General features: G+C 46.2%; 2 protein-coding genes and 2 pseudogenes across 2 annotated transcripts; 1 reads left to right on the forward strand and 3 right to left on the reverse strand.

The window, feature by feature from the left end:
- Positions 1-4,099: 4,099 nt before the first annotated feature.
- Eif2ak4 (eukaryotic translation initiation factor 2 alpha kinase 4) lies at positions 4,100-101,418 on the forward strand. Its single transcript, XM_051144371.1, has 39 exons — positions 4,100-4,336; positions 18,488-18,600; positions 21,942-22,044; positions 25,590-25,742; positions 27,599-27,679; positions 29,800-29,948; positions 35,735-35,847; positions 39,369-39,526; positions 41,589-42,124; positions 49,184-49,290; positions 50,112-50,269; positions 53,701-54,131; positions 55,187-55,256; positions 58,482-58,565; positions 60,298-60,420; positions 62,766-62,870; positions 65,449-65,506; positions 66,451-66,530; positions 67,563-67,664; positions 69,437-69,490; positions 71,997-72,233; positions 73,581-73,656; positions 74,558-74,679; positions 77,144-77,193; positions 78,082-78,250; positions 79,356-79,472; positions 80,062-80,127; positions 83,786-83,956; positions 84,296-84,430; positions 86,237-86,344; positions 87,575-87,703; positions 89,634-89,720; positions 92,986-93,098; positions 95,454-95,512; positions 96,051-96,148; positions 97,202-97,270; positions 97,896-97,940; positions 99,657-99,775; positions 101,188-101,418. The coding sequence occupies exons 1-39, from the start codon at positions 4,193-4,195 to the stop codon at positions 101,243-101,245; spliced, it is 4,950 nt and encodes a 1,649-aa protein (XP_051000328.1). The 5' UTR covers positions 4,100-4,192; the 3' UTR covers positions 101,246-101,418.
- LOC127188315 (ATP synthase subunit g, mitochondrial-like) lies at positions 98,014-98,630 on the reverse strand (annotated as a pseudogene).
- A 979-nt stretch (positions 101,419-102,397) lies between the features above and the next one.
- Positions 102,398-106,122, reverse strand: Srp14 (signal recognition particle 14). The gene is made up of 5 exons (XM_051144372.1): positions 106,000-106,122; positions 105,787-105,859; positions 105,233-105,345; positions 103,104-103,136; positions 102,398-102,589 (listed from the first exon to the last, which is right to left on the reverse strand). Exons 1-5 carry the CDS (start codon positions 106,021-106,023, stop codon positions 102,500-102,502), a joined length of 333 nt encoding a protein of 110 aa, XP_051000329.1. The 5' UTR covers positions 106,024-106,122; the 3' UTR covers positions 102,398-102,499.
- A 1,813-nt stretch (positions 106,123-107,935) lies between these two features.
- On the reverse strand, positions 107,936-111,069 carry LOC127188438 (aldo-keto reductase family 1 member B1-like; annotated as a pseudogene).
- Positions 111,070-142,885: the final 31,816 nt, after the last annotated feature.

Here is a 142,885-nt window from a genome sequence, read left to right on the forward strand (position 1 = left end):
CTATTCATGAGATCATTAGTTTCTGGACTTGTAGCATTCGAACTTCACATCACTGTAGTTTCAATCAACCAATCTGCAGATACGGCTGCTTTCCTGGAATTCTGTTCACAATAACAACACCAGTCCGCTGGAGGAGCGAGGGCGTATGGAACCTTCTGAACTACTTGCCTAGATGTCTGTAAACTTTTAAACGTCTCATTTTAAAAAGGGAGGGGGTGCTATTTCTAGCCGATAAAAGGAGAAGCTGCTACACATCTGTTACGATGTTTAAAATGTAAAGACTAACAGTGCAAGTCCCTGTCAAGCGGGAGCTTGGGAATTAATGGTGATACAAAATTTCCACTTTGGAGCAGGGTTTGGCAATTTCTAGTTTCCTATTTTGAAATTGTGATATTAAACTAATTTCAACCTTACATGAAGGTTGCAAGAGTGAGTCAGGAAACTCACACAATTATTCACTTAAATTTCCCCACCTTCAGCATTGCATATAATACTTACCACTTTCTTCTAATCACTTGGGAGCAAATTGCTGGCTTAACGGTCTATTATCCATTAGTGCTACAGTGAAATTTTATTTTTCTTTCTTTCTTCTTTTTTTTTTTTTCCCCAAGACAGGGTTGCTCTGTGTAGCTTGACTGTCCTGGACTCACTTTGTAGACCAGGTTGGCCTCAAACTCACAGCGATCTGCCTGCCTCTGCCTCCTAAGTGCTGGGATTAAAGGCGTGCACCACACCACCCGGCTCTTTTTTCTTTTCTTTCTTTTCTTTTTTTTTTTTTTTTTTTTTTTGAGACAGGGTTTCTTTGTGTAGCCTTGGAAGTCCTGGACTTGCTTTGTAGTCCAGGCTAGCCTCGAACTCACAAAGATCCACCTGCCTCTGCCTCCCAAATCCTGGGATTAAATGCATGTGCTGCCACACCTGGCCCAGTGTCTACATGATACCTTGTTCTATGAGTCCCCTCTAAATTGAAACATCACCTCCAAGAGGGAGGCAGACATTCACAAGCCCCAGGAAATGAATAAGAGGTCACTGATTACCACTCCCCTCCCCAGTAGTAGAAAATAAAAGGAAACAGCTTCTGGGGAGGAGACTCTGACCTGTGAAGTTCACAGAGATGAGATTCTAGGGCAGTGGAGTGTGGGCTGCCTGCAAGCTGTGTCAAGCAGCTTGGGCTACTAGCTTCCAGGAGTCTTCCCTGTTGCTGGGATGGGCTTTTGGATGATGCAGCTAGTTTTGAGACATCTCTGTTTCTTGCAAGTAACACCTCACCCACACTCCTATTAATAGCACCAATTTTAAAAAACCCTATGCTTCACTAAGTTAGACACTGTTTCACCCATTACTTAGGAGTGAATTAGGGGTGTGTGTGTGTGTGTGTGTGTGTGTGTGTGTGTGTGTGTGTGTGTGTGACCCCCAGGAAAAGACTGTTACCCCACACCAAAATACAACTAGTAAAGCTAGGAAATTAAGCCTGATAAAATACTTCCATCTCATCCACACCTTTACAATTTTTGTTGTTTTGATTATGTCCTTAATAGGTCTGGCATTTAGTACAGATTCTAATTTTAAACAAATGGCAAGTTTTGAACTTAGATTGGAGATTAAATATTTGGGGGAAAAAAAGTTATAAGGGCATGGAGAGATGGCTCAGTGGTTCTAAGAACTTGCTGCTCTTTCAGAAGACCCAGGTTCAGTTTCCAGCACCTACATAGCAGCTCCCTCTGTAACTCCAGTTCCTTCTGACCCCTGACCCCTAAGAGGACTAGGCATTCACAAATCAAAACTTTAAAAATATTAAATCTTTTAAAAATATATTATATCATTCTAAGCCCGTTGCTCGGTGGTAGACAATATGCTTTGCGTCCTTGAGGTCCTGGGTTCAGGTTCAAGTCCTAGCAACTTCCCTCACCATAAAAGACATTATTACATTTTTAAAATTCAATTTTTAAAAAGTTAAAGTTACATGTGTTTGTTTGATTCTTGGGAGGCTGGCACATGTGTAAGTCTTTGGGATTCAATTCTCTCCTTCCATCACCTGGGTCCTGGGGCTGCAACCAGCTCCTCGGGCTTGGCAGCAAGTACCTTTTTACCTTTTAAGCCATCTTGCCAACTAGAAAGTGTTACATTTTTAAAAAAATATATTTATTTATTTATTATTACATATACAGTGCTCTGCCTGCATGTACAACTCCAGTCCAGAAGGGGGCACAGATCACATTATAGATGGTTGTGAGCCACCATGTGGTTGCTGGGAATTGAACTCATGGACCTCTGGAAGAGCAGACAGTGCTCTTAACCGCTGAGCCATCTCTCCAGCCCGAAAGTGTTACACTTTAAGGTGTAAAGATGACCTTATACTGGCCTCAAAGGTTCTTTTGTGTTACAGATACATGTGTATTTATAGACAAACCCCACGGTATTTGATATTTAAAGCATTCCTAGGGGAGGTACAAATGGCGCAGTAGCTGTAAAGTTGCTGGACTTGGGTGACAAATACATGGGATTATTGTAATATTTCCTGGGCTTTTGTGTTGGAAAAAATTCCATAATGAGTTTTTCTTTTTTAATGGAAAATGAAGCCTGGCTGTAATCCCAACACTCAGGGAAGCAGAGACAGGTGTATGGCTGTGAGTTCGAGGCCAGCCTGGTCTACTAAGTGAGTCCAGGACAGCCAAGGCTACACAGAGAAACCCTGTCTCAGAAACAAAACAAATTGAAGGGAAGGAAGGAAGGAAGAAAAAAATGGCTAGCTGGAAAATGGAAGAATTTTGGAGATTGGTATGTTACGACCATATTTGTGATCTAGGAACTTTACTTTGGCTGCAGTTGTAGAGAAATTTTAATTCATAACATGGCTGCTCTGGCAAGAGATCGTCTCTAAAGACCTTTTTAGGTCTATGTGATCTGGCTGGAATACAGATAGGCCTTTAATCCTAGGAGACAGAGGCAGGCAGGTCCCTGAGTTCAAGGACAGTCTAGTATAGAGCAAGTTTCAGGCAAAGAAAAGTTTAGGTCCACGTGTGGTTGTACATGCCTTTGATCCCAGGACTCAGGAGACAGAGGCAGATGTCTGAGTTCTGTTTAGTCGATAAGTTGAGAGGCAGTGCATCGGAGTTGAGTTCATGGCAGTTCAGTTCGTGGACTTCAGAAGCAGTTTTTACCAGAACAGTTTTACAGAGACAGGAGAGGGAGAGAGGGAGAGAGGGAGAGAGAGAGAGAGAGAGAGAGAGAGAGAGAGAGAGAGAGAGAGAGAGAGAGGAGAACAAGCTAGACACAGGTGAAGACATGACAAGCCAGAGACTAAGAAGAAGCCAGAAGATTAGAGCAAATTGCCAAAGTTAGTATGAGGCCAAACAGGGCAATTCACTCAGAAGTCGAGAGAAACCAGTTTGAATCAGTCAGCTTGGAGAGGAGTTTGAACCAGAACCCCTGAGTTGAACGAGCCAGCCAGAGTACAGAAAGAACTAGAAAGGGTGAGCTTATTCAGCAGTAAGTCTCAGAGGCTGAAAGCATTCTAGGCCTAGATTAGATTGTATGGAGGCTAGAAGCTTCCAGGAGTAGGCCTAGGCTAGCAGATAAGCCAGGGTCTCATTCTGGGAAGGTCAGGTAAGATATGTGACTTAACTCACCGGAGTGCCCTTTAAAAACTTCCTCTTACTGTCCAGGAAGGGTGGAGGAGTTCCAGGGCCTACTTCTGCTACTGATTTGTCACTCCAGCCTGAGAGACACGCTCTCCAACGTGTGCCTGCAATTCCTGATGCAATTCCATCCCTCAGGATGAATTTGTACTACTGGAAGCCTGGCCTTAGGAAGTTGGTGCGAAACCCCGCCCACTTGCCGCCTCCGGAGTGGGCCGAACGGGTCAGCCGGGGAGAACCCCGCCCCCAGGCCCGCCTTCCGCCCTAGACTCCACCCTAACCCCGGCTCACCGACTCAGAGCCACGCCCCTAGGCCGGCCTTCGGCTCGAGGCCCCGCCCCCAAGTCAGTCTCCCGCAGGAGATCCTGCCTTTAAAGCGCCACTCCGGCGCAGAGCCACACCCCCAGGCCCGACCCCCGTTCTAGACTCCGCCCCCAGTTCCTTCTCCGGCTCGAGGCTCCGCCCCCAGCTCGGTCACAGCGCCGACTGAGCGCCACAGCCCTCCAGAGCACCTCTGCTACCTCGCTTAGGCCGCTCGGTTTACCCCGGCCGCCATGGCTGGGGGCCGCGGGGCCTCTGGACGCAGCCGGGCCGAGCAGCAGGAGAGCTATTCGCAGCGACAGGACCACGAGCTGCAGGCCCTGGAGGCCATTTACGGCTCCGACTTCCAGGATCTGCGGCCGGATGCGCGTGGACGGGTAGGAACGTGGCTGGTCTGGCCCTGTGTTCTCCAGTTTAGGGACCCAGCCAGACGCCTCCAGATTGGGGCGACCACTTAGATCCTGCAGGCTTTTCATCTCTCCAGTTCCCTCACCCTCGCTTTCTCAATGAGAGGCAGTACCTGGGCTGTGAATTCTCTTTTCCCCAGATCGGCTCCTCTCTGTGCTGTGCTTCTTCTTCCCGCTGATATTCCTTAACAGTCCTGCGTCCTTCCTATCCTTCTTTTCGCCCCTGCCCCCAGCCCCGCCTCGCCCCGGACCGTGGAGGTGGGTTACGGCGGCACATTCCTAGTCACTCATTGCTATTTTGTGCTGGGGATGCTTAGGGGGCGTGGATCCAGGCCTTGTGCTCGCAGCAAACACACTCCCAGGTCACACTGTGTAAATCCTGTTCCGGTGTGGAAGAACTTTCTGTACCTTCCTTGGAGGCATTTGAGGAAGATTAGACGTAGAACGCGTTTAATGTTGCCGTAACGTTTGACTTGTCCGTTTTATTTAAAACCCTACTTTCCTTTTTGTGTGGAAGTTAAGCTGGGGTCAGTGACAGTTTCTTTCTATCCTTAAATGGCTTATCTGCCGAACTAAAATGTTTCTGAATATTGCCATTTTGGAAGTACAGCTTTCCAGCATCAGCCTTAATTCTGTAACCCACAGTATCTGCCTTATATATCATTTCTTTACAAAATAGGCTTTCCTGAAGCCATCAGGGCTAAGATTCTCCCAGTATGCTTTTTAGTTAAATAGCTAACAATTTAGATGCTGGGAACACAGCCACAAACGAAATAGGCACAAAACTCCTGTTGCCCTCGGGGAGCTTACTTTTCTAGGCCTTACTTTTAAGAGTTATTTGTATCTTTACGTACAGTTTATACGTACTGCTGGTGAACAGTAAGATAACCTATGGGTCATCTGACAACGTCTCTGTTTCCAGAAAACCGGGAAGTAGGACCTAAGCAGCCAGAATAGTGTTACAGAACCTGCAGGGTGACAGGTAGAGCCAGCTGATTTTACTTTAGTTTTCTGCTCCCAGGATGCAGGAAAATGGAAGGGAAACCAGCAGCCACTTTTAGGTAAAGGTACTGACAATCCTGAGAATTGACAGCAGCCTTTAAAACCAAGAAGACTCCACACATAGGCTGTAAAAGGCAGGTAGAGTTATTCAGTAGCTCTCTCTGGCCCTGGATCACAAGGAATACAGCCAACACTTTCTTTCATAGGCCTCTCGGGCAAATAACTGATGCTCAGTTTTATGAGTCAGAGGTGATGCCTTGAACAAGCCCTCATTAGCAGCTGCTCCTTGCCTTTCTTCAGAAGGTTATTGGGGTCCACTATCCTGAGTCCAGAACCCTTGAGGCCAGGTGGTTTTCAGAATTCAGAAGTGCTCTTAGTCACAATCCTGGGTGCATGTTCCGCCTCCCTCCGTGCCTCGGGGTGTGTCCAAAATGCAAACACGATGAAAAAAAATGTATTAGTGTACAAATTTCAACCCAACAGAATAAAGACAACTACCTCTGCTCATTTCAGGCCAAATTTACTGCCAATAAATTCAGATAATTTTCTTCTAACTCTTGGGGGCTAAGGCACGAATTCGATTTCAGTTTCGGAGCATATCATCCATGGACAGCCAAACATGTTAGAGTGCCTATCAAAAGTCAATTTACATATTAAAAAGTTTGGGTACCAGCCATTTAAGATAGATTTTACGATTCAAAGACACTTAAAAAAAAAAAAAAAAGATACCACTCCAGAACCGGAGGGCTGGCTCAGCAGTTAAGAGCACTGGCTATTGTTCCAGAGGACCTGAGTTCAATTCCCAGCCCCATATGGCAGTTCACAGATGATCTAGCACCTTCTCACAAACACACATGCAGCCAAAACATCCATTCACATTAAAAAAAAAAAAATTGCCACTTACTTACCTTGTCTAGCTTTCTGTGTCAGCGGAGGGTCTGCTCACTCACTCAGTAAGATATCGCAAAGCCTCTTGGGCCCATGGGCTGTGTGTGGGTGTGTTTGTCTCTTCAGCCTTCACCAGCTTTGAATGTGTCCTATTTTTCAGTTTGTCAATAGATGAATGAAACCTGTCCCATTCTAACTTTCAGTTCTCTGATTAGAAACCATATCAACAATCTTTATTTGCAAATCACTACTTACTGATATAGTTTCTACTCTAACGTCTGTTTTCTTACTCAGTGGTGAAAAGGTAGATATATTTTGGGGGAAATTAATGGTTGTGGTAACATGCTACAAATACTTCTTCCTAATTAAGCGTAGAGGTAATTTGTACAGTTAAAAGTTTAACAGAATCAAAATAAACTATTTATTTTATGAGCCACGAGGATATTTTATCTCCCCCACCCACCCAGAAAGTACTTCCCAGTTGGAGGTAGAGTGCTTGCCTATGGTGCCATGGGCTTGATTCCTCAGCACCAGGGAACAAAAAGGGAATAAAGAAGGGAAAATGCCCTGCTCCAGTGTTACCATTAAAAAAGAAAGAGAGCTGGGTGCAGTGGCGCACGCCTTTAATCCCAGCACTTGGGAGGCAGAGGCAGGCGGATCTCTGTGAGTTCAAGGCCAGCCTGGTCTACAGAGCGAGTTCCAGGATAGCCAGAGCTGTTACACAGAGAAACCCAGGATAGCCAAGGCTACACAGAGAAACCCTGTCTTGAAAACCCAAAAAAAAAAGAAAAAAGAAAAAGAAAGAAAAGGGATGAATCATTAGATGTTTTTGTTTAATTATTTTTCCTTCATTTTTTTTAAGCTTTGGGAGATAAATATAGAAATAGCTTTGTAGACCAGGCTGGCCTCAAGCTCACAGAAATCCACCTGCCTCTGCCTCCAAGTGCTGAGATTATGCCACCACCACCCGGCCTCCCTCTTCCTGTGGGTCTTGATCATGTACTCCGTGTGCTGTCTATCCATTCTCACAGTCTGAGAAATGGTTGAAGTTTCCAGCTCTTTTCTGCTGCCAGTTTGAAGTGCTGCCTTTCCATCCTGAGACCGCTAGTTTCACATGACGGGCCCAGCTCACAGGCTGCTAACCCTTTCATTCCAGTGCTTGATATGAAGCCTTCCAGAGTTGCAGTTCCCAAATGTATTTGCATCTTTTCCTCACTACTGTCTCCTTAATTTTCTTCAACACTGTTATAACATCGCTTTGACTTATTGTATATTTATAACAAGCCTCGGTGTTTGAGGTAGTTGCCGTTCACTGCACAGACTTTTCCTGACTAGTTTTTCAATAGTTCCAATGGCCTTGCCCATTCGCTCACTTTCTGCTGCTATAACTACTACTGCCGATTGGAAACTTTATCCAACAAACAACAACAACAGAAAAAAACCAACCACAGTTTATTTCTTACAGTCCTGGAGCTTGGGTCATCTAAAAATCAAGGGGCCATACATTGTAAGGGCCTTGTTGTATCATAAATGACAGAAGGTAGCACGGCAAGGGAGGGCAAATGTGTGTGCTCCTGTCTCTCTTTGTCATCTTATAAAGCCTCCCTGATCCCATCACTGGACCCACTTCTAAATATCATCAGAATATATTAAAATAGATTACTTTTCAAATACATGACTTTTGAGGGACACATTGAAACGTTGGTCTAGTCCTGTTCGAATATCTATTGGAACAGTATGTATATTCAGAGAGAACTCAAATTCTCAATGGTTGTAACATTTCTTAAAAATGGAGCTGAAGGTCATATTAAATTTTAAAGAATCTAATGTGTGTGTGTGTTTGTAATTTTTAAAATATATTTTTACTTAACTTTAATTTATGTGCATTGGTGTGAGGGTGTCAGATCTTGGAGCTACAGACAGTTGTGAGCTGCCGTGTGGGTGCTGGGAATTGAACCCGGGACCTTTGGAAGAGCAGACAGTGCGCTTAACCACTGAGCCAACTCTCCAGTCCCATGTACTTGTAATTTTTACAATCTTGACAACAGGGAAATATTTGAGGGGGAAAGAACTTGGTGACTATACAGAAAGTGTTCCTTTTTAGAGATGGAGGAATGAGGAAAATAAGTATTTTAGGCATTTGAGGAATGTTATCTAATTCCATTTTCTGAGTATCTTTAGTATCTTTTAGTATCTTTTAGTATCTATTAGTATCTTTCTGGCTGTTCTGTCTTCATTTTTTTTTTTTTTTCTGATGTGATGTGTGAGTGAATGTGTGTGTGTGCGTGCGTGTGTGTGTGTGTGTGTGTGTGTGTGTGTGTGTGTGCATGCACATGTGTTTGTGAGTACTTGTACTGTACCCCAAATGTGTCTAGTCCAGAGATAGACATCAAATGTCTTTCTCTATTGCTGTCCTCTTGTTTACTTGTTTGTTTTAGTTGAGACAGTATCATACCTTAAGCTCACCATTTTGGCTAAGATCCACTTACTTCTGCCCCCTAATGCAGGGTTATAGCCACACAGAGATATGTGGGTATGTGTGGGTTTGATGTGGATCCTGGGAATTCACTCAGGTCCTCCTGCTAATATGGCAAGTGTTTTTACCCACTGAGTCATCCTCTCAGTCCACTGTCTCCATTTTTCACTCTGCACAGACTTACAAACAGGATGCCCAGATTATCTCCCTTCCTCCATGGCTTCATTCTGTTTTCACATAGACTACTTTTATCCGAGTCTTATAAATCAGGAAGAGAAAAGCAAGAAGCTATAGCAAGCAGAGTCGCCATCGAATACAAGGAGGAGATATAGCGTGAACACAGGTAACAGTTCTAGACCAGATACCTCAAGCTGCTTAGAGTGACGCCTTTTTCTTTAACAGTTATGAGAGACACATATCATACACAGTTACTATGGACTTGTAAGTGTACTTAGCAATTATTCACTCTGTGTTTGATGGACATTTGTACAACAAATTAATTTCCCAAACTTTATCCTCATTTTGGTGCCTGTAGTGAAAGTTTCGGTATCTTTAAAAACTTAGTTATGTTATATAAATATGTTTTTGTTTTAATCCCAAGTGTGGGATATGGGACTGCCTTAGTTTATCCGTAGATGCCAGCAGCCTCATGTGCAGTGTGGTCTATGCCAGTTGGAGTTAGTGAAACTCTGAGGAATCTGGAAGATTATAAATATGAGAGCGGGGTGGGGGGGGGGGGCAAGGGGGCGCAGCAGGAGGGAAGGGAGAGGGAGAAGCCTCCAAGAGTTTCAAGGAGATGAATGGAGGAGAAAGAAGGCTGCTGGTTCTTCTTCTGTGTTTGCCATATGTTGTTGCTGGACTGCTAGATGTCCTGACAACCAAGAATGGTATTTTCTCAAAGAACCTGACGACCCTAACCAACAGAGAAAAGGTTAATCTTGAGCAAACTGAACTGCCACAGGAGCAGTCTGGGATTACAAGATTATACCATTAGCTTCCCCAGTAGCCACCAAAAGCCTTAGCTATAAATGCTCAGTGCTTCAATGGCAATAAATTCGGTCATCTGAAAAGAAGTTGTGACTAAGCTGCTAAAAGTCTCAAAGCTCAAAATGTGTGTTAACTCTGAGAAATACGGTACTTTCCACCAGAGACGTGAAGGAGCCATTTCTGGCAGCACTGGGTTCTCAGCAAGAATCCCTAAGCCTCTGGGGGTGGGGGGGCAGTTTGTGGGCACCATGGTAAAAGAGATCACTTGACTAGTGAACGCACTGTGACCCTACAGCTCCCATGACAAGATGCTTTCTAGGCTTTGTTTTGTTTTTTATTTTCTTTGGGGGGTAGGTTGCAAGGGCAGAGGGCAAATACAAAGGGACTGGGAATTGATAAGGATTGGGGTGCGTGATGTGAAACTGACAAAGAACCAAAACAGGGGGCTTTTTGTTTTTGTTTTTAAATGGGACTGGCACCCTCATACATTAGCCGTTGAGTCTTGGAACCTGAAGATTTTCAGCTTCGTGGAGTTTTAAGGGTCTTCACCTTCTTTTTAGTACTCGGAACCAGCACCCTTCATTTCACTGGGTCTGAGTGTTTAGGAGGTAGAGGTGCCTGAGCGAAGCCCTATAAGCAGCTTTCTGTTACTATCACAAAATACCTCAGTCAGTCAACTTAGAAAGAAGAAAGATTTATCTTGGCACAGCTGTAAACGTTTCATAGTCAACTTTTGCTCTGGAGCCTGTGTTATTAGTCAGGGCTTTCTTTTTTTATTTGTTTGTTTTTTGTTGTTCTTGTTGTTTTTGTGTTTTGTTTTGTTTTGTTGTTTTTTCGAGACACGGTTTCTCTTTGTAGCCTTGACTGTCCTGGACTCGCTTTGTAGCCCAGGCTGGCCTCAACCTCACAGAGATCCACCTGCCTCTGCTTTCCAAGTGCTGGGGTTAAAGCCGTGCACCACCATGCCTGGCTAGTTAGGGTTTTCTAGAGTAATAAAACTTACAGAACAAATCTCTCTATATCCATATGTCTCTTTATCTATATAGATAGATAGATTGTGTGTGTGTGTGTGTGTGTGTGTGTGTGTGTGTGTATACAATATATCTGCAGAAAGCGGGGGATTTATTAGAATGACTTACAGACTGTAGGTAACAATGGTTACCTACGAACAGAAGGTCCAGGAATCCAGAAGTTGTTCAGTCCACAAGCCTGGATATCTCAGCTGGTCTTCAGTATATGCTGGAATCCCAAAGAAGTAAGCTCTAATACCAGTGAAGGAATGCACTTGCTAGCAAAGCAAGAAGAAGCAGGCAGAGAAAAGGAGCAAGCTTCCTTCTATATCCTATAGGCAGCCAGCCGAAGACGTGGTACAGTTAGAGATGGATCCTCTCACCTCAAAGATCTGGATTAGAAGTGGGACTTCCTGTGTCTAATGATTTAATTAAGAGAAAAAAAAAAAAAACAAACCCTCACAGGTGTGCCCAATCACTTGGGCGTTAGTTAATCCAGACGCAGTTAAGTTGACAATCAAGAGCAGCCATCACACTGCCTTTGTCAAGGCAGGGCACCATTGTGTGAACAGAGAGCAGAGGGTAGCACTTCATGGTCACGCAGAGGAAGAGAAGGGCTAATGCCTTCAGGGCACATCCCCCAAAACCTGAGACTTCCCACTAGGCCCTCCCTCTCTCCATGATGGTCATTCTGTGTGGTACCAAGCTGGGATGAAGATGGACTTGTGTGCCCTAAGGGACATTGAGGATGCAGACTGTGAACAAACAGTAGGGGTTTCTAAGGAGCTAGGAGGTGTGTGTGTGTGTGTGTGTGTGTGTGTGTAGTTTTGTTGTTGTTGTCTGTTGTTTTATTATTTGCTTTTTTTTCCCTGTAAGTTCTACATAAGCATGGCCTGGCCTCTCCCAAAAAAGGACTGAATTTTTGTCTCTTGCTTGAGTCTGTTGAGATATTTTGCTAACAGAAAAGTCTCCAATTTCATGTTCAAGTTAAGAAACATGTTTAGTTCATATTAGATACATGGCCTCTCTCAACAACTTTCTCTTTGGTTTTTTATTTTATTTTATTTATTGTATATGAGTGCTTTATCTGCAGAAGAGTGTATCGCATCACATTATAGATGGTTCTGAACCACCATGTGGTTGCTGGGAATTGAACTCAGGACCTTTGGAAGAGCAGGCGGCACTCTTAACCACTGAGCCATCTCTCCAGCCCTCTCTTTGGTTTTATAGACCAGGCTTGTCTTGAACTTGTGTTGCTCCTTCAGCTGTTGCCTCCTGAGTGTGGGGACTACAGGTGTACACCGACACATCTGACCTCCTGAGTGTGGGGACTGCAGGTGTACGCCGGCACATCTGACCTCCTGAGTGTGGGGACTGCAGGTGTACGCCGGCACATCTGACCTCCTGAGTGTGGGGACTGCAGGTGTACGCCAACACATCTGACCTCCTGAGTGTGGGGACTGCAGGTGTGCACCGGCACATCTGACCTCCTGAGTGTGGGGACTGCAGGTGTACACCGGCACATCTGACCTCCTGAGTGTGGGGACTGCAGGTGTGCACCGGCACATCTGACCTCCTGAGTGTGGGGACTGCAGGTGTGCACCGGCACATCTGACCTCCTGAGTGTGGGGACTGCAGGTGTACGCCGGCACATCTGACCTCCTGAGTGTGGGGACTGCAGGTGTGCGCCGGCACATCTGACCTCCTGAGTGTGGGGACTGCAGGTGTACGCCGGCACATCTGACCTCCTGAGTGTGGGGACTGCAGGTGTACGCCGGCACATCTGACCTCCTGAGTGTGGGGACTGCAGGTGTACGCCGGCACATCTGACCTCCTGAGTGTGGGGACTGCAGGTGTACGCCGGCACATCTGACCTCCTGAGTGTGGGGACTGCAGGTGTACGCCGGCACATCTGACCTCCTGAGTGTGGGGACTGCAGGTGTGCGCCGGCACATCTGACCTCCTGAGTGTGGGGACTGCAGGTGTGCGCCGGCACATCTGACCTCCTGAGTGTGGGGACTGCAGGTGTGCGCCGGCACATCTGACCTCCTGAGTGTGGGGACTGCAGGTGTGCGCCGGCACATCTGACCTCCTGAGTGTGGGGACTGCAGGTGTGCGCCGGCACATCTGACCTCCTGAGTGTGGGGACTGCAGGTGTGCACCGGCACATCTGACCTCCTGAGTGTGGGGACTGCAGGTGTGCACCGACACATCTGACCTCCTGAGTGTGGGGACTGCAGGTGTGCACCGGCACATCTGACCTCCTGAGTGTGGGGACTGCAGGTGTACACCGACACATCTGACCTCCTGAGTGTGGGGACTGCAGGTGTACACCGGCACATCTGACCTCCTGAGTGTGGGGACTGCAGGTGTACACCGGCACATCTGACCTCCTGAGTGTGGGGACTGCAGGTGTACACCGGCACATCTGACCTGAGTGTGGGGACTGCAGGTGTACACCGGCACATCTGACCTGAGTGTGGGGACTGCAGGTGTACACCGGCACATCTGACCTCCTGAGTGTGGGGACTGCAGGTGTACACCGGCACATCTGACCTCCTGAGTGTGGGGACTGCAGGTGTACACCGGCACATCTGACCTTGGGGCTTCTCATTGTACCACTTTCATATCACTAGCAGTTTTTTCAGTCTTCAAAATATTTTTCTCACATAGACCTTTGTGGGTCTTTTACATTTTTCATTTTACTTACTTTATCATTTTATGTGCATGAATATTTTCCATGCATGTATGTCTTTGTGCTGCTGCCTGGCACCCAAGGAGGTCAGAAGGGAGTGTCAGATCCCATGGGACTGGAGTTACAGACTATTGTTAGTGCCCTGTGGGTTCTGGGAATCTAACTCAGGTCTTCTGCAAAGCCATCTCTCAGCCCCAAGCTTTATGTTCTTTGCAAATGATAAACCGTGCATAATTTTCTTCTTCTTCGGTAGTCATTACCATAAATGCAGTCTTCTTTTGTTCCGGTTAAATCAAAGTGTTTATAAGCATTGGTTTTGTTGTTGTTGTTGTTTTTTAAGACAGGGTTTCTCTGTATAGCCTTGGCTGTCCTGGACTCACTCTGTAGACCAGGCTGGCTTTGAACTCACAGAGATCTGCCTGCCTCTGCTTCCTTGAGTGCTAGGATTACAGGCATGCACCACAGCGCCCAGTTTAAACATTGCTTTCTTATGGCTATTTGTCCTCTGTAGTGATGGAGGGTCTACCCCCAGTGTACTCCCAGTGCATGTTGTTGTTAAATAGTTTTTAACCAAATCCTGCCCAGCCCAGGAGTCCTTGAATGCCTCAGTATGAGCTGGTTTGCTGTGTTCTGAGCACGCCTTGCAAAAGGGGCCGTTTTACCATCTGCTTGAGTAAAACCTAACAAATATTCTGGTCTTATCTCTGAAGAACTCTTCCTTGAGTAGATTTTTGCTTTTGATCTTTCCTCCCACTCAGCATATAGCAATTGGTATTAAGAGGATGTCTTACCTTAATGTGCCCTTGTGCTCTTACACTGTCATCTAAACTCCAGCCTTCATGGCTTTATTCTAACCTGTTTGAAGAAGAAGTGGCTGAAGAAACTGCGTATTGAAGTAACCCTGGTAGTCCAAACCTGTAATCCCAACCCTCAGAAGGCTGAGACAGAGGCTTGTGAGTTCAGGGCCAGCCTGGGCTGTATAGTAAAACCCCAAATCAGAAGAAGCTGTGGTATCCTTTTCTTTAAGATCATTTTCTCTAAATTCCCTCCTCCCCCACCCTTGTGGTTTGGGGACTGAAGCCAGGCCCTCAGGAGTGCTAGACAGGTGCCACACAACAGCTCCAACCCCCACCCAGCCCTGCACAGGGCAGATCTTAATTCCCTTCATTTTCCAGAAATTATTCATTGGCTAAATCTAGCTGCAAAGTAGCCTGGGAGTTCTGGTCAGCTCAACTGTCAGGGGTTCTATTGCTACAAAGTAAAGGGGATGGGGTGCTGCGGATAACTAGTAGTCTTTTCTGAGAAATACCCCAAAGTTTGTAATCTGTGGGAGAAATACTACAGTGGCCATTAAACTCTGTCGGCCAAAATAAGGGCCTCAAATGTAGCCAATCAGCCCGATGCCTCCCTGGCCTGTTCTTGGCTCTTTGGGTCACCCTCACTTGGAACTCACACCTTGACAAGTTGGCAGGCTTCGTCTCATCCTGTGTCATTCCTAAGTGGCTGTGGTTTGTCCTTACGTCTGAGCCACCATCACTGGGCTCCTGGGCTCTTGAAATGCAAACCTTCATACCTTCGGTGTCTCCTCACTAGCATGTTCTAACCTCATTTCTAAACATTGTTTTTGGTGTTAGCTGGGCTGGCCATTTCATCCCTAGTGGCTCTGTGGTGTGGCTGTACTGTGGAAGTCACTAGACTGTGAAACCTGCTTGGGGATCTGTGGCTGCTGCAATCAAGGAGTATTTATTGGATATGTTTTATTCAGCCCAGGGTTCTGCATACCATTGTCCTTCCCTGGTTCCCAGCACTCCCAGGAGCTGGCTGGCAGAGGCCTCTCTTCCTGGTCCGCAGTGCTCCCAGGAGCTGGCTGGCAGAGGCCTCTCTTCACGGTCCCCAGTGCTCCCAGGAGCTGGCTGTCAGAGGCCTCTCTTCATGGTCCCCAGTGCTCCCAGGAGCTGGCTGGCAGAGGCCTCTCTTCATAGTCCCCAGTGCTCTCAGGAGCTGGCTGGCAGAGGCCTCTCTTCCTGGTCCTCAATGGTCCCAGGAGCTGGCTGGCAGAAGCCTCTCTTCCTGGTCCCTAGTGCTCCCAGGAGCTGGCTGTCAGAGGCCTCTCTTCATGGTCCCCAGTGCTCCCAGGAGCTGGCTGGCAGAGGCCTCTCTTCCTGGTTTGCGGTGCTCCCAGAGCTGGCTGGCATAGGCCTCTCTTCCTGGTTCACAGTGCTCCCAGGAGCTGGCTGTCAGAGGCCTCTCTTCATGGTCCCCAGTGCTCCCAGGAGCTGGCTGGCAGAGGCCTCTCTTCCTGGTCCCCAGTGCTCCCAGGAGCTGGCTGGCAGAGGCCTCTCTTCATGGTCCCCAGTGCTCCCAGGAGCTGGCTGGCAGAGGCCTCTCTTCCTAGTGCACAGTGCTCCCAGGAGCTGGCTGACAGAGGCCTCTCTTCCTGGTTCGTAGTGCTCCCAGGAACTGGCTGGCAGAGGCCTCTCTTCCTGGTTTGCAGTGCTCTCAGAAGCTGGCTGGCAGAGACCTCTCTTCATGGTCCCCAGTGCTCCCAGGAACTGGCTGGCAGAGGCCTCTCTTCCTGATTTGCAGTGCTCCCATGAGCTGGCTGGCAGAGGCCTCTCTTCCTGGTTCGTAGTGCTCCCAGGAGCTGGCTGGCAGAGGCCTCTCTTCATGGTCCCCAGTGTTCCTAGGAACTGGCTGGCAGAGGCCTCTCTTCCTGGTGCACAGTGCTCCTAGGAGCTGGCTGGCAGAGGCCTCTCTTCCTGTAGTTTGCTAGCAGTCCTCACACAGGTTCATTTACACTTCATTAAGTGTTCCCCAGAGAGAAGACTGTCTCTGTGTGTGATTCTCCAGGGAACTGCTGTCTCCTGAAGCTTGCTTCTGTGTCAGTGACTCAGCATTTAGCCACGCCTCCCTAGACCCTTTCCCAAGGAGGTCAGTTACGTCCACATAGACTCGTTTTCTATGTTACAGAGAGAGAGAGCTGGGCAGCTAGAGCCAGGCTCCATCCTGGACCGTGTGGTGCTCATCTACATCTCAGTGGTCTCTGTCGGCTTTGCCTTCACCATTGGCCTGGTACCAGAGCAGTTAATTCTGAGGAATCGAGAAAGGACCTAGTTCAGTATGACTTCTCACAAAGCAGGTGAGACAAGTCAATCTTGGCTTGTCCTTCATAAACAAGAGTACCCGGGCTGGGGTGCTGGCCTGTGCAGGCACGTGCTTGTGAGGGAGGACGGGTGAAGCACCTACAGCGCAGCCCAGTCCAAAACCACTAGACAGATTCAAGTGAAAACTCTTTAAAGGAAAAAAAAATAAAAAAATAAAAAATAAATAAATAAATAAAATTTAAAAAACTCTTTGAAGGTGCTGTTAGAATTGGAAAGTTCATTTTCCAAGGTGCAGAAAAATGTGCCCTTAGAAACATCATAGTGTTAAATCTACTGTGTCAACTGTAGACGAATCTTCATGAATAATCCAGTACATGGATGCCAAAAACTTCTCTTTCCTAGTCAGTAAGATGACCCCGGGACCACAGGAATGCTGTCTGCATCGGGTAATAAATACCCATCACCGCCTAGGGAGAAAACTAACAACTTATCTCCTGTGCAGTCTTCCTACCTCAGCATCCTAGAAGCTGGGACTACAGCATGAGGCACGGTTCTTCTTTTGATATGAACAGACTATATTCTGGCCTGGAAAGATAGCTCAGTGGATAAGCACTGAGGACCAAACCTTGGATTCCACAGGCATGGTGGTTGCCTGTGACCCCGATATTTGAGAGACAGAGACAGGATCCTGGGGCAAGCTAGCTAGCTAGTCTAGAGAGAACTGGCAAGCTTTTGGGTTCAAGAGCCCTGCCTCAGTGAATAAAGTGAGGGTGATCAAGGAAGACACCCTGACATCCACTACAGGTCTCTATATGCAAATGCACACAATGCATGTGCACCTACACATGCACTTGCACCTACACACACCAAACAATGTTTGCTTTCTGGAGTGTTCTATTTTATTTGTTTATTTATTTAGGTTTTTCGAGACAAGGTTTCTCTGTGATAGCTTTGACTGTCCTAGACTCACTTTGTAGACCAGGCTGGCCTAGAAATCACAGTGATCCACCTGCCTCTGCCTCCCAAGTGCTGGAGTGTTCTAAAGCAATATATATTTGGAAAATAATTTCTTAATAGAATGTTAATTGGTGATTGTAATGTCTTTTCAAAATGTATGTCCAGTGAAACAAAGGTGTGGCTTGATTTAGAGATCATAGGTAATGTTTTGACTAGCTTTTTATCGGTATGTGTATCTCTTAAATGGAGCCAAATAACCTTTTAACTTTGCCAGACTATTGTCAGAAAATAAGTAACATTAACATAGGTAAAGACCAGTTGAGAGGACTTAGAACACGTTAGGCAGATTGGCTATAAATTGTTAATTGTGAAACTATATGATGGGTATAAGGTTCTATTAAATCATTATCTCTACTTTCATTTGAAACTTTCCCTAATTAAAAGCTTTTTTAAAATGAGGCTCTTTTGGGTTCAACAGTTAAGAGTGCTTCCTGTTCTTCCAGAGGACCTGAGTTGACTGCCTGCAACTCCAGCTCCAAGGAGACCCAGCACCCTCCTTTGCTGTTTTGGCCACCTGCCCGCTGGTGGCATATATTCACATACACACAAGCGTAACACAAACTAATTTTTTAAATAATAGTTATAACTCTTTGAAATGGGGCTGTGAGTTTGAGGCCAGCCTGGCCTACAAAGCGAGTTCAAGACAGCCAAGGCTACACAGAGAAACCCTGTCTCAAGAAACCCAAAAAAAAAAAAAAAAAAAAAAAAAAAAAAAAAGAGTACCATCTGCTCCTCCAGTGGTCCTGAGCTTGATTTACAGCTCATCTGTCTTTAACTCCAGTTCCAAGGGATCTGATGTCCTCTTCTGACCTCCATAGGTGCCACACACACACATGATACACCGATTTATATGCAGTCAAAACACCCAGACACATAAAATAATAATTGGCTCTCCAGGAAAAAAACACACACACTGAGAGATGTGTTCTTTTTCTCTTTTAGGTGAAAGAGCCTCCTGAAATCAATTTAGTTCTGTACCCTCAGGGCCTGGCTGGTGAAGAAGTGTACGTGAAGGTGGACTTGAGGGTTAAGTGCCCGCCAACATACCCAGATGTGTGAGTACCTGTTTTGACAACATAGAAACATTACAGTGAGGAGCATCTTCCCTTCCCTTCCTCTGCCTTCCATGTAAAATGTTATCTCCAGTCTCCTGAAGCTCAGTAGCAGGACATCAGCCCTAGACATTTTGACAAAAGCTGTCTCTAAGTCTGCTAATAGTTGTAGAATACTCGTTACAGATACTAGTATTTACTCATTGACTACCATTTTGCTTTTGCTACTTTAATGCACCTAGATCTTCCTTCCCTTTAAATTATGAAGAATTAAATAAGCATTAAAGCACCCCTTAGATTTGATAATTTGCTAGAATGACTCGCAGAACTCAGGAAAATTAACTTGTCAGTTTTTTTGTAAAAGATTTGATTTAAAACAGCCAAGGCTGCATAGGACAGAGCAAGGGGTGGGCCATGGGTCTGCATGTCCTCTCCAGGCTACCATCCTCAGCACCTCCACATCTTCCAGCTCACAGTCCCCCTTGAACTCTGCTATTCAGGGGTTAGGGGAGGTTTTGCTCTATAGGCTTGGCTGAGCAATAATTAAGTCATTACCGTTGGTGATGGAGCTCCATCTCCGGCACCACCTTCCTCCTCAGAGGTAATGTCTCATCCCGTAGTGAAGGCTTGAGCTGTCCATGATCACCTCCATCCTGGCACTGTGCAGGTGCCCTGCAAGAGTTAACCTTTCCTCATAAATTCTAGTCTGGTTGAAAAGGGTTCATGACATCCTAAGATGCTCCCTTGAGCTCTGTCACTCAGAAAATTCCAAGGGTAATGGGGCCTCTGAGCCAGACAGTGCAGCCAAAGATCACAGGTAACAGTCTTTACTGTCCCATAGACTCAAGCACTTGAAAAGTCAACATGAGAAGCCCAGATACTTGATTATTAAAGTATTAATTATTGCATAATTTCTGAAAGTAAATAGACTAGCGCCAAGCAGCAGCAGGCTTACACCTATGATCCCAGAACTTGAAAGGCTGAGTGAGGAAGCTTATGAGTCCCAGGCCACAGAAGGGGAAGCTTGGAGCACAATGCTTGTCATGAGCCCTAATCCTCTGCCTGACATGACAGTCTTTAGTAGTGAGCTGTCTGTCGTGTGCATGATGGGAGTTGAGTCACAACCCTGACTTGTCTGTGGAAGAACTCATCCCTGGGCTGTGGTCACCCCAAAGCCTCCAGATACTGATAAATGTTTCCTGGGAAAATAAAGCTGCCCTGGTTGAAAAGCTGCCAGTTTCCAAGAACTAAAAACACGGCATGACTTTTAAAACAACACAGAATTGCCTAGAACTTAGAATGTTTAAAAGTAATCTTATCAACCCCATAAAATTATCAGTAACATATCAAGGACATAAAACATGAAAGTTTGATTAGTATGATACATGAATCTTTTGTTCTGTTAATATCGCTATGTGGGTTTTTTTTGTTTGTTTGTTTGTTTTGGGTTTTTTTGGTTTGGTTTTTGAGATAGGGTCTCATTGTGTTGCTCTGGCTGGCCTAGAATACAATATGCTGACCATACCCTGGCCTCAAATTCACATCAGTCCACCCACCTCTGCCTTTCAAGTGCTGGAACAACAGGTGTGCACCACCACACCAAGCTAAAAAATCATGTAGCTCAGGAGAGGCTGGAGACATGGCTCCATAGTTAAGCACACTGGCTGCTCTTCCAGAGGACCCAGGTTCAAGTCCCAGCACCCACCTGATGGCTCACAACTGTATGTAATTCTAGTTCTAAGGGATCTGACATAGCATAAAAATAGATAAATCAGCTGTGGGGGGTGGGGGGTGGCCCATGCCTTTAATTCCAGCACTCTGGAGGCAGAGGAAGGCAGATGTCTATGAGTTCAAGGCCAGCCTGGTCTAAGAGTGAGTTCCAGGACAGCCAGGGCCACACAGAGAAACCCTGTCTGGGGAAGGTGGGGGAAGGGAGATGACTCATTTCTTCTTAGTTATGTAAGTGCCAGGGAGATAAATCAGTAAGGTGCTTGTGTGTTCTCACAAGAACTTGAGTTTGGTCCAGCGCGTATGTAAACAACTGAGCATGGTGGTGTGCTGGTGTCCCTGGGCCTCACTGGCCAGCTAGACTAGCCTAATGAGTGAGTCCCAGGTCCCAGTGGTAGAGACTCTCTCCAGAAAACAAGGTGGACATCTTCTAGGGAGCAATACCTGATGGATGCAGAGGCACGCATGTGCACTTTTACCTGCACAAAGACACACAGGGAAACAGTCATATAAACCTTGGTTCTGGAGACTGTGTGGTCAGTTTTAAATGACGGGACATGGGACATTTGTTTATGCACAGTGGCCCCTGATGCCTCTGTGAGAGAGAATCCTGAGTGTGGTAGGCTGTCTGTGGACTCAAGACAGTTTGGCCTTACTAAGCTTTTTTAAAAATGCGAACAAGATCACGCAGATTTCATGTGTCCAGGCAGATAATGATTATAGCATCCTGTCCTTGAGAGAATGCACAGGTAGGTGAGTGTCTGGAAGGCTTCTCCAAAGCAGGGACCACTTAGAAATGCTTAGCAGGAAAACCGCATCAATTCTACTTAGTCCCAGAGAGCTATTAATGGATGTTTGTTGGTTAGGAAAAAAAGGAAACCCTAAGGCTGATGGTGTAATTTCCTTGAGTTTAAACTGTTTGCTTTGATGAGCTCTGAGGGATGAAGCAGCATGCACACCGGACATCCGTGCAACAGGCCGGGTTTATATGATGCACTTGACTAGTGTTCAAGACACACACACACATACACACATGCGCATGTGCGCGCAGCAGCAGCAGCAGCAGCAGCAGCAGCAACATGCCCTCCTTCTTTAGGAGCAGAGTGAGGGACAGGTACAGGTACAGCCCATTGTGAGAATCCCACTTGGCATTCTTGTGCTTCCTGCTGGAGCCCAAGGACATGCATAGAATTACCATCTAAGGAGCACAGGCAGTATTCCGCATGCAGAAGTCACCAGCCAGACAAGGAGCAGAAGGAGCAGGAAGGGTTTCTCTGGAGAGCATCAGGGGCATCAGGGCCAGTGATTGGCATTGGGATGTTATAACCAGATTGTTAAACTGAGCAAAGGAGTCAGAAGTCAAGCCTAGTGGGGGGCAGGGCTTTGTCTGACTAGGCCTGCCCGCTTCTCCATGCTGAGCACTGTGTCAGCTGGAGTTGTTGGGGTGTAGTTGAAGGGAGGCGTGGCTGGTCACAGGGACAGAGAGGTTCAGCCAAGAGGTCTGTAACATGGAATGTTCAGGCTTCCTGGGAGCCTAGCAGACCTTCATGCAAGCCGACTCTTTCTTTTCACGTAATTTCTTTCTGTGTGTGTTTGCTTTTTTTTTTTTTTTTCAGAGTTCCTGAAATAGAGTTAAAGAATGCTAAAGGCCTGTCCAATGAAAGTGTTAATTTGTTAAAGTCACACCTGGAAGAACTGGCCAAAAAGCAATGTGGAGAGGTAAGGCCTGCTAAGCTGGAGCTACAGAAATAATATAGAAAGCTTGCTTTCGCCTTTACCCAGTCTGCCCACTAATAACATTTACAGCACTGAGTACAGGTTTATAGCACCATTCCAACAGTAGTGCCGTCAAGAAACAGGCTAATTCTGTCCCCACAAAGATCCCATACGATACTCTTCTTGGCCTCTTCTCTGTTTCCCTACCTTCTCTCTCCTTCATACCCAGAAACCACTAATCCAGTCTCCATTTCTTTTTTTTTTTTTTTTTAAGATTTATTTATTTATTATGTATATAGTATTCTGACTGCTTATATGTCTGCAGGCCAGAAGAGGGCACCAGATCTCATTATTGTGACAAAGCTTATAGATGGTTGTGAGCGACCATGTTGTTGCTGGGAATTGAACTCAGGACCTCTGGAAGAGCAGTCAGTGCTCTTAACCTCTGAGCCATCTCTCCAGCTCCCATTCTCCATTTCTATAATCTCACCTTGAAGATGTTTCACACGATATGCAACCTTTTGAGATTGGCAATTTTTTCAGGCAGCACAGTTTTCTGAAGAGTTTTCCAAGTGGTTAGATGTAACAATGATTGTTATATTTTATGCTGAGCAGTATTCTACCCAGATATTCCTTTAGCCATTTACAAGATGAAATACATTTGAGTTTTCCAGTTTCTAGCTACTATAAATAAAGTTGCTATAAATACTCTTAACATCTACAGTTCAAGCCACAATGGTAAACCATCGTTAAGTGAAAGATATGTTTACTGTACTTACCTACTGGGTGTCGTGGCTCAGTAACACAGTCTACTCAAGTATCGGTTGTTTTCCTTTGTGACTACACACCCAGGGAGCTCCAGCCACCTGCTCCACCCAGCATCACAGCTGTCATGCATAGGTCAAAGTGCAATGCAGCCTTAAGTAGAAAGGAAATTCTGGCATTTGCCACAACATGGTGCAACCTTAAGGAAATTGTAATAAGTGAAATAAGCTAGCTGTAGTAACAGTTATTATATAATATTCCAGATACTCTGAAGTCAGTTCATGGGGCAGAAGATAGAATGGTGGTTGCCAGGAGAGCAGGGACTGGCAAGTCTGGGGGAGCAGTTTCAGATTAGAAAGCCCTAGAAATGGACATTGGAAGATGAAGGTCATGGTTGCACAGCAGTATTACTATGCTATAGGAATCTTCCCCACAAATTAGAAAAAGAAAAAGAAAAAAAAATAGCCTTTCCCGAGATATCCTTATGGGGTGAGATTTAAGAAAGTTACAGTGTGGGGCTATGCCGTGCAGATTCATCTTGTTTGTGGAATGTTTGTTTCCATAAGTTTGAAGTCCTGGAGTTGAAAATACAATTCTGGAGAATTTGGGTTTGTTTTCAAGTAAAACGGGGTATAGTTGTTAGCACAACCTTAGGGACTTGCTGTGGTAGGGCATCCCTGATAACCACCCATTAAAGTAGTGGACTTCATTCTTCACAAGGAGGCAGCACCAAAAACAATGCTAGGAACAGTCCATTTGCCTTGGAGTGATGTTGGGGACTTGGGGCGGGGGGTGCAGGGGGATTTTATGACATGGTACACACGACAGGGTCTCACTATATATGCCTGAATCAGTGGTGTGCTCCAACACACTCCTCTAAGTGATTTTTAATCTGCGTTAGCATATCTTGGTTGGTTGTTTTGTTTTTAGGCAGAGTCTCACTATGTAGCCCTGGCTGTCCCAGAACTTAGACTAGTCCTGCCTCAAACTCACAGAGATCCACTTCCCTCTGCCTCCTGAGTGCTGGGATTAATGAAGGTGTGTGCTATCATACCTGCCTAGGTATTAATAGACCTTTATCAGTCCTGGAAAGCAATCCAAAATCTACCAGAGATTCTTTTTTTTTTTTTAATTAGTAAAATCAAATTCATGGGTTCCTCCCTAGATCAGTCAGCCAGTATTTACTGCCTGAACATCTCGTGCTGGGGAAACTACCGTGAGCAAATCATTTGGCCTCACGGCGCAGCAAAGCACAGTCTAAGGGCCATGGTGGGCCTGAGCTGCTAAGGCTCTGGAGAATTCTGGTGAGGGCAGGGTCCCCTGAGCAGAGTCTGAGGCAAGTCCTGAGCCGTGCAGCGTGGGCAAGAGAGATGGATGAGGAAGAATATGGTTGGAGTATGCTTGCATTTATCTAGTCCTACAAATGATATCAAATCTCACTCACTCAGAAAATGCTAGTAAGCTAAATCCATGAAAGCAAACCTTTTTTGTTTGGTTTTTTTGTTTGTTTGTTTTTTGGTTTTTTGTTTTTTGTTTTGTTTGTTTTGTTTTGTTTTGTTTTTTGAGACAGGGTTTCTCTGTGTAGTCTTGACTATCCTGGACTCACTTTGTAGACCAGGCTGGCCTTTAACTCACAGCGATCTGCCCGCCTCTGTCTCCCAAGTGCTGGGATTAAAGATGTGCACCACCACTGCCCGGCTGAAAGCAAACCTTTGACAGTGGTGGTCCTGTCCCTGCCTAGTTTAGAAATGGTCTCTCAAAGTGGTAAAAATTGCCTGCTTTTCCAAGCTCTCCTTGGTCTTTTTGGTCTTGGTCTTGCCTCTTAGACTCTAAGCAGGCATTTCTCAACTCTAGATCAGGATATATTCTGTAAACACCACCACAGTTTCCGGCCTAACAAAAGTCTATCAGCCCCACCCTGGAAGACGGAATGCCAAGTGAATGGACTGACAGCCTTCTTGAGGGGCTGTGTCATCCACACTCAGGCCCCTCTGGAGCAGCATGAAGAGATTTTAAATGCTCTCTGATAACCTCAAGGAATCCATATTCCTCATTGACAGGAGCAGCCTGGCCGCTGTACCCTGAGCTAGGTGCCAGTCAGTGTGGTCTCAGGGCCCCTTGTACTATTCTTTCCCACATCAGGCATGGCTTTTGGCTTAGCCTAGAGGCCAGAAGAGCAGCTTTCTCTGTTCTCCTAATGGATGTTTCCTGCCTGGCTGGGTCTGGCTGGTTCCTTAGGTGTTGACCAGCCTCATGCTGGTTCATTGCCAGGAGGGAGGGAACGAGGGCTTTACAGACTTGCTTTTGGGCCTCTGGCCACTGTGCTGTATGAACAAGTGACAGCACTGACACTCGTGGGAGCTGGGAGCCTTCTGCCGGGCTGCCATGTCAGCAGGCTTTCTACGTGGGAAGAGAGCCATTCCCTTCTTGCAGTCTTAGATATTTTTCAGCTTTATTTATGCAGATGTTTAGATGTTAGGAAAATGACAGTAAATTTGAGTAGGTCTTCCCCCCGCCCACCTCCTGCCTCGTCCTCCAACAAGAAGCAAAGCTTTTTATTTATCTCAGTAGCAGTTCATCTTGATCACAAACTCAGAAAGGCCTTTAAAAGCTTTTCCTGCCGTGACTGTCTCGTATACCTAATTTCAAACATGTCAGAGCAAAGTGAAAAAATGCTGGTATGACAGGTGTTGAGTCTGATTGCCTGCTCATCGCGTTGCGGGGTGGCCCTGGCCCTGGCCCTCATCTGATCATTTGAGCTTGTTTTTTCTGTACACGTATAGGTGATGATATTTGAACTGGCATACCATGTGCAGTCATTTCTCAGCGAGCATAATAAGCCCCCTGCAAAGTCTTTCCACGAAGAAATGCTGGAGAGGCAGGCTCAGGAGAGGCAGCAGAGGCTGCTGGAAGCCAGGCAGAAGGAAGAACAGGAGGTGAGAACCGCCCGGGGGCTGGCCCCAGCCGGGAGGCCTGCCGGCATTCGTGTGTCCACTCCGTCCCTGGCTATGAGTGTGCCCATGGGTTTCGCTTAGCATTTGACCCAGGAAATGTACATTCATGTGATAGAAATCACTACGAAGTCACTGAGAAACACTGCCCAGGTCCCCCATTCTGCCATCACTACTGCCTTTAGAGCCATTCTCCGGGTCTTTCAAGAAGACAAGGACAGAGGGCAAGTGGGTCATAGGACTGGGCTTCTTGTGTCCCTAAGCCTGCCAACCTGTGCGGGAGTTCACTGAGTCGGGAAGCTGTTTTCCTGTTGAGTGACAGATGTGCCTAGTGCCTAGTGAGTAGAAGAGCCAGGAGCTGACTGATGTTCACATTCACTAAACATCTCTATTCCTCCTTTAACTTATCCTGAGCAGAAACTGCTTCCCACCTCTAAAAATCCTCTAAGATGGTTTGTGCCCTGGGTTTCCTTCTCGGTTTTACTTTAAATTGCTTTCTATTCAGCCCCCTGGTTAACTTAGTAAGAGCTTATGCAGGTACAGCTTATCTCTAAAAAGGCACTTGCTTTACACAATCAACAGCCCTTCCACACCAGTGATCTGTAGGGTCGCTTTCAAGCAGTGGTTCTCAACCTTCCTAATGCTGCAGCCCTGTACTTACAGTTCCATGTGTCATGCTGACCCCCAGGCATAAGATTATTTTGCTGTACCTCATAACTAATTTTACTACTGTTCTGAATCATAATATAGATATGTGATATGCAGGGTATCCAATATGCAACACCCAAAGGAGTCACAACCCACAGGTTGGAACTGCTGCTTTGAAGGGTGCTTCAATTGCTGACCTCAGCTAGAGTCTATTGGCAAATTATTACGTTCATTTGGTGTTTTTTTTTCCCTTGAGTATTCATTCACGTACTCTGAATTTTTTTAATCCTTGATGCTGTTAATAGTTCACAGGCCAACCACCCTTCTCCACCCCTCATCTTCCGTTTTTCTGTCAGCCATTCTCTTGCCTCTCGCTCTAAGCTTCCTCTCCCTCTCTTACCTCTTTTCTTCCTTTTTCCCGAGGCAGGAGCTCACTGAGCTGTTCTAACACTGTCTATGTGTTGCTTCTGCAGAGTGGTCTAATGTTTGACAGGGCAGACATTCTCTGCCCCTCACATGCGTTGAGATGGACCTCACCCATTATTGCTTAGCTCTCCTTAAACTATGTCTAGTCACCATTTAGAGTGCATAGCCCCTCCTTATTAGAAGTTAGTGGGCGTTTAGCTAACAGTCTTTTTTGGTGTATTGCTGTAGCTACCTGTAAGTGTAGGTTATGTTTTCACTTTTTATATTATTGCTATTAATATTTCTGATGACTTACTTAACAGTTTCCATATAACTTAGAGTTGTAGGGAACTAAGAACAATTAATGAAGATCAAAATATTAGTTTTAATAGTTAAACGGATGGTGGAGAAGGCATTTTAACGTCGTGGTGTGTTAACATGGGCCTTCCCCATCCCAGGCCCAGACTCTGAGGACACCTAATTTTCATCACACCTGTCCGGGCCATTGGCAGAGCAGCCCCTGTGCCCACTCCCTGCACATGGTCACATGGCAAAGCTAGAGGAATGAAAAAGCAGACAGACTTACAACCTCCACAGGGAGGCCGGCCTCTCAGGACCACTGGCATCACAGTGGAATGTGCTTCCTCCACGCTTTGCTCATGCAGATCTCAGGAAACAAAGGCTTGGGGGTGCCAGGGGTGAACCGAAGTTCAAAAGTTTTGAGTCCAAAATGTACCTGCGGGGTCCATTGCAGAGAGTGGTGTCTGACCTGGTCTGACTTGTTTCAGCAACGTGAAATCCTCCATGAGATTCAGAGAAGAAAAGAAGAGATCAAGGAAGAGAAGAAAAGGAAGGAAATGGCTAAGCAGGTACCCAGGGCTCCACACATCCTTGTGTAAAATATCTGTATTTCCATTGGAGACACTTCCTCTCGTGCGCTAAAGCTGAAAGCATCAAACTTTTATTTATTGCCTTTGGGGGGGTTGTTGTTTTGTTTTCTAATTTGTGGCAGAAGGGGCTTGAGGCAGTGTCTTAGTATTGGGTAGGCTAGCCTTCTGTTCATGGCAATTTTTCTGTCTCAGCCTCCCGAGCTCTGACAGTGTGTACATCAGCGCCACGATCTGCCTGTGTAATTTTAGATTTCCCAAATAGGTGGCAAAGTTCAGTGTTTTGTATCATCTGTAAACAACTTCAGTCTACATAATTACTGTAATTTATCACATGGGTCCGAAAGCAGATTGAAATGTTGCTAATTAGCCTGAAACAGGATTTTTGTTAAATAAACAAAACATTGTTCTTACCAAAGAGTGAATGGAAACCTTCACACCTGCCTGAAACTTAACAAAGAATGACTCACCAGCAAATTAAAAAAAAGAAGAAACAGCTGGGTGAGATGGGGCATTCCTCACTGTCTTTCCGACATTTGCAAGAAACGGCACCCACTTAAAGCTTTCCTTTTTTTTTTTTTTTTTTGAGACAGGATTTCTCTGTGTAGCGTTGGCTGTCCTGGACTCCCTTTGTAGACCAGGCTGGCCTCGAACTTACAGAGATGCGCCTGCCTCTGCCTCCTGAATACTGGGATTAAAGACATGCACCACCACCTCCCACCCAGCTAAAGCTTTCCTTTTTTAGCTGTCCTGCTGCGGCTCTCCCTCCTCATCCTACAGACAGAAGAACTGTAGTGCAGTCAGCCCTGGGTAAAGCCACATCCAATCCTGATTTCCGGTTGCCTTCAGCCCTCCCATCCTCCCTCTGGGCTGCCTCCCTTCAGCTACCCCTGTCTTTTTGAACCACCCCATCTCTGGTCCTCGTCTCTAGCTCTGCCTCGCTAACTTTCCGTGCAGGTTCAAAGTTCTTTCACATGTAAAGATCTCATGCTCTTAAAGCTAGGACCTGGACTTCACGTCTTGACCCAGAATTGGCTTCGGGTGATGCACATGTGTACCTGTGGAGGCTATGCTGGGGTCAACTGTTTGAATAGACAACCTACACTCAACCCCCCCCCCCATTTTCTATGTGTAATATGTTTTATATGCATGCATGTTCATGTGCCACAAGTGCGCAGTTGCCTGAGGAGTCCTGAAGAGGGTGTCAGATCCTCTGGGATTAAGAGTTGCAGACAGTTGTGATCTGCCCTGTGAGTGCTTGGAATCTAACCCAGGTCCTCGGAAAGAGTAACCAGTGAGCTCTGAGCGATCTCTCTGGCTCTCTCTACCTTACTTTTTGAGGTATGGTCTCTTCCTGAACTTAGCTCACTGACTGGCTAGACTGTCTGGCCAGTGAGCCCCCAGGATCATCCTGTTTTTTCCTCCTTGGTGGCACATACTACCACATCCAGTTTTTATTTGTTGTTTTTTTTTTGTTTGTTTGTTTTTGTTTTTTTGGTGGGGGGAGCGTTGTTTGGTGTGTGTGTGTGTGTGTGTGTGTGTGTGTGTGTAGGGAACCAAAGTTCAGTTCCTTACGCCAGCACATGTGGCCATCCCCTGGTGCACATTACATTTTGAGTCTAGCTGGTATGCTCTAAGCTGTGATAATTAACTGTAATTGTCAGCTTGACACAACCTGGCATCCCTGGGAAGAGAGTCTTAGGAGAGATTGTTTGCATTAGGCTGGCCTGTGGTATGTCTGTGGGGCTTGTCCTGACTGCCAGCTGATTCGGGAAGGCCCAGCCCACTGTGAGTGGCAGCATTCCCTGGTTTGGAGCCCTGAACTACACAAGACTAGCTAAGTATGAGGCATGCTTGCATCATTTTCTCTCTGCTCCTGAGTGTAGATGCGTGGCCTCCTCCCAGTGACTTCCCCACAGTGGTGGACGGTAGCCTGCAACTGTGAGCTGAAAAGAAACTTCTCTCATAAGTTTCTTGATGGAGTATTTCATCACTGCAACAGAAATGGAACTAAAACATGTGTGCTGAGTGGCCAATTCCACACTGTGCTTCTCATCCTCCTGTGTGGCCTGCTAACGTGGGTCTTACTCTCTATTTTCTAGGAACGTTTGGAAATTACTAGTTTGCCAAACCTGGATCATGGCTCTAAGAGAGACCCAGCAGGACACCGGGCAGCTGCCGTTCTCCACGGAGGCTCTCCTGACTTTGTAGGGAATGGTAAAGCCCGGGCAAACTCCTCGGGAAGGTCCAGGTAAGTCCCTCAGACTTCTCATGTGAGGGAGTGAGAGATGTGGAGGGGTAAGAACGGCCCACAGTGCATGTGGCGAGAATGTTCAGATAGAGACCAGAACGAATATCTAGCGCTTGTATCTCGGTCTGCTAGCTAGATGAAACTAGCTTCCCATGTGCTTTGTGGTACTGGTGTTTGAACCCGGGGCCTCACGCATGCAGGCTAGGTTCTACCACAGAGTTCCAGCTCCAGCTCTTTTTCATTTTATTTTGAGGCAAAATCTAACATAAAGCCCAGACTGACCTCAAACTTGGGATCCTCCTGCCTCAGCGTCCTGCCTAGCGGCATTACTGGCAAGCATCATCATCGTGGCTTCAAGGACCTAATGAAGCCGGTTGCATAACTCTTTAGAACAGCCTGTGTCCCGTCACAATCTCACCTTCAGTACAGTTCGTTTTGACTTTTAATGATTTTAAATTTTTATCCGTTTGAATCATCACCATCGACTCAAATTTCATATTTCATACTGTTGTGTCTCAGCCTGTAACTTTTTGTGGTGGTGAGTGGGGGTTTCCTATAACCCAGGCTGACCTCAGACTTGCTCTGTAGCCAGGGATGACCTTGAACTTCCAATGTTCCTGTCTCCTGCCTTCTAAGTGCTGGGTATACACCAGGCCTGGTTTATTGGGTCCTGGGGGTTGAATCCAGGGCCTTGTGTATGCTGGGCAAGTATTCCAGCACATGAGCTACGTGGCCTGCTGTAGGTGGATACGAACACAGATGTGTGCGATTTCACAAAGTGGGCACAGTGTAGAATACCCATTCCAAAAGGAGGGAGCCCTACCCTCTGAGGTGGGCTCTTGGGTTCTCTGTCACTAGAGGTCACAAGAAGAACACTGCTCTGTCTATGTCTTTTCCTACTTAGAGATCTTCTCTGCCCATGTGCTGTGGCCTTCTGCAAACCAGAAAGGAATTTGAATGCAGAAATCATAAACAGAGAGGTTATTAAATATTATAGGTTCTTCAGCTCATTTCTAATTAAAGTTTTATTATTGTAAATGTGTATAGGGGTGTGTGTTTGTATGTGTGTATATGTGTTCATGTTTGTTTGTGTGTTCCTGTAAGTGTGGTATGTGTGTACATGTGAGCTATGGGGCACATATGGAACTCAGAAGAACACTTTTCAGGTGTCAGGTCTGTCCTACCAGTCCCACGGCCTAAACCAGTCCCACAGCCCTGTTTCATTTAGACCTCTGGTGAGTCAACACATCACAGTGGGGAGTGTGCGACACAGAAAACCTTTTCACCTCATAATGAAGCCACAGAAAAAAAAAAGAGCTGAGGTCCCACTAGGCCCTGCCTTAGAGACTACCAATTCCTAGTATCGTGGAATGGAGAAGCCTTTGGCACATGAGCCTTCTGGTGCATTGCAATTCCAAACTGCAGCCGCCACACTCGTGGCCTTGTTGGTGGCAGGTCTTAGACAGCCGTGCAGAGCTGACACATTGCAACTTATTTTCTTGCCATTTGACCCCTATTTACATTTTTTCATTTTTCACTTTAAAGGTGTATATTAGTTTCTTTATTCTGTGTGAGTGCCACAGCACACATGTGGAGGCCAGAGTGCTTTGTGGAATGGAGTCTTCGTCCATCTTTCTGTGGGTTCTGGAGACTGAACTTGGGTCATCAAGCTTGTAAAGCTCAGCCTTTGCATGCTGAGCCATCTGGCCCTTACTTTTATTTGTTTGTGTGTTTGTGTGCATGTACATGTATGTGTGTGCGACGTAGAGTTAAGAGAACAACCTGTGGGAGTCAGTTCTCTCCTCCCACCATGTAGATACACAGTCACACTCATCAGGCATGGTGCAAACATCTTCACCCACCAAGCCATCTCACTGGACCTCATTACTGTTTTTTCTCTTCAGTTATTAAGAACTTATATTCCTGATTTAGTGTCTAAAATCACACTCTATCAAGCTGTCTGTCTTTTGTGAGAACTTGTTGTTAGTATTGGCTCTCTTGTTTGAAACCACCTTCATCTTATTAGGCTCAGTACCTGTCTCAGCTACCAGCAAAACTGCTAGTGTAAGTGATGCTTCCCCAAACTCAGGAGACGTCCATAACCAGGGCAGGCCCTAGACTGACGTCACTCTCTGTAGGCAGGCAGTGTCTGTGAGAGCTCAGAAGCAGCTGCTCTTGACCTGAAAGGTTCTTCGGCCCAGTTCTTGATGCATCCCAAGTAAGCACAGGCACTGCTGACTGGCTGTTGCCTCTCTATTCCATATTTTAAAATCTGTTCATTTGTGATGTACTTTTTAGCTTCCATAATTGATCTCAATGCCATCCTTTCCTGAATGATGGCTGGCATGTGCCACACTTGCCGTTTCACTTTCAAAACCATTTCCACTTTTCCTTAGTCCTAATTACCCTTTTCTTACAATACTTTTTTTTTATTGCATATATTTATGTGTATGTTTTTTGTTTAGTTATTTGTTGCAGGGCTGTGTGACTCTCAAGGCCTTGTGCATACGAGGCAAATGCTCTACAATTAAGCTTCGTCCTGAGCCCTAACACTATTAGCAATTGTAATGAGGTGGTCTTTTTTTTTTTTTTTTTTTCTTTAAGAATTTCATACAGTGTGTCTTACTGGCCCCCATCCCTCTTAAATTCACCCCCCACTTCCTCCCCACCCAACTTTGTGTCTTTTTTTTTTTTTTTTACTCCATCAAATCCAGTTTGGGCTGCTCATACATTCTTAGATGTGTGGCATTGCACCGGAGCTTGGCCTACTTACCTGGGCTTAAACTCTCAAAGAAAACTGGCCTCCCTCCCCCAGCAGCCTCTGTTGCCAGTAGCTTCCCAGTAGGTGTGGAACTTCATGCCCCCTCCCCTCTCCGTGCTAGGATTTAGTCTGGCTTGCATTTGCATGGGGTTTGTGCACGCAGTCACAATCACTGTGAGTTCCTTTGTGCGGCTGCCCTTTGTGTGTGGAGAATACTGTTTCCTTGCATGCATTCGCCACCTCTGATTCTTTTTTTTTTTTTAACACATTTTTATTGAAAGATAAAATAATTCATATTACATCTCATTTTCTATCCCATTCCATACATCCTCCCATTCCCCCCTCCCTCCCAGTTTCACCCCAATCCCCCTTCCCTATGACTGTGACCAAGGGGACCTCCTCCCCCTGAATATGGTGCTAGGGTATCAACTGGACACTAGCCCAAGGGGCAGGTCCCATCAAAATCTGCACCTACCAGGAAAGTGGGATAGAGGTGAGAACATCCTATTGAGACTCTATGTGAGAAAAATATAGGGGATAGGGAAGTAGGTAGATCCAGAGGGTCCTAGAAACCTACAAGAGGAACATTATGATGGGTGGATCTGAGCCCAGGGGTTCTGCTTGATCAAAGGCACCAACCAAGGACAAAACATGCAACCATCATCAAACCCCCACCTCTGATTCTTAGTCTTTCCACTGAGAGGAGAGTTCTACAAGGATCGCTGCGCCTTGGGAAGAGGAGAATGTGAGGTAGACGTCCATTCAGGGCTGAGTGTTCCACAGTCTCTCATACTCTGCACTTTGATCACTTGTGGGGCTCCATGTTAATCACTATTACTGCAAAAAGCAGCTTCTCTGATGAGGGTTGAGGTGCGCTAATCTGGGTAGAGCAATGTCAATAAGAATTGCTTTACTACAAAGTCCATTTAGCTAAATCAGGGTCGTAGGTTTTCTTCTACAGCCTGTGACCTGTCTAACCACAGGTTCTAGGCCCAACACTGGTGCCAGGTATGGATGTCATCTTCTGAAGTGAAACTTAAGTATAGTCAAAGTGGTTGCTTACCCCATGATGTTCATGCCACTGTTACACCAATAGGCATATCTTGCCAGGGCTGACTTGATTGTAGCTTGCAGGGCTCGTAGTTGGGCAAGATCAATGATTACCTTACCCCCCTTGTAGCATGAATAGCTTCTTCTAGCACTCTGAAAGCTGGTCAGTAGGGATGAAGCTTACAGGTCAGTGTCAACTTAATATCTCTGTGATCTGTGGCGCGAGTGCGTGGTGATGAATACCCCAAAACACCTTCAAACTGGTCAGTGAAGGGCACTGGGATGGCTTGGATGAAAGGCCCGTGTAGCACCCTCTGCTGGCTAGGGCAGAGCTCCTATGGGGGATGCTGATTCTTCATGTGAACCTAACTATGGTTTTGAGCCTTTGCTGTGTTTTCTCTACAAATCTCATCTCCTGTTTTTCAAGAAGCTTAAGCAGAACTACAGTATATCAGCTATGCTCCAGAATTTAGAATATGTGGGACATGTTTGGTATAAGAGAACCAGTACGGGAAGAGGTTGGGGAAGGCCGGGGTGCAGGATTGGAAGCAAAGACACAGGGTTATGACTGAGCAGTGCTTGTATTTGGCAGAAAGTTGGAGATGTCCAAACAGGAGCTAGTGAGGGTGTAGGACTAGTGAAACGCAGTAGGTGACCATGCCACAAACCAAAGTCAAAGGACCACAGGATAACAAAACTGAATTTGACAATGGAGGGAGACGGTGTTGGCTTAGTTTGGCTGCAGTGGTATGAGGAGGGGATGGCTTGGAGCTGGCCTGAAGACACAAGGCAGTAGTGTGAATATGAAGAGCCAGGGCAAGTGTGTAGAGAGTGCAGCCTGCAAGGGCAGTGCAGGGATAAAGGGAACAGATAGGATAGAAGGACTGGATGATGGACCAGGATCTCAGACAGGACTGTAGGCAATGGAGCCGGGGCGGTGTCTGCCGTCTGTCCTCAGTGTTGGCTTGAAAGGCCACTGCCAGATTCCTTCATGGGTGGGACCACACTGATAGTGAACTTTCTTCTGTGCTTCTTGTGTTCAACAAAAAAAAGGTCACAAGTTGTTCTTAGCCTAAGAAATCTCTTTAGATCTGCTGTGGAGTTCCTCAGAGCATCGCAGAGTGTTCAAGCACTAGTGAGCTCTCTCCTTCACTGTAACCCTGTCCCCAATTTGTCAATTAGTTTTGCATCCTAGTTTCCCAGCTTGTGCCCTCCATCCATGGTAAAGAGGGGGTGTGGAGAACAGGAAAAAAAAACAAAAAATAGAGAGGTTAGTATTGGGGGGGGGGGATGACAAAGAGTATCAAAGTCAGTAAGAAAATGAACGAGCCAGCAGTCCATGGTTGAGCCGCAGACTGGAACTGTGAGTCCTCTGAATCCCTGCTTCTGAGAGTTCTCCAGATGCTTCTGCGTCTGGGAATGAAAAGATGTGCACGATCTGTGAGGGATGAATGTAAGCTGCCCTCACCAGTTGAGCTCCCTACAGTGATGGACAGCTAGGTGAACTCCTATAACGATGAAATGCTGTGTGTCTCTATGTCAATACAGTAGCCACCAGTCCCGGTGGCGATGAAGGACATAAGAACTTATTTTTTGTATGTGTGTGATATGTGCTGTGTGGTAGTCAGCCTTGTAGAGTCTGTTTTCTCCTTCCGTATTCCAGGGATCAAACTGAGGTCACCAGGCTTTTGAGACAACCATCTTTACCACCTTGCGGGGTCAAGATCAGAATTCTGATTTCAGTATAAACAGCCAGGAGTGGCTGGTGAATCCCACCCTGAATGGCGTCTATGGCGATTCAAGTGTAGTGGGCAATAGTTTTCCCCATGTGTTGTGGAGTACCTCAGTTTCATCTTCAGTAGACACGGAGATTGGACTGAACGGGCCGATAGTTGAGGAGGGATGGAGAGGCAAGAATGTCCTGAGTTGAATTGTAAGTTAAAGGAAAAACACATTGTCCACTCTTATTTTTAAGGCGAGAACGTCAGTATTCTGTCTGTAGTGGTGAAACCTCTCCTGGCTGTGAAATCCTGTATTTCTGTGTGGGTAGCCCTGATCAGCTCATGGTGCACAAAGGGAAATGTGTTGGTGAGTAAATTAGCCAAGTCCATTAAGTTTGTTTAGTGACTAAAATTAATCCTGATGTAACAAAGCCAACTAGAGACCAGCACATAAACTAGCATGGTCCAAGGAAGACCCTCCCCAGCAAGAAGCTGGAATTCTGCCCCGTTACTCATGCCTGGGACGAGAAGCTGCTCAGGTCCTCTGATGTAACACGGAGATAAAACCATGCTCTTGGGAATACACTAGTGGACAGATAGTTCTAAAGGTTGCATCATGTGCATCTGGTACTGATACAATGGGCCTAAGCAAAATGAGCCCCATACTGGAGATCGTTAATAACTGAGGCACTGTTTTATCCTTCATAGTCTGGAGATTGAACCAAGTTCCTTGTGCCTGCCGAGCATGTACTGGTTTATGGAGTCACATCCTCAGCTCACAAATCTCTTAAGTTACTTTCCATCCACCTGGCATTTTCCTACACGATACAGTGTGCCTGGCCGCAAAAACCAGCGTATTTTTCTCTACATCTTACTTAGCAGTTGTCTCTGGTGGCTGCTTGGAATGAAGTTTTCTCTGCAGGTCAGGGTTTTGATGACTTATTTAAAATCCACTTTCTATATTGGCTTTCTCAGCCACAGAGATAAGCTGCTAGGGCTCGATTTCATGGAGTGATTTTAACAACTTTTATTTTCAGTCCTGTAAATATTCTTACCAGTGTTAATGAAAAGTATATCAATCAAGCTTGCTTGCTCTCCACATCTTTTCTCTTCATTTTAAGGTGGTCTGAGTAAGCCAGAGAATGGCTGGCTAACGAGTGGGCAGCAGGTGAAGGGGGGAAGAAAGCAAACATCTGAGCAGTCTGTGATCCGGACACTCAGCCTGCCTACTGCAATAGCAGCTAGACAGCCTAGGATTCTGCAGACACAGGCCTAACATGCCCCAGACAGCCACCAGGCAGGGTCAAGAGCACCGTGGAGGTGGTTGGCCTTGGACTTGAGACTGCCCTTGACTCAGACATTCACATCAGGAGCTGGTTCCTGCTTCAATAACCTGGGAACTCAGGAAGGCCAAGTACCTCAGGCTCTTAGTCTCGCTGGTGCTAGTACATAGTTAACCTACTAGTTAGATTTACCTTTTTAACTACTAAGAGTAAATTATTTATTTTCTCACAATGGGTCTGGCATTGTAAATAGACCCTAATTTTCTATGAAATGTGGTTTTTTTTTTTCCTTAACCATCAACTGATTTGTTTAATGTTCAATAAAACAGTTTCATTTTGAAAATCCACAAAATTAATGTTCATTTCTCAGTTTTAATGTTGTTGGAGCTAGAGAGAATAGAGACTGGTTTATGGCTGTGGCTGAGACACTGACAGCTAGCTGTCCAGATAAGTGATTGTTGCTGGTGTGTGACAGCTTCCATCAGTGTCTGCAAACACTCTCGTTTAGCCTCAAACACATGTTCCTTGGGTCACCTCCATCAAGAAAAAGGTGATATGAGGGTAGCAAAGTGAAATTATAATGTAAAAGCCCCAGCCATTGTGAAATGTCTAGCTTTTCCCATACAGTTCCAGTACAGTAGCTTAGTGGATGGGGCGCTGACCTAGGTGTGATACCCAAAAACCACATGGCAGAGGAATGGATTGACTCCCAAAAGTTGTCTTGTGACTCCCACACACATACTGTGCATGCATGTGTGTGAGCACATGCACAATAAATAAATGTTTATTTATGTCATATAGATAGATATATATAGATATATAGATATAGATAGATATAGGTATGACAGCGCACATAGAAGTAGTATACTAAGTCTTCATGTGAGCCGTGTCATCCTCCATCCCATAAACTTCTAGAGTCACTGTCTCCAACAGCTGCTCAATACACATTTCTAAAGTTGCTTCCTTTAGCAGGCGAGTTTTCAAACATCAAGGCTTTTCCCTGTTAGGCTAAGACCTTTAGGAGTCATTATGACTAGCAAATAATTAGATTATTTTAATTAAAATCTCTAAATTGCCAGCATTTCCCTGACGTAAAAACTGCCTGTTAAATGCAAAGTTGAAGTGAGCAAATTCATCCATAATTCTCCAAAGTACTTTTCCTTTTACGTGCAGGGTTTTGTTGCTTCTGATTTTTCCAATGGAAAACACAGTTGTCAATGCATCTTAACCTTTTCTTCATTAGGAAGTGAAGTACTATCAGGAAAAACTAGCTTTTTGTACCAAAAGGAACGGGTTAGGCTGGGGAGTCAGCTTAGGCAGTAAAGTGCTTGCAAAAAGACCTGACTTCAACTCCCCGGAACCCACATTTAAAATGACAAAAAAAAAAAAAGCTAAACACCATGTCACCATGGCGTGCACTTGTAATGCGAGTACCAAGGGGGTGGACAGAGTCTTGGGGCTCACTGGCCAGCCCCCCACTGGGTTAGTTCCAGGCCAGTGAGAGACTCTGCCACAAAAACAAGATGAACAGCACCTGAAGACCAGCACCCAAGCATATCCATATACGCACACGCACACACATTCACACACACACACACACACACACACACACACACACACACACACACCTGCATGCAAGGGTAGATTACTATATTTTTAGTGGTTCCAACCTGGAAATGAGTTAGCCGCCTGAGTCATTTGGTGATTCTGAAGACTACTTGTTTTCTGTGCTGGGGATTGAACCCAACACCTAGTACATGCCTAGCAAGTAGTCTACCACTGAGTTACCCCAGTGTACAGTCATGTTTGGTGGTTGAGGCTGTGATGGGGGTGCTACTGGTATCTAACTTGTTGGCAGCCAGACACAAAGTATCCCCTACAATCAAGGACTGTGTGGCCTGGGTGCCACACGTGCTATGAGATGGTAAAAGAAGTATCAAAAGGAAAATAAAAGTAAAATGAAAATTGAATTTTTTTTTCTAGTATAATCTTTAATGGCAATGGAGATTTTTGTACCACTGTGTTTGATGTTACAGCAATTCTGGTCCCCAAGGGGGAAAAAAGACTATGTGCCTGTTAGCTGACTGATCGCACTGCTGTCGCCTTAGCCTTCATTTCTGGCACTTTCCCTCCAAACCATCAGGCAGATTGGCTCTGCTGGGCATAGTCAGAGCTTGTGCCTCTGCTGTGGCCACTTTCCAAATTAGACTAAAAGCTGTTCGCACTGTGCACATTCATCTGTATTAATGTGATGACCCTGAGGAGGTTCCCTTCTCCAGCGCTGTGTAAAGGACAGAGCAGGCATGGTCAGCAACGGTGAGCTGCTAAGAAATCAGCAGTGTAGGTCCACCAAGACGCTGTCCTCTATCTCACCTGATGCTAAAATCTCATCACTGATTCTGAGCTTTCTACGATTAGTATTTGAAGGTTCGAGTTGTATTGGTTATTATTAAACATTGGTTACAAATGGGCATGTATTGCAGTAAATGATACTTTTTAAAGTTAGCATGTGGTACCCACTGTTGGAGTTAAAGTGCCCACACATTCGTGTGTGCACACACACAGTTTGCAGGATGCAGTGACCTTTCTCTCTCTCTCTCTGCAGGCAGCGATGAGCAGCTGGGGAAGGTGGTGTACAATGGCCTGGAAACCGCCACGGGCAGCTTTGTTGTGCTGTATGAGTGGGTCCTTCAGTGGCAGAAAAAGACGGGCCCGTTCCTTACCAGTCAGGAGCAAGAAAAGCTCAATAAGTGCAGAAAGCAGGTAGGTAAACCGGCTGTGATGGCGCACGCTGTCAGTGCCAGGACCCGGGACCTAGAGGTGGGAAGACCAGATCAAAGTCATCCTAAGCTACATAGCAAGTTTGAGGCCAGCCTGTGTGGTTCTCCTCTTCCCCTGGGCGGCTGCTGGCCACCAGCCCACTGAGGCAGGAGGAGCAGCAGACAAGATGGCAGGGCCTGGCAGGCCATAAGCACAACAGAGATCGAACACTCCAGGAACACTTCAGGAGCTAGTTCAACTCTACTCAGGGAGGGCAAAGGCTCTATCCACTTTGGAGAGTGGGTGGGGCCTTCCAGGATAGGCGTTCATAATTGGTTGTAACCAGGCACTTTAAAGATGCTCGGTTCACATTTGGCAGCATGCTCTTATCATGATTGGAAATACAGTACCTAATTATCCTGTAAGCGCAGGGAGCTAGCAGGGAGCTGTGTCAAGGGCCATATATCAAATGTAGTTAAGGGCATCTGTGTCTAAAGATGCTCTCCAGATGGAGTCAGGTAGAGAGCTGGACGCCCTGCTGGGGAGAGGAAGTCCTGCATCTAACACCGAGCTCAGAATGGCTATCCAGACTGGGAGGACTGCAACCTCAAACAGCAGGGCATTCCAGCAAGCCTGGGCTCCATATGCCCTTGTCTCAAATTCAAAAAAAGGTCAGTGGGTGTTTGCTGTGCCTGACCAAAGACCTAATCTCAAGCTGTAGTTGGTGAAACAAAAGCTTGCATCTCATTGGCTCCCACAGATGGTCCACAGAGTGTGAGGGCCCTGGAGGAGCCACACCTTCACCAGGCCTCCGCCCACTTCTGTAACCTCCCCAGCCCCACACCTCCTGTCTCAGGACCCTGGGACTTCCGCCTTACTGGGATTAGTTACCGCTTCATAGCCATGCTGTTTGTACTTATTTATATTTTCTCTACTCTTTTAAAATCTTGCTTTAAAACTGAATTTTGAGGGCTTTTCTTTTCCTTTGTCTTTGTCCAGTGCTAGAAACGAGAAAAAGAATTTTACATGAATTTATAATGCTGAACTCAGGGGAAGACTTAATATAGCATGTAGACTTTACTTAATGAAGAGGTTAAAAAACAACCGAAGCAAGAGAACTTTGTTTTTTGTTTTTTTGGGTTTTTGTTTTGTTTTGTTTTGTTTTGGTTTTGGTTTTTTGAGACAAGGTTTCTCTGTGTAGCTTTGGCTGTCCTAGACTCACTTTGTAGACCAGGCTGACCTCAAACTCACAGCGATCCACCTGCCTCTGCCTCCCAAGTTCTGGGATTAAAGGGGTGCACCACCACGCCCAGCTAGCAAGAGAACTTTGAAGCACGCCAAAGTCAATAGTTATTTTTTGATGATGATCATATGAATAAGTTTGAGAAGTTTTTCCCCTCAAATATAATATATGTATAATAAATATATTTAAATTTTCTTTTTGTAGTGCTGGGAATTAAATCTAAGGTCTCTTGCCTGCTGGACAGATGCTCGACAATTGAGTTACACCTCCACCCCCCAGATTTTAATTTTTTTACAATAACTCTTAATATAATCAGAAAATACTATTTTTTTTAAAAATTTATTTATTTATTAAGTGTATAGCGTTTTGCTTGCATCTAAGACTGAATGTCAGAAGAGGGCACTAGATCTCACAAATGGTTGTGAGGCACTATGTGGTTGCTGAGAATTGAACTCAGGATCTCTGGAAGAACAGACAGTGCTCCTAACCTCTTAGCCATCTCTCCGGCCACACAGAAAATGGTATTTTTAAATATGATAGTTCTTTTTTTTTTTTCTACTAGCTATATCACATACACCCAAAAAATTAAATAAAATTGATTTTAAAATCCACTCAGCAATTTTTTGGTATTTGGCCACTCCACTTTGACACTGAAGTTGATTATGAGCTGTAATTTCTTGCATTGTATGCACTGTCACCAGCTTAGGGGGAGATTCAGGTCATGCATTTTATTTTTCCATCTTTAAAAGTATATTTTCTATCTCACAGTTGCTTTTGAAATGAAACACCACTTAAATGTCATTTGCCTAATACTCTTCTCAGATTCAAGGAGCAGAAACAGAATTCAGTTCACTGGTGAAGCTGAGCCATCCAAATGTCCTACGCTACTTCGCAATGAACTCCAGAGAGCAGGAGGACTCCATCGTGGTAGACATCTTGGCAGAGCATGTCAGCGGGGTCTCGCTAGCTGCCCACCGGAGCCACTCAGGCCCCATCCCAGTCCACCAGCTGCGCAAGTACGCAGCACAGCTCCTGGCAGGCCTAGATTACCTGCATAGCAACTCCGTGGTGCACAAGGTTCTGAGCGCATCCAATGTCTTGGTAGATACCGAGGGCACTGTAAAGATAACGGACTACAGCATCTCTAAGCGTCTGGCAGACATTTGCAAGGAGGACGTCTTTGAGCAAACTCGAGTTCGTTTTAGTGACAATGCCCTGCCGTATAAAACGGGAAAGAAAGGGGACGTGTGGCGTCTCGGCCTTCTGTTGCTGTCTCTGAGCCAAGGACAGGAGTGTGAGGAGTACCCTGTGACCATCCCCAGTGACTTGCCAGCTGACTTCCAAGATTTCCTGAAAAAGTGAGTGTCGCTGATTTTTTTTAGTTGCACTTTCCTCCTGTGTGGCTAAGGAATGGGGAAACGGAGACCTAGGGTGAATTCCTTTTCCAGGCTCATGTGTCCTGTTTCCTCATTACAGTCTCCCACATTCTTCTAAACCTACTTGAGTTAAATTACTGAATCTCCAACTACTTTTGGGAGAGTGCCTGGAATACTGTAGAGTTTTTTTCCTACTTCCTATCTACCCCAAAAGAGTTGGCAGTGGTGAGAAGTGCCCTGGGTGTTCCATATGGCAGGCTGAGTCGAAGAGACCAAAGAGGGCGCCTCAGGAAACCAGCTGAGAAGGATGGTTCTGCCCTTTTATGTTTTATTTATTTATTTTTGCTGTTGTTATTTAACTTCATAATAGTCTTAAAATCTGAAGATTATAGAATAGTATTATAAACACCTAAGGACCATCCAACTGGACATAGCATCTTCATACAAACAATTTGCAAGAAGATCAAGTTTATGGAAGAATCTAGCTGTATCAGCAGTGACATGGGTGAAGTAATCTTTTAATCATTTGCACTGTTGTCTAAAGCACATTTGGTATTCTAAAGAGAAAATACATATTCTTATCCAGGTGAACATTTTGTTGACATTTAGAACAAATACCGAATATATGTATAGCTCAGTCTCACAGCTCATGTGCATTAGATCACTATATACAGTGATAACATGCAGCTCCATTTTCCTTTGAAAGCTCTCATTCATAAAGATAAAGCCTCTGAGCTGGAGAGATGGCTCAGAGGTTAAGAGCACTGGCTGCTCCTCCCGAGGTCCTGAGTTCAATTCCCAGCAACCACATGATGGCTCACAACCATCTATCATGAGATCTGGGTGCCCTCTTCTGGCATGCAGGTGTACATGTGAACACAATATTGTATACATAATAAATAGATAAATCTTTAAAAAGAAAATAAAGCCTCAATGTCAGAATCGGAATCGATGTATCTTTCAAAATGTAGAATTGATGGCTCAGAACTAAGAAAATGAATTAGAAATATTGCATAGGATAAAGAGCTTCCTTATGTGGGAGCCAGTCAATGGAGAATTTATCACCTGACTAATAAACTGAAAGGTACTGGTGATAACAAAATGATGTACATACCTTTTATGGGATAAGCATCTGTGTACAGTTTCTTTTTTTTTTTTTTTTTTTTTTAAGATTTGTCTATTTACTATGTATATACTATTCTGCCTGTGTGTATGCCTGCAAGCCAGAAGAGGGCACCAAATCTCATTCTAGAAGGTTGTGAGCCACCATGTGGTTGCTGGGAATTGAACTCAGGACCTCAGGAGGAGCAGCCAGTGCTCTTAACCTCTGAGCCATCTCTCCAGCCCCTATATATAGTTCTTTATTACCTCTGTTCTGTCCTCTTTCTTCCTGACTACTCACAGTGGTTCTCTCACTCAGTCATGTCAGAGGCTCAAATGACTGCCGTTTCTAGCCCCAGGATTTCCCATATTTGTCAGTCGCAAGTATGTAATCATTACAAAGCCAGCTTTTTAAAAAGTATATTTGTGTGTGTGTGTGTGTGTGTGTGTGTGTGTGTGTGTGTGTGTCTGTATATCTGTGTCTTGAAGTGCAAGAACCCCACTGTCATGACATTTGTGGAGGTCAGGATGCAGCTCTCTGGAGTCTCTTCTCCTTCCAGGTGGCTCTGGGGTCAAACTCGGGTTGTCAGGTCATCGGATTGCGGGGCAGGCTCTTTCTCCCACTGCCATCTCACTGGCTCAAAGCTGGATGGAGTCCTCAGTACAGAGGCTTTCCTTGGGCCTGAAGTATTTGGCCAGGTCATTCCCCTCACTGTTTTCTACCTTGACCCTGAGTGTTCTCAATCTAAGCCAGCACTGCCTGCTCAATCTCTAATAAGAGCAGATATATAACAATTGCGGTGCTCCCCTGGTCCAGCGCCCTGCAGAAGCTGCCCTGGACTGCTTCTCCCTTCCTCGCACTCTATCTTTTGTTTTTCACCTTTGTTTTCCTAATTATTCACTTTTATTCATGTTGTCTCTCTGCATTCTTTTCTCTTGCCTTCACATTTCTCTTCCTTAGTCTCCAGTTGACTGACCCCCAGCGGTGAGCTCTTGTCACCCACTCATCCCCTGGTCACTCATGTGGAAATCCCTAAATGTGAGCAATCCTGTGCCACACATCAGTTTCCTCAGTGATGGGTTGTGCAGGTGGTGGCAGCCACATAAGGCTGGCTGTGACATTGGAGCTGTGTTAATTTATGGAGCACTCTGTAATGATGTCATATTCTCAGGCTATGTCCCTGTCATTAAGCAACACATAGCATTTAACCAAGGTTCTTGGTGTGTCATAATAAAAAATAGCCATGATGAGAGAGAGAGAAAGAGAGAGAGAGAGAGAAGAGAAGAGAAGAGAAGAGAAGAGAAGAGAAGAAAGCCGGGCTTGGTGGCACACTCCTTTAATCCCAGCACTTGGGAGTCAGAGGCAGGCAGATCTCTGTGACTTTGAGGCCAGCCTGGTCTACAGAGTGAGTTCCAGAACAATCAAGACTACACAGAGAAATCTGTTTTGAAAAACAAACAAACAAAAGTAGCCATGAAAATTATTCATTTAAGGAAAGGGGCCAACTTTGATTCTATCTGCAATCTTCTCTCCTTAAAGTATATAAACTTTTAAGATTTTTAGGGGTTGATACTTGACCACGTCCCCTGGATGGGGAGACCTGGTGGCACTCAGAGGAAGGATAGCAGGCTACCAAGAAGAGACTTGATACCCTATGAGTATATACAGGGGGAGGAGGTCCCCCTGAGTCACAGTCATAGGGGAGGGGAGTAAGGGGAAAATGGGAGGGAGGGAGGAATGGAAGGATACAAGGGATGGGATAACCATTGAGATGTAATATGAATAAATTAATTTTTAAAAATTAAAAAAAAAAAGATTTTTAGGGGTTGAAGAGATGGCTCAGAGGTTAAGAGCACTGTGTGTTCTTCCAAAGGTCCTAAGTTCAAATCCCAGCAACCACATGGTGGCTCACAACAACCTATAATGAGATTTGGTATCCTCTTCTGGCCTGCAGCATATGTGTGGACAGAATACTGTATAAATAATAAGTAAATCTTTTTTTAAAAAAAGATTTTTAAAAAGAAATTTTTTTACATTTCTTTTAAATGAAATAGAACTTTAAAAATATTTATTTAAATGCACCCTACAATGAAGGTGGCTGAAGTGACAGAAGGGATAATGAATTACTAGTGAAATATCTTCCCTCCATCTTTCCCGTGTCACCTTGAACTCTGCCCTGCTGGTCAGGCGTGTTTTCTGCAGTAGCAGTAGGGTAGTGGGCCGAAGGATGGAACTTTGCAGGTTCTCCCCTCTGCCACTTCTGAGGTGACAGCTGAGGTTTTTCTGGCTCTATTAAAGTAGCTGTCGCCTGGAGGGTGTGCTCCTCTCCAGGGAGGGCTCTGATGGACTGCTTGGTTGGGGGTCGGAACCATGAGATGTTGGCTTGTTAACCTTGCTGTCCACTGCAGTGAGCAAGGGAAGCCAATAATGCACACAGCAGAGTGGACCCCACCTGGGGTCCCCGCCATACCTAGTCACACCCTGGGGAAGTCAGCTGCGAGGTGCATAAGAGCTCAGGGGTTGGAGCCAGATGGCAGATCAGAGCCACCAACGAGGTCCTGGCAGCTGGACATGCAAGCCGTTCTCAGTAGGCCTTAACTCTCTGGTCCACACCTGTTGTCACATCAGCCACATTAATGCCACAGTTGAGCAAGAGTTGATAGTGCTTTTCAGAATCTAACACTGTGTGTGTGTGTGTGTGTGTGAGAGAGAGAGAGAGAGAGAGAGAGAGAGAGAGAGAGAGAGAGAGAGAGAGAGAGAGAGAGAGAGAGTAACTAGGAACAGTCCCAACTAGTAGGAGAATGTGTAGTGAATTCTGGTGATTCCTTGCCTCTTCCAGGCTTAAGTGAGTCAGGCGCTGCCACTGGCCCCTGCTGTAGCTCTCATCACCCTTAGCAGTGTGAACTGTGGAAGGTTCCAGGCCTGCTGTCCCTTCTGGTCTCAAAGCTGGAGCTATATTATCCCTGCTGCTGGTAGCCACTGTACAGCCAAACTGATTGATTCTGAAAATGTAGTCTTTTCAAACAAGAGCTCCTGAAAATTGCAGTCACTCTCTGCCAACTTTAAACCTTTCTTGATCCAGATTTATCATGGCAGTCATGTTGTGGAAGACTTAGAGTTCATAATGCACTTTAGAACTTAATACAGTGTGTATAAGGATGGTCAGTACAGTGAGTGTGTAAACTGGAAATAACAGAACTAGGAGGCTATATAAGTAAATTCTACTAGGTCCAAGCTAATGTAGGAGTTTAGATGGATCTTAACTGGCATAGTTTTATTTTAAGAGCAGACTCTGTGCTCGGGTCTGTCTGTCTGTCTGTCTGTCTGTCTGTCTTTCTTCCTTTCTTTCTTTCTTTTTTAAATTTATTTAATGCCTGCAGGTCAGAAGAGGGCACCAAATCTCATTATAGAGGGTTGTGAGCCATCACGTGGTTGCTGGGAATTGAACTCAGGACCTTTAGAAGAGCAGCCAGTGCTCTTAACCTCTGAGCTGTCTCTCCAGCCCTGGCATAATATTTTTTTAAGTGACATAAATTTTTTAAGACATGCAAAAGGCAAGTTAAAAGCGAGTATGTACAAACTAATGTTGTCTAAAAACTCAGTATCCTCAATAACAATATGGTTGGGTTGGTATGCATTTATATATGGAAGTAGATAGGAAAATGTGTGTGTGTGTGTGTGTGTGTGTGTGTGTGTGGTAGTGGTGGTGCACACCTTTAATCCCAGCACTTGGGGAGGCAGAGGCAGATCTCTCTAAATTCAAGGCCACTTTGTCTAAAAAGTTCAGGGTAGCCAGGTCTACACAGAGATATCCTGTCTTAGAAACCCAGAGAGAAAGAGGGGAAGAAATCAGAGGCAAGATGTTGCAGGATATTTGACCTCAGTGTAATCCATAAGACTGTGAACTGTAAAAGTCTGTCAACTATAAAAGCCTGTCATTGGTCTCATGTGATCCCTGAGGTTGAACCGTAAATTCCTATTTCTTGTGGTCGAGCTCTAACACACCTTTAATCCAAGAACTTTCTGCTTATTGTAAACAGGTGATTAAGGCGTGCCTTACACACACCTTTAACCCAAAAGCTATCTGTACACAGGATTTAATAAAATTGGCCCTAGGTCAAGAGGCAGAGCAAGAAACCAGCTGACAGGGATTATAGAGTAGGAGGGACTTTGAGTTGAGGAGTATTTAAGACAGCGTGTAAAAGGAGGAGGGGTCTTTGGTGGCTTTAGCTCTTGGGTCTTGAGTCTTGGGATTTTAGCTGGCGCTCTTTAGCTTTTAGCTCTTTGGCTCAGCTCTCTAGCTCTTGAGCTCCTCAGCTCCTTGGCCTTTCGCTTTTTGGGCCTTGGGCTAGCAAGCCTTTGCCCTTGGGTGTTTTGGCTTTTTCTTCCCGGACTGTCAGCTGAGCTAGTGAACCTTTTGGGCCTTTTCCATTGGGATGTGAGCTGAGTAGGAAGGTCAGCTGGGTGCTTCTCTGCCTCTCTGAGCTAGCAGGTTTGTTTGTTTGTTTGTTTGTTTTTTAACACGGCATCTAGCTCCTTAGTCTTTATTGGTAAAAGAACAATTTTTCGATTTTCGATTAAAACAACAGCAAGAACTTTATTTATTTTTGAGGAAGGGCCTCATTTTGCAATTCTAGCTGGTCTGTAACTTACTATGTAGACCAGGCTGGCCTTGAACTCACAGACATTCTCCTGCTTCTGTCTCCCAAGTGCTAGGATCAGAGGTGTTTACCACCATGACCTATAAGACTAGCCTTTGGGGGGGGGGGGACAGGTGTGGGTGGCACATGTCTATAATCTCACTTGGGAGAATTAGGAAAGAGGATTGCAAGTTCAAGGCCAATCAGAAATATATAGTAAAACCCTGTCTCAGAAATGTAGTAAGGATGCTGGAAAGAAGGCTCAGCAGTGAAGAGCACTTGTTGCTCTACAGAGGACTTGGGTTTGATTCCTAGGGAATTTGGCACCTTCTAACCTCCTCACATGGTGCACATACTCACATGTAAGAAAAAAATCATTATACAGAAAATAAAAATAAATCAGAAAATAAATTAAGGACAGGTATGGTGGTGCACACCTTTGATCCCAGCAGATCTTTGGGTTTCAGGCGAGTCAGAATTACATACACTGAGACCCTGTCTCAAAATATTGTATAATTTTGAGTAATATTTGAATACTTGCAGGAATTTTGTTTTACTGGTATAACTGAAATTTACTTTAAATTGAACAGAAAATATAACATGTTATACAAACAATGTTATTTGCCCCTTCAAGTATAAATTAAGATTTTACCTCTTCATGCTGTGACATAAAACGTTAAGTCATCCTTTATGGTAGTTGCTGTTGTTGCTTCGTGTATGTAGGTTCGAAAGTCTGGACCTCACAATGACACTTGATTCTTTTAACTTTGTTACTTAAATGTCAAATGTGGGTCAGGTACTCCCATTTGAGAATTCCCGGTTTGGCTTGTTTTGATAAATCTCAAGCAAAACAAAGCGACTTGTTAGAACATCAAATGCTGAGTTACTGGGCTCAAGGACTGAGGGTTGAAGGTGTGTGGTGAAATGTGGAACTTGTCAGCAGCGTTGCCCGGTGTCTGCTCTTGTAGCTCAGGTTCGTCAGCATCTGGTGCTGTCTTTGGAAAGCTTCATTTATGCCTGGTCCCCAGCAGGCTTGCTTAGTTCAAGGCAGGTTACTAAGCAAAAATTCAGAGCTGATTTATATGGCTTGTGAGCATTTCAAGTCATTCTATGCCTCTGTAACAAAATGAAGGTAGTTACCCTTTTTTTTTAATTCGTTTTAAGTACATGTTGCTCCATAAGTAACATGAATTTGCTAATGTGTATTTAAAAAGAAAAGCAGACTCAGTGTTGAAGAGGGTAGATTAACTAGAAAGGCATTTACATTGTCCACTCTGAGATTCTCCCTCCCCCACTGAGGTGTGTTTGCCTGGACGACAAGGAAAGATGGAGCCCCCAGCAGCTGCTGAAACACAGCTTTATAAACCCGCAACCAAAAGTGCCGTTAGTGGAGCAGAGTCCTGAAGGTGAGTTACTGCCTGCTGCCTACATTGCTTTCTCCCCACGTTCTTTGGATAGGATCCCACTATGTAGCCCAGGCTAGACCTCTTGGTCTTCCTGTCTGAGTGTTAAGATTACAGGCATGTCCTATTACACTTGACTACCTTTTTTTTTTTTTAATTGTGAAAACACAATTTAAAAAAAAAAATGTCTGAACTTATGCCGAGCTACACTTAATCCATATATGTGCAGGCCTGGCTTGTAGGGGACTGCTTTGCGACCCTAGTTTTTCCAGCCTCTGTTGATGGAGTGGACATCCTCTTCTTGTGTGTCCCCCATATGGCCGTGTTACCTTAGTAGAGCTTGGGATAGACCAGGAAATCTGAGTTTGGGTTGTAGCTATCTTGCTCAGTCACTTTCTCTCCATTCTTGATACCCTCACCTGTAAAATGGGCTAACTGTATCTTCCTGCCTATTTTAAAGATGACAAGGTGAGAAAAAAATGTCAAAGGGTAAGAAGTGTTTTTTCAGACTGTTATTTGGGGCCCCTTTTCATGCTTATGTTGTTGGCTTCTATGAGTGGCCTGCTCTTTTTTATTATTATTATTAACTATATATATATATATATGGGGTGGGGTGTGTGCACATGTGGATACTATGCCCAGAGAGTCCAGAAGAGGGCTTCAGGTTCCCTGGAGGTGGAGTTGCTAGCAGTTGTGAACTGCCCAATGTGGATGCTGGGAACCAAACTTGAGTCCTCTGCAAAGGCAGTATGAGCCTTCAGCAGCCACTGATCCGTCTCTCTGGCCCAGCCTTCCTGTTTCCTAATGCCTTTGTTTCCTCCTAGATTCTGGGGGACCAGATTACATTGAGACGGTCATTCCCAGCAACCAGCTGCCCAGCGCCTCGTTCTTCAGTGAGACACAGAGACAGTTTTCCCGATACTTCATTGAGTTTGAAGAACTTCAGCTTCTAGGGAAAGGAGCTTTTGGAGCTGTCATCAAGGTGTGACAGGGTTGTCCCCAATCCCTTTTAAAGCTCCTTCTTTTTGTTTCCATGACCTCACAGGCTTGGTTTCCATTTTGAGAGTGGAAGGGAGGTGAATTAGACTCTTTGAAGCTGTGAGCATCTTCACCTCCTGGAGTTAAAGGCTTTCTTATGTGCTACCCTGGACACATCCGTGCACTGTCCCTGTGTCCTTGGTTGGCTCAGAACAATGACATGAAACAAACCATGGTTATCAGCACCCTGAGTGGTCGAAATCTCTGCGTGGAGAACATTTTCGTGTGTTTTGGTTCAAGAAGGGAGTTGTCCTTCCTGCCTTTCTGCCAATTTTGTTGGAGTTGCCATAGCGAAAAGGGTTCCAAACTTAGAACAGAGGTAGCATTCACACCAGGAGGCGGTGTTGATGACGCTCGCTTTCTAGCTTAGGAAGATGGAAAGCTAATGGCATGTTTTAAGGTGTGCTGCTGTTACTCTGCTCATTTGGTCTGGGGCAGATTTTATTATGTGAATGTAGGAAGAGGCTTCAGCTGTTTTTACATAATTTAAGTATTTTGTAAACCGTAGGAGATACGGCTACGCATGCAGAACAGCCGAGGTACATACCATCCTCTATGACCTCTACCGGTGGCAGCCATACGCGTTTGGGATTCTGAGGATATGAAGAGGGAGACGTTCCTTGATTTTGTGTGGTTTTGTGGGGTATTGTTCTGTTGTGTTTTGGGGAGTTTTTGTTTGTTTGCTTGCTTGTTTTGAGACAAGGTTTCATGGAGCCTAGGCTGGCCTCAAACTCACAATTTACCAGAAGATGACCTTGAACCTCTCATCTTCCTACTTATACCTTCTGAGTGCTGGGGTGTCAGACCATTGCTTCCATGCCTGTTCATACCGTGCTGGGGATCAAACCCAGAGTTGTGCACGGTTGGCAAGCACTCTACTAAATGAGCTAGTGTATCCCTGGCATGTTTTTTATTGTTGTTGGTTTTTGGTTTTTTTTGGGGGGGGGGGTTATTTGTTTGATTGTTTGTTTGTTTTGTTTTTTCGAGACAGGGTTTCTCCATGTAGCCTTGGCTGTCCTGGACTCGCTTTGTAGACCAGGCTGGCCTCAAACTCACAGTGATCCACCTGCCTCTGCCTCCCGAGTGTTGGGATTAAAGGCGTGCACCACCACCACCTGGCATCCTGGCAGGTTTTCCAGAATTATATAGCCTAGGCTGCCTTCAAACTCTGTGTGGCCAAGAATGACCTTGAGCTCCGGCTCCTTTTGCCTTCACCTTCCAGGGTTGGGAGTACAGGACCATACAGGCACACGGAGCAGTGCTCTTGCTGTAGAAGGCGTCTCAACCAAAACAACAGTTTCCCCACAATAGCAGAGGGCAGGCTTCAGCAAGGCGGGTGCCCTGCAGGAACACTCATGGTTCCTTCTAGAAGGAGTTTCACTCACAGTGTTGTTGTTATTAATTCCATGTCTTTTCTTTAGATTCTTGAATTTAAAACAATAAAACTTTTCTTTCTTTTCTTTCTTTCTTTCTTTCTTTCTTTCTTTTTTTTTTTTTTTTTTTTCTTTCTTTCTTTTTTTTTTTTTTTTTTTTTTTTTTTTTCCTTGTCTTTTTTGGACAGGGTCCCTTGTAGCCTTTTTTACTTATATGTTCTTAAAGATGGCTAGTGAGTTGCTACAACGAGGATGTCTTCATCTCTGAGGCACTCATTTCTCCTCTTGAGAAGCCCCAGCTTGTGCATGTGTGTGTGTGCGCGCGCACACACACACACACACACACACACACACACACACACACACACAGAAACACTGTATTGCCATCTGAGTACTTCAGCCTGCTTCACAGTCAGCTTTCTTGAGATGTTGGCCCTTCACCATTTGAGCATTTTCTCATTTGGACAAATGCGTTCTGAGATTTTTTTAGTACATTAATCTTCTGTAAATATGAAGGAAAACCTGGTATAATCAATTCAGTCAAACCAGCGAAACCTTCAGGATCGGGGTGGGGTGTGAGCACTGCAACCTTTCTGTTTCTTTGTGCTTCTGGTTTTGTTGTTTGGTTTTATAATTGATATCATCAGTTTTGAATCTTAGTTGGGTGACACAATCAATGGGCAGCGTATATGTTAACGGTGATTGCTGCTGTTTATCAAGCACACCTTCCAGACGTTCTCATTCACTCCTCAGTGTCCCCGTTCAAGCTGGTAATGAGCATGTATAAATGCCACATAGGTAAGAAAACTGGGTTTCAAGGAAATTGAATATCTCTACCAAATTTATGCAACCTTAGAGATTTTTTTGTAAAATAATCAGTACTTCATTTTAGGTTTGTTAAAACTTCTGGAGTTTCATACATCTTTAGTGACTTTCAGTATTAAGAAAATAAAATCATCAGATGAAAACTCCCACTGGCTTTGTAAAATTAATTTTACTTTAAAACTAAAATGTAATTTGATACTCACTTAGCAGATATAATAACTGAAGAACAGGGAAATAATTGTCATGAAAACTAATGGAACTCATGACTCCATGTTAACCTAATTTTTTAAGAGAAAAATGTTACACTTATCAATAAAGAAAAGGCCCCCTACTCAGATATAGCCGATAGGCAGCTCAGTCTCAATATGGGTCCCCTATTAAGGAGAGCAGGGGCTGTCCCTGCCAGGGACTCTGTTGCCTATACTTTGGTCACTTCCCTTGTGGGGTATCTTACCATGCACAGTGGAAGAGGATGCAGGCAGTCCTGATGAGACTTGACAGGCTGGGATCAGTTGGTGGAGAGAAGGGCTCCCCCTTTCTGAAGACTAGGGGGCGCAGAGAGAGAGAGGGAAGGTGGGACCAGGAGGAGATGAGGGAGGGGGCTAGATTGGGATGTAAAGTGAATAAATTTTTAAGAAGAAAAGAAAAGATTGTCAGGTGGTCTATGCCTGTAATCCCCGCACTCAAAAGGAGGCAGGAGGATGAAGAATCAAAGGCTAGCCTTATCTCTGTTTGAAGCCAGCGTGAGCTATTAGAGAACCTTGCCTGAAAAAAAGAAAGAAAATGTGTCTTCTGATAGTCACCGCTCTGAAGTAGGAGTAGGTCAGGTTCCTGGCCTGGCGACAAAGTGAGATCCGGTCCAAAAAAGAGAGAGGAGAAAAGGGAGGGGTGGGGCGAAAGGGAAAGAAACAAGGAGGCGGAGAGATGACGGTTGTGCTCTCCCAGTGTCTCCTAGCGAATCCTCACATCTGGATTCTTTCAGCTTTTTCCCTAGTTCGGGGCCAACCAAAGCTTTCCTCGGGTTGAATTTAAGCCTTGTGCCTTTCAGCTATCGTTATGGGTTCTCAGACTCCTGGTTCTGCTGGGGAGGAAGTAATGGGGCTACGCGGTGTAAATACCAGTGTGCAAAGCCTTAGGCCACGGGTCTGACCAGGTCCTGTCCTCTCCTGCTGGCCAGGTACAGAACAAACTGGACGGGTGCTGCTACGCCGTGAAGCGGATCCCCATCAACCCTGCGAGCAGGCACTTTCGCCGCATCAAGGGCGAGGTGACGCTGCTGTCTCGCCTGCACCATGAGAACATTGTGCGCTACTACAATGCATGGATAGAGCGACATGAGCGCCCCGCAGTGCCAGACACACCACCCCCAGACTGCAGACCCCAAGCCCACGACAGCCTAGCCACCGGTGGGAAAGCATCTGGCAACACGGAGGAAGAGCTGGGCAGCGTAGAGGCTGCTGCGCCTCCGCCTATCCTCAGCAGCTCGGTGGAGTGGAGCACGTCTGCGGAGCGCTCCACCAGCACGCGCTTCCCAGTCACTGGCCAGGGCTCCAGCAGTGATGAGGAGGATGAGGATGAGCATGATGGCGTCTTCTCACAGTCCTTTCTGTAAGTGCTAGCAGTGGGGGACCGCCCCCCCCCATCCCGAACCCCACAGGCCCACACCAGAGGAACTCTGAAATCCCAAGATATTGACTCTGTTTAGAAAAAAGCAAACCAGTGGAAATTTCCTCTTTCTGACAGTTGCCAAATGCAACCCAGAGGAGAAGGGAGAAGCAGAAGTGCTTTCCAATAGTTTATCTTGATACACTTGAGAAAATTTGTGACAGGGCACTGCTTTAAATCACAGCTTCCGACTCTGTGGACCAGAGTGTTGAGACCCAAAATTATGACCCAAGGGCATTTGCCTTAGGATTTACTTCATTGTACTCAGTTGAATACAATTTATTACAACTCCTAGCAATTAATTACTTTGAGAAACAAGCTGGCTAAAAGAGTTCTTTGTTGGGAGCTAGAGAGATGGCTCTGTGGTTAAAAGCGCTTTTTGCTTTCCAGAGGACCTCAGTTCACTACCTAGCACGTACAGGACTGTTCACTACCATCTCTAACTGTAGTCCCAGGGAATCTGACACACCCTCTAGCCTCCATAGGCACTGCATGCGTATAGAGCACAGACCTACCTGCTGGCAAAACACCCATGCGTATAAAATAAAGAATTAAAAGTTCTGTGTTTGGGTAACAGAAAAGAGAAACCAACAGCCCAGCCTGCACTGATGTGTGCATTGGCATCATGGTGTGTCTTAGGTACTGTCCTGTTGCTGTGAGGAGACACCGCAACCAAAGTAACTTAGAAAAGAGACTTAGTCCATTTCCCTTTCAGTGGGAAGCATGGTAGCAGGCAGGCAGGATTCATAGGCGCGCACGCGCACTCACACACACACACACAAGCTGGGCTTCTTAAGACCTCAAAGATCCTGAGTGACTCGCCTCCTCTAACAAGGCCATACCTACCAATCCACCGCCCAGAGACAAAGCTTCAAATATATGAGCCTATAGCGGCTGCTCTCTTTCAGACCACCACGTGGTATAATGCTCTAGCTTCATTGGCTTTCTGGTAAGCTAAAATTTGTTTCCTTAATATGACTTTCTTTCTCTTTTCTAAGACCTGCTTCAGATTCGGACAGTGACATCATCTTTGACAATGAAGACGAAAACAGTAAAAGTCAGAATCAGGTAAATACGTAAGTAGACGTTACCTAGTTTTACTTAGAGCATGAAGCGTAAGCAAACGGCATCAGATGCTGTGAACATCCGGCAGAATGTAAAAGCCTTAATCTGACATGTGAGTAGCAGTGGGCCGGGCGTGATGGCGCACCCCTTTAATCTCAGCAGTCGGAGGCAGAGGCAGGTGGATCTCTGTGTGTTCGAGCCCAGCCTAGTCTACAAAGCAAGTCCATGCCAACCAAGGCTAACAGAGAAACCCTGTCTCAAAAAAACAAACAAAAAAGCCACATCCATTCATTTAAAATATATGCTACTTGTGTTTATTACGGGCTTTCATTCACATTACAAATGTATACTGATATATATAAATGTAGCATAATTCTTATACTGACAAATAAAGGAGAAATACATGGACAAGCTGTACTTTTCCTGCATGTGGTAAAAAAGTGTCACCCTCTAATAGAGGGCTAGCTTAGCGGGTTAAAAGCACTTACTGGCTCTTGCAGACCTGAGCTCGGTTCCCATCACCTTTACAAGATGACATACAACCACCTGTCAGTCCAGTCCCGGGGCATCCAGCATCTTCTGGCCTCCACAGGCATCTCTAAACTCAAGCAGGCGTGTACATACAAGTAGATGAAATAAATTCTACAGAGTCTTTGTGTCTTAAGTTTCCTAGTGGATTGGGAAACGTTCCCTGTGGTCGAGGATGAGGGGTGAATGCAGGTTACTGTGTCTCATCACAGAGTTAACTTAGCCACGTCAGTTAATCTTGATGCTCATTTGGACAAACGGTCTTCTAGCACAGTGTTTTAACTGTGTAGCGTGACCCTGCAATGTCTGAGGAGGCAAAGGATCACAGCCAGCCTTGTGTTATGGCGGATGCTGAGGACAAGAGGAAATAATGCCAGGATGAACCTTAACTTGTAGTAAAAGTAAAGTTTGTGGGTAGAACTTGTCCCTTCTGGGGGCTGGAGAGATGACTCGGCAGGTATGAGCAAGTACTGCCTTGGAAAGGGAGCTGAACTCATTCCCAGGAACCAAGTCAGGCAGTTCACAGCTGCCTGTAACTCTAGTTCCAGATGTTTACTGCACACACGCACACGCACAGAGAGAGAGAGAGAGAGAGAGAGAGAGAGAGAGAGAGAGAGAGAGAGAGAGAGAGAGAGAATGAATCTTTTTTTTAAAGAACTATCTCTCGTAGGTGTGTATACTAGGTAGGATATAAAACACATTTCTCCATATGGCTCATGGTTTTAAAAGCTTGACAGACACTCCGGAGCCTTGCACAGACACTCCGTAGCCTTGGACAGACACTCCGGAGCCTTGGACAGACACTCCGGAGCCTTGCACAGACACTCCGTAGCCTTGGACAGACGCTCCGGAGCCTTGGACAGACACTCCGGAGCCTTGGACAGACACTCCGGAACCTTGCACAGACACTCTGTAGCCTTGCACAGACACTCCGGAGCCTTGGACAGACACTCCGGAGCCTTGCACAGACACTCCGGAGCCTTGGACAGACACTCCGGAGCCTTGGACAGACACTCCGGAGCCTTCAGATTCCTGGTAGCCCTGCTTCTTCTCTGGTGAGGCCACAGAGCCCCAGGCTGGTACCTCAAGTTCAGAGTAAAAACAGTGGGCTGTCCATTGTAGACTCTGAATAATGTGTTCTGTAACTGTATTACTTGGAATAAAAGGGTAACCATCAGCATTTATGTGTTCACTCACAGGATATAAACATGTAGACCTTGTTAGATACACAGTTTAATTGATTTGAATGAATTAGCCAGTATGTTTTTAATAAGTACTTACTTATGCTCCTTTTGCTTTCATTTTTAATTATAAATTTAGCTATAATAATAGCATAAGTAATCTAATATTTGCTTTTAGTTTTAGTTTTGCATTTCATTATTAAGAGCATCGAATTTATGCTTCCAGTTTGGCTCAGTTACAGGCAACATCCCACGAGCATTCTAATTGACGGGTAGAAACCCCGAGGGCTTAATAATCTTCACAGACACTCTCCAGAGAACATAAGTAATTCAGTAGTTGAATCTAGTTATTTAAAAAACAGAACTTTTCATTTTTCTTTAAAAAGGGAAAATATTGAAAACCATCCTTCCTCATAAAAACTGAAGTCAGGGGACCAGAGCATATAATAATGCTCTATAGAGAATTGATTCCCAGCACTGCCTGGCTCATAACTGCTTGGTTCTTCTACGACCTCTTCTAACCTCCACAGGCACTTGCACTTACATGTACACCCCTACACATAGGCATGCACATATAGATATAACTAAAAATAGAAAAAATAAAATCTACTAAAAACCCTGTAAACGAGAAATGATCAGAAGCTAGCTAATGCTTCTTTCCCTTCTTGGGGTTAGAAAGTATTTAAATATGTCTACCCAGAAGAAAAGACTTTAGAATATGTATTTTTAATGCATTTATATGTTTCTGTCTGAGGTCATGCACACCATGTGAGTGCAACTGCCCCATAGAGGTCATAGGGCACTGGATCCCCTGGAACTGGAGTTAGAGGTGGTTGTGAGCTGCCCATTTTGGTGCTAGGAATAGAACCCAGGTCCTCTGCAAGAATAGTAAGCACTCTTAACCACTGACCAGTAACCATTTTCTGGCCTCTCCAGCCCTGGAAAAGACTTAAGATACCATGAATTAGAAGGAAAATCACTCATGGGAAACAAGTTGGCCATGTGAGGAAATGGTCTGCATATTACTTGCTATTCATGAGTGGCAGCAATTCCTGGGGGGGCTCGAGGGTATAGCCCAGAGGGCACCATACCCTTTGATAGTATGTACACCTTAAAACTGCTTTCCATACATCCCACCAAAGGGAACCATCCTGGTCACACAGGTTCCCCTGTATTCTTCTGCCTTTCTTAGCATTATCATATTCTGGCCTTCAGTGGGAAGGCTTGGGCAGGAGGCTTTCTATTACTGCACATCTTACCTGTCCCCATTTCCCCATCGTTCTGTGTACTAGGAGCTCTGTAAGCTCTGCAGAATTTCTGCTTATAGCAGACTTTCCTTTAAAGTGCTCCAAGCTTCTAAAGGACAGTTTGTGTTCTCTTCTGCTGATGTCCCCTAAAACAATAGGAGGCCACACACAGGCATGAGGTTGTGTCTTAGAACACAGGCTCTTGAAGGTGGTGATGCTCTCACTTAATTTCTGCCCTCAGTTTGAGTTCTCCTGTGTTCTTCTTGGGTTAGGATGAAGACTGCAATGGAAAGGACAGTTGCCATGAAATTGAGCCATCAGTGACAACCGAGGCTATACACTACCTTTATATCCAGGTGAGACCATGGTGGACAGCTCAGTGTTGTGGTGCCTCTCGTTGCTTGTTGGCAGTGTGTTTTATGATGTGCCACAAGGCAATGGACAAAAGAGGACTGACTGGCATTGCCAAAGAGTAATTGGTCCTGGGGAGGCAGAGGCAGGCGAATCTCTGTGAGTTCGTGGCTAGCCTGGTCTACAAAGAGAGTCCAGGACAGCCAAGGCTACACAGAGAAACCTTGTCTCAAAAAACAAAACAACAACAAAAAAAATGAGTAATTGGTCAAGAAAGCTATATCATGGAAGCCTTCTCTGTGCCTTGAACTCATCCTTTTTCCCAGTGTTATCAGGTGCACCACAGGGCAGCTCTGGACCCAGGAGGTGCAAGTTCTTGTCCTGGATCCACCTGTCTCTACTGTGTGAGCTCAGATGAGATTCTTTAGTCTTTTGTGCCTCAGTTTCCCACAGAGTAATTAACTATGTGGTACTTCTTACAGCTAAGTGAAATGAAGTGCCTAGAACCATGTCTGAATCTCATGAATGCAGGAGTGGGCATGCAGCAGGTGGTACACGCCTTTAATCCCACCACTAGGTAGGCAGAGGCAGGAGTGTTCAAGGCCAGCCTGGTCTACAAAGAGAGTCCAGGACAGCCAGACCTGTTACACAGAGAAACCCTGTCTCAAAAAAAAAAAAAAAAAAAAAAAAAGGGAGTGGGCATGCCGTAACTATCTGCATGTGTCCTTTTTCTGAACAGTCCTGTGAAAGGAAGGGTGGGACTCCCAGGAGCTGGAGGGCCCCAAGTGGGGCCTGGAGGGTGACTCTGAATGTGCCATTGTGACTCTGAGGACGCAAGGATGATGGCTAGTTTGTGAAACAGCACGACACTTCTGCTTGAGTGTTTTCCGACTCTGGCTCTGGCTTGAACCCAGAAGCGAGTTTCACACATTGACAGAAGGCTTAAATGATGCTAATTGTTTTCTCTCTTAATACTCTCAGGGAGGGGTGAGACAGAGCCCCTGCTTGAATGTTTCCATGCATGTAATGTTTTTCTCTAGAGTCCAAGGACATTTGTTATTCATGTACAAATAAAGCCAAGAACATCATTAGGCTAATTAGCTATTCTTGGAAATTTGAGATTGGAAGCAATCTTGTAACATAATAACATTTTATTGAAATCTCAAATTTTATGTTTGTAACAGAGATTTTAAACAAATAAAACCTTTTAAAAATAAGCAGCTAGCATGCAAGAGGTCCTAAATTCAATCCCAATGGAGGTAAAAGGCTATATTACCTGCTAATATTATGTATATTTGCCCATTGTATTCTTCAGTACTATTGGTTATTAAGGTTATTATTAGGCACATAGTTGCTTCTGTGTGTCATGGGGTGCTGGGGATGGAATCCATAGCTTCCAAAACTCCTTAAAATCCTTGTCACAAGTTTTAACAGGAGTGATTACATTGAGTTTTCTTCCTTATTTCTAACGTTTTGGGGTTGGGTTGGGTTTTTTATTTATTGTTGTTGTTGTTGTTTGTTTGTTTGTTTGTTTTCTAAGACAGGGTTTCTCTGTGTAGCCTTGGCTGTCCTTGGCTCCCTTTGTAGAGCAGGCTGGCCCTGAACTCACAGAGATCTGCCTGCCTTTGCCTCCCCGAGTGCTGGGATTACAGGCGTGCCCCACCGTGCCCAGCTTATTTTGAACTTTTATCCTCCTTATTTTGACCAGGTCCTGAGCAGGTTTGTTCTTTTCCGTAGATGGAGTACTGTGAGAAGAGCACTCTGCGTGACACTATTGACCAGGGACTGTTTCGAGATACCATCAGGCTTTGGAGGCTTTTTCGAGAGATTCTGGATGGATTAGCTTATATCCATGAGAAAGTAAACTTTATAACATCTCATGTTCATATACTTCTAGTTACATGAATTGTGTGTGTGTGCGCTGCATGGATGTTTGTGCATGTCCTTTGGGAATTAGGGACACACTCCCCTGTGAATGTGCTTGTGGATGCCAGAGGTCAACGGCCCCATAGCCTCATATATTTGAATGCTTGGTCTCCAGTTCCTCTGGGAAGGATTAAGGGGTGTGGCCTTCTTAAAGGAGGTGTGTCACGCTGGGAGGGCTTTGAGGTTTCAAAAGCCCACACCATTCCCAGTTAGCTCTCTCATCCTTGTAGTTTGTAGATCAGGATGCAAGCTCTCAGCTACTGTTGCAGTGTCGTGCCTGCCCGCCTGCTGCCATGCTCCCTGCCATGATGGTCATGGACTCACCCTCTGAGTCTTTAAGCCCAAATAAACTCTTTCTTCTGTGCGTTGTCTAGATCAAAAGAAAAGTAACTAAAATAGGTATCTTCTTCTATTGCTCACCTTTTTTTTTGTTTTGTTTTGGTTTGGTTTGGTTTTTTTGGTTTGTTTTTTGTTTTTTGTTTTTTGTTTTTGTTTTTGTTTTTGAGACAAAGTCTCTCACGGAGCATGGAGCTTTCAGGATCTATTTGTCTGCCACCCTCTATACGCAGCTTTTATGTGGGGGCTGAGTATCTGAATTCAGGGCCTCATGCTTTCATAGCAAACACTTTACCAGCTAGGCAGGTGACGCATGCCATTAATCCCAGAACTCGGGAGGCAGAGGCAAGTAGATCACTGTGAGTTCGAGGCCAATCTGGTCTACAAAGCAAGTCTAGGACAGCCAAGGCTACACAGAGAGACCAGACCCTGTCTTGGAAAAAAAAAAGAAAGAAAAGAAAAGAAAAAGGAAAAGAAAATATAGAACAAGTGTATAGAACAAAGCCAGGGAGGAAACTATGGGTATGAGAAATAGTCATTTCACACTTAGTTAGGTTTATTGTTTATTTGTGTGTACGTGTGTGGGCCAGTGAGTGCCACCGTGCGCGTGTGGAAGAGGACGAGTTTCTTTTCTTCTGCCATGTGAATGCCATGCATCAACCCAAGTTGCCAGGCTTGTGGCCAGGGCCTATGCCTGCTGAGCCACCTTGCTGGCCTGAAATAATACATTGTTGTAGGTAATAGAACAAAGGAACAGAAGACAAGAACAGCACCTGAAAGTGAGGATGGGTATCATCAGACAGTGGCCCCTGCATCAAATCTAGCTCACAGTTGTTCTTACATGACCTGTGAACTAAAAATAGCTTTTATATTTTTAAGTGTTTATAACAATTTTTAAAAAAAAAAAAAAAAGAAGGCTCAGTAACATGGCTTAACTGTGTGTAGAAATGTCATTCATTGTAAAGCTAGAAGTTCACAGTACGAGGGGAATGCTCCCAGGCCTGGCTCTGGAGTAAGAGACTGTTCACATCTTAAACATGGAATTGTCTCATGAATCAGTGAAAACATGTTAGGTTTTTTTTCCCTTTGCCTCAACTTTTTGGAACTTCAAAATGTTCATACTGTGCCTCGTTCATATTGAGAAACCAGGAAATCTACATGACATAATTTGTAAGGTGGAAAATAGAAGGAAGTCTAATAGACACCATCAGACCTCTCCCTGTGGTGCTGTCCTGGGGTCCTGGGAGCGTGCGCTTATGTTTTCAATATCTTTACTCTATCAGCTGGGGCCCAGCTCTGTGCATCACCTCCATACGCAGAGGCACACACACGTGACAAGCCCACACTTGAGAGCGACTCTTGTTCTCAGAGGCAGAAGTTGCCTTTACTTCATATAAAAGCTCAGGCAGGGAAGAGCTCTTACTACATTTAGCATCTTCTGTGTGAAGCAGTGAGCACGAGGAGCCCTCAGGAGGAGGACGCGGGACTCCTGTCATGACAGCCCTGAGTCATTCATTCCTGGGAGCTGGCCATACAAACTTGAATTGCTAGAATAATATCCAAGGCTCGTGAAAGCGGTGGAATAGGTGAATGTCGGTGCAGTGAGAATGAGTGGAGAAGTACAGTGTCCTAGTGCAAAGGGAAACACAGGAGAGGGGATGAAAGTAGTGTGGGAGCTGACCGGACAGAGGGAAAGGTGACGTGAAATCTCTGAGGGCGTCTGGTGGTGGGAGCCTGTGAGTTGTTCCTGCTCAGGACCACTGGTGAGAGGTCACAGAACCCTCAGAGGACATGCCAGAGACCACACATCTAGGGCAAGGTGCTCCATGGCAGAAGATCTCATCCAGTTGTCATCACACGCTTGGCCTTTCAAATCTAGCAACACATAAAGTGCTAGCTACACTTGGGAAGCAATTGTTGGATTCCTCATTGTCTTCCAACAGGGAATGATTCACCGGGATTTGAAGCCTGTCAACATTTTTTTGGATTCTGATGACCATGTGAAAATAGGTGATTTTGGTTTGGCAACAGACCATCTAGCCTTTGCTGTGAGTATTTTTTTAAATCAGGGTATACCTGAAAATGACCTGAGTGCCTTAATAGTCCTAGGAATACAGAGAATGGATAGCGGCCTCTGTGCCCTGCCATGTCTCTCTCTACTGCAAGGCGAGTCTGAAGGGACTGGCTGCAAGTGTCTCTTAGGCTTTGATTTTTTTTTTTTTTTTTTTTTTTTTTTTTTTTTTGAGAGGGAGGAAAGCCGGGCGGGCGGGGGGTGGTGGAGGGGGGGCGAAGAGTTTCAAGACAAGGTTTCTATGTGTCACCCTGACTGTCCTGGACTCCTTTGTAGACCAGGCTGGCTTCGAACTCCAGCGATCCACCTGCCTCTACCTCCCAAGTGCTGGGATTACAGATGTGCGCCACCATGCCCAACTCAGGCATTGAATCGGGACATGAAGTTACTGGTTTATGAACAGTGGCTAGGTAAAAGGCATGCACTGCTTTATGAAATAATTTGATATTTCATATTTCTTTGATATTTCTTTGCTAGGCATTTGATGAGATGTTTTGCATCTGAGGAACTTTGAGTTGGTTTGCAAAAATGAGGCTCAGTCCTGGACAAATACTCGTTCTGCCTTTGTGGATTAGTATAGCATACAAAGCTAATTCATGTGAGGTGAGAGAAATAGTAAGAGGGGAGAAAATATATGACTGTGAGGAATGAAAAAGTCTGTAAACCCAGTGTCATGGCACATACCTGTACTCTCAGCTACTCAGATGGTTGAAGCCAAAGAATCCATTAAACCCAGGTGTTCAAGGCCAACCTGGGCCACATAGTGAGACCCCCATCACCCAAGGAAAAAGAAAGGCTGAATAACAACAGGGGAACTCCAGATGGGCCTTAAAGGGTAGAGGGGTCTAGCAGGCCAGAGTCAAGGACAGAGCACAGTAGTGTTAGGGCAGGCTCACGGCATAGGCTAAGGGCCAGGGGTGAACACACTTGGTTGGTTGAACATCCCATGTTCTGATTGGCTGGAGCTGTGATGTATAGAGAAGACTGTGCTGTGTAGAGAGGACGTCTTTGGAAAGTTGGCCTCCACATAATTGTGGTAAGCTAGCTCTTCAGCTCCTTCCCAGACTGAGCAGAGAAGGAAAATGGAATTTAGATGATGGCAAGACCAGCCGTCAGGAGTGGAGAGTGAGGAGGCGGAGAGGGGCTGGGCGTGGTGGTGAGTGCCTGTCACCCCAGTACTCAGAAGGCAGAGGCAAGAGGACTGCCACAAGTTCAAGACCAGCTAAGGATACACAGCAAGTTCTAGGCCAGCCAGGGCCACAGAGTGAGATCCTAGCACCCACTCCCAAACAAAGAGATGGGAGAGGAGCAGTAAGAACTGGGTCCTGAGCAGAACAGAGAAAGTGTAGTGAAGAGCGCTGAGACGAAGCAGTCAGCATGATGGGATGTTGTCACCAACTACAGAACCCAGTGTGGGCTGGGAGGTAGAGGGGAGGCACTGTGGTCCCTCTGGTATGTGCAGGGAGCCTTATCACTGCCCTATGCCCTGGCTTTGGCAGAACTCATGCCTCCTCTATAAAAGGTGTGGATTCTAGGACCCGCTACAAAGACTGACCAGCAAAGTAGGATAAGAAGGCCAGTGACAGTGCCTGGAACGTGTCCTTGGGGTCAGAATGTGTTGGTTACTCTTCTGTTGCTGTGATAAGACCCTATGACACAGACAATTTATAGCAGTGGTATCTGTGGTTGCCAAGGGTAAGAGTCCAGTGTTGGCAGAGCTGAAGTAGCTGGCAGCTAGAGGAAGCGGGAAACAGCATACTGGGAGTGACTCGAATCGTTTAAACCTTGTAAGCCTGAGGCATAGGTCCTCCAGCAAAGCCACATCTCCTCGCCCCCGCCCCCCAAATAGCCACTAAGTAGAGAGCAGGTGTTCAAATGTGCAAGACTTATGGATACCTCATTCAAGCCCCGAGACTTGGTTTAGAGTGTGACTGGGCCGGGGGGGGGGGGGGGGGCGGACGGCGAAAGCGCCTCGTGAGTGTTTCAGCAAGGGACAGTGGAGCCAAGTTATGACCAGCTTTTAGCGGGGGAAACCGCAAACCTGACCTGGAAGAGGTCACAGCACTAGGAGAGGTAGAACAATGACTTTATTACTGTTTAGTTCTCTGGTGCTTCCTGAAACAGTGTCTGTTCTTTGTGTCTGTGGTGTGAACATACATTGGTTTCTGTAAGAGCCGTCCAGTGAACTCGTCTTTCTCTCGCTTTCACTGCATTTCCTTTGAGCCTTGCATGAATGAGCTAACTAAGAATAAAAAAAATAAGGAAATGAGGTAACACAACGGTGGTAATAATTATCCTGATGTCTATGTTAGCTCTTCAGTCTTCATTAAAAGCAGATAAGCCAGCCAGGCCTGGTGGCACACGCCTTTAATCCTAGCAATGAGGAGGCAGAGGCAGGCAGATTGCTGTGAGTTTGAGGCCAGCCTGGTCTACAAAGTGAGTCCAGGACAGCCAAGGCTACACAGAGAGACCCTGTCTCGAAGAAAAAAAAAAAGAAGTAGATGAACCGTTCCCATAGAATGGTCTGGTTTGATCTGTACTCACCTGTGTTTTAGGCTGAAGGCAAACAAGATGAGCCGCCGAGCGATTCTGTGACTAAGGCTGACCCTTCAGGTAAAGCCTCTGCGTCATCCATGGGTTTGAAAACAGACCATAAAACTTGTCACCCTTGAAATCTGCCTTTTACTTATAAATACTTGATTCTGAAGCAAATTAAAATTATTCTTTGAATAGTTTTGTGAAAACTTAGGGTGTTTTTGTTTTGCTTTTGTTTTGGTTTTTTTTCAAGACAGGGTTTCTCTGTGTAGCATTGGCTGTTCTAGACTAGGCTGGCCTCAAACTCACATCCATCCACCTGTCTCTGCCTCCTGAGCGCTGGGATTAAAGGCATGCGCCACCACACAAGGCCAAAACTTAAGTTTTTGGATGTTTTTTTTTTCACTGTATTAATTATTCTTAAGATACCCAAGAGCTTCTATTAGTAAAATAATGAATGTTCTTTTGGGGCCCAAAGCTGTGCTTTGACCAACCCCAATTGTTCCGTAAGGTTCCCTCAAGACCTGGTCTGTCTGGGGTACTATCTAGTCCCAGCCTTCCTATGTAAGCAGAGGCCTTTGTGTGCAGCACTGCGGGGCAGTCTAGGGTGTAGATTCATCACTCTGTAGTGTTCCCAGTGGGTACTGCAGATAACAGATCCGGCCTCCCTTTGAAGAAACTCTTTTGTTCTGGACCAGTAAGATGGCTCAGCAGGTAAAGGTGCTTGCCACCCAGCCTGATGACCTGAGTTCAACCCCTCGAGCCCACACAGTGGAAGGAGACACTGAGTTCGCACAAGTGGTCCTCTGACCCCCACATACATGCCACAGCACACACAGGCCCCCACACAAATGCATAAGTGTAACTAAGGGTTGGGGGGAAGCCCTTTGGCTTTCAACTCACTTTATCTGGAGCTGGGGGTGTAGCTCACTGCCACTTACCTGGCATGCAGGCCCTGGGTTCAGTACTTAGCTCTGTGAAACAGCACCAACAGTAATGCTCTCGTTCTGTTTCCTCCGCAGGCCATTTGACTGGCATGGTTGGCACTGCTCTGTATGTAAGCCCTGAGGTCCAAGGAAGCACCAAGTCTGCATACAACCAGGTACAGAGTGGGTGTGTAAGTTACAAGAGCATCAATACTGTAACAGGTAGGGTTAGGGACCAGCTGAAATCGGAATAGTCACCGATTCCCACTCTAAGCCAACATGCAGCAATGCCCGAGCAATTGAAGGTGGCACCGTTGTTGCGGAAGTTTGCAGCTCTTCTATCCATTGGGACTATCTGAGCTAACCTCATGCTGTTCCTCTCCCCAGGTCAGGAACATAGAGAGCTAGGCAGTCACGGGAGTAACAGCTGTGTTCCCTCAGGGAGCTGACCCAGTGACGACGGAACCAGTAACAAGCAAGGAGGAAACAAGAGAAATGTCCTAAATTGTGACGAGGCCTGTGTAGAAAGGAACTGAGCACCAAGGCAGCCGTGGGGCCTGGCAGTCATTCAGAAGTATTTTCTTCAGCTCTGGGCATTCAGCCCCAAGGGCCTTGAACATTCTAGGCAGTGCTCTACCATCAAGTCGTATGCTGAAACCTTTACAACAGAATAAAGGATGAACAAAGACCAGCTAGGGCTAGGGGTGTGGCTCCGGGGGCATGTGCCACATGCCTGGCATGTGGAAGGCGTGGTCCTATCAGTAGCAGCGACCATGGCTAGAGCATGCCAGGCATGGGGGGGTGGGGGCGGGGTTGAAGCATCAGAAATAGAAGACATCAGGAAAAGGTCCTTGGAAAGGTGAGCACATTGTATACAGCGTGGCAGCTATAGTTTATAGTAAAACACAGTAGCGTGTAATAATTTCAAACATTGCAAGAGACCAGATCTCAAATGCTCTTACCACAGAGAGAAGCGGGCGAAGGAGAGACTGGTAACTATATAAATATGTGGATATGTTAGCTTGACTGTAACCATCGTTTCTGAATGAAAAATGTGATGATTTGCTTTTAAAATTACAGGTCTAATGACTGTTTTTAAAGACCAGATCATCAAATTTATCAGCTTCTTTCCAGTGCAAACCCCCAAGCTGCTGGAAGTTACACTTTGACGTCAGAACTCTCTAAAGACCCTTCTGTTTCCCCTCCAGAAAGTGGATCTCTTCAGCCTGGGAATCATCTTCTTTGAGATGTCCTATCGCCCCATGGGGACAGCCTCAGAAAGAGTCTTCGTTCTCAATCAGCTTCGAGATGTGGGTGTCAGATATGTCCGATGCATAATTTCCCAGTAGCCTCTGTCACATGCGGAGATCAGAGCACAGAGCAGACTCTTTCCTGGTATTTATAATATAGACGAGGCTATCAGTTGTTGATTTTTTTTTTTTTTTAAAGGTCTTAAGACTATAGCCCAGGCTGGCCTGAAACATGAGATCCCCTGAATCCTTCCGAATGTTGGGAGGGCCTGGCTGCCTCCTACAATTTCAATGACTCTCATTGGCCAGTACATGCTAAGATAGTCAGTTCTGTCACTTTCAGTGGAATGTCTTCAGAACAAAGAGAGTCACTTCATTTAAGTTGCTAACATGGCAGTTTTGGTAACGAGAGCTCATAGCATAGACTGGGGTTCTGAGGTCCACTGCACGTCCATCGACATGCTCAGTGAGGAAAAGCAGTTTTGTTTGTTCAGAAGTCAGAGACGGGCCTCTGTGGTAGAGTATTTGCTGAGCCTGGCACACACATGCCTCTCAAAACTACCAGTCACTTGAGCTGTTGTTCCCCAGTGACATGCCCACCCGTGTTCTTAAGATTAACCCTTGTCTCAGTTGCTGTTTGAGTTTGCAGGGATGAATGTTACGGGGTGCCAGGTCAAGGGTGCCCATAGGGCGCAAAGGCAAGCAGAAGTATTTGTTAATTAAATCATACACAGCCAGCCAGGCATGGTGTGTGCATGCCTACAGTCCCAGAACCTGAGAGAGAGAGAGATCATGAGCTCAAGGGCAGCCTGGACTATGCAGCAAGACCCTGCCAACCACAATGTAATGACAGATAACAAAGACAGATGAACCAGTAGCGCCTACACTGAGATGCTCCTGTGGGTACTTCAGGGAGTAATTGAGTTCAGCAGCATGTGGGTAGCAGTTTGTGGCATGTAGGTGAACAAACTGGGGTGATTCTGTCGTTCACCTTAGCTGGCATGTCCCTAGATGGGGATGTCCTTGAGGAAGTGTCTTTCTGTAATCTGAAATTATGTTTATTCCCTCATTTCCAGAACATCTAAGCTATCAGGTTAACCTTGTACTTGAGGTCCTGTTTATCAGCAAAGTGAGGACGTAAGGAGCTAACTAAATTTGTCCTTTTTGAGGGGAGAGGGGCCGGCCTCATGTAGTCTCATCTGGCCCCCAGCTTGGCTATGTGTATAAGGATGCCCTTGATCCTCCTACCTCCAAGCGTTCCTCTCAGGTTGATGATTTGATAGAATTTTGCCCTTTTTCACTATGTGTTTCATTAAACTGCTTTGTGTTTCTGTGAAACTCTTAAATTTAATTTGCTCCTTATGCTGACTTCTATCAACAATAGAGGGGCCGGGTGTGGTGGCGCATGCCTTTAATCCCAGCATTCGGGAGGCAGAGGCAGGTGTATTGCTGTGAGTTCAAGGCCAGCCTGGTCTACAAGGCAAGTCCAGGACAGCCAAGGATACACAGAGAAACCCTGTCTCAAAACAAAAAAAAACACCAAAAAACAAACAAACAAAAAAAAACAATAGATAGTCAGGGCAAAAGTCTCTAATTTAAATTCTCTTTCATATAAACTTAAGGGAGGGAATTTCCATAGCCTAGGCCGTCATTTGGGTGACGTCTGCATTAACAGACTGTGTGTGTGCGTTGGAAGAGTGAGCCCAGGGCGGGGAGGAGGTATTGTGTAGGCAAATTTAATTTGCTCTTTGGTTATCTTACTGCGATGAATAAAAGCTTTGCCTGTGGCAGCCTGCCAAGCGCTTGCTGATTTGAATATAATGCTCTTTTAGCCCACATCACCCAAGTTTCCAGAAGACTTCGATGATGGAGAGCACACAAAACAGGTAATTTGCTGACGCTTTAATTGCTGTGTCTTCAGTCTTGGGTTTTAATTACTGTTTCTCTTCGTTTTCAAATAGTGATTTTCTGCCATTCATGCTCTTGTGTTCTAGGAACAATGTGGGGGGAATATCAAAAGATGAAGCTCTTAAGATGCTACTAGACTTGAAATGCACTATAAAAGGCCAAGGTCTGACAGAGCAAATTAACGAACTCCAGAGTCCTTCTGTGTGCTCAGATGTGCCTTTGAAGTGTTACTTGGACCACTGGCTTAGCTGTGAGGGAATGCTTAGCAGGAATGCTTCTAGAGCAAGTTGCTTTAGACAAAACTTAGGACGTAAAGGGGAAAAATTATAATCTCAGTCTGTTTTATGAGGTATTCCAGGCTGTGCAGAAAGGATTACACTCTCTGGGCGGTCGGCTGTTAACAGGTTTTGGGGATTTTTGGTTTTATAGTGCTAGGGGATCAAACCCAGGCCCTCCACATGCTAGGCAAGTGCTCCACCCCTGAGCTATTTCTGCAGCTGATTTAGAGCTTTTCAAAGCCAGATAACTTCTCACATATACTGTGGCTCTCTGAGTGCGTGTGTGTAATTCATCCCAGGCTAGCACTGGCACCCAGCTAATATGAGAGTAACCGGTGAGCTGTGTGCTGTCTCTGGCGTTCCGTTCTTATTGCTGATAGCTGATGGCTGTGATGAAACCTCCACTCATTGATACCCAGTATAGGGAAATGTGTTCCTTACACTGACTTTTATTGACAATGATAGGGCAAAGGTCTCTTATTTAAACGTCAGTGTTGAGAACAGAAGCATAAACAGAGCCTGTCAATATCTGCAACTTTTTACTGGCTGCATGTCCGTGTGGCTGGGCCACTGTGCCTCTCTATGACGTTAGCTTTTCTTACCTGTGAGACAGGCACCAGTGGTACTTTTTTATTTTGTTCTTGTAGGTTTTGTACTCCGATGGTGTTTACTTAGCATGACACTGTTTAAGGCCAACAGGGCTTATCGACTGCCTCTATTTATGGCAAAGAACCACTAGAAACAGACTGTTACCTGTCATTCTTATTTTGTTAGCTGCTATTTTATTAGCATTCGCTGTTTCTGGGTGTCATAACTATAAACACTCACTTCATAGACAGGGTCTCTTTACATAATCTCTGGCTGTCCTAGAACTCACTGTGTAGAGCAGGCTGGCCTAGAAACTCACTGTGTAGAGCAGGCTGGCCTAGAACTCACTGTGTAGAGCAGGCTGGCCTAGAACTCACTGTGTAGAGCAGGCTGGCCTAGAACTCACTGTGTAGAGCAGGCTGGCCTAGAACTCACTGTGTAGAGCAGGCTGGCCTAGAACTCACTGTGTAGAGCAGGCTGGCCTAGAACTCACTGTGTAGAGCAGGCTGGCCTAGAACTCACTGTGTAGAGCAGGCTGGCCTAGAACTCACTGTGTAGAGTAGGCTGGCCTAGAACGCAGAGCTCCACCTGCCTCTGCTCCCACCACACCCATCAGGAGGGTAGTTTAAAGACACACTAGAGATGTTTAATAAAATCCATCTCTAAAAGATGAAATTTTATGTTCTCAACTACCCTCCCAACATTTTTTTTTTTAATAAATTCTTGTTCTAAACTACAGTACTAAGAATCATAAAGGGCAGCCAGGCATGATGGCATACACCTGTAATCCCGTTACTCAGGGAGGCAGAGGCAGGCAGATCTCTGTGAGTTTGAGGCCAGCCTGGACTATAAAGGGAGTACAGGACAGCCAGGGCTACACAAAGAAACCCTGTCTCAAAAAGAGGAGGAAGGGAGAAGGAGAAGGAGAGGAAGAGAAGAAGAAGAAGAAGAAGAAGAAGAAGAAGAAGAAGAAGAAGAAGAAGAAGAAGAAGAAGAAGAAGAAGAAGAAGAAGAAGAAGAATCATGAAGGGGCAAGTCTGGTAGCACAGTTCAAAGCACAGTCTGTGTAACAAGTTCCAAGCCAAGCAGGCTATAGAGTTAGACTGTCTAAATTAAAGAAAAGGGTCCTTACAGAACTTTTCGAAGATTTGTGTTACTTCAGAGAGTTCTCTACTATGGAGGCATAGCAAACCAGGTAAAGCAAGAACCCAGGGAGTGGAGTAAATAACACGAATGGAGGAAGAGCAAGGACACGAGTAATGTGTGCTGATGGTGCTAGGGGCTGAGCGAGTGCTTTGTGCTAACATTGGGCTCTTTGGTGTTCCCTCCACATGTCTGTTCTTATACTTCTGTTTATAAGATTTAAGCTCAGCTTCTGTGTGGTTTGCTGAGTTAGCTATTATGTCTTTGATTGTTGGTGACGTGATATAAAAAAGGCCTCTCCCTCTCAAGAAATACTCCAGTTACATTCAGCCACAAGTCTGCTTATATGAAGTACTAATGGCACCGTCAGAGATCTCAGAAATGCCAACTAAGCGTAAGAAGTGACCTGCGTGACAGGAAGATTCCTGAGTCTTACCTGCTGTGCCTCACCAGCTACGTGCCTGTCACATTGCAGAAATCTGTCATCTCCTGGCTGTTGAACCATGATCCAGCCAAACGGCCCACGGCCACAGAACTGCTCAAGAGTGAGCTGCTGCCCCCACCGCAGATGGAAGAGTCAGAGCTGCACGAAGTGCTGCACCACACGCTGGCCAACATAGACGGGAAGGCCTACCGCACCATGATGGGCCAGATCTTCTCCCAGCGCATCTCCCCTGCCATAGACTACACCTACGACAGCGACATCCTGAAGGTGGGCTGAGCCATGCGCTAGTGCGTTTCTCTGGACTTTCCCGTTTTAATTCATTCTTTGACAAGTTTTTTCTATGCCTATGATACATTCTGATCAGACTCGCCGCTCTGCCCTTTCTTATCTTCCTCCCTTTCCTAACTCCCTTCCTCCTACTAAATGCTTACCTAATCTTCACGCCTTATGTTCTGATGGTTTTTTTAATAGCATTTATTTATTTATTTGTGGGGTGGGTCATGCACATGTCATGGCACACATATGGAGGTCAGAGGACAGCTTCCAAAACTTAGTTCTCTCCTCCCACCATGTCTGTCTTGGGGATTGAACTCAATTTGTCAGGCTAGGCAGCGAGTGCCTTTCCCTGCTGAGCCATGCCACTTTCATGTCTTTTGGGTTTGTTTTGGTTTTACACTATGATACACTGGGTTTAACCTGCTGATCCTCCACTGTAAGCTCTTGGCTTACAGGTTCCAAAAGCCTCAAAAGCACATGTAAAAAGCACAACTACACATAGTTCATGAAGAACCATGCTAGTGCTCACTTGCTTGACTCTTGACCCTTTCCACTCTGTGAGCAGCCAAGGGACTAGGAGACAGAGCCCCACCCCAGATGCCAAACCAGGGACATCCAAGCAGTCAGATCCATGTGAGGTAACAGAGTGGCTCCCAGAAATGGCAGGCGGCCTAGACAGCTCTGATACAAGGTGCCCCGAACCCCCAGCAGCACTGCTGCCTGCCATCTTTGCCTGTGAGGCATCTCAAGAGCCTCTAAAAGCTCTAGATGGCTTATGAAAAATAGTCAAGATGCTAATTTCAGGAGCCTTTATTATTTCATTTCTAAAAATAAATATAAAAAACAGAAAACCATGAAACAATTTAGAGAAATGTTTTAAAAGTTGGGTGAATAGATAACCAGTCTTTGCCATGTGATTCTATATAGTTAACCTGTGGTATAATTTTAGAAGATGGAATTTAGAGGAAACAATATAGATTTTTAAGTGTATATGGTCGTGAACACCTGTGGCCCCAGGGAAGCTGAAGAAGATTATGACCGGGCTAGCCTGGGCAACACAATGAGACCTTGTCTCAGAAATAAGAGCAGAAGGTTGACTTTGTAAGATGCTTTGTAAGACTACAGGTAACTTTATTTTGTCTTTTTGCTTATTTTTTATTTCTAAAAAGGGAATATCCTAAGCAAATATGTCTCCTCTAAATATATTCAAAGAGACAATTGCTTGAGACCTGTGCTGTGATCCTAGGACTCAGCTGCACAGTGCCAAATGCAAACCTCAGACTAACATTTTAGCAGAACTAGGCTTTGGTGATGACATTGTAATCGGTCTCATTTTAGGGCAACTTCTTGATACGTACAGCCAAGATCCAGCAGCTTGTGTGTGAAACTGTCATCCGCGTCTTTAAAAGGCATGGTATGTCCTTTCTTAGAAACTGCCCCTTCTCAAGCAGTGGTCTAAAAATCACTAGAAAGTCCTTCCAGGGGTTGAGGAGATGGCCAAACAGTAAGATGCCTGCACACAAATGTAAGGAACTCAGTTGCATCCTCAGTACCCACGTGAAAACCCAGAAATGACAGCACACATCTGTAACCCCAGCATCAGGGCCAGGGACATAGAGCCAGGAAGTTTCCCAAGCTCAGCAGCCAGACACACAACTCAGTCAGTAAGCTCAGGCTCAGTGACAGGCCTTATCTCACAAAGCAGGTGGGAAACAATTGAGGAAGACACCCAAGTCAACCTCCTGCATAAATGCATGCATGCATGCATACATACATACATACATGTATAAGCCCATGCACATGTGCACATACGAACACATATACCACCTGGGTATGCACATACAAAAGAAAGAAAAGGAAGGAAGGGCAGATGTAGCTGTGTGTGCCTGTAATCTTAGCATTCAGGAGGCTAAGGCAAGAGGGCCCTGAGTTTGAAGGCAAGGAAATGCAGTGAGACCCAGTCTCGAGGAAAGAAAAAAATTACTACTGGTGGATTTCGGTATAACTGTATATTAAAATCCATTTATAGGCAGTTGGCATGTGAAATTTGTTTAATTTTATGGCTCAGCTTGTTGAGGAGAAACTGGTTTGACTATTCCAGCCTTGCTACTGAAATACAGTAGCTCATGGACTCAGAAATCTGACTGAGCTGACAACCTTAGCCGTAGCCCAGCCTGGCCTGTATCCATTTGGAAAGCTGAGGAAAAACTAGAGATGGGCTTTCAGTGGCCCCAGGGGCAGCTCACTCACCTGTTGGGTTTGTGTGCAGTCTGGGTTGCCCGAGGCTCAGTTGCTTTTTCTGTGTTGTGGTGTAGGCGCTGTCCAGCTGTGTACCCCGCTGCTGCTTCCCCGAAATAGGCAAATATATGAGCACAATGAAGCTGCCGTGCTCATGGACCACAGCGGCATGTTGGTGATGCTTCCCTTCGACCTGCGGGTGAGCGGGGATGCTCCTCTGACGCCTGGGCACCATACCTGCTCTGCTAAGAATTACCCCTTCCAGAATGGAGGGCATTGTTTACTTCCCAGCTAGCGCATCAGAAAACCCCAATGTTACTGCCTCGAGCAGTCAGTGCTTGCAACAGCTAGTGGGGTGTGCCGAGTCTGCCCGTGTTTTCTTTCACGTGATCCCTGAGGCTCCCTTGGCCAGCATCTTAGTCTTTCACTCCTACTGCCTCGGCAGCTAGCAAAGCAACCAGCAATCCTCAGGACCAAAGCATTTTTAAAAGGACAAATAGAGGCATAAAGAAAGCATGTGGCCAGGCACTGTGTACACAGGAAACGAACAGCATTGATAAACTTCGAAAGGGTATGGAAGGCCTGCCAAGATATATTTGGCTGTGTGCACATGCTTAACTTTACTTAGCAGGCTGCAAAAATGTTTGAATTATATTATCCAGAGATGACCAGATGTAGGAAAATTGCTGATGAGAATATTAATTGCTAAGTCTTTAGAAAAGTAATGAAAGAAAGTTCATAAAGTGTTGTAAATGTTTTAAATCTATGTAAGTGTATGCCACATGTGTGCAGGTGCCTACAGAGGCCAGAAGAGGGCATTAGATCCCCTGGAGCTGGAGTTAGAAGCATTGTGAGCCATCAGTCAGGGGTTCTGAGAACAGAGCTCATGTCCTCTGGAAGACCAGGAAGTTCTCTTAACCACTGAGCCCCAAAATGTTTAAATTTCGATACACATTCTGTATTCTAAGAAATGGCTGTTATACCTTGAAGATTTTTAAACACATTATATGATTGTTAAAAGAATGTTAGGTTATTGTATCAGAAAAGGTAAAACCACCGGGTCTGGCTGCACATGCCTTTAATCCTAGTACTCAGGAGGCAGAGGCAGAGGCAGATGGATCTCTGTAAGTTCGAGGCCAGCCTAGTCTACAGAGCTGGTTCCAGGACAGCCAAGGCTACACAGAGAAACCTTATCTTTTAAAAAATCAGCCAAATAAATAAATACTTACCGTGTTTGTCTATAGAAGAATGGTTAAATATATGTCATTGATATTATGGAATATTAAGTTATTAAAATTTAGCTGGGGGTGGTGGCTTACACCTGCAGTCCCAGCACTTGGACACTGAAGCAGGAAAATTACAAGTTTGAGGCTAGTCTGGAGGTGTACTGAGACCCATCTTAGACAAATTAGGGGGCTGGAGAGGTGATTCACTGGTTCAGAGCACCTACTTAAGTCCCACTTCTGTTATAAAGGAAGGTTTCTAAAAGTGTATACGTAAAGTGCTGTGTATGTAACATGCACTTGGTATGTATGTGAGATGAGCACACTCTTCCACCTGTGTGAATCACCATGCACACCGGCCTGTCTTGGCATCTCCAAAAAGTAAGTGTCCAGGAGTACCAGCTATCTCCTACCCACTTTCCTAAAGGAGGTGTACAGTCACGGCAGTTACCTTGTTGCTTTTCTTTTTTTATGGCTTGTTGCAAAAACAACTTTTGTTTTTATGATGTAAGAGGAAATTCCTTTGAAATCATTATGACATGTGTGAGGGGGTGTGGGAGCAAGCGAGAGGGGGAGGGGAGCATGCACACATGCTCGTGGGTGGGAAGTGCTTGGTGTGGAGCTCAGGGCCTCCTCATTCATATGAAGCCAGGGTTCTCCCACTGAGCCACTCCCAGCCCACCCTTCTGTAGTTTTGGCTTCTTTCTCTGGGTAGCCTTGGCTGTCCTGGGCTCACTTTGTAGACCAGGCTGGCCTTGAACTCACAGTGATCTGCTTGCCTCTGCCTCCTGAGCTCTGGGATTACAGGCATGCGTCACCATGCCCAGTGCTCTATTTTTCTTTTAAGTAAATAAAGTAGTTTGAGATTATTTTTATAAAGGTGAATAAAAGGTTGTTACCAACTTGGCTTTGTGACAAAGAGACATCCAGAGGTTACATAGCTGTGCTTAGAGCTGATGTCTGACTCTCTGGTTACCAGAGGGTTGGCAGGGCAGATGTTAAGATATGTTTCCATACACTGACACTCAAAGGCAAAAAATAAAAGAGGTGTTCTTTGCAAGTTTGACCCATTAAGAATACTCTCAAATGTCTTTGGGCATCTGACAGTAGTTTGGATATTTGTGGGTGGTTATTAAGAATTTCCTCTAAGAGACTAATAATAAAACTTAGGAAATTCACTGTAAGAGATAATACTCATTTTGACTACATTATTATAAATGAGAATTTTAAAAATATATTTGTGTGTGTGTCTGTGTGTGTGTGTGTGTGTGTGTGTGTGTGTGTGTGTGTGTGTGTGTGACCTCACTGTTAAGTGGGTGGCTGCACCAGAACCACCTTAAAACCATGTGTGAGTTGTATCCCAGTAAAGCTGTCTTACAGACTAAAAGAGTGTAGTAGTTGGTGCCCTTGACACAAGTCTTTAAAACTTTCTTCTTTCAGGTTCCTTTTGCAAGATACGTGGCAAGAAATAACATACTGAACTTAAAACGGTGAGGCACTGTGTCCTCCCTGCATGTGGTCAATGTGAGAAAGAGCAGGTGTTTTTGTCTTTTTTCGTCTGAAACTTTCACACAGGAAAGAATCCGGGGGTTGAAGTGTGTGTGAAGGAGCCCAGCCCCAGCGCTCCTTTGTCCTCAGATGACCAGAATGTCATAAGACATCTTATCTTTAGAAGAAATGAAACAGTCAGGTCACCTGACAGGCCTGCCATCCATTCTACGCTTTCTACATGTCCCAGGCAACATAACTAATGTTGTTTTCAAACGGTTGCCTAGGGACAAAAAAAAATCTGGCTGTTCTTGATCTCAGATGGCTGCTTTTAAGGTTTAATTGGAGGGACAAATGGCCAGTGACAACTCCTTGTGCAGGTGACCGAACAGAAGAATGAGGCGACTCAGCAAGAGCGCCCAGCGCTGGCAGCAAGGGCGCGCTTTCAGATACTGCGGGGTCAGACCCTGAGATCTTCGGTAATTTGAACCATATTGCTGTCAGTAGGGCACACCACCCCACAGCTCCTTTCTTCAAATGAGAGCACAGCACTCTATGTGCTAGAAGGCGTAGCTACCAGTCAGCCCTAAAGCGTAGGCAGCTCTGTGTAGAAAGCCACCACCTACAGCAAAATTGATGTAACTTCTTTCTTTAGTATATGTCCCTTTCAGAAATGGTTTTGTTTTTGTTTTTGTTTTTTAATTAGCAGTGCAAGGCTGGGAACTGGGCTGTACATTATGAGGCAAAACTGGTCTCGTTCAAATATGACTTTGAACTGTTGAGCACAGCACAGATTTTTTTTTCTTCATTCTTTTCTTTTGCCCAGCAATCCCTCATATATATTTGTTCCCAATATGCAGCGATCTAAGAAAGCTGGTTTCCTCCTCCAGGTACTGCATAGAACGGGTATTCAGACCTCGCAAGTTAGACCGATTTCACCCCAAAGAACTCCTGGAATGTGCATTTGATATCGTCACGTCGACCACCAACAGCTCTCTGCCTACTGCCGAAACTATCTACACTATCTATGAAATCATCCAGGAGTTTCCTGCGCTTCAGGTTCCTTTCTGCATTTTAACGTGTTGAATCGTCCCGCTAGCGTCCTTCCCTAAGTGTGGCGGGAATCCACACCACTGCCGCCTCTTGCTTAGTGCTGAGCAGGTCATGGCTTTTCTGAAGCAGCTACAGAGGGTTTGAGGGCGATGCTCTGAGCTTCATCCAGGGCTCTCAACTCTACCCTGACAGAATTGGGATGGTGGTGCATATTGTTTCTTTACCAATTCTTACAAAATTCAAGATGAAGCTGTTTCCCATGATGCTCTTGGCGCATTCCTACCTTGTTCAGAGCCCTCCATGCTCCCTCCTTCATCTCATCTGCCAACTCCCCAGCTCCCCAGTGTGCCCTCTCACCAGTCCTTACTCTCCTTCACTGATGCTTGCCTGCTCTCCTCACAGGCCCGCCACCCAGCATGGCTGGCCAAGGACATTCACTTGTCTAGACAGTCTTTCATCCAGCCATGCTTCAGACCCGTCTCCCAGAGGCCCCTGCAGGTTGGCTGCCACACAGCTCTTCACATGAGGCATGCGTGTGCTCACTTATTTTTCTCTAAGCACGGTGTGCTCATTCTAGGCCACTTCTCCCTTTATCCAGTTGTCCCAGCACACCTGTGAGTACTCATTAGCCGGCTGCTGTGGCCAAAAGTAATAATCACCGTTAACTGCTCTCTGCTTGCACGTCAGCTCCCACTGAATGGATTCCTTTGCTTCGCCATCTGTGTGAGCTCTTAGCTGAAGATCAACCAGTGCCATCTTTATGCATATTATAAGAGTGTTACATTCTTTAACTATAACACTGAAGATAATGGGTATGAAAAATAAGCCAGGTAGTGGTGGCACAGGCCTTTAATCCCAGCACTCGGGAGGCAGAGGCAGGGGGATCTCTGGGAGTTTGAGGCCAGCCTGGTCTACAAAGTGAGTCTAGGATGGCCAAGGCTACACAGAGAAACCCTGTCTCAGAAACATAATACTAAAGAAAGAAAAATAAAGCAGGAGAGAGAGTGTGCTATGCTTTAGCCCTTCCCTGGTGTTAGGATAATACATTAATTACCAGATTTCAGATTTGTTTTTTATAATAAAAATAATAATATTTTTCTCTACATCCTAGGAAAGAAATTACAACATTTACTTGAACCACACAATGCTACTGAAGGCAATCCTCCTACACTGTGGGATCCCGGAAGATAAACTCAGTCAGGTCTACATTATTCTGTATGATGCTATGGTGAGCATTTGATGCCTTCGACTCGATGTTCAAGGAGGGTGATAATAACAGCCACAGTTATTCTCTGACTCATGCATGCAACTAGAGAACTACATGGAGAATTTCATCTCCTTTCTTCATTGCTCTAATGTGCAGACCCAATTGTGGTTAAGATTTATTTTTATTCTTTCTAATTATGTGTATGTGGGGGGAGGTAGCTGTGTGGACAATCTGTGGTTAGTGCAGAATGAATTGTGACGTTCAGTATTGTTATTTGTTAATACACGGAAGCCTTGCCCAGCTTTTCATTCATCTGGAAGATTGGCCTCAAGGGTTCCAACATTACGGTCTGTTTCTAGCCATTTGTTTCTTCCTCCCAAAGTGTTGCTGCTGTTTGGCCATGCTGGGTACAGATGGGGCACTGGGTAAGGCCCAGGACTCGGGAAGGAAGGTTGTAGGTCATTCTTCTTGGTTTTGTTTTGAGGAGGTCTTTTGTTTTCTGAGACAGGGTCTCACTATGTAGGCCAGACTGGCCTTGAATTCTTGGAAGCCTGTCTCTGCCCCCCAAAAACTAGGCGTGCATCATTGTTCCCTTTCTCTTCTCCATCAGACGGAGAAACTGACAAGGAGAGAAGTGGAAGCCAAATTCTGTAACCTGTCATTGTCTTCTAACAGCGTAAGTATCTCCCGATGCTGTGATGGTGTGTTCGCTGGCTCTGCCATTTTATGATGTCAGAAAATGTCACCAGTGAGCAACATACTGTCTGCCACTCACAGATGCAGCTCCGCACCCCCTCCCCCCATGAGTGTTGGTGCCATAGCAACTGCTGGGCTTAGAAGAGAGAAACTAGTGCTGTGGTCAAAGAGTGTCCTTCTGTGTGCCCTCCACATGCTGACTGTCCTGCTCTTGTTGGCTGCTGGGCCCTTTCTTTCACACCCCTTGTAAAGCCTGTGCTCGGCGCAGCCTCCTGCTGAGCAGGCTAGCGGCCCGAGCTGCCATTCTTCTGAAACGGGTCATGTGGAACCAGGGCGCAGATTTCTGCAAATCCTTCTAGATGCCCTAAGCTCACCCAGGTCTTCTACTCTTCAGAACGGAATTGGGGCTCTTACCTTCCTGGAAAATTGCCTGCCTCTATAATCTTCTGTTTGGTCCAATCAGCAATAAGGAGACCCTGGAGTGGCAGACATGTCATCTGTATTCTCTCTACTGATGCCATTTAATCCAGATCTTTGGCACAATAGCCTACATTTGACTGAATGGCTGAACAGTGGGAGAAAACAGAATTTTGTTTATTGCCTCCATATTTGTATAAAGAAGAATTGGTTTTAGTTTTCTCATGCTAGGGTAGAAAATTACATTCTTCCACTAAACCCAGCCCCAGGATGTTTAAAACATTCCCAGAAGCAACTGGGCATGGTGATGCATGCCTTTAATCCCAGCATTTGGGAGCAGAGCAGCCCCTTATACAGAACAAGACCAGGATAGCCAGAGCTAGAGCTACACAGAGAAACCCTGTCTAGAAAAACCCCAAAAAATTAAAATAAAAATAAGTTTTAAAAACTAAAGTAGCTGGGTAGTGGCACTTTACACCTTTAATCCCAGCACTGAGGAGGCAGAGGCAGGTGGATCTCTGTGAGTTTGAGGCCAGCCTTGTTTACAGAGTGAGTCCAGGACAGCCAAGGCTTCACAGAGAAACCTTGCCTTAAAAAAAACTAGATAGACAAAAATAAATAAATAAATAAACAAACAAATAAACTAGATAGACATAGACAGACAGCTTTCCCAGAAGCTTTCCAGCCCTTGATCTGAAACTTCATTACGTGACCCTATAGCAATGGCAAAAATCACAGATTCCATAGGCTAAAATGTGATTGTAGCTAGGCCAAGTAGAATCTCTGGACACCTACCGTATGGCAGCCACAGTGCCTGGACACAGAGTAAGGGAGGAGCCTCACTCACTTACATCTACCCTCAACTCTTTGAAACAACTTTCACAGGGCACGTGTATGCCACAGTTGAAAGAAACACCCACTTTCATTTAGGGCAGATGTTCTAGTTCAAGTTTTATTCCTGAGATGAACACCAAAGACCCACAGCAACTTGGAGAGGAAAGGATGCGTTTGGCTTACACGTCCTTGACGTCAGGGCAGAACCAAAGCCGAGACCATAGAGGAACGTTGCCTACTGGTGTCACCCAAGCTTGCTGAACCTGAGGGACAAAATTCCTTGATTGAGCTTCTGTGTCGCAGGTGGCTCTAGTTTGTGTCAAGTTGACAAAAACTAGCTAGCAAAGGAGGTAAACAAGTTGCATAGGACTCGGAGTTTAGAAATTGAGCCACGTTAATCCTTGAAATTTTAATATTGGAGGATTTATTAGTGACCTAACAGCACAAGGTCCAGGCATCAAGAGCAATATGTACACATGTCCTGAACAGCTCAAGCCAGCTCCTTTGTGAGGAAAGAGTACCAAGAATTTGGTTAACCTGTCCAGATCAGTGACTCCAGACCCAGAAGGCTCTTTGAACTAATGCCACATCTGAAAATGCCTCCCAGAGGCCAAACCCTGCTGCTGAAATGACAGCTTGCGTTGTGATGCTGAGCAAGAAGTGCATTTGGCTAGTTTTAAAAGGAAAAAAGTAGAATTTAATAATGACATCCAATGCTTCATTATATTAAAGAGGCGCTCTGGGTATATTAGGAGAGCAGAAGTGCTACAGGGAGGTTGGGGTGTCCGGCCCCATCTTAGCTCACGGTGACACCCTGAAACCCAAGAAATGTTGACATTCATCCAGATTCACATGGCTGCAAACTCTCCTCTATTGCTCCTGGCTTTTGGTGTTGGTGGTAGTGTTTTTCTGAGACAGGCATAGCCTTGGCTGTCCTGGACTCACTTTGTAGGCCAGGCTGGCCTTGAACTCACAGAGATCCACCTGCCTCTGCCTCCCAGAGAGCTGGGATTACAAGTGTGTGCCACTGTGCCTGTCTTCCTGGCATTTTTTAAAGGAGTAACTTCATAGAAATGCTATTGAAAAAAATTGATCTTATTTGAACTAACTTAGTTACTTCTTTGTACTAGAAATCAAACCCAAAGTTCCAAGCGCCTGCCACAGAACTACATTGCAAGCTCTAGGGAGGAAAAATTGTATTTAAATTTTTTTATCTTTAATTTAGTAAGCAGATTACAACAAAAACACTTGGCTGGGCACAGGGACATGCACCTTTAATCCCAGCACTCGGGAGAATCAAGCATATCTCTGTGAGTTTGAGGCCAGGTCTGCATAAGGAGTTCCAGGGCTACAAAGTTAGACCCTGCTTCAAAATAAAATACAGAATAAAATTACATTTAAAAGGAAAGGAACTAGCCGGGCGTGGTGGCACACGCCTTTAATCCCAGCACTCGGGAGGCAGAGGCAGGCGGATCGCTGTGAGTTCGAGGCCAGCCTAGTCTACAAAGTAAGTCCAGGATGGCCAAGGCTACACAGAGAAACCCTGTCTTGAAAAAAAAAAAAGGAAAGAAACTAACTCTTTAGGTTTTAAAGTGCAGATGACTTAGGTGTAACTGGTTACATTAAGCTGAGTCACCACTCAGTTCCTGGGTTTTGTGTAGCAGTCTACACGTGAGCCAGATTCTGCCTACAGTGTAGCATAGCTATAATTTTGGTCTTATTTCCAGCTCAGTTCCTGGTAGTTTTCTTTCAAGTACTATGTCCAGAGTTACTCCCTCTTCCTGCTGCTGCATGCTGGGGACTGGAGTCGGTTCAAGTTTGCTGTCCCCAGCACTGCTCTTCTCAGGAACAGACGATGACAGAAATAGTCAGAGTTTGTGTCTAGCATCCAGTGTGAGCGGAGGGAATAAGACTCTGGAGCTGGTGCAGGAGGAGGTGGCCCCAGGCTCCTCACAGGGATTACTCAAGTGAAGGGAAAAGGAGTCTCTGGCTAATTCTGTGAAGTTCTGAACAACTCCAGCTTGGCCTCCCAGTGCACCTGTGGTAATAGACGTGAGGATGAGGAAGGTGAAGGGAAGTAAGGTTTACGGTAGAGGAAGATGCACAGCAGAGGCTCTGCTGGTGCCAGGTCCATGTGGCTGGCGAGCTCTCACCACTGACTGAACAGGCTGTGTGTCCCAAGCATTTCTGTGAGCTGGTTCAGACTTGGCTTTAGGGGGAAAGGGTCATCTGCAGGGCTACAGCAAAGGCCAGGGTTACCTGTGACCAAGTCCCACTCATTGGGGCTGCAAGGCTCCATGCGCCCCTCCCCAGCAGGTGGCAGCGCCGTGCACGCTGGCTGTCCACTTCTGCAGAGCAGCAGCTGACTGTGCCTCTTTGTTTTCCAGCTGTGTCGACTCTACAAGTTCATCGAGCAGAAGGGGGACTTGCAAGACCTAACACCAACAATCAACTCACTAATAAAACAGAAAACAGGTGTCGCTCAGTTGGTGAAGTACAGCTTGAAAGACCTAGAGGAAGTTGTTGGCCTGCTGAAGAAGCTTGGCGTGAAGTTGCAGGTTGGACAGCTGTTCTGTGCTGGCCCAGATGGGCCTGCAGTGATAACAGTGGTCCCAGGGGATGGGGTTATTTCCTTAATGCTAGTGTTGCATTTTCTCAGAAAAAAAAATCTCCGCTCAAGATTTCTGCGCAAGCATCACTATTTCTGTCACACACCCACTCTGTAGTGTGTGCCACAGAGAGAGGGTTATTGACAGAGAGCTTGGCAGGCTCCATAAACAGTTCTCACTCAATGTTATGGAAGGTTTTTCTTCATGCAAAATAACAGAAACAGAGCTGTAGCCCGCATTCCACAACTGAGGCTGCTGACCTGTGTGTCTGTCCCTCCCCCCCCACAGATCTCCATCAACCTGGGCTTGGTTTACAAGGTGCAGCAGCACACTGGTGTCATCTTCCAGGTCCTGGCGTTCAGCAGACGCAGGCAGAGGGCTGTGCCTGAGATCCTTGCAGCTGGTGGCAGATACGACCTGCTGGTGAGGGCAAGCCCTGGGTATTGACTAGCTCTGGTTACTGCTAGTTCCTCCTCTGCTTAATAGTTTGATTTTTTTATTTCACTATGATGCGAAAAGGTAAACCAGTAAGTGCTATCAAATCCCTCTGCAGCCTTTATCTAGGGATATAAACATGCTGTTGAATTAAGCATGGTGGAGCACACCTGCAATCCCAGTGCTTGGGTGGCAGAGGCAGGAGGATTGCTGCAAATTCAAGGCCAACCTGATCTGCAGAGCAAGTTCCAGGAAATCCAGGCCTCACAGACACACCTTGTCTGGGCTCTTGTATGCTGTGTGAGTTTCTCTAGAGTCTTGCCTCCTAGGCTGTAAAGCCCACGCAGGCCTCCTACGTGAGCAGGCTCCTGCGGTGCTGCGGGAGTGGGCAGAGTGCCGTGTGTGCTGTCAGGGTCCCTGAGTGGCCTCCTTCCACCTGGGTGGGAAAGTGCCTTGTTCCTCCTTCCCATACGTGTCCACGGATGCTAGGGGTGGAGGTAGAGGTACCTGTGGGAACGTCTCCTGGACGCTAGTAAACGTCGGCTTCCCCCTTAGCTTCTGTGCAATGCCCAGCCGGGATGATGTTTTACTGCAGCTTAGGCAAGAGCGGAAGTCCAGGATCCTAAGGACCCTGACCGCCACTGACTGTGTTGGGAGGTGGGAGACATTACCAGGTTAGATGTAGAGGTCTGGTTTTCAGTTCCCAGGCCTGTGGAGAGGCGTGGTCCATCTGAAGGAGGGTGACGCTTGGGTGCCATACTCACCGTTGATGCCGGGCAACTGCTTCCTTCTATGATGTTTGGCTGCCATGAAGCAATTACTGTCTACAAGTTCTGTGGTTTGCTGTGTTGCCCCTTGACCTGCCTAGAAAGAGCAGGTTTTCTTATGGGCCTTTTTGCCTGTTCTTCTAGGCACTTTTGAGGTGCCAGTTTCTCCAGCACCTAGCCCGTGATGTATGAGGCAATGAGCAAACCCAGAGAACTGACCACCTACCTGTCTATGATTCATCAGATCCTCTTGTCCCTAGCCAGTCTTGTCTGCCCACTCTGAGTCCTCTGTTGGCTGCTGTCCGGTTGTCAGGATGCTCAGCATACTCAGCAGGAACAGTAGAGAGATGCCCTTCTACTGTCACGCCCAGAGCATCCATGTGTTAAATTACCCAGTGATGTTAAGTAAAGAGATGGGCAAGGTTACTATTACTAACAGTTTTATTTAGCCTGTTATGTCCCAAATATCACTTCCACAGGTACTGAAACTTCTAAAAATTGTATTTGTTTTTATAATTCTGGGTCTCTGTAGCAAGCATCTGCTGCTTTACATGCTTAGCACATGTCAATTTGGAAATTTCAGGTGCTTGGTAGTCATATGTAGCGAGTGGCTAGTATACTGAACCATGTAGAGCTAGAAAAAGCACTTGTTAATTTTTTCTTAAATTTGCATGAGTGCTTGATTCTGTGTGCAAACACACGCACCACATTGTTGTTGTTGTTGGACCATTACAGACACAAAACTTGGTTTTGTCACTATGGACTTAGTTTTTTTGTTGTTGTTGTTTTTTGTTTTGTTTTGTTGTTGTTTGAGATAGTGTCTCATGTAGCCTAGGCTGGCCTCAGACTCACTATGCAACCAAGGCTGGCCTTGAACCCACAATCCTCTTCCTGCCTCTGCCCCCAAGTGCTGAGATTACAGGCATACACCACCACTCGAGGCTTTGGAGAACTTGCTTTTTTACTTTTGCTTTCCACACAGTGTATTTCTTTTTGGTTTCATAACCAGCCTCTGGTCTATCCACAGATTCCCAAGTTCCGAGGCCCACAGGCTCTGGGGCCAGTCCCCACTGCTGTCGGGGTCAGCATAGCCATAGACAAGATATTCGCCGCTGTCCTCAACATGGAAGAGCCCGTAAGTCACGGTGTTTCCCAGCATGCTTTGAGACATTCCATCCTCAGGGTTCCTTACCTTTGGAGCTTAGCCTCCCATTATACTCCTACATGCCAAGTGAGGAACGCACAGCAGCAGACACTGGCTAGACACAGTTCCCTTCACTTGCCCATCCCCCACGACAATGGCTGAACACAGGCTGACAGCTTAGTCCCCAAGTCCGCCCCTCCACTGCCAGTGCCAGTTGGAAGCCCCATTTGTTTTATCCTTGACCCTGACAAGCTGTACTCAGAGTTCCCATAGCCTCCTCCTTGGGTTTGATCCGTTTCTTAGAGCAGATCACAGAACTCAGAGAAACCCTGTGTTGGCCCATGTATGCTAGGGTGGGCTCTTCAGGAAGGGGCCCCGTGCTGCTGTGCCCTGTCTGCTGCACCGTCCTCCAGGATCTCCACTGGCTGCCCTCCGGGAGCCCCCTCTGCAGCACTCTGAACCTTGCCCCTTGTGGTTTTGTGCAGGCTTCGTTGCAAAGCAGGGTTAATGATGTCATCAGTGATCTGCTCAGCCCCTCCCCTCCCGGACACTGGGGCTTGTCTGAAGGCCCCAACCCTTACCCTGCCTTAGTCTGCCCAAGGGCCAGCCCACATGTGCATGTATGCACACATACCTGTGTCAGTTATTTCACTACACAGAAAAAACATTACTTTTGACTCTAGAATTTTAGAAAATGAGGACAAAGAGTACATAGCTGCTTTGAAGATGTGGCGGCTGCAGCCAAAATGTTTTGGAAATGGCCTTTTGTGTCTTCCTTGCTTCTCGGCCCTTAGCCTCTGCCCTCTGCTCTCTGCTCTCTGGCTGCCACTGACTCAGGCATCTCTCCCCCCTCACTCTCCACATCCTCAATACACTACATAAAGATAAAGTATTCCGGTTGTTAACACACTTTTGTCAACCCTCTTGCTCAAAAACCCAGCTAGTCTGCAAAGCTGGGATACGGCTTTCCTGTTTCAGGCGTGATCATTTTCCCGGGGTGGGGTGTCTTCCTAATGGCACAAGACAGCTGAGATACTGTGTTAAAACATGAGTGGAAACCTTTCCTGTGTCTTGTTTTGTTTGTTTTCACACTGTCATTTTTTAAATCAAAGCCATCTGTGACTGTTCACAATTCCAGGACCGTTCTTCTGGCGTTGGGGTGCTGCTCTCAACCCCACAGCTGCAATGTTTCCCCCTGATGTACCTGCTGTTTCTCCTCAGGTTACAGTAAGCTCCTGTGACCTCCTGGTTGTCAGTGTTGGCCAGATGTCCATGTCCAGGGCCATCAACCTGACCCAGAAACTCTGGACGGCGGGAATCACTGCAGAAATCATGTATGACTGGTCACAGGTGAGGACAGAAGGCTGCAGGTAGAGAGCGTAAATCAGCCTTTCACGGAGCCATCCACCCCAGGCCACGGGGCCCAGCCAAAGTCCTAACCTTACAACATTGAGGTTTCTGTTGTTCTTATTTACTTTTTATTTGTAACTCAGTGGTGAGTCTCTCAAGGCTGAGCTTTGTAGACGAGGTGGTCCTGTCTAGGGGTCTTGATCGGGATCATTTTCTCTGCCAGGTAAAAAAATCAAAGGCAGGAAAGGTCTTGAGCACAACAGTTGGCAGCAGGGAAACTCTCAGACACAGCCAGGCACGGAGAGACGCTTAACAGACCAAGGCAAGACTCCAGAGCCTCAGGCCCGGCGTCCTTGAGGGTTGGGAGGTTTTTTTAAGGGTCTTTGAGCTCTTTGTCCCTAATTTAGGGTCAGTTTAAACACAGACAGGGAAGCTGATAGGCCCAAACCTTTGGGCAATTATGTCCTGCTCTGGCCTTGAACTTGTTAGACTGGTTTACTGGCAGGTGCCCTACTGGTGGGAGAAGCCTGCCAAGCCATAGGTCTTTGTCTCAGGTCAGGAGTGTGAGAAAGCAGCTGGAAGTTTGCTGTTTTTTAGTATCTGCCTCCCCAGCCCTATCGATCTGCCTCCACTCTCATGTAACAATGTCATAAGGTTAGACACAGGGGCTGGAGAGATGCCACAGTGGTCCAGAGCCCTTGCTGCTCTTCCAGAGGACCCAAGTTCTGTACCCAGCACCCATGTCAGGTGACTTACATCAGAAAGTAACTCCAGCTCCAGGGGTCCAACCCCTTCTAGCTCCTACAGGTACCTACACACATGTAGGTATACACACAGAGAGACATACACACATACACACAAAAATATAAATACATTTTAAAAAGAGTGGATGTGCCTGCCAGTCTATACCCAGAGTCTGTCAAACGGAGTTTATCTCTGTGGATGGGATTAGCTCTTACATTACCATCTGATAGTTACTATAACAAATGACCACAAACCCAGTGGCTTAACGGTTTTGTGTAAATTCCTGGAAGTCAAAAGTTGGGGTTAAGATCGATTGGCAGGCCTTGTCCCTCCAGAGGCCCCAGGGCTGGATCTGTCCCTTGCCTTCTCCTAAAGGCCACCTGCAGTGCCTCAGCCCCTTCCTCCCTTTAAACTCAGCAGTATGGATTTTTCTTCCCTGAGACTTCCTCTTCACTTCCTCCTCACTGAGGCTTCTTTCCTTACCTTCTCTCTACCTCTGCTCACTTCAGGCCTTGTGATGGCAAGTTCCAGGGACTAGTATAAGGACATCGGGCTGTGGCCAGCTTACCACACTGAGCGCACTCTGGGCTTAGTATGCACAAGCCTCCACTGTGCAGGCCTGATAGTTGCTGTGGGTGTGTAGGTGAGGAAAGTGGCACCCTGGACACTTGCCTGCCCTTCAGGTGGGAACTTTGGATACCCAACACATGCACTATCACAGACTGAGGAGGGGTGCTTCTAAATTATCTACACAAATGGCACCCCAGGGCTCTGCAGTGGCCAGGGACAGACAGGCCAACTCTGCTGCTGATAGCCTTCACAGCCACTCTGTGTGTGTTCCTATGAAAACTGCCATCAGAATGCCAAGCATTTGTGTGTGTGTGTCTATGTGTAAGTTCTTGGCACGTTTTATTAAGACTTGAAGCCATAGAAAACCTCTTCCTGTCACGACTACATTACTTATTCGCTGTCCTTCAAAACAATAATGAAAGAAAAAACACAAGAGAATTCCTTCCTAGAATTCTGTGTTCCTCTCAATAGCATTCATATCCCCTGAAGTCGGTGGGTTTAGTAAATCACCTTGGGAATACAATTAGAAGCAGGGTCTTGTTTGTTTGTTTATTGTCCTTAATGTCTTGAAGAGCCTCCAAGCATAAGTGTCCATTTGTCTCCCTGTTTGTTTCAGTCCCAAGAAGAGTTACAAGAGTACTGCAGACATCATGAAATCACCTATGTGGCCCTGGTCTCCGACAAAGAAGGAAGCCATGTCAAGGTAAACATGGTTGGGGAGGGCTGGGCACGTGGATGAGACCCTCCAGTCAATCCCCGTTAAAACTGTGTACACACATGCAGGTGCAAGACCATTGGGAGATGAACTAGCATTTTCCACACACTGTGTGTAGCCTGTGGAGCATGTGATATGCTTTCTCTGTCTCTGTCTCTGTCTGTCTGTCTGTCTGTCTGTCTGTCTGTCTCTCTCTCTCTCTCTCTCTCTCTCTCTCTCTCTCTCTCTCTCTCTCTCTCTCTCTCTCTCTCTCTCTCTCTCTCTCTCTCTCTCTCTCTCTCTCTCTGTCTCTCTCTCCCACAGAGCCCTCTCCCAGCCCTGAGCACTCTTCTGAGGAGAGCTGCACCTGGCACCTGCATGTCTTCTGGATTCTTCCTAAACAGTTCTACTTTGTTGTACATACGTAAATATGTCCATAAACCTACCACCTCATGGCCTTTTAAAAATACTGTTTTTAAAGGAAAAATCTTATCCTTGTCCCTAATTCTCCGTATTTTCTCTTGTCATGCTATCAGGATTTGATGGCAGAGTCTTATTAAACGAGTTAGACCTGTGCTTTAAGAGTTTGTGTGCAATTAGAGTTGCATCTCAAATGTGTGGTATGATCATCATAAAATCACTTGGCCCAGGGGGTAAGAGCACACAGTACCCTTCCAGAGCTCCTGGGTTTGATTCCCAGCACTCACGTCAGGACTCCAAGATACCCCAGCACCTCCAGACTACAGGCAGTCTGCACTTACATGCACATACCTACAGACGCACACACTCATAATTAAACAAGCAAAGCCCACACGGGCTCAGCTGCTGCCTCTTTCAGGATGAGCAGGACACTGTGCCTTTCCCATCAGTTTCCTCTGTGCCTGTCTCAGGTATCCCTTGGCTATTCTTCCATGTCTCTAAGCTCTAGGAAGATGTCCCCTCTTTTGTCCTGATATTAGTAATTTATGTTTTCCCTCTTTCTTCTTTTTAACATAGCATATTTAATTATACAGATCACTTTATTATTAACATACAAATGATGGTATTTTCTGGTTATTTTTGTTTGGTTGGTTTTTTTTTTTAATGATTTTATTCATTCTTATTTTATGTGCATTGGCGTTTTGTTTTGCATGTTTGTGTGAGGGTGTGGAATCCTCCAGAACTGGGTTACAGACAGCTGTGAGCTGCCATATGGGTGCTGGGAATTGGACCCATCTCCTCTAGAAGAGCAGGTAGTGCTTTCAACCACTGAGCCATCTCTTCAGCCCCTCAAAGTGGCATTTTCATACATACATGCCACTGTACTTGGTTTTATTCTTGTCCCCACAACCCAGCTCTCCTACTCTTTTTCTGGTTCCTTTCTTCCTCCAAATACTCTTTCCTTTTCCATTCATGTACTTGGATTCCATTACCTTTTCCCACACCCCCAAGACCTCTTCTTCCCTTGTAATCTCCTTTCTATACGTGAGCGTGAGTACACAAACACACACACACACACAGCATCTGTCTTTCTGTGTCTGGCTCATTTTACTTAACATCATAATCTCCAGTTGCCTCCATTTTCTTGCAAATGTCATGATTTCATTTTCATTACAGCTGAAAAGAACTGGCATTGTGTGTGTGTGTGTGTGTGTGTGTGTGTGTGTGTGTGTGTGTGTGTGTACATTTTCTTTATCCACTCATCTGCTAGTGGTTAAGTGGAATTTCGGCTGGTTCCGTTTCTTAGCTGTTGTGCTTAGGGCAGTAATAAACATGGAAGTACAAATATAATTTGATGGAAGACAAAACTTCTGTGCATGATTATAACCTAGAAAATGCTAACCATCATCCTATGTAGAACACTGTGAGCCTGGAAAGTGGTGGCGGGCAGTGGGGACATCTTCGGGGGGTAGTGGGGCTTCTAGATTCACAGACACGCAGGCTATAATATGTGCTGAAGGGCCTTTTGTGGCAAAGGTCACAGGGAGCCTTTGGGGGTTTTTTTGTTTTTGTTTTTTGTTTTGTTTGTTGTTGTTTTTGGTGGGGTTTTGTTTGTTTGTTTGTTTTTTTGCTTTTGTAGTAGGTTGTCTCAAAGATGGTGACAGCACTTTAGAAGACATTCTGATTCTATCCTGCTGTGACTTTTCCCAGGGAGTTGTACAGAACACATATACATCCCAGAGCAGACACTAATAGAGCAAAGAAATTTTTTAGCCATGTCCAGCTTAGCGAAACGATGAGTTTATTGGGATTTCTTACTGGAGCATTGGGAATTCAAAAGCAGCTGCATCACCACAAAGCCCACCCCAGCATGGGTGACAACTCATGAGAGCTGCACCTCTGGACTTCCAGCCCCAGTCTACCTACTGTACACTCTGGCAACCAAGACCATGTGCTGCTGGGACAGATCACATGCAGGTGGGGTGAGGGGTGGAGATCTAAAGTGAAATCTGATGATCCTCTCTGCCCCTTTCTGAGAAAATGTCAATAGATCCAGTCCTGTGAGCCTCAAACCTGTGAGCCTTGTGAGTGGATAACAGCTGCCTGGCATGCCCAAGGATGGAGTGCTACCATGCCTTTAGTGTCTATGGAATGAAGGCTACTTACCTCAGCAGGCGGGAATGTCATAGCTAGAGCAAGGGGAATGGATATGAATTAGCAGACTGAGGAGCCAGTAAAAGACTAAACAAAAGGGTACATCAGAACTGAATTTGAAACAAAGTTTACCTGCAGAGATGTTACTGAGGAGTAGAGTGGGGAAACTTCAAACAATGTAAAAGCATCGGGCTAGCCCAGACCACAGGGGGGCACTGGCCAAAAAAGATGTAAGTGCTGATGTCTGAGAAACCTCGATGATTGACTGGATGTTTAACAGGGAATGATGTAGGGATGTTTGTTTTAATTCTGTCATCTCTGATGTAATGGTCTGTGTCAAGATGCTGGAGCACACCACCCCACAGCTGACATCTGAAAACATCTCGCGGCCTGTGAGTGAAGGCACTTACCACCAAGCCTGAAGTGCCATCCCCGGGACTCACAGTTACCCTCTGACCTCCATGCACACATACACACACAAAATAAGGAAAATAACATTTCTTACATGCTACTTAAAACAAAACAAAACCAAAAATCCCCAAACCTCCAAATACTGCTAAATGTCCTCCTGAAAGCAGAATCTCCCCCAGTTTAGACCCACTGACTACAAACTGTTGACGCAGTCCCCTCACTAAGGCACACTGAGCTACCCCTTTGGCTTTAGAAACCTCCCAATGATAACTGTTGCATTCTCTCCAAGGTCAAGTCCTTTGAGAAGGAGAGGCAAACAGAAAAGCGTGTGCTGGAGTCAGATCTTGTGGACCACGTAATGCAGAAGCTGAGGACCAAAGTCAGCGATGAAAGGAGTAACAGGTAACTTACACACCCTGGAAGACTAGCTGCAGCTACCTGCACAGACCTACATAAACTTAGTTTCAAAGTTGACTCTCTTGGGATACAGACCTAAACCATTCTGTTGCTTCTGAATAATTCAATCTACACTTTGATTATGTCATTTACACAAGACTAGTCATGTCTTGGTTTCTTTTTTTTTTTAACCCAAGCCCAATCTTTTTTTTTTTTAAGATTTATTTATTATTATATATACATGTACATCTGGAGGCCAGAGGAAGGCATCAGATCACATTATAGATGGTTGTTAGCCACCATGTGGTTGCTGGGAATTGAACTCAGGATCTCTGAAAGAACAGTCAGTGCTCTTAACCACTTAGCCATCTCGTCATGTCTTGTTTTCAACATTTGTTTTTCTGTATTACTATGTTTCTTGTTATCTGGGTACTTTATAAAGACAACAAAGTAATTTAGCTGGCAATCTGTGAAGCCAAAAATCCAACACTGAGCAGCCTCATCTATTCATGCTCTGGTAAAGGTCCCTCTGTCTGTGTCATAACATGTCAGAGAAGAAGGGTAAACAGACAGACATAGGCAGAAAACAAACACATGGATGAAGTGGCCTCACTTCATAACAACCAGCATCTGTAAGAACTTACTCACCCAGGAGACCATCATTAATCTCTTCCAGTGTACTCCAGTTGAGGTGGGAATGATGGCACATGCCTGTTATCTCACCACTGAGATGGGAGGTTCACAAGTTCAAGGGCAACCCGTGCTGATAAGTGAAATCCAGCCAGCCTGTACTACATAGCAATATGCTAATGCACCATCTCAAATTCTTCAAAATCTATTAGAAATTGACACCTAAACTTTTAAAGAATACTTATTCATTGTAAGTGTAACCTAGATAACAGATTTTAGTGGGAAAGAACTTTATTTTTTAAAATAATAATTTTAGGTTCAAAAGTGGTATTGTGTTCAAAAGTCTCATAGGTGTTGCATTTTGTTTATAATCTCTGCAAAGCTTTAGTGAAAGGATGTCCACAAATGGGATGAATAGTATAATCCTACTTTCTTAAGCCGAAATATGCAATCTCTAGATAGAAAATGTCTGAAGGATGTTTAACTGTAGTGGCTTCCGGGGGATTGTATCGTCTCTCTTTGCAACTCGTGTATCCATGCTCATTATCACAACACAGCAGATCCAAGTACTGTAATCCTGACAAATGCCTATAATCCTAGCACTTAGAAGGCCGGAGTTCAAGGTCAGCCTCTGCTACATAGTAAGTTCAAGTCCAGTCTGGGCTCCATGAGATCCTGTCTCAAAAAAACAATAAAAAGACAGTAATAAAACACAACACTTCTGTTTTTAGGAGATGTCACTAATTCTCAACTAGTAGCAATTTTATTCCCAAGGGGACATCTGATAGTGAGTGTTTAGAGACAGGCTGTTGTCACAATAGAGATATTGCAGGTATAGTAGAGGCCTGAGTGCTGTTGGGCATGATGACAGACCACAGGACTGACGAACGTACCTCTAGCAAAGAATATCTACATCAAGTGTCATGGATGCCAGGACTGAGACATCTCAGCTTATAGAAAATAAGATTTGTTTTGCTTCCTATACCCCCAATCTCCCTCATCCCCTCCCCCCCCCCAACACACACACTTTCTGTGACCACTGAGTTTTGATGAATTCACTGTCAGGCTTTTTCAAGGAATGTACTACTCTTGAACTCACCAAGTATTAGAACTACAGAGTCAAGCTGGGGGTGGTGGCACATGCCAGCACTCGGGAGGCAGAGGCAGGCGGATCTCTTGTGAGTTTGAGGCCAGCCTGGTCTACAAAGTGAGTCCAGGACAGCCAAGACTACACACAGAGAAACTCTGTCTCAAAAAGCCAAAATAAACAAATAAAATAAAAAGGCTATAAATTAATTTGCAGCATTTGAAAGAACATCTATTTACAGCTTTGAAACATCTGTATTTACCAAATGCTCTCCTCTGGCTGTCACCAAGGCTCCTGTCTGAGTGCAGGTGGCCTGCCGCTGCTGCTTCTTTGTATTATAAGAGAAAGAACTCGCTACATTTCATTAAATTAGCTGCCTCTGTGGAGCCAGGATTTCAGACCCAGCTGATAAATCAGAATGTTTTCTTAGTCTGTTAACTTGAATCCTGTCCTTCATAATTTTTTTTCCTTGCTCTTGACCAAAAGCCTAAGAGCACTTCCTGATTTGTTTCTCCTCTCACTAATAACCAAGAGGGACCATGTTTTATATTTAGCAGGAAAGGTGGCATGCTGGGAGGGCACCCAATCTGAGTTGCTTTTTGCCTTATTGACTGTTTCCTAATTGTTTGTTTGCTTGTTTTTAGAGAAGCTTCTGATAATCTTGCCGTACAAACACTGAAGGGGTCGTTTTCTAATGCTTCAGGTATAATTACTAATTGAAATCCAAGTGTTAGGAATGCTGTGTTGTCTGCACTGAGCCTTAGGACTAAGGCTGGTGCCCTCTGACACTGAAAATACCTTTTAAAGGAATGTGTCACCAAGGCTGTATCACCCGAGATGTGCCCCAACATCCTGGAAACACTAATGCAGCTTGGGCTCAGGCGACCCTCTAATCTTAGTCTGTCTCAATGTTGTATTCATACATGTTATTTAACCTTCATTTTACTCGGTTCACTGTATACATGAAGTGTGGGTATCTCCCTCATACAGGGGACTAAAGAAAAGTGGCTCAAGCTAGATATGGTGGCACTCACTCAGGAGACTGAGGGGAAAGGATGCAGTTTGAGGCCAGCCTGGTCTATAAATACAAGAAACCAAACTCTGTCTCAAAGAGACAAAAGAAAGGCAGCCCTGACCTATCCGCTGGAGTCACAACCAGGTGTACACTAACAAACAGTTCTTTACGGTGTGCTCTAAAAACTGGGCCCAGATAAAGACCCACATGAAACTCTCTGCCTCAGGTTTGTTTGAAATCCATGGAACACCAGTAGTCCCCACTGTGAGTATCCTATCCCCAGAAAAGCTGTCGGCCAGCACCAGGAGGCGGCATGAGACTCAGGTGCGTCATAACCCCCTTTCCTTGGCTTTTTTTTTTTTTCCTTGCTTTTATTTTATGTGGGGGGGGGGGGGAATTTGCCTGAATGTGTGTCTGTGCACCATATGTATGTCTCATGCCTTTGGAGGCCAGGAGAGACAGCATTACACCTCCTGGAACTGAAGTTGCAGATGCTTTTGGCTGACTGGATGCTGGGAACTAAAGCTGGGTCCTCTGGAAGAGTAGTCAGTGCTCTTAACCACTGACCCATTTCCCCAGCCCCTGTCCTTGGCTTTCTAAAAGAGCTACAGAAAAGAAAGCAACAGGAAGGAATATACAGGTTTCTTCCACTTTTGCTAACCTGGTGGCTTCTGAAGATCCAGCCATGCCCAGCCCATCTGCCTCCCGTGGCAGCAGGAATGGCTTGTCTTTCTTCTAAATACGAGAACGAGGCCAGTCACAGGAGCAAGTACTTCTGTATGTGGTTTCAGTGTCCACTGTATGCCTGTGCTAAAGCCACTCATGTGACCCTAGAAGCAATGTGCACTATGCAGCTAAGAGAAGCAAAGAAGAAAGTTAACAGAATGGCAGGTTAAAGGTGTTGAATGTGAGCAGTGAGAGTGTGCCATGACACCAACAGGAGACGGTGGCAAAAGTGTGCGCCCGCGTTGTTTTCCTTTGGGTTTTTTCAAGACAGGGTTCCTCTGTGCAACACTGGCTACTCTGGAACTCTCTTTGTAGACCAGGTTAGTCTTGAACTCACAGAGATCCACCTGCATCTGCCTCCCAAGTGCTGGGATTAAAGGCATGCACCACCACAGCCTAGCTGTTCAGAGTGTTACACCTGTAATCTGAGCTACTTGGGAAAGTCACAAGTTTGAGGACAACCTGAGCAGCATAACAAGACTAAAGTCAATCAATTTCTGCCTCAACCTCCAACTCCCTTCAACGTATATCAAGAACAAATCTTTATGTTCCATTTGGAACTTTTCTAAGGCCTGGCTTTGTCACCCTGTTGTTTTCTGGAATGAGAACTAAGACGGCTTGTTTAACATGCTGACTTCTATTTCTTATTAGGTACAAACCCGACTTCAGACTACCCTTGCCAATTTACATCAGAAAAGCAGCGAAATTGAAATTTTGGCTGTAAGTCACTTTCTTTAACAATTTGAAGATAGTATCTGTCTGTACTGTCTTCCCTGTTCCTAATGGGAGTTTCAGGCAGCCAAAAGCCAGAAAGAGCTAGGGAGAAAAGAAGGCAGTTTGTATGCTTTTCCTCTTCTTTTTTTCTCATGGCCACGCTCATGTCCAGGCCTTACTAAGCAGGACAGGCAGCTGGAAATCCAGCCTCAAGTGCTCATTAGTTCACACAGTCCCTGGAAGTCTGTGTTCAGGGCTGGGAAGATGGCTACGCAGTTAAAGCACTTGCCGTGCAAGCATGAGGACTGGAGGTCAGGTCCCCAGAGCCCACATGGATAGCTACAATTCCAGCCTCAGATGGCCAAGACAGGGTCTGCACAGCAAGCTGGCAGGCACATCAGCCAGCTCTGGGTTTCACTGAGACTCTGCCTCAAAGAATAAGATGGAAGAGCAGCTGAGAATAATTCCAGTATCAACCTTGGCTGTTCACACACATTCGTGCACACACGCACAGAAGGAAAAAGTTTCACAGTGCCCTGTTCCTATCATGCACACAGGGACAGCATATCCCCAGTTAGTGTGTGCTGCTTAGACTTTTTAGTAAATGGCATCCATTTCTGTGTGTTAACAGGTGGATCTACCCAAAGAAACAATCTTACAGTTTTTGTCATTAGAGGTAAGCAATGGGAACTGTTCTGCATTGTGACTTTTACAGTCTTGTCGAAAGGAAACTGGTAAAAGCCCCCCCCCACACACACACACAGCTAGTACTTTATTCGGATAGCAATCTCATTACACATGGTCCAGGAACACTCAAATAAGAACCCAAATAAGTTCAGGTGTTAAAAATTGGTCTTCAAACATCATAGCCAACAATGCCATGATTGCCTATGATCTCTCCTATTTAAAACCACACCTCAGTGGCCACCAACCATTCAGCACAGCTTCCTTAACTGTAAGCTGTTTGAAGCTACCAGTTTTAGCACTTTGAACTATTTTTTTTCACCCTCTGAATAGCTATAGGGATTTCAGCAAGAGTTGGGGGAAACCAGCTGAACCTTGGCAGACTGCCAAAATGTAGCTAACCGAGGCTTCAAGTAGGTCACAGCAGTGGTCACCAATCCAGAGCCTTCTCTACCAAGTTATGGACGAACTTGGCTGTGGTCTACGGTAGAAGGTTGGTCTCTCTGAGCCACCGGCTAAATGTCACCACTGAAAGGCCTTAAACTTCTTTAGCATCAGAAATTAGCTAGTGACATTGGTCCTTCTGTTAATATGTGTTGTAGGCATTCCTGAATCACAATCAACAGCCACAAAGGCTCAGAGCCAGGACTTGAGCATAGCAGGTTCTTACCCAGAGTGCCATGTGTTTCCCAGCAAGCCTTCCTCCCAGCTAGGGAAGCACAACTACGCAGAAGGCTCGGCTGTAAAAGAACAAAAAGCTAGGTCGCTTTCTTTGCTTCAGGTCTATATTTTTATATACTTTTTTTTTTTTTTTTTCAGTTTTTAAAAATTTGAAGTTTCCCAAGCTAGTAAGATAATCATAGCTACAGGTTTTATTTTATATTTTTGTGAGACACGATCTTACCAGGTAGCCTGTCCAAGTTTGCTCTCGCTAGCTCTGATAAAACACTGACCAAAAATAACTGGAGAGGAAAAGGTTTATCACCTCTTACAGGCTAGAGTCCATTACTGAGGGAAGCCAAGATAGGAACTCCAAGGCAGGAAGAAACCACAGAGGAATGCTGCCATTGCTTGCTTGCTTGTGTAGCCCAGGCCTGCCTGCCCAGGATAGCACAGTGAGCTGGGCCCTCCCACATGAATCCCTAATAAAGAAAATGCCCCACCGGCCAATCTGCTGGAGCCAGTTCTCCTTTTGAGGGTCCCTCTTTCCTGACATAGCCCAGTCTGGCAGTGAATTACAGTAATCCTCCTGCCTCAGGCTTCTAGTAGAGATGGCAGGCTACAGGTAATTTTTACAACACTTTATATGAAATAACTTTTTTGTCTACCCATATTGTTTAGTCACAGATTAAAAGTCAAGTAAATTGCACTAAGAATTGGGAGCAGGAGGATCCTCAGTTCAGGGCCAGACAATGCTACAGATCAAGAGCCTGTCTCATCATCACATGATCAAACAAACAGGCAGTTTGCTGACTTCTGGCCCAGTGCAGTGAGTAGATATCAAAGGCAACAAGCGCCACCTTACACAGTAACTATCCAAGGAAAGCCATCTGAAGCCACCTATCACATCTGGGCTGTGACGAGGGTCAACACCTCAACTAGACACCTGTAGTCTTAAAGAAGAGCCCAAAGTCTCCCATAAGCAAATCTTCTGATGCAGAAAGGGCCAGGCAGTAACCCTGCTGCTCTCTGCTCTGGTCTCTCCTAGTGGGATGCCGATGAACAGGCTTTTAACACAACTGTGAAGCAGCTGCTGTCACGCCTGCCAAAGCAAAGATACCTCAAACTCGTCTGTGATGAAATTTATAACATCAAAGTTGAAAAGAAGTAAGTTCTAGCAGATTTCACGTGGTTAAAATTCAGGGAAGGGGTCGAGTGTCATGTTTGTCTTGCTGAGGTTTGGCAGTGCAGAAGTGTGATTGACAGTCAATGAGTCGCCTCAGACTACAAATCACAGTTGAGGATCTTATCAGAAACCAAACATTGTGGCCTGAGTGTAGCTACCCCAACTGTGTTGTTCATCCAGGCACCTTACTTCTAAAGCTATGTTGGCTCTTTCATGTGGGGCGAGAGGCATTCTGGGTGTGGCAGTGAGACATGAGGTCCATGGCACTTTCCTCCATCACTCCTCACTACTACTTTTTGAGACAGGGACTGTCTAACCCTGAAGCTCATCAATGAACTAGGCTGACTGGCCACTGAGCTTCCAAGACCCACCTGTCTCCACACCATCCACGGCTGCAGTCAGAGGCCTGCACCACTCAGCCCAGCTTTTTTATTTTGGGGATGGGTTTTTTGGTTGTTGAGTTTTTTGGTTTGGTTTGGTTTGGTTTTTTGAGACAGGGTTTCTTCTCTGTGTAGCCTTGGCTGTCCTGGACTCACTTTGTAGACCAGGCTGACCTCAAACTTACAGCGATCTGCCTGCCTCTGCTTCCCTGAGTGCTGGAATTACAGACATACACTACCTTTTTTTTTTTTTTTTTTTTTTTTTTTAAGATTTTATATATGTGAGTGCTCTCTCTGCTGTGTACACCTGTACACCAGAAGAGGGCATCAGATCCCAGTATAGATGGTTATAAGCCACCATGTGGTTGCTGGGAATTAAACTCAGGACCTCTGGAAAAACAGTGTTCTTAACCACTTAGCAATCTCCCAAGCCCCAGAAAGTGTTTAAATTAAAAAACTAAGCCAGGGATGATGGCATATACCAATAATCCTAGCACTTGGGAAGTAGAGACAGAGCAGGATTCCAAGATCATCCTCAGCCTTATAAACAAATTTGAAGTCAGTCTGGGTTACATGAGACCCTGTTACAAAAAAGCAAAAGACAGCAGGGCATAGTGGCACACACCTTGAATCCTAGCACTTGGGAGGCAGAGGCTGGCCCAGTCTACAAAGTGAGTGTTCAGGACAGCCAAGATAACACAGAGAAACCCTATCTTTAAAAAAAAAAAAAAAAAAAAAAAAAAGCCTGCCTTTGCTGTGTATGTTAAAATGCTAATCATTTATGTTACCATGTAACTTACCAGGCTTCAAGGGAGCTGGTAAGTAGTTATCTTCTATATGAGAGCTTCAGTGCAGTCGACGCTGCAGCAAAGGTTACACACTCTTCCTAGTGATCAGTCTCCCACCACATTTATAATTAAAATAAAGCTTTCAACTATTTTATCCACTGAGTCAAGCCTGTCCCTTTTTTTTTTTTTTTTTTTTTTTTTTTTTTTTTTTTTTTTTTTTTTCAGGGTATCGGTGTTGTTCCTGTACAGCTACAGAGATGACTACTACAGAATCCTATTTTGACCCTAAAGAACGGCTGCATTGTTCAAATGGACAGGAACTCATACTGGAATGGAATGTTGTGCATTCTAATAAGCTATCCTACGAAGTTGAGCTTTGTAGGTTTTTCATGTGTTATAAATTTATCTTTTTGATAAAATAAAGACTTTCATATATATCTGCCATTTCCCAGTTGCAGTTCTGCCAACGCTAGAGGTTGTGTGGAGCTGGAGAAGAAAACAGTCTTGTTCTTCCCTTGATCCTAAACACTAAGAACATGAAAATGTCCTAACATTTACATTTTCCTAGTAGGTAAAAAGGCATAGAAATCAAAAATCATCCCTTGTGATCTCCTCTGCCTCTTAGTCAGGGGTGGAAGTGCAGGACAGGGTCTCACTGTGCATCCCAGGCTGGCCTCAAACTAGCCGGCCTCCAGACCATGGAGTTATAGAAAACTAGCCTGCCTCCAGACCATGGAGTTATAGAAAACTAGCCTGCCTCCAGACCATGGAGTTATAGAAAACTAGCCTGCCTCCAGACCATGGAGTTACAAGCTCATACCACCATACCCAGCAGAATCCTTATTCTTGATGACTCTCTAATATTTATCCTAATGTCATTAAGTGAACTCCTGTTTGGCTATGAGAACTCAGACTTGCTGAGGGAATTATGATAAGATTAGCATGGTCCAGGAAGATGAGGCCTCAGGGCTGAAGATATGTGCTGCCAAGCCCAACAACCTTCAGTTCAAGCCCAGACACATGTGGTAGGAGAGAACCAATCATACATGTTGTTGCTGTGGCACAGAGCAAATGTGTGCATACACATTCAAAAAACTAAACCCAATTTAATTTAATTATACAACCAAGTAAAAACACCCACTTGTAGGATAACGTAACTTTTAATAAAACTGTCAGATTTCTATTACATTAATCTCAAAGACAAGGCAAAAACCACTGAGTAACTGTCATTCTAGAGTGAGTGGTTACTGTGGGAAATACAATAGGAAAAGAAGCAGCTAGTGTGGACGGACTTAATGATGCACTTAATAATGCTCTTCAAAGATGACTAGAGACTTGAAGGCTGGAATCTAAGACTATCCAGCCATACAACGCTGGTCTAACATAAAGTGGCTTCTTATCCCAACTACCCTATGATCACCTCAGACCTTCTCTCTTAAAGGACGCTTATGTGAGAGCAGTTACATACAGAGGGTACCAAAAGCAGCAAGGAAAGGGAAACTGCATTTCTGTGGCTGGTTGGTAACAGCCGTGCCTGTCACTGTGCTGGTTTGGTCTTCTTACTCTTGTTCTTCTTGTCCCTCTTCTTCAGCCCATCCATGTTAGCTCTCAGGAGGTTTGAGTAGGCCTGAAAGCCAGAACATGGCCTTAGCAAGAAAAAGTACAAACTGGGGAAGCAGCAGCTTGTCCTCAGTGCACTTAAGAGCATGAGAGCCTGTATTGGGAACTGGAGTGCCACAGGGAGCTGCAGGCTTTGCACTCTTTTCTTTTTAAGCAAAAAGAGAAAATTGCAGGCAACTTCCTATTAGAGAGTGTATCTGAAGTTTAAGAACAAACTAGACTTAAAAACTGAAAGGAGCCAGGTGTGATGATGCACACCTTTAATGCCAGCACATGGAGGCAGAAGCAGATGGATCACTGAGTTCCAGGCCAGCCTGGTCTACAGAGCAATTTCTAGGACAGCCAGGGCTACACCAAGAAGCCCTGTCTTGAAAAGCCAAAAATAAATAAGTAAAAACTGATAGGAAAAAACCTACTGCTGGGCAATATTCATAAAAGGCACAGGCAGGCATACCCCCTCCACCCTGAGCAGCACCCACTCGCCTAAGGAAGGATGGTGAACACAAGGAAGCAGCACTTACCATCTGAAACTTATTCACCTCCTTGGAGCTCACCTGGAAAGGAGAAAGATGACCTCTTTATAGATAACACACCTAACTGACCCAGAAAGGGTCTCAAAATGCTTCAGCCAGACAACACCCAGGCCGGGCATGGGGGCACACACACCTTTTGCCCTCAGCACTCTGGAGGCACATGCAGGCAGATCTCGGTGAATTCTAAGCCAACCTGGTCTACCGAGTGAGTTGCAGAACTCCATAGAGACGTGTTCTCAAAAAAAAAATAAAAAGGCAACTGCCTAATAATCTTCACATCCTGAGTCCCAACCCCAGGAGTCCCAGTGCACACACAGCTGCTTTTCCACCCTACCCTGCTCTCAAGAACAAGCAAGCACCAGGACAGGAAGGCAGAAGCGAGTTCTCACCAAGCCTACCCACCTCCTTAAAATCCCTCACTCTGACAACCCCAATCCCAGCAATTGTGAGGCCGAGATGCCAAGACCTTGTGGCAAAACAGCCTTGAGATTTAAGGTGGGGGAAAAAAAAACTTGAACAGATGCCCCTGAGTTTTTTCCCTTGGGTTCAGAGAGCTATCAAAGAACTTAACAGTTTTGATTTTCTTATGCAAAATACATTAAAACTGGGATAGAGAGATGGCTCAGAGGTTAAGAGCATTATCTGCTCTTTCAGAGGTCCTAAAGTTCAGTTCCCAGCAACCACACGGTGGCTTACAACCATCTATCCTGGGATCTGATGCCCTCTTCTTGCGGGCAGGCACACACAGGCAGAATGTTGTATATATAATAAATAAATCAGCCTTTTTAAAAAGGAAGAATTTCCTTTTTAAAAAAAATTAAAACAACCCCCTCAGCTGAGCATAGCCTGGAGTCCCAGCACTCAGAAGGCTTGGCCTGAAAAATAATGATTCCAGGCCAGACTGGGCTAGGTAAGTGAGGACCAAAGCTTTGTCTTCTATTAATTCAGACTGATATAAGCACAGTTCAAACTGCCATAAAAGAAATCATAGCTAGGAAAAATCCTCAGTTTCATATTCATGACAGCCAGCTGTAACAGCCACATGAACGTACTTTAAAAGTTCTCAAGATAACTCAGAGGAAGACATCAGCTGTCTACAGTTTCATGAGTGCTAATGTGACCACAGGCTCTCTGTACAAATAAGAAGTATTCACTTTGAAGCTGGGCATGGTAGTGCACGCCTTTAATCCCAGAGATTAGGAGGCAGAGTCAGGCGGATGAAGCCAGCCTGGTTTACAAAGCAAGTCCAGGACAGCCAAGGCTACACAGAAAAACCCTATCTCAAAAAACGACGACGACAACAACAAAAATCATCTAACACTCAAAACTTGTTTACTGAAGGCCCAGCCCAGGAAAGAAACAGGTCAATCACTTTTAATAGCGACTACTAGGAGAATGAACCCACTCCCACAGAAATCCCAGCAGAACAGCATGTGGCCTCTACTTTAACAGTTTACTGTTAATAATTCGTCCTACAAAAATAGTAACTGAGAAGGTGATGCACACCTAAGATCCTATCACTTTGGAGACAGGGGCAACAGAGATCCCATCGGCTTTGGAGATGGAGGCAAGAGTCAGGAGTTCAAGGCCATGCTGGGGTAGATAATGAACTGGAGTTACAAGAGACCTCACCTCAAATCATCAGCCCCCCTCCACCAACAAGAAGCAAAAGTGGGTCCTGATCCCCAAACAGCCTGGGAGTAACAGGCCCAAATGAAAGGGGGGGGCTAATGTAGGCATGCCCCTCCCCAGTGTTTTACAGCCTAGGAGGTGGGTGGCGAGGCGCAGAAGCAGTGATGTCTTAGCATGCTGAAGACCCCTGGCCTGGAGTCAGTCTCCAGCTGCACAAAAATCATCATTGTCATCTGTCTCACTTGATAACACCCCTGTGACCCTAGCACAGGTGGAAGCTCCTGCTGTGACCTTCCTAGATCACAAGCTCCAAGTCAACCTGAGTTACACAGGTTACACCTTTTTTTTTTTTTTTTTTTTTTTAATCCATTCTATTAGCTAGCAGTGGGATAGGTTTCACCTGTACCTTGGCTATTTGGGAGAAGATTGAGTTCCCAGCCAGGCAGACTCAAAAGAAAACAAAACAGAAAAAGACTCCAGCTCACCACAGTGCTGATCTTCTTTTTCCCATCCGTGGCTCTTAACAGACACTTGTTTTCTGCGGGCTCGGGGCCCTCCACAGAACTCTTCCGTGGAGTGGGTTTGGTGCGACCATCATCTACGATTGGGGAAGGAAAAAAAAAAAAAAAAGCATCCTGGTGAACATCGGCGCAGGAGTTGCTGCTGAGTCCAAAGTGAAAACAGTATAGAGAAAGATTACCGGAGTGAATCCAATCCACCATCACTTTTTTTTCCCATGGCCAAAGGTGGGAGCAACAAGTTGCTCGCTAAACACTGCGACCCCAAGGCATATTCGGTCTCAATAATGGAACAGGGACTGGGCTGCCTGACAGAACACGGCTATCTTTCACTTAGGGCCCCGCTGTCATAGTGAGTAGGTGCCAAGGGTCGCGCCAGCCACACTTCCTAGCCCTGCCCCGTCCCCAGAGCCCCCAGAGGTGGCTGATGCTGGGAGCCAGAGTCGGGCTCCCCAAAAGCAGGCGGCCTTCGGGCTGCCCCCTCCCAGCCGTTCTCCCGCGAGGCCCCAGAGGCTGCTTACATTTCTTCAGGGTGATGAACACGCTGCCCGACGACCGGCACTTCTGGAAGAGCCTGGTCAGCTCCGTCAGGAACTGCAACACAACAGGCCCCGTTAGGCAGCCTCCAGTGCTCGCCCCGCCGCGTCACGGCCCTGGCCCGCCCACAAAGGAAGAAACGCGACCCGAGCTGACCCAACTTGCTCGAGTCCCCGGTCCTCCGGAGCCGCAAGTACCTGCTCGCTCTCGAGCAACACCATCCTGATCTCCGCAGGTTCCAACTCCTTCAGCAGACGCCGCTAAGCAGCTACAGGCGGAAGTCTCGCCTGCGCTGGGCGGGGCTTCCGCTCTGAATTGCAAGTCTTCCGCCAATCCTCGCCCCGGCTGCCTTGCGCCTGCGCCCTTAGACACCGCCCCTTATCCCCATTTCTCAGGTCTATGCAGGATGAGGAATGACGGTTGGGTTGTCATGGTGTGTTTCACCCTAGGCAGTCGAGAGAAATGAGAGTAAAGAAAGACTCTATATAAACATGCAAGTTACCCAAGAGTCTACTGCCTCCGTTTCCTCAATTTTTTCTTTTTTTATTAATTCTTTTTTCATATACATTTATATTATTACACATATATAAAATAAACTAAATACTGCAAGAAGAACCACAGAACAATCAGGAATTACATTAATATTACTTTCATAGTGTTTTGGCTGTTTGTATTTGGCAGCCTTGAAGAAAACATTTTCCTATCTCGGTGAGTCTAAAATTCTGAATGTAACTTAATATCTATCACATCTCATCTCTATCAACTTAAGACATCTATCTAGACCTAAAACACTTTCCTCATTTTTAAGGTGAAGATGACAGTACACCTTTCACAGCGTGGCTGTGAAGAGCAGATGAATTCCTATTGAAATATAGACTACTGTTTGGTATACAGAAGTGCTAACGAAGCTTCAGCCATTTGTCTTAGTGTTCTATTGCTGTGAAGACACCATGACCAAGACAGCTAGAAAGCGTATAGCTAGGGGCTTGCTTACACTTTCAGAGATGCGGCCAGCACCCAGCATGGCAGGCATTGCTCTAGCAGGGCTGCCTTCCCCTTCTCCGCCGTTCCCACTGCCTTGCTAACAACTACTAGATCTACATTCCTAAAGCCAGCCACCGAGGTCTATTCCCTTATTTGGCCACTTCCTCCTCCTGAGGCTGACCACCAAGGTCCAGCTATTAAAGTACTGAAGTCCAGCAATCAAAAGCCCTCTTTGGCTCACCTAATTAACATGGCCAATAAAATTAAACATCTCATCCTAACACAGGGTTTCCCATTGTACCTTTATAAATCGCCATTTGCCTATGGGTCACATCTGTTTCCTCTAACCAGAGGTAGAGGTAGTCCTCTGTTCTGCTCCAGGACAAATAGCCCTCCTCCCTTTCCCTTGCAGGCTCCATATCCCCAGGTGCTAGTAGTCTCAGCTAGGATTACCCCCACAGACTCCTGGGAGCATCTTCACAACCATCCGTAACGCCAGTTCCGGGTGATCCAACGTGCACATACTCGGTGCATATGTGTGTATTCATACAGGCAAAACATTCAATTTTTTTTTTAATTTTTAAATTATCCTTTTATAGCTGTGGATCAGAAGTCAACCATCAATGTATTTAGAGGGCTGAATTCCATTTGGAAACTTCCAGGAAGAATTTGTTTCCTAACCTTCTAGACATTACTTACATTCCTGGCTCATGCCCTCTTCCTCAAATCACTACAATCTCCATATTTTCTACTACTGACTGTAATTAATGGTCCTGCCTTTTCTCTTTTCTTCTTCTTCTTCTTCTTCTTCTTCTTCTTCTTCTTCTTCTTCTTCTTCTTCTTCTTCTTCTCTTCACAAAAGCAGTTTTTATTAAGGCAAGGAGAAGCCTGACCCACGGGACTACAGTTCTAAGCACTCAGATTTACGTGGAGTGGCACTAATCGGACTGTACGTCTTGCCTCTCGTTGGCTGGAAATGGTGCTTGTGTTCAACGTGCTCCAGATGGGGAAGAAGAAAGACCAAGCAAGGCCGGAAGAAACCCCTGGCTACTGATGTTGCTCCACAGAGCCTACCTCAAACTAGCAAACCCTCACTGTCTGATCTGCAAGGTGCCACACCCAGTGCAGAGGCCACAGGCCACATGACACTTACAAGGAAAGATGAGGCAGAAGGAACAGATGCAAGTCGCTTGGGAAGGGCAGCATCACAGCTTCCGCCTTATGGCAGGGGTAATCCTTGAGCTTGTCACAGCCCATCACGCATACACTCCACTTCCTGTTGTAGCTGAGTCAAGTGGCCTCATCCTCGCTGCTCAGCTGGAAGTTAAAAGACCTCAGCAATGTGTGTTGTTGTCCCAGACTTGGGGATCACCACCAAGTTCCCTCGTACAGGGAACTGCCTCAGCACCTGAGCTGCAGCTTTATGGTACCTGGCTGCAATTGCCTTCATCTTGCGTTCCTCCAGGAGAGAACCGTTTTCAGACTTGGCCCAGGGCTTGTCAGGAAAACCAAGAGGACCATAGGCAGTCACCACAATGCCTTTGGAATGGCAGTACTGAGTCAGCCTCTCCTGACTTAGGTACCTGGGCAGCACTCGATCTGGAAGGCTTATGTTTTAGGCCAGGTTTGCTTGAGACCTTCTCAATTTGAAGATGGTTGAAGTCGGAGGCACCAATTGCTTCCACTAAACCTTCATGCACTAGTTGTTCCAAAGCCATCCAATAGCCAGGCGTGGTAGTACACACCTGTAATCTCAGCACTCGGGAGGCAGAGGCAGGTAGATCATTGTGAGTTCGAGGCCAGCCTGGTCTACAAAGCTAGTCCAGAACAGCCAAGACTACACAGAGAAACCCTGACTCAAAAAACAAACAAACAAACAAACAAATAAACAAACAAAAAAACCAAAGCCGTCCAAGTGTCCACAAAATCAGTGCCACTGGGAATCACATTTCCTGATGTGTCCAGTGGGAAATAATCAGGCCCAGGCTTGAAGCCTACTGGCCAGTGAATAAGTCAGAGGTGCATGTGGTGGAGCTGCAGGTCACTGAGCGTCTTCTGGCAGCCTCCTTTCACCATGCTCTTGTTGTGGAATGTGCACCACAGCTCGCAGATGATGAAGGGCTCCTGGCACTTCCCTGCCTGCTCCCTCAGTATCTCCTGAAGGGCCACTCCCACCTCCTTCTCATTCTGATGCACCTGGGTGAAGTCACTGTGGTGGTACCCAAAGTTAAACGCAACCTTCACAGCCTCAGTCATCTGGCCAAGAGGGGACTTCCAGGTGCCCAGGCCCAGTTGAGCCAGATGGCCGGCATAGCTGCTACACCCTGGCCCACAACTATGGTCTTGCCTTTGTAAGAGGAGCACACAAAAAGGTGATGATTAAAAACATAGGAATGGACTGGAGAGATGGCTCAGCAGTTAAGAACATCTGTTGTTCTTGCAGAGGTCGTGGATTCAGTTCCCTGCACCTACGTGGCAGTTCACAGCTGTCAGTAACTCCAGTCCCAGGAACCCAGCCCTCTTCTGGCTTCTGAACCACCAGTCACACCTATGATACATACAGGTGAAATACACACACACACACACACTCACACAGAGACACACACACAGACACACACAGACACACACACACACACACACACACACACACAAATAATCTCTTTTTTTTTTTTTTTTAAGAGCCTATGTGGTGGCACACACCTGTAATCCCAGCACTCGGAGGCAGAGGCAGGTGGATCTCTGTGAGTTCGAGGCCAGCCTGGTCTACAAAGCAAGTCCAGGACAGCCAAGACATGGAGAAACCCTGTCTCGAAAAACCAAAAAAATAAAACAAAAGCCTAGTCCTGAGTCAGGCAGGGTGTCAACATGCTGTAATCCCAGCCCTTGGAAAATAGAGTGAGGTGGGGTTGGGGGGTTGCAAGTTTAAAGACAGCCTAAGCTACATAGCATAACCCTGGTTCAAAAGCAAAACAAAACAATATCTTGTATAAGTGGCTGGAGACAAATTTTAAGAACCCTGTTAAGATTTATTACTTAAGTAAATTAAATTTGATCATTCTTGTTAAAATTGTTGTCATGTTTTTGTTAAATTATTATTAATAAGAGAACTCTTTCAAAGGAAAATATAAATACACATTTATAAACCAGGAATTCAAAAAGGAGTTTGTAAGAGCAACCAAAGTTCCATCTTGCCCAGGAGGGAGCCAAGGTTGTCCCTCTGCCCAGCAGAGCTTGTCTGTCTGGGCACCAGAATCTTCTGGATGCCAGGGGCCCTCTTCAACCAAATGAAAGGTCAGGCTAAAATCAGCTACCCCTAACTGGTGCGTGAAAACAGGGCAGCCTTCCCCTTTGAAGGATTACACTAGTCCTCGGTTTGCTTTGGATTTTTTCTTAATATTTTCAAAACAGCATATAAAAGAACTAGGGAAATAAGCTCCTTTTTTTTTCCTTATAGCTCAAGTTTTTTCTCTGAAAAGTAGGACAGCATTGAAGGTGACTAATGGTGCTCAAAGGCTAGTTAACAGCCTACTTGTCAGCAGACAGACAGCCCATCGCCAGCAGCCATTTTCTTTCTCAAGTCAGGTTGGTCAAACAAGCAGAACATCTGTCCCTCCCAGCAAAAGGTGGCATGACCATCTTCAGATGCATCAGGGCGTGAAGCTGTGTACTGGGGGGCTGGGGGGGGGGGGGCAGGGGAGACTGCAGCCACCAAAGAGGTCACGGACAGGCTGGCCAGAGCACAGGACCTACTTTGGACTTTGTATTCATTTGCACAGCTTTGTTTGTCTGTCTGTCTGTCTGCATGGTTCCCCAAAGGAAGCAGGAATGGAGGCAAGCCAGCTTGGGACTCCCTAAGTGTGGAGGATGGCCTTGAACTTCTGACCCTCCTGCTTTCACCTGCTGAGTACATGGCCAGTTTCATGCAATGCTAGGAATCTAACCGAGCACTTTACTGTCTGAGCTACATTCCCAGCTTCCTTAGATGTTCTCTCCCTCTCCCTCCCTCTCCTTCCCCCTACCCAGCGCACACACACACACACACACACCACATGTGGGGTGGGGGGATGTGTTTGTGTATTGAAAGTTGTTTGTTTCTTCTTTGAATTTCTCCTTCACTTATGCTCCTATCAGTGATTTTTGTTTATTATTTTGTTTATTATTCCACCTTTATTTAAAACAATCTTCACCTGAATTTCCTCAACCACAAAGTGGGGGTATCATGAAACATGAAAGTACCTGCCTCACTGGTGAGGAGTAAGTACATCATATTCACGCAGTGTCATGACTCCGGTCATCCAGGTTGGAGGTGGCTGCTCCGGTTTCCTACATCCTCAGAAGCAGGCGATGACTAGAAGCACAGAGCCGAGTCTCAAGTCTCGAAGATGCAGGCGTTGTGTGCCTTCCGGGGACTGTCCTCAGTTTCGATCTGAGCGGACCTTACATTCTGAGCTGCCTCCCTCAGGCTCTGCTGAATTCAACTGACTTTGGAGTGAGCTGAAGATTAAGAAAGTGGCTGAAAGGAAGTAGGGAATGACACGGGGCTGGGCTGGGCTCAGGGTGACAGAGTGAGACTTCTTCAGCCAGTGGGAAGAGACTAGCTCTGATGAAGAAAGGCATCATCCCAAGGAAAGCCAGAGAGAGAAGCCTGGGTGTTCCTACAAAGACTAGCCAGCTGCACTGGTGTGTGGGCTCGCACTCTGCCGTGTTGCTACTCAAAGCTTCCTGTCGTCTTTTCTCCAGTCAGCCCCAGTCAATGAATGTGTACCTATGGGAGACTATCCGACTCTGGGCACTCGGCATCCACCTGCCCTCTCCCTCAAAAGCGATGGATATTAATCCCTACCCCCCGCCCCCCACAAAGACAATGTGTACAACTTAGACAGGGTCAGAGGGCCTGGCTTGGGTGAGACCTGGCTAAGTTATTTATGTGGACCTTATCCTGATCATAGTACCTACCCCAAAGGGTGGTTTTCCAGTTGCAAGGAGGTAATTCCACCATCCTGCAAGGACTAAATTAATTCCTAAAGTTACTTCTGCTTCCGAGAACAAGAGGGAATTGTACCACCCGCCTGCGATGCTAGCACCGCTGAGACAGAGGCAGGAAGATAGATCAAGTTGGAAGCCGGTCTGATCTAGCTACTGAGTTCCAGGCCAAGCAGAGCTATGTAGGCAGACCCTTTCAAAACTACAGTCTCTCCCTGGAGCCTCTCCGGGCTTTAGGAAGCCTCTAGAGCCCCCAGATGTACGCCATTAGCACTGGCCTTCTTGTTCCTTTAAACACATAAAGCTGAGGAGGCCCCAGCGAATTCTTAGTAGGCAGGCACCATCGCCCAAGGCACAACAACCCACGCTAGCTCAGCCTCCCAGGGACCCACCTGCAATACTCATTATGCCCAGCAGGGGACGCCATAGCATCATTAGACAGGTGTAGCTGTAGGCTCCCAGGGCCTCCTGGAGCTTGGACAGTAATTTAATAATTTACCTTAAACAGAGGACTTTTTTTCTTTAAAGCATGCTTCAGGAGAGGACTGGAGCTTTCTTCAGGACAAGAGGATATCATTCATCCATTGGCTGAACAGGGACTAACCAGGCACCTTCTAGTGCCAAGCAATCAATGTGTGGCTACCCAAAACAGACCTGCCTTTATTGAAGGGACTAATTTCATTGAACAGCTTTGCTCATGTTTACTGGAAAGTTACTAAGCGCTAGGCTCATTTCTAGGCACCTTACCTGTCTTCTCTCAAGTCCTCCTAACGGTCCTGAGATTTGCGTGTTTCATGAGCACTGTCACTAAAGCACCAAGAAAGAGGTTAAATGACACCAAGAGGAAGTAGGGACTGGACATTTAGGGCCCAGTGTACAATGTCCCTGTGTCATGAAAGAGCATTTGGATGAGAAGTCTAAAAGGAGCTCGCACTGAGGGCTGGAGCTGTCAGACGTGCACAGAGATGACCCTGGAGATGGTGGGAGGGAGAGACGGCAGGAAATTGGCCAGCTCTGGTCCTCCACTCTCTTCCCTTCATCTTTCCTCTCTCTGGGTCTGGACCATCATTCCAAGCATCTGTTCTCCCTTATGCTCCAGGCAAAATTCCGTCTCCCGAATCCTCAAATCCTTGAACTCTAGGCTCCAACCAGAACTTTCTAGTTGTGTTTCTGGAGGGAAATCAATTTGGGGGGGGGGGGGGGGTGGGGCTGAAACAGGGTTTCGGAAAGTTAACTGGTTTTGTTTTGTTTGACAAAGTTATCTACTTTTTGTGTATGAATGTTTTATGCCTGTGTAACACATGTGCAGTGCCCTTGGAGGCCAGAAAAGGGCATCCTATCTCTAAAACTGGAGTCTCAGATGGCTGTGAGCTGCTTTGTAGATACTGGGGGTAGAACTCGGGTCCTCCAGAAGAGCAGCCAGTGATCCTAAGCAGCGAGCTATCTTCTCTCCAGCCCAGGAGAGTCGCTTTGATTTCTAAGAACTTCTATCTCAGCTGAAAACTGGCAAGGTCTTCCTCACTGGCATAAGTTATAAGATACTGTACAAAGGCACCCCACAAATGAGAACCGTGCCAGGAAAGTGGGGTGTCTGTTCTCACCCCTTCCTACTAGACAGTACCCAGAGCCCAAATACCTGGTCCTCCCAAGTCCCTCCGCTCACCCTACGGCACCCCTGCTCCTCACTCTCCTCACCACTGTGCCTGTTAGCTACCTCCCCCTAACACGGTCACCACATGTGTCTCACGTGTCCCTTTTTCTGTTATTCTCTGTAGCTCATGGTTGTAAGCAACAAAGTCTGAGTGAGTGAAACCCTGAGTGGACCTATATTGCTGACATATACGGGACAGCCGTGCCAAGGACTTACAGCCTCAGACCCCTGGGAAAATGGCAAGGCCTCCCCGTCTCCAGCCAGGGTGAAGCTCTGACTGAAATGGGGAAAGCCTTCCCTTCTGGTCCATTTGTGGATGTTGGCAGTGTGTACAGAAATGCCCATTATTGCTTTACCCCACCAACAACACCATGCTTGGGCCCTGAAGTCTGCTCCTCTACAGAGACTGCATCATCTACCACACTGAGCTAAGCCCCGATCCAGCGGCATACATTAACACCGCCTCCTTGATCAGCTGCCATCTTGTTGAATCTCTATAATAAACACTGAGCTTCCAGAGTGCTGTGGTTTCTCCATCTGAGAGTCTGTCCTTTCTTTGTTCCCTTGCTGTCACCATCAGGTCAAGTCCCTGAGGCTGGGCCAGGACTCAACTCATGCTAGTCTTGAACGCCTCACTCTCTGGCCTCTGTGTTCTGAGTAAGGGTACTGTGTACTGAGTACTGCTCTGCCACACCTGGCTCTCCATGGCTTGAGGAAACTGAGGCAATGCTGAGTGAAGGAAAGATTCTAAGGCGGCACTTCAGATGCCAAGGTTTGGGGGAGAGACCCTACAGACTGTGCTCCATCAGCAGCCCCTGGTCCCATGTGCCTTGTGCAGAGGTAGGGGGCAACCCTCATATACGATGTACCACACCCCCTGCAGGCCAAGACAGGGATGCGTGGTTGTGACACAGCAGCCCCAACCAGGATGCCCTAGTATCTATATGCAGGCCCTTGTTCTCCTCCGGTCCTCCTTTCCCCTCCACTGTTAGTGTGTGGGAGGCAGGGCCGTCTATTCATGATGATTAGGGGTCCCTATGTTTGTTTCTTTTTCAAGACAGGGTCTTACTAGTTAGCCCTGGCTGTCCTAGAACTCACTCTGTAGACCAGGCTGGCATCAAACTCACAGAGTTCTGCTTGCCTCTGCCTCCCCAGTGCTGGGATTAAAGATGTGAGCTGCCACACTCAGCTTCCTTCTAGTTATTCTTAAAGTATGAGAACAGAGTGGGGCCAGGAAGGGAAAGTAGAGCTGGGAGTCCTGAGTCCCCCAGGCCCAGTCACTTGTCACCGCCCTTCACACTCAGAATCCCCACCTGCTTAGGGTAGGCAGGATAGAGGCTTAGGCTCCTTTGATTATCCAAAGGCAACCGCAGGCTGTCTCCTGGCAGGTGGGCCTGTGTGTCAGCCTCAGGCCTCACACCCCAGGCGCCTGGCCACAGCTTAGCAGCAGCTTCCTGCTTGGCTCTCGTCCAAGGCCATTTCACAATTGGGGGAAGAGTGCTAGGCTGAGAGTACCAGGTTGCTTTTCCCTCCACCCCGACTCCAGGACTTCTCAGGCCCCCTGGGGAGAATGATCCAGACCCCCCAACACACACACACACACACACACACACACACACACACACACACACACACACTGGTTTAGACTGAAAAGAGTTTCCAGAAATGAGATAGAGGCTGGACACTCTCGTGGGAAACATTAGATGACCCTCAGAGTTGGCTATAAGGGCAGCCATGCACGGTCCACCAGGCTGCCTCTTCCCTCACTGACCACCTGCAAACACTGCCACTGCAGAAATCCTTTTAAGGGTGGAGTGGTCAGCTCATCTGCATAGCACTCCTATGCTGAGTCCGAGGGGCACCTGGAAGCTCGGCAAGAAAAAAGGCCTTGGTCGGCTTCCTACACGGGGACAGAGTGACTGCTGGGGCAGCAGGTTCCACAGAAGAGGGCAAGGTGCCCTTTTTCATCTCAGCATGTCAGCGGCTGAGATAATTCACCAGAAGCAGGTGAGAGACACAGATCGTGGGCATGCCCTCGCTTCCAGACATGGTCTGAAGTGGGGGGAGGCAGGGTATAGGGACCCAGAGTCTCCAGTCTGTCAGTCTTGAAGAAGAGGCAGAACCAACCTAGGCGAAATGTCAAACCACAAGACAAGGCAGGGGGAGGCTAGGTCTACACTGGCATGCTGCATGGTCAAGGAGAGCCAGAAAGCTGAGGGAGACTGTCTCTGTGCAAGAGTGAACCTGGGGAGAGATGCAGAGGATGGAGAGAGAAAGGAGATGGCTCATCCTCACGTATCCATAGGAAATCCCTGAGGCAGTTAGAGGAGAGAGAGAATGAGAGAGAGAGAGAGGGTGAGGGGGCCAGGGAGACCAGTCTCGCCATTACCGGAAGTGCTCTGACAACAGGAAGCAGCTGCAACAGGCTCCAGGGCCTACTAATGTCTCTCACTCGCCTACACTGACTCTTGTCCCACCCCCACCCCCTCACCCCTGCAGAACAAACTGTTCTTCAAGAAACCCTGGGGACCGAGGGCTCACACCTGCTCTCAGGTCTGTTTGGACAAGCCCCCCCACCCCCCGCACGAGTGCAAGCAGAGAGGCCAGCAGGGGCCATGGCTCAGCCCAGCAGCCTTCCCCTGCCCCTACCTCCTTCCATCCCAGACCCAGCTACAGTCCACTGGGCCAATGAAACCCAGAACAACAGCTCTGTGGGAAACCGGAGGGGCCTCTTCAGTACCTCCTCATCCTAGGACTTTGAATAGTGTCTCCAAAGTAGGCCCTAAACTCCAAACCCCAGACTCTGAAGTGAGTGGGGCTGCTCAGCAGGCGAGAAAAACTCAAAATACTGAGTCCTAAGCTCTGTTCTGTCATTAAATCAGCCCTGTGATATTGGACCAAACACTTCCTGTCTGGTTTCTGTTTCTTCCTCCACAAGTTGAAAAATTGGAATTGGTGGGTTCTAGGGTCCCTTTCAGTTTTAAATTGTGCAACCTCAGGGTTCTAATGCCCCTTTGCGGTGTTCAGAGAGTCTGGAACTGGGACAGCTGAGAGGAAAATCAGGATAAGACTCCAACTAAGATCCAGAGAGAGTAGGGAAAATGGGATCAGAAGGTGGAGAGATGGCTGAAGGGCGAAGAGCCTTTAGTACTACTCCAGGGCGTCGGAGCCCTTACTGCTCTCGCAAAGGCTGAGCTCAGTTCCCAGCACCCATATCTGGGTCATAACTAAATATAATTCCAGCTTTAGGAGATCTGTACTCTTCTTCTAAACCCTGGGGGGCGCCTGCAGTTTACTTGCACATACCAACACACAGACACATACATACATGAACACATAATTTAACATAATAAAAAAAAATTTTTTTTTAAAATAAGAAACCCAAAATTCAGGACTTAAATTAAATCCTTCGTATCTTCACTTTGGAGAAGGCAAGGAATGTTGGGGGAGCTGGCAGTCTCGGCTCTCACAAGGCTAAGGCAGGAAGATTGCCGCGAGGCTGAGGCTGGTCTGTGCTACATAGTGACTACCAGGAAAGCCTAGGCATAGTGTGAGAACCTGTCTCAAAAGTAAACAAGAATATAAAGAAGCCAGCCATGACGGTGCACAGCTATAATTTCAGCATCTTGGAGGCCAAAGGCAGGAGGACGAGGAATTCAAGGCTAGCCTTGGCGATGTCATGAGGTATTTATTATTGTTATTGTTGTTGTTATTATTTGGGTTTTTTGAGAGAGGGGTTCTCTGTATATCCTTAACTGTTCTAGAACTCACTCCGTAGACCAGGCTGGCCGCGAACTCACAGAGATCTACCTGCCTCTGCCTCCCTGAGTGCTGGGATTAAAGGCATGAACCACCACACAGGGCTTTATGTCATGAGTTCAGATCCAGACTGGGCTACATAAGGCCTGTTTTCAAAAATAAAATAAAATGGAAAAGAGAGACAGAGTCTAAGACTGACTTGGGCCTCTCGGCCTGAGGATTTCTCTCAAGAAGAGGCAAGATGGAACCAGCAAGATGGCTTGCCAGGTAAAGGCACTTGCCACATGAGCCTGGCACCCTGAATTCCCATGTGAAGAACGGAACCCATGTAAAGGTGGAAGGAGAGAACTGACTCTACAAAGATGACCTCTGACCTCCACAGGGATGCTATGGCATATGTTCCCACTCACGTATATAATACACACAATAATAAAACAAGCAATTCATTAAAAAAAAAAGAAATACCTAGGCATAGTGACACGTGCCTATGATCTCAGTACTTAGGAGGTTGAGGCAGGAGGATCACTGGAAGTTTGAATCCAGCCTGGACTACATAACAAGACCTGTTTGTTTGTTTGTTTTAAAAGGAAGAAAAGAAGAAAAAGAAGAAGAAGGAGGAGGAGGAGGAGGAGGAAGAGGAGAGGGAGAGAGGGAGAAAGGAAGGAAGGAAGGAAGGAAGGAAGGAAGGAAAAGAAACCTCTAGTTTTACAGAAAATTCCCAAACTCTTGGTGTAGAGGAGCTGGGATACTTCTAGATGGTGGATGTCCTTAGTCACACACATCAGAAGGGGAGGGGAAGAGTGGGGGAGGGGTACCGACCAGAAGAGAGTGGGGCGCAGTAGTAACCGGGAAGGACAGACCCCCCCCCCGCCTTCTATGCCTTCCTTAAGTATCTGCTTCAAACTTCCCATCTCAAGATTCCCATCTGCTGTAGGAGAGAACGAACTTTGAGCTTCCCTCTTCCTCCCGGGATCTGGAAAGGTCAGGGAGAAAGGCGTGCACATTTGTCACCCACAGGAGGGCAGGGTCCAAGAGCAAAGTAAGAGCTAGAAGCACACTTGGCTTCTCCAAAAGAAGGTGAGCAATTTAGGGAAGACAAAATGATTAGAGAAAAAACGAATGGTCTCTCAGAAGAATAGGTGACAGCCTGTGACAAAACTTGTGTGAGGGCTGCAGAGATGGCTCAGAGGTTAAGAGCGCTGTCTGCTCTTCCAAAGGTCCCGAGTTCAATACCCAGCAACCACATGGTGGCTCACAACCATCTATAGTGAGATCTGCTGCCCTCTTCTGGCCTGCAGGTGTACATGCAGGCAGAGCACTGTATACATAATAAATAAATAAATAAATAAATAAATAAATAAATAAATCTTTAAAAACAACAACAAACAAAAGCCCTGTCTGAGCATGGTGTGAACCTCATCTCCTCCTCTCATGTGATGACGGCCTTTCCTAATTGAAAAGACTCAAGGAGGGGATCCACAGAGAGAATCCCCGAGACGCCCACACATTATTTGTTTCCCTACTTTTCCAGTTTAAAGCATCAGAATACCAAAGTGGTATTATTTATTTAATTTAATAAATAAATTAAACACATAAATAAATTTTTTAAAAAATGTTTTGTTTTTGTTTGTTTTGAGACAGGGTTTCTCTGTGTAGCCTTGGCTGTCCTGGACTCCTTTGCAGACCAGGCTGGCCGTGAACTCACAGCGATCTGCCTGCCTCTGCCTCCCTGAGTGATTCACTGAGCCTGGCTCTGTTTTTGTTTGTTTATTTTAAGGGTGTCTTGTCTGTACGTATGTCTGCCTCCAAGGGCTGGTATTGGTCCCAAACTATCTGTTCTTCAAACACCCATCTCTAAATTCTATCTGCTTTAAGTGCGTGAGTCTCCCCTATGGATAGGGTAATTAGGACTGTTCATATTGTATGGCAAGGACTTCCATGCCTGTATGTTTCATATTTTTATGGGTCCTGTGTACACAGAGACAGAAGAAATCTGCAGGCCAGTGAGATGGCTCCATGGGTGAAGGAGATTCTCACATAACCCTAATGAACTGAGTTTGACCCCCAGATTACACTGTGGAAGGAGAGAACAGATCCCAAAAGTTACCCTCTGACCTTCACATGCACTATGGCAGGCATACACACACACACATGCACGCACACACACACACTCAATCAAGTAATCAATGAAATAATTTTTTTTAAAAAAAAAAGAAAGACATTTACCGGGTTGTGATTATTCACTCCTGGAAGCTCAGCATTTGGGAGGGCAGAACAGAAAGATTCATATGAATTAGAAGCCAGCCTGGGCTGCATAGCAGGGCCTCGATATAAAACAGAAAGAGAGGGAAGGAAGACAGGAAGGAAGGAAAAGAAAAAATACAGGACAAGAAAGATGGCACAATAGTCAAGAACCTTTGTTGTTCTTGCAGAGAATCTGGGATTGACACATACACCCCCATCACCCACAGCAGGCAGCTCACAACTGTCTATAACTGCAGTTCCAGGGAATTCAGCATCCTCTTCTGGCCTTTGTGCGCACTAGGCCTAGTGTAGTGCACATACACACATATGTACATACATACATACATACATACACACATACATACACACACCAAACACTCATACACATAAACCAAGAAAGAGACTCCGAATGCCTTTCTCCATGCTAATCCTCCTCCTGTCTGTTTAGTCTAACAGACCAATTACGTAGCCGCCCGAGAGAGTGCAAGCTCCCTCTGGCAATGGGCAAGAGAAGAAACTGCCCCTGGCGAAGAGGCAGGTGCCCTCCTTCAGGATCCTGGCAGTTGATCTTTCTCTTCACAGGTTTTATTCCAGGTCTCCTTCCCAAAAGGAAGAGACCTCGAATCTCTGCATCTGTCCCAGCATCTCCATGACTCAAATCTGCCTTCCTCCAGCTCTCTCTAGTGATACCCTCCAGTCCAAATGCCTTTCTCCTTCTAGTAAACCGTCTCTGGCTGGGTCTAATGGTACAGGCCTGTAATCCCAGCTACTCCAAAACCTGAGGCAGGAGGATTACAAGTTTTAAAGTCAGTCTGGGAAATGTAGTGACATCCTATCTCAAAAAATAAACTAAAGAGTGAAACGAAATAAAACAGTAAAAGAGAGCTGGGAGCGGTCTCTGAGATGCCCCTGCGGGTAACGGCATTGCTGTCGTGTCTGATGACCTGGATTCAGTCCCTGCACCCCACACCGTGCAGGAGAGACCAGACTATGCACATGCACACACATAATCAATTAAACATAATTTTAATGTATTGCTTTGCACCCCTAGCCTGTGGCTAGGGCATGGGTGGGGATGCAACCCAGCAGTAGAGAGCTTAGCTAACATTCCTGAAGCCCCGTGTTCGGTTCCCCAGCGAGGCAAAAAGAAAAGGCAGGCTTACCTCATTACCTCAATGGAAGGGTCCCTGTCCTAAATTCTGAAAGCCCATTGAAAGTCCCTTTCTGCGTCGTAGGGAAGACGAGACAGCCATATTACCACCACATTTAAAAAAAAAAAAAAAAAAGTGTTTTTGTTGTTTTGTTTCAAGACAGGGTTTCTCTCTGTAGCCCTGGCTATCATAGAACTCACTCTGTAGACCAGGCTGCCCTCAAACTCAAAGAGATATGGGAGCCTCTGCCTCCTGAGTGCTGGGATTAAAGGCCTGCACCATCAATGTTAGGTATTGGGAAGCAAACCTGTTCTTAACCATTAAGCCATCTCCCCAGCCCCGCCCCGCCCCGCCCCGGCCCCCATACACGTTTTTATCTCCCAGTTTGTTGCTCAGCACCGTATCCCTTTGTGCCTCACTCCAAACGGGCATCAGGCACCCCGGCATTTTGTAACACATCTGTGGACTCTACATACACATACATGCCTTCTCCGCAGGCCCTTCCTTTGCCGTTAAGTCCTTGCTGCTTTCCTTGAGTCTGGGTTTTTCTGACTGGAAAGTGACTGTGAGTTCCTCCAGCGCAAAAGCAAGCGACTACGTCCTAAGCCTGCAGCAGCCTGACAAGCAGTACAGGCCCAGAACGTGGGCGGAACGAACCCAGTCCTTCCTGAAGAACAGCGCCTTTCTCACGGTTAGGCAAAATAAAAAAAAGTAATGATAGGGACTGTGTTTGTATTGGGAACCATGAAAAAGAACTTGGGAGTTGAGGTAGGGTCCAAGGCCTTCTCTGGCAGGACTTTCTGATGCTCCACCAACAGGCAGGTGGATTGGCAGGATGGGGACTGTGACCAATGTGACCGGAGCAGGCAGCTGGCAGCAGTAGTAGGCAGCGTGCTGGCCACGAGATAGGCCCAGCTGAAAAAAGACATCTGGCAGCTGTGTGAAAGCTCTTCCTCGTGCTTATGTGCGACTTCCAGGCCACTTACAGCCCCAGAGCAGAAAGGAAGTCCTGGTGAGCTCCCAGGCTGAATGGGAGCAAGCAGCCTGCTTAGCCATGTCCTGCCTTAGGTGGAGGGGAGGTGCACACAGAAAACGAGGCTCTCTTTTCCCTCCCCGCCTAGCAAGAGAATGCCCAGGCGACGCGTAATCAGCACAAACGGACATGGTACCAAGGTTTCTCGGTGGCTTAGAAGGTGCCCTGCATCTGAGACAGGGGCTTGACCCTCAAATCTCTGGGGTTTGACACTGCTACTGGCTACCCGGGCCACACTCCTATTGCGCATGATCCCTGGTGTCTGGGTGGTGGGGATGCGAGGGGGGGGCCGGGGGGAGCCTAAGTTTGGGAGTAGAAGGAATGGAAAAGGCATCCCAAGAAATAGTTAATTGTCTCCCCTTCCCCCCAGGCCCCCTGCACCTGCAGGCTGCGGTGTGTGGTTTCCCACTGCTGCAGCTGGCTCGCAGCAGCCCCCTCCCTCCAAGGGAACCCGAGAGGCCCCAGAGTCTGAGGCTCCGGCAAGGGGCTCCTAGCCCTCCATTCAGCTGCCAAGGGAAGTTCTTAGAGCTCTCTAGAGCTGCCACAAGGAATGTTCTGGTTGTGTGGCCAATTTGGGGTCCCTACTTGGGTGCCAAAGGCAGAGATTCTGGTTTGGAAAACGGAGGGGGTTTCCTGAGGAGGGCGATTGCTGTAACCCTTCTCCACGGGGCCCCTTAGCCCCACCCTACTCTGCTGACTTCTAGAAAAAGCTGACTGGCCTCCTTGGTGTTGGCTTAGCACCCCGGTTCCCTGAGGTGGGACAGAGAGCTCCAGAAGAGAGGGTAAGTGAATAAGAGAGGGACATTGGGGAGGACAGGAAGGAAGAGACTAGGCAGACACAGACCTAAGCTGGGCACAACAGTCTTGAACCCATGGAGCTCTGGTAGGGCCTGTTCTCTAGCCGCCAATGCCCACCCCCACCCCTTGCCAAAGACCAGCCTCCCACAGGGTCCTGTCTAAGCACCTAGCTGCCCTCTGAGCCAGATACCAGGGCTCCAGGGGTGTCTTGAGAAACAGGTTGAGATGATTAGGCAACAATGCTAGAAGATTTCCTACTGGGGTATCTCCCTGGACCAAGCACTAGCTGAAACAGAGGTTCAGCATAGCCTAATTGCCATACCCCCATCTCTGGCCTGCAAAACACAAGCATAGATTCTAGAGAACATGGAGGTGTCATAAGATGGTAGAAATGTGACAGGCCTGGACTGTGACAGGGTCCAAGGCTCTGGCTTCTTTTGCATCCAGCTCCAGGCAGACTGCTAGCATTCAGTCCTTCCCCTACCAGCCCCTGAGGCCTCAGGCCCAGAGTTTCATTGGTCCCCAGTTGCAGGGACCATTTAGCAAAGGAGGCTTGAAAGGAAATAGAGCTGCCCATCGCAGTAACCCCCATGTCTGACATAGGGAGAAGGGGAAAGGAAGCTCAGCAGAAACTACAATTCAGGAATAGGTCAGCTGCAAGGTGACAGACAGCTGGGGTCTGGGAGAGGCAAGGGTGTTGCCACTTGTTTTAAAACTCCGATTTTATCTGGGGTATTGAAGCCTCTATCTGCCTTCCACTAATCCTTTAACCCTGGGTATGAGAAAGAATGTTAGTGGTTAGAGGGGGCACAGACCCCTTTACTTCTCCCAACTGTTTAAGGTAATTGGGTTCTTTTGGGGCAATACCAGTCTCCGTCAACAGCAAACACGGCAAGCAGTCTCCTTTGACCTGCAGCGTTGAAACGTTTTTCTCTGTCTGACACACCATCCTCTCTGGTCTCTCCAAACTGCAACATGCCACAAGCCATCACTGCACACTACACACTCTCTCTCTCCAGGCTCTCCTATTTATCTCCCTCAGAGTCCTAGACCACCCCCCCCTCTCCATGCCGAGCGAGGCAGGCCATAAGCAGCTGGAAAACACCATGCCCTGCACGAGACAATTATCAGCCGTGGACAAAGTAAAGCCGATTAAAGCAAAAACATGTTTACATAACATAACTGAGGTTTTAAAGAAACCAAAGCTTCCATTACAGGTAAGCATAGGGAAAGCTTGAGTCTTGACTTCCACATAATATCACCTTTCTGTCAGGATATAACAATGTCCAGCACCAGACCAGGGCCAGTGTCAGGAGACCACTGTACTCCAGACTATGCTTGACCCATTCACACGAGTGCAACCTGGCATACCAAGAGTGCAGCAGAGTCCTGACTGAAAGAAAGGTGAACACCAAGTTATGATTTCTCTGGCATATAGAGAAAGAGACAGAGACTAGAGAGATGGCTCAGTGGTTAAGAGCACTGGATGTTCTTCCCGAGGATCTGGGTTTGATTCTCAGCACCCACAGGGTAGCTTACAACTTATATAACTTCAGCTCCAGGGAGAACCTGCTATTCTTTTCTGGCTTCCATAGGTCCTGTACACACATGATGCACATACATACACTCAGGTACACACATGCATGCACATAAAACAAATACATGTTTTAAAAATAAATAAATGAAGTTCTGGAGAGGGCTGGAGAGATGGCTCAGAGATAAGAGTTAATCCTGAGTTGCTCCTCCAGAGGTCCTGGGTTTAATTCCCACCAGCCACATGGTGGCTCATAACCATCTACAATGAGATCTTGTGCCCTCTTCTGGCATTCGGGTGTACATGCAGGCAGAGCACTGTATACATAATAAATACATCTTATTAAAAAAACTTCGCCAAGGCTACGCAGAGAAACCCTGTCTCAAAAAACCAAAAAAAAAAAAATAATAATAATAATAAAATAAAATAAAATAAAATAAAAAATAAAAAATAAAAAATAAAAAAACTTCTGGAAAAGCAGTTATGCATGATGAAGTGATTGTTTTTACTCTGTATCCAGTATTTATTCATTATGATCTTGGGAACTTACTGTCAAGAAAAACAAAGAAACCTGCTGTTGGGAGAGCTCCTGAGCAGACCTACAGTGAACTTTCTTTCACTATTATGTCAACATAAACCCTTTGCCAAGGTGGACAAGACTAGGCTACATGGAACTCTGTACTAAAAAGAGCAACAGAAATACATACATACATACATACATACACACACACATACATACATACATGCATACATACATACATACATGAGAATAGAGAATGAATGCCAGGTGATGGTAGCATGTGCCTTTAATCTCAGCACTTGGGAAGCAGAAACAGCCTGGTCTACAGAACGAGTTCTATGATAGCCAGAGCTGTTACACAGAGAAACCCTATTTTGAAAAACCAGAAAAGAGGGGCTGGAGAAATGGCTCAGCAGTTAAGAGACTTGTCTGCAGCAGTTAAGAGCACTGTCTACTCTTCCGGAGGTCCTGAGTTCAATTCACAGCAACCACATGGTGGCTCACAACCACCTATACCCTCTAATGCCCTCCTCTGGCATGCAGGTATACATGCAGATAGAACATTAGTTTTCACCAGACCTGGGGAAAAGTGTCACCAAGTATCTCACTGTATTTTATCTTCTTGCCTTTGTTTTGACTTTTTGAAACAGGATCTCATTGTGTAGCTCTGGCTGGCCTGGAACTCACTGTGTAGACCAAGCTGGCCTCATCCTCAGACATCTTCCTGCCTCTGCCTCTGCCTCTGCCTCTGCCTCTTAATGTGTTGAGATTAAAAATATGAGCCACCACACCCATCTCGGTAGGTTTCTGTTGTTGTTGTTTTGTTTTGTTGTTTTGTTGGTTTTTTGAGACAGGGTTTCTCTGGGCAGCCTTGGTTGTCCTGGACTCACTTTGTAGAACAGGCTGGAGTCAAACTCACAGTGATCTGCCAGCCTCTGCCTCCTGAGTGCTGGGACTAAAGGCATGTGCTACCACGCCCAGCTCTGGTACAGTTTTTGTTGCTGTTGCTGTTGCTGCTGCTGTTTGTCATTGAAACAACATCTTACTAGATAGCCCAGGCTGGCCTCACTATGCAGCCTAGCCTGACCTTGAACACTTTATCCTCCTGCCTTAAACTGCTGAATGCTGGGGTAGTATCCATCACTCTTGCCACCGGGCATTTGCCATCATGTCTGCCCTGAGGGATTTGGCTTTTATTTTAGGAATAAAAGAGGAGAAGAAATGATCACAAAGACCACATATTACATGATGCCACTTACATGAAATATCCGAAATAGAAGAATCTACAGAAAAAGAAGGCAGTGGACTGGTGGTTTCCCAGAGCTGGAGGCCGGGAGGAAACAGGGCAAGAACAGTAATGGATATTGGATGTCTTTCAGGGGAGGGGTAATGGAAATGTTCTAAAACTGTTTGTGGTGATGTTTGCACAGCCCTATGAATGTACCAAGAAACCATTGAATTGTACACTTTAAATGAGTGAATTACATGGTGAGTGAATTATATCTCAATAAAGCTGTTACTTTAAGAAGGATCATGGGCCATTAGAGAGTTACTTTAGTCATTCAGGCCACTGTGGGAGAATAAACTATAGAGGCAATAGAGAGGAGAAGAGGGGACAGAAAAGCAGTTGGGACACTGTGGCCTGGGGCCAGGTGCCGTTTCATGGAGACTTGGCTGGCACTGGTCACTTTGTGATAGAAATTAATGAGGAGGTCGGGCTGGGTGTGTTTTGAAGTTAAGAGTTTGATAATGAACTAGCGTAAGGGGTCAGGGAAAGAGAGCTGAATCTAGGCCATCTAACTGCACAAAAGAAGCAAGGAAGAAGAGAAGAGTTGGGGGAGGGGAGGGGAGGGGAAGAGATCACAGCTTGGCTTTGGACATGATAGGCCTCTAAGATGTTTACTGTGCAAAGGAGATGCCAGGGAAACAGTCTCCACATGCAGGTGGGCACTGCTGAAGTCCGAACGCTCAGAAATGTACTAATAGTCTCAACAATGCTATGAGGTAAATGCCACAGTTATCCCATATTGCTAGCCAAATGTATTAGCTCAAATGTCCTTGAGCTGGGCTGGAGAGATGGGTCAGCACCCACACCAGGTGACTTACAACTGCCTGTATCTCCAGTTCCAGAGGATCTGACATCCCCTTCTGGCCTATGAAGGCACCTGCATCACATGCCGTGTATACACAAAGAGACGTATAAATATAAGAAACACTGAGTCATAAACCTTTACTTATTAACTAACAAATGTCCCTGGCCTTACCTTTTGTTCTACCCACTACTGCAATGGCCAGTTTTGCATAGGTCTTGGCAAGTGTCCTGAAACTGCGTCCCTTCCTCTATGATGCCTCCTGCCTCCTGACCCGGTGCGGGGGTGGTTATTAAATGTGTTTGCCATTGTCATATGACCCACCTAGAATTACAAGAACGGGGTCGACAAGGAACAGTGGTTGACACGCAAACCTAGTGAGTTGTTTCATCTCTGAGATTCAAATGAGGGCAGAAGGAAAGAACTGACTCCAGGAAGTTGCCCTCTAACCTCTACATGGGCACTACGACACAGGCTCCCCACAGACATGACTCATATATTTACTAGGAATGCCTCATCCTATAGGGGACTGCACGGAAGCCAGAGAACTCTCTGGAAAATCCAGAAGCACTTTCCTACATCTAAGAAGGACCAAGGAACAGCCATGAATAGAGGTGACACACTTCTTAACATACCCTTGTACCAGTGTCCCAGTCTCCCTGTATCTCTCTTCCTCCCCATCACTCCTTCTCTCTGGACTCGCAGCCCCCAGTAATCATTCTATGAAGCCTATTTTTCAAACCTGCTTACAGGAGGCACGAGGCTTGCCTAACAACAGTGCCACAACAGTGCCGCTACACAGTTCATCAGTGCAGAGCAGGGGTCATGCTAAAGCATGGTATTTGATTGGTTAACTGGTTTTTGTTTTCGTTTTTGTTTTTGTTTTCTAAGACAGGGTCTCACTATGTAGCCCTGGCTGTCCTAGAATTTACTCTGTAGACCAGGCTGTCCTTGAACTCACAGAGATCCGCCTGCCTCTACTTCCCAAGTGGTTGGATTAAAGATGTGCGCCACCACACCTGGCTTCACTTTGCCTGGCTTTAAAGCCTCCTTTGTTTTATTGTCTACTTTCTCTTCCACGTTGCTTTCAAAGATTCCAATTTTCAAATTTCATTGAAGGGTAGAGGTCTAGGTAGACTCTAACCAGGGAGAGATCAACTAAAAAAGTCTCCCAGGCTGTGCTCACAGAGCTCAAGGAGATGGAGAGGCAGAGAAGGAAGGGAACAGAGACCTGACACGGGGAGAAACAGGCAGCCCCGTTGTGCAGTCCTGACTTCCAAGTGAAGACCCGGAGGAACAACCATTCTTCTATGCAGAACTGGTGAGACATGGGTAAGAGGAGGACAGGAGATGCACCTCTGGATGTGCCCACGAGGGCACCGATGACAAGAACAATCTCAGTGCAGGAGAGAAAACAAAAGCTTGCCTGGAACGGGAAGAAAGGAGGTGAGGATGTGGGGAGCGACCAGCACAGATGCCAAGGGACGTGCAGGAAGCAGAGGGAGGGAGTGGGACAGGAGCTGGGGACAGGGTCTGGGAAGTGTTCGTTTTTAAGATGAAAGAGTTGCATGGCTCCATGCTGAAGGAAATGATCAGCTTGTGGGGCTCACGTCGTCGTCGACAGTACAGTGGGAAGGGATAAGTCTTTGTGGTGGTTTGAATAAGAACGGCCCCCACAGACTCTTACGTTTGAATATGTAGTCTCCAGTTGGCGGAACTATTTTTGTTTTGTCCTTGTTTTGTTTTGTTTTGTTTTTTTTTTTTTGAGACAGGGTCTCTCTGCGTTAGCCTTGACTGTCCTGGACTTGCTTCGTAGACCAGGCTGGCCTCGAACTCACAGAGATCCACCTGCCTAGTGCTGGGATTAAAGGCGTGCACCACCATGCCTGGTCCCAGTTGGTGGAACTATCTGGGAAGGATTGGAAGGTGTGGCCTCCCTGGAGAAGATGTGTCGTCACTGGGGGGTGGGAGTTCAAAACACTCATGCCGTTCCCAGTGTCTCCCTCTCTGCCGTCTACTTGCAGATCGGATGTAAGGTCTCAGCTATTTCTACCACCATGCCTTTGCTCTGCTGTTATAGACTTTAGCCCTCTGAAAGCATAGTCCAAATTAAATACTTTCTTTTAGGAGTTGCCTTTGCAATGGTGTCTTATCATAGCAATAGAAAAGTAACTGAGAAGAGCCGGGCGTGGTGGCGCATGCCTTTAATCCCAGCACTCAGGAGGCAGAGGCAGGTAGCTCACTGAATTCAAGGCCAGCCTAGTCTACAAAAGTGAGTCCAGGACAGCCAGGGATACACAGAGAAACCCTACCTCGAAAAGCAGAAAAAAAAAAAAAAAAAAGAAGAAAAGAAAAGAAAGAAAAGAAAAGTAACTGAGACAATGCTTGAGGAAGAAAAGAAATTAAGCCATGATACACAGGTGCAGGGGTTGCTCTGGGATGAAGAGGAGGCCACACATTCCTTCACCCAGCATGAGAAAGGAAGGGAGTAGCTAGGGCACAGATATAGGCACCTTGTGAGAGCTGGTGGTGGGAAGGCAAGTACCCTGCATCTGTTTTCTCACAAGAGAAAAAATTAGTTCATCCTAACAGTGAGATCAAAGGGAAGACATCCCAGAGTGGAGAAGACTTAGCTGGGTAATTCAGTGGGAAAGTGAGGCAGAAAAGCTAGCAGAGAAACGCAGTAAGGTTATGGTCCGGCAGACTGCCTCCTTGAGGGCTGTGATCAGAAATGTGTGTGTGGTCAGTCAGCCTGGCTATGGATGTCCCCCAGGGACGCTGCTCAGTGCAGGTGTGGTGTGGGCAGGGCGCCAGGTGGAGGCTGAGTCAAGAAAACAGGGATGGCAGCAACGAGCAAGTCCCCGTGGCTGAAGAAGACTGCCGTGGAACACCAACTCAGGCTGAAGGAGGAGGTCAAAGGGGCTGACAAACGGTGCAGAGAAACATGCTCAATGGAACAAGGGGACAAAGAACAGGGTGGAGGTGACATAGTAAATGAGCTGAAACCACAGGAGGTGGGGGTTCACAGAGCTGGGTATTCGGAAATGCCATGGTATCAAGTATGTCCATAAGGACAGTGGATGCAGAAGAACAAGGGGAGATTATGAACCCAGAGTTTTGGGGGGTGTGGGGGGTGTTTGGAGAAGGGCTTTGCCCACAATCTTCAAAAATAGCTTACCTGCTGCTGCCCCTCATCTGTCTTGTTCTCTCATTCACAGAAGTCCTGCCTGACATACATGTAGGACTTACTTCTTTATTGATTAGCCTTATGCCCATCACCATGTGAGCACCATGGAGATTTTAACATCCCTCTGATTTATTCCTTAAGCCTCAACCTGGAGAAGTATGTCTGATGTAGAGGAAGAACTAAAAAATATGTGTTGTATAAAAGAATGAAAAATGGATGGATGGATGGATGGATGGATGGATGGATGGATGGATGGATAGATGGATGGATGGATGGATAGATGGATGGATGGATAGATGGATGGATGGATGGATGGATGGATGGATAGATGGATGGATGGATAGATGGATAGATGGATGGATGGATGGATAGATGGATGGATGGATAGATGGATGGATGGATAGATGGATGGATGGATAGATGGATGGATGGATGGATGGATGGATAGATAGATGGATGGATGGATAGATGGATGGATGGATGGATGGATGGATGGATAGATGGATAGTGATGGATAGATGGATAGATGGATGGATGGATAGATGGATGGTAAGGTCTTGAGAGTGATGAACAAGTGGTTGTGGAAAGGAAGACCATGAGCCAGGAACTAAAATCTGAATGAGCAGAAGTAATGTAGAGTCTAATAACACTATAAGGGATGGTGGCTAGCTTAGGACAATATCCAGAGGAAATGCAGGACTGGCACATAGCTCAGTGGTAGAGTACTTGCCTAACACAGGAAAGGCCTGGGTTCAACCCCCAGCACCACAACTACCGCCGCTAAGTAACTAAGTGGAGAGAAAAAGCAAAAGATGAACTTAAAAGTGGAGTGAGGTTGAGTGTGGTGGTACATCCCTTTAATCCCAGCACTGGGTAGTAAGTTCAAGGTCAGCTTGGTCTATGTGATGAGTTCCAGGTCAGCCAGGACTAGATACTGAGACCTTTCTCAAAAGGGTGGGGGATGGGTTAGGAGGCCAGAGAGATGAGAGATAGCTCTTCCAGAGGACCTAAGTTCCATTCCTTACCCCACATGGTGATTCACAACTATCTGTAACTCTAGTGCCAGAGTCTCTGACACCCTCTTTTGGACCAGCATGCTGGTAGTGGACATACATACACACAGACACACTTACACACATAAAAAAAATTAAAATTTTTATTTATTATATTATTTATTATTGTTGTTGTTATTGTTATGATGATGATGATGATGATGATGATGATGATGATGATGATGATGATTATGCATACAGTGCTCTGCCTACATGTACACCTGCAGGCCAGAAAAGGGTATCAGATGACATTATAGATGGTTGTGAGCCACCATGTGGTTGCTGGGAATTGAACTTAGGACCTCTGGAAGAGCAGTCAATGCTCTTAACTTCTGAGGCATCTCTCCAGCCCTAAAACAAACACTTTTAGAGTGAGTCAAAATAAGAAAGAAAAAAAAATCAGGGGCCTGGAGAGATGGCTCAGCTGTTAAGAGCACTGACTGTTCTTCCAGAGGACCCAGGTTCAATTCCCAGCATTCACATGGCAGCTCACTACTGTCTGTAACTCCAGTTCCAGAGGATCCAACATCGTCACACAGACATACATACAGGCAAAACATAGATGCACATAAAATAAATAAATCTTTTTAAAGAAAAAATCAGAAATAATTCATAAGAGGTAGGTATGAAGGATCAATACACAAATACCTACCCGCTCTCACTTTGGGGAGGGCTTCACTGGGAAATTTGCATAAAGGAAAAACCTCAGGGGCTGGGGAGATGGCCCAGTTGGTAAGGTAAAGTGAATGCTTTTCAAGCACAAGGACCTGAGTCTGATCCCCCGAACCCACATTAAACAACACACACACACACACACACACACACACACACACACACACACACACAAACAAAACAACATAAGCCAATTCTGGATGTGGTGGCATGTGCTCAATTCCAAACATGGAGAAGTCTGCTTGCAGAGTTCCAGCCAGAGAGAGAACTGGTCTCAGAAAGAAAGAAAGAAAGAAAGAAAGAAAGAAAGAAAGAAAGAAAGAAAGAAAGAAAGAAAGAAAGAAAGGAGAAAAGAGAAGAAAAGAAAGAAAGAAAGAAAAAAGTGGGGAGTGGCTGCAGAACACTTGAAGTTGCCCGCTGGCCACCACACTGACACATGCATGCAAAGAAGAAAGAAAGGAAAAGGAAGGATCGAGACCTGTGGCACCCCAGGCTGGAGGTCGTGGGGTAGGTAAAGAGAAAGTCAGTGTAGTTATAAAGAAGCAAGCTAAGCACTTTCCAGTCCTCTGCTTTCATTAAAATAGAAGGAGTTGTTAATCAAACTGTCAGTGATTCTCTGATAATACTATATAGCTTGGAAAAAGTTCAAAGAGTTGAAGTCCGGGACAGTCAAGGCTACACAGAGAAACCCTGTCTCAAAAAATCATAAAAAACAGAACAAAAACAAAGAGTTGAATGACAGCCCTATAGCAGAACACACTGGTCTCTGACTCTGTACTTACTTATTTAAATACTGTTGCTCAAAGCCAGAGCGTGAGCGGGGCCTGGCAGTGCCCACCTGTGATCTCAGCACTCAGTGTGGCAGGAGGACCCAGAGTTTATGGTCAGTCTAAGTGACACAATGAGTCCTTGGGGGGGGGGGGGGTGGCGCGGCGCGTGATCCGCAAACAGAATGAAACTGATGTCGAAACATGTCAGTCAGTCAAGCAATAAGTTGTTATCATCCTCGTGCAACAGGCACCAATTAGGAATTTTTTTTATTTAAATGCCTAATCATCTCATTAAGGGATCCATTTCTGGGCAGGCGAGATTGGCTCGGCAGGGGAAGGTGCTTCCTGCCAAGCCTGACAACCACAGCTCTGTTCCCAGTGTCCACAAGAAGTGACTTTAATAAATTGTTCTCTGACCCACACAAGTACAAGTGTGTTGTGGTGCACACACACAAGCACAAAAAAAAAAAAAAAAAAAAAAACATTAAAAAAAAGAGAGAGGTACAGTGTTAGTAAAAATTTACTTCTTACAGTTAATACTAGGTTTTAAAATCAGTGCTGTTCTGATCAATTAAATATTAACTATTACAATAACTGAAATCACAGCAATAAAGTTTTCTAACATTCAGAGCTTTAGTAAATGTGTTAAAGTTTTGGATTGACACTTGGGAGGTGCAGGTAGGAGAGTCAGGAGTTCAAGTCGGTCCCCGGGAGGAAATGAGTTCAGCACCACTGCAGTTGCAGAAGACTTGAGTAGGGTTCCTGCTGCACACATCTGGCAGCTTACAACTGCCTGTAATTCCAACTTCAGAGGATCAGATGCCCTCTTTAGGATTCTAATGGCACCTGCACTCACATGTGCACATTCCTTCGTGCACGCGCACACATACACCCCCTGCCACATATGCACATACTTAAAAGCAAAACGCCCACAAATGGCCATGTACATCTCTAATCCCAGCACTCAGGAGATAGAGGCAGGCAAATCTCTGAGTTCGAGGCCAGCCTGGTCTACAGAGCGAGTTCAAGGACAGCCAAGGCTACACAGAGAAACTCTGTCTCAAAAAACCAAATAAATATAAATAAATAGAGATTAGTTGGGAGGCTGAAGAAAGAAGATCTTCAGTTTGAGGCCAGCCTGGGCTACACAGTAAGGCCTTATCTCCAAAAGATAAATAAATAAAAATTCTAGTTTGTTCCGCTATGATTTTAAAATGGATATTGAATGGTGGGCTGCTCATCAAAGCAGCCGCTGGCTGCCAGGCTCTCAGCATTGCCAGTAACAGGAGTCCTGGTCCCTCTCAGCACTTCTCACTGTCCCCTCCCCCCACCTCTCCAGTCCCTGAGCTTCCCTTCCCCCATTTTCTCTTTTCCTATAAAACCCAGCCATTTTGACTATCCTCTCTCTTGGTTTTCTCTCTCGCTCCCCACCCCCACCCCGGCCTTCTTTCTCCTCAGGCTACTCTGCTGGCCTTGTTCAGTCTGGACTCTTCCAGATGCCTCTGGCTGTTCTCTCTGTCGTATGTACTATTAAAAACTTTCTCCTCAGGCATATACCAGAAAGCGATCACGTCCTCATTTTCCTTCCGTGCAAAACTGCTGTGGAAGAAAAATGCGGTGATATTTAGCCAGCATCGGCTTTTTAAAAGAAAGCCACTAGTTCACACCTTTAATCCTAGCACTTATGGCAAGAGGATGGCCACCAGTGAGTTGGAAGCTAGCCTGGGCTATATATTGAGTTCCAGGCTAGCCTTGGCTATGGAGTGAGACTCCGTTGTGAACAAAAGAAACGAATGATAAATCAGGCCAGGTGGATGGCTGAGAAGGTGAAGGGCATCTGCTGCTCAGGATGACAACCTGGGTTTAATCCCCAGGACCCACAGGACCCGGGCGTGGTGGCGCACGCCTTTAATCCCAGCACTCAGGAGGCAGAGGTAGGTAGATCGCTGTGAGTTCGAGGCCAGCCTGGTCTACAAAGCAAGTCTAGGACAGCCAAGGCTAACACGGAGTGACCCTGTCTTGGAAAAAAAAAAAAAAAAAAGGAAACCAAAGCCAGCAAGTTGTCCTCTCACTCGCCAGGACCCGAGCCACCCACATCATACAAATAAGTAAATAGATGTAATGAAAACTTGAAACAAAACACAAAAAAGAAAGATACCAAATTTCAGTTGTAAAATGTCATGAATAATTTTCCTCTAAAACGTCGTGACTATTCTGTATAATAAAGGCATATATTAAAAACAAAACAAACAAATAAAACACTGGAAAGGATGGTCTTGGTAACTAAACTTGGGATAAAAATATTTAAATGCCAATTTAAAAAGCAAAAGAGATTTTAGAAAGTTCTTCAAGGGACTTTAAAGGTGACTGAGGTGTAAGGGTCTCTAGGATGCAGTGCCTAAGCCTCCAAGCGGAGCCCCGGGGTGGGCTGCAAAGTGCATCTGCTTCTAGCAGGAATCTTTCAACAAAAAGCCTTAACAGCAGTCCCTGCCCTGGGGCTCTGGAGGCTCCCCCACTCCGGCCTCCCCGGCCACCCCATCCTCTCCCGTCCCGCACTGGCCGCCACCTCCCGTCCAGCCGGGAGTAAATAAACCACTGGGCAGGGACCCAGACAATGGGCCTTGGCGAGGAGTTAATGGGCTGGGCCTCTCGCGCTAGCCGAGTGTGACCGGAGCTGGCAGGGGGCCTGGCCTGGCGCCAGCATCGATTACGACTAGACGGAGCCAGGGCAGACTTGGCACGGACAGGCCCCACAGCTGGCAGATTCAGTCACCCTCACCGAAAGGGCACGAGGCCTGCCCTGGGCACCCGCTGTCACCCGCTGGCTGTGCTCCCGCGCCTCCACCAGCACTGCAGGTGGGGAGGAACTGCCAGTTGTCCCTACACACACCCGGGGGCCCTGATTTTTGATCTTTCCCAGGTCTGTTCTTGATCAGGCCTCTTCAGTCACAGGCTGATCTGGGCCCCACAGACTAGGGGCATTGGAGGTTGGGTCTGTGAGATAGCCAACGTCCTCCTGAAGTGAGGACAGAGCTTGGCTGGGATAGGGTTCTTTTCCTGTCCCCACAAAGTCCTGCAGGTCAGCAGCTCCACCCTGAGGAGGGGATGATAGGATCAGAGAGCTAGGACATGTAGGGGGTTTGAGGGTGGGAGGCCGGGGTTGGGGTGGGGACAGACCTTCTTGACTTAGATGATGTCAGCTTTCAGCCTCGGGGATGGGAGTTGGGGGGGAGGGCGGGCAATCAACAACAGTCAGCTCTTTATCAGTGTTCCTGCCTCCATCCGTAGTTGGCTTCTCATTCTGAGAAGCTCTGTAGTCTCAGAACATCTCAGCACAGGTGCTACTGTGTGGCGCTCAGTCAGTTCACCCTCCACTTCCCTCACCATCCTCTCCTTTTGTGAGCTCTGGTTTCTGGAGGGAGTTTGAAACATGATTGACTGAGAACCGAGGGGAGAGTTGGGATTGGGGAGGGTGGGGGTAGGAGTGGGGGGTGTACACGGGGGCGGGCAGTAGGAGAATGTATAGCGCACCAAGGAACGGTGGAGTTGAAGCAGAAAACAACACAGTGGCAGGTAAAACTAGGGGTGGGGAGTGTCCACACATTTGGACAGGTGGCATGGAAAGATTTTATTTATTTCTGTTTGTGTGTTCTGCGTGTGCTTGTTAGAGTAGGTGTGTATATCTGTGTGTGCTTATGGAAGCCAGAGGTGAGTACTGAGTGTCTTTCTTTTCTCATTCTCCACCTTATTTTATTTTTTTAAATTTACTTACTTTATTTTATTTTCTGTGTAGTGGAGTTCCAGGTGGATATGATCCTCCTGATATGGGTGCCTGGGACTGAACCCAGGTCCTCTGCAAAAGTAGCAAGCGCGCTTAACATCGAAGTAGCCTCTACAATCCTCCACCTTTAGGGATATTTGGGGGGGGGGGCGGGGGCGGGTGGAGGTGTGAGTTTTTTTGTTTGTTTGTTTGGGTTTTTGTTTTTGGCTTTTCAGAACAGGGTTTCTCTGTGTAACCCTGGCTGCCCTGAAACTTGCCTGTCCTATAGAGCAGGCTGGCCTTGAACTCAGAGAGATCTGTCTGCTTCTGCCTCCTCCAGAGTACTGGCATTAAAGGTCCCAAGGCCAAGGCCACCACTGCCACCACCCAGTAACCTTTAGTTTTTGAGGCACGGTCTCTCATGTTGGTTTGACTCGGTCCCTGACCGGTGAACATCAGGGGTCTGTCTGTGATGGGCACCCTACACACGCGGCTGGGGAGGCTGGCCCAGGGAGGCCACACCCAGCTTTTCATGTACATCCTGGGCACTCTGGACTCAGGTCCTGTGCTTGCATGGAAGACATTTTATTACTGAGCCATTCCCCTACTCCTTTTCTCTTTCCTCCTCTCTCTGTTTTGGTGTGGAACACTGTAGGCCAGTGCCAGGCAATACTCCGGCCTCTGCTTCTCAACGGGATTACAATCATAAGCCAACATGCCAGACTGAGGGATGAATGTTTTTATGATTTATTTTCATTTTCATTTGTGTGTGTGTGTGTGTGAGAGAGAGAGAGAGAGAGAGAGAGAGAGAGAGAGAGAGAGAGAGAGAGAGAGAGATGGGTGCATGGGTGCCCTCAGAGGCCACAAGAGTCTTTGGATGCCCCTGGAGCTAGAGTTATACCCTGACATGAGGGTGGGGAACTGAACCTGGATCCTATGGAAGAGCAGCAAGTGCTGAAGCCATCACTCCAGCCTCAACACTTACTTTTTTAGTGTCCTTGAAGGGCCTACAAAAAGCACTTAGGTCGTTTAGGAACATAAAATGTGCTACGCATAACTTGGCTCATAAAATTGTCACCTTTGTTATATGGTTTCAGAGATGTGAAGTCCTGTCTGAAAGTTAAACATGTGTTGTTACTCGAGTCTACCTGTCTCTAGTGTTGTGGAGCACAGAAGGGCTCCTCAGGGAGGCCCTCCCGCTGCCCACTCTCCCACCTAGTCCAGACCCGTCCTCCTCCTCACCTCCCCTTACAAGGCCTCTTCTCTCAGCTCAGCCTCACAGCCCATCCCAGTGCAAGGGAGTTGCTCTAGGCCCCATGCTCAGAAGGGTTTTGAGCTTGGTTTAACTAACACTAGCTTAAAACTCTTTTTTGGTTGTTGTTGGTTTTGGATTTTTTTGGGTTTTTTGTTTTTTGGTTTTTGTTTCTTTTTTTTTTTCAAGACAGTGTTTCTCTGTGTAGCCTTGGCTGTCCTAGACTCACTTTGTAGACCAGGCTGGCCTTGAACTCATAGAGATCCGCCTGTCTCTGCCTTCCTGAATGTTGGGATTACGGGCATGAGCCACCCTGCCTGCCTAAAACTTTAAAAACAAAAACAAAAACAAACAAACAAGATATCTATACTTTTCTTTGGCTCTGGGTCCCACAGCTCCGCTCATAGCCCTGCCTGAGGCCATTGCTGCTGTTCTCCAGTTCTCTGGGCCATGATGAGGCCTTAGCAGTGCTATCCCACCAGGATCCAGGCTGCCCTTGGCCTCACATAGCTCCTCCCAGCCTCCCCTGTCTGTGACCACAGCTTCTGCTTCTCCTCATGGCTCTGCTGATGCTGGGGGACACAACTACAGAGCAGCCTGCTTCCAGGGTGGCTGTCAGGGGAGGGGAGGGTCATCTCTTACTCCTCACCCTTAGTCAGGGTGGGAGGCCTTCAAAGACGCGACTTCACCCTGGCTGCTCCCTTCACATCCTGGCCAGGCCTGATGGTGTTTGTGCAACTTTCCTGTCAGCTTGTGGGAGAAGTTCAAAGAGTTTCAGTCATCCCCTCTAGTTTCCTCTCCAGACAAGCAGCTTTCTCTGCTGGTCTCCTGCCCTGGCATCTCGAGGAAACTACCCTTTCCTCCCTCTCCTTTTTTCCCTCCCTCCCTCTGGCAGGCTGGCAGGTCTTGGGAATACCTTGAGAGCAGATGGGTCATCTGAAACGGTTAAGTGGGAAACCTACCCCCACACACCACCACCACTGCCACTGTCACCACCATGGCCACTGCCACCGCCACCGCCACCAAGATGAGATCTTTGGGAGTGAAGGACTGCCAGCCACTAACCTCACAGCACCCATAGTCACCAACCCTGGAGAAAGTTTACGGATTATTCCAGAACTTGGTTCTCCAGGATGCACTTCCTTGTGGCCTGTGACATGAGGATTTGTCCCACAAGCTGCCTTCTTTTTGAGGAAGTGTTAACTACTGAAGTTCTTCACAAGGAAGAGCTTTGGATCTTAGGCCTCAAAACCGAGAATGCTGTCTCATTTCTGGCTGTCAATCAAGGCCATAACTCTCAGAGGGGGGAGGGTCTGGTGTTCTGAGGCATTAATTGGACCCCACTCATCCTAAAAACCCCTAGAAAAACCTACACAGTGCTCAAGCACGCATACCAGCCCATGAATGCTGCTCGGCCATCCTTGCCCTTCCTCCCTCCCTCTTTCCTTTGGTAGAGGGGCCACTCCTGCCGTTCACTTACCCTGTATTTTTCCCCCCCCTGGGGCAAACACTTTCCATGCCCGTGGAGAAGCAGAGCTCCAAGTTCACCCTCAACCGAGATGGGTCTAAATAGATAGGCAGTCCTGGAGGCCAGGTGAAGAGTGAGCCCAGAACCTGCCTAGAACACACTCAGACCTCCATGCCGAGAAGCAAAGGGGCTGGTTTTGAGAGGACCCGGAAGAGTGCACCATGTGGACAAGACTCAGAAAACACAGCAGTATATATCTGGAGTTCAGAAGAAAGGGCTCTGGGCTTCGAGGCCGAGGACACATGAGTCAGCAAAATGACTTCTCGCGCCCCAGAAGGGAAGTGGGGTGTGGTGGGAATTTCCATCACCACATATTGGCAGGATACTGGGTAAAAGTTCAAGGGGAGGCAGCTACTCGGGGGCAGGAACACAGTGCCACTGGATCAAAGTAATTTACCTTGAGTCTAACAATAAGAAAGTGAGTGTGATGGACGTTAGCCATGTCAGTGGGTTGTGTGCCCCGCCAGGGTCTCGGGCTTTCTTTACAGAATTAGTTCCCGTGGACGTGGCAGTACATACTGTAGTGAAGGAGTGCTGAGGAAGAAGGAGAGGAGGCTGGAGAGAGTGGGTGACTGCGCCCCATGCAGCCGAAGGGAGAGCCGGAGGGCCACTGGAGCAAGCTTTCGGTCCTGAACCCAAGGTCTTCCGGCTGAGAAGTGTTACAGGGACCCCGCTGCCTGTGGAGGGGAAGTCATACTGTGGTTCCTTATCTCACACACTTATGCCAGAAAGAATAAATGGCTGGGATTCTTGGTGGGGTTTTTGTTGTTGTTTTTGAAGGGAAGTAATATTTCTTTGTTTGCTTGCTTTTGGGGGGGGAGTGTTTTTGTTTTGGGGTTTTGGTTTTGTTTGTTAGGATTTTGGGGGGGTGGGGGAGGAGGGGCTTTTTGAGACAAGGTCTCTCTGTGTAGCCCTGGCTGTCCTGGACTCACTTTGTAGACCTGGCCTCAAATTCAGAGGTCTTCCTGCCTCTGCCTCCCTAGTGCTGGCATTAAAGATGTGCGCCGCTGCCGCCGCCACCACCAACACCACCACCACCCAGCTAGTTGCTTGCTTTTTTATTTTTTAGTATATTTTAAAGATTTATTTATTATGTATACAATGCTCTGCCTACATGTAAGCCTACACGACAGAAGAGAGTATTAGATCATATTATAGATGGTTGTGAGCCACCATGTGTTTGCTGGGAATTGAACTCAGGACCTCTGGAAGTCAGTGTTCTTAATCTCGGAGCCATCTCTCCAGCCCCTAATTGCTTGCCTTTTGAGACGAGTCTTTTTTCATTCTGTAGCCCAGCCTGGCCTAAACTATAAAAGCCTTTAGCCTTTGCCTCCTGCCAGTGTCCTGGGATTTCAGGCAGGTGTCATCACCTTAAAGAACTAGAAGCTTAGCCAGGTCGTGGTGGCAGCAGCACTGCTGGCGGTGGCCCACACCTTTAATCCCAGCACTTGGGAGGCAGAGGTGGGCACATCTCTGAGTTCAAGGCCAGCCTGATCTACAGAGCAAGCATTAGGACACCAGAGCTGCACAGAGAAACCTGTCTAAAAAAAAAAAAAAAAAAAAAAAAACCTGAAAAACAAACAAATGAACACTCCCTCCCCTAAAACTAGAAGCTTTTGTAAATAAACGTTTTTTTTATTTTTTTGGTTTTTTGCTATTGTTGACTGGTGCTAGGAATTGAACCCAAGGCCTTGTGCAGCCTGGGCCATGTCTGCCTCTGAACAATGTCTCTTTCTCAACCAACATCTTAGTTTTTTTCTTTTTAAAAAGAATTGCTTATTTTCATTTTCTGTATATGTTGTTTGGCCTGCATGTATGTCTAGTGGCCTTGGAAGTCAGAAGAGAGGGTGTTGGATCCCCGGGAACTAGAGATGCAGAGACAGTTGTGATCCGTTGTGTGGATTCTGAGAACCAATCCCAGGTCCTCTGAAAAAGCAGCAAACGCTCTTACTCATTGAGCCATTCTCTCTAGGCCCCATTTCAATATTTTCATACAAAACACTTCAGAAACATAAAAGCAATAGAAGTCATAAAGGGAAAGTATGAGTGATTTGAGTATATTAAAAATGTTGGAACTCATAGGCTGGAGAGATGGCTCAGCAGTTCAGAGCACTGGCTGCTTTCCCAGAGGACCCAGGTTCAATTCCCAACACCCACATGAGAACTCAGAACTGTCTGTAACCAGCTCTGGACGAGCTGAAACCTCCACATAGACATACATGTAGGCAAAGCATCAATGCACTTAAGTTAAAAAAATTTTTTTTTAAAGTTGGAACTCACATAAATGAAATTATAAAACAAATAACAATTTGAAAATAAGACACTAATGCCATAAGCTAAAAGAGTTAACTGCTCATGGCCATGGTGGTAAACAAAGCACCTGTAATCTTAGCACTCAGGAGAGTAAAGTGGAGGTATTGTAAGTTCAAAGCTATCCTGAGCTATATATTAAGATCCTGTCCATCCCCCCCCCCCCCCCCCCGAAAGAGCTAAATACCAAGAGATAACAGAAGAAATGATGCCAATTAAGCATGCACATATTTCTTGTCCTTTTTTAAAACGAGAAAGTATATATTAAACAATGAAATGTCCCCTCTTTTGTTAAAAATTAGCAAAATAAGCCAATCAGTGGTGGTGCATGCCTTTAATCCCAGCACTCAGGAGGCAGAAGCAGGTGGATCTCTGTGAGCTCAAGGCCAGCCTGGTTTACAAAGTGAGTCCAGGACAGCCAAGGCTACACAGAAAAACCCTGTCCTGAAAACAAAACAAAACAAAAAACTCCCCAAAAAACAAAACAAAACAAAGAGCAAAATAAAAATGTTTCAGATTATGGTACTGCGTTCCAGTTAGGATAATCTTTGCTAGGTAGGATCATCATATACTGGAAATAACAGCAAAAATGTGACACGGACTTAACGAAAGATAGTCTGGAGACAGGCATCAGAGGTCCCTGAGAAACCCAGAGTGTTGCAAGCAGAGATAACAGCTGTCTACAATCAAGTGTCCTTCCCCAGTGCATAGGTGCCAAGGAAAACTCTAGAGCAGAACAGCTATTATCATGTTGATCAAGAGCAGCTGTGGTTACCCACAGGCCATCCTCAATGTCAGGCCTGCTAACTGGGAGAGAGCGTCAGTAGACCTTCACCTGAGTTTCCAGCCACCCACCCCCTCCTCCAAGCTGCTCATAATTTTTTCATGAGATCTTTGGAATTGCCAGAGAATATAGAAAGTGGAAGGTTGACTAAGGCAGCACAGCATCTAAGTGGCTACAGGGGGGAAGTAATCATCCATGCGGGGATGAGACTTTCTGATGATGCAGCTGTTCTGGGTACCCATTCTTCCTGTAAATAATTTTCATGTTCCTGTAAGTGAGCCCAATAGACTCACTGGTTCATCAAGCAAGACTTGGGTAGACCGCCACTTTGGTCTACCCTTGGTTCCCTATCTGAGGTGAGCAGACATTTGTTCACTCTTCCCAGAAAAACCTCACATAACAACAAGTATTCTGGGAAATGGCTATCTAGCCAGCAACCGTATTTCTCAGTGTTCCTTTAGGTGAGTGCAGCCCCATGTAACCAGCCTTCCCTCCCTGATGCTAAGTGGGTGGGAGTGGCATGCATCCCTCCCAAGCTGAGAGACCCGGTGTATGTTCTCCACCCTGTATTTTGCAGACTTAGTGGCTTCTAAAAGAACTTGTTGATGATGACAGCATAATTAGCGAGATGGAATATGAGTCCTTGAACGACCACACAAAGGCCATAGGCCACATTCATTAGGCAGATGTGTGAAGCCTTTGAACACAGAAGCTGTATCTAGTCTATAGCATTTCCTTACATTCACTACCCAGATCAGGCAAGGCATCTGTGAGTTCAAGACCTCCAGTCTACAAAAAGAATTCCAGGCCAATCACAACTACACAGTGAAACCCTGTCTCAAAAGAACAAGAGAAAATGAATGAATGAATGAATGAATGAATGAATGAACAAATCAGTGGTCTAGGAGTGGAGCCCAGTTGGTAGAATGTTTGCCTAGCATTCACAAAGCCCCAGATTTGATCTTCAGCATTGTACAAACCACATGTATTGGCATTAATTCTGCACTCCCAGCATTCCAAA

This window comes from Acomys russatus, chromosome 4 (assembly GCF_903995435.1).
Source record: "Acomys russatus chromosome 4, mAcoRus1.1, whole genome shotgun sequence".
NCBI classification, from domain to species: domain Eukaryota; kingdom Metazoa; phylum Chordata; class Mammalia; order Rodentia; family Muridae; genus Acomys; species Acomys russatus.

What these genes read in the sequence shown, in the direction of transcription:
- Eif2ak4 (XM_051144371.1), top strand. Translation starts at nt 4,193, where the DNA reads ATGGCTGGGGGCCGCGGGGCCTCTGGACGCAGCCGGGCCGAGCAGCAG. An exon ending in TCAATAAGTGCAGAAAGCAG is followed by an intron (nt 39,527 to 41,588) that starts GTAGGTAAACCG and finishes TACTCTTCTCAG; the next exon opens with ATTCAAGGAGCAGAAACAGA. An exon ending in CAGACCATCTAGCCTTTGCT is followed by an intron (nt 62,871 to 65,448) that starts GTGAGTATTTTT and finishes CCTGTGTTTTAG; the next exon opens with GCTGAAGGCAAACAAGATGA.
- Srp14 (XM_051144372.1), bottom strand. Translation starts at nt 106,023, where the DNA reads ATGGTGTTGCTCGAGAGCGAGCAG. An exon ending in TGTTGCTCGAGAGCGAGCAG is followed by an intron (nt 105,860 to 105,999) that starts GTACTTGCGGCT and finishes GTTGTGTTGCAG; the next exon opens with TTCCTGACGGAGCTGACCAG. An exon ending in AGGTGAATAAGTTTCAGATG is followed by an intron (nt 102,590 to 103,103) that starts GTAAGTGCTGCT and finishes TCTGGCTTTCAG; the next exon opens with GCCTACTCAAACCTCCTGAG.